We start from the raw sequence: 141,863 nt of genomic DNA on the forward strand, positions 1-141,863 counted from the left end.
ACTTTGATGCATTTTAGCATAAGTACACAAACATGAAACCATCACCAGGATCAAGATAACAAACATATCTTTTACCCCTAGGAATTCATTTTTTCCGGAGGGGAGGTGGGAGGAGATAATGGGTGGGAAAAGGGGAAGGGTTGTCAGGGACATGTATAAAGAACACATGTGCCCTGGCTGGTGTGGCTCAGTGAGTCGAGTGCCAGTCTACGAATGAAAGTGTCGCCAGTTCGATTCCCAGTCAGGGCACATGCCTGGGTTGCAGGCCAGGTCCCCAGTGGGGGCCACAGGAGGCAACCACACATTGATGTTTCAATCCCTCAGTTTTTTTCTTCGTTTCCCCTCTCTAAAAATAAATGAATAAATAAATCTTAAAAAAATAAAGGACACATGGACAAAGTTAAACGGGGGTAGGATTGAGGGTGGGAGGTGTGGATGGCTGGAGTGGGGGGGGGAAGTGGTGGGGAAAAAATGGAGACAACTATACTTGAACAACAGTATAAAATTCATTTGTTGGCAGAATTTATTCATTGTTTTTATTTATAAAATGCTTATTGGGCATCTACTTTAAATTTTTTAGATTACATTTGACATACAATGTGATATTAGTTTGAGGTATACAACAAACACAATGATTAAACATTTTTGTACCTTACAAAGTGATCACCATCATAAATCTAGGATCTGTCTGACCTTCTACATAGTTCTTACAATATTCTGTACTACATGTCCCGTGTGCTGTACAGTACATCCCTGGAACCTGTTTTCTATCCTGTACTTCTTAGTCCTCTTCACCTTTTTTGTCCGTCTCCCCAACCCTCCTAATCTGGCCACCATCAGTTTGTTCTCTGGGTCTGTTTCTGTTTTGTTTTGTTTGTTCATTTGGTTTTTTGTTTGTTCATTATTTTTTTAGATTCCACATATATGTGAAACCAGACAGTACTCGTCTTTGTCTGAGTTACTTCACTTAGCATAATACCCTCTAGGTCCATCAGTGTTATCACAAATGGCAAGATTTTATTCTTTTTTATGGCCAAATAATACATATATACATTTATATACATACATGTGTATATATGTGTGTGATATGTGTGTGTGCATGTGTGTGTGTATATTTATCATCTTGTTTATCCATTCATCGACCTACGGACACCTAAGTTGTTTCCATACCTTGGCTATTGTAAATAATGCTGCAGTGTGTTGTAGTCTGCTCTGCCTGGTTTTAGGAATTGTATCTGCACCCCTTGTGGCTAAGGGCGAGGGTCAACCTTTGGAATGTGAGCTGCAGGAGACAAAGCTTGTCTCTGGTAGCAAATGCTGCCCCAGTTTCTTCTCTCTTCCCCCCAAACTTGGTCAGAAGTCAAGGATGGGTAAGACCCCTCATAGCGGGTCGGGGGGCAACCTAAGTCAGACTTGATTACTTGGGAGGCCTTCATGGAAGGACTTGGGGGGCTGCAACAAAGAGCAATGGACTCTCGACACCCCCCCCCCCCGCCTTTGTCAAAGCCCAAGTCCCCATGTTCTCTGGGAGAAGTTCTTCCTGGCTCTAATCCCCTTAAGCCTGAATACCTGTTGGGGTGAGGTACAGCTCCTGGCCTTGCTAGAGCATGTCCTGGGGAAAAATCTGGCATCACAAAGACTTGCTCATAAACCTGTGACATCTGCTCTGTTAAGAGTGCTTTCATTCATCTGGTAAGGGTCCGAGAGGAAATGAGTATGTCTCCCAAAGTTTCTCCAACGCTCTTCCTGACAGACACTGACTCAGACTCTGAAGTCCTCAGATATCTACTGAAATGTTATCTACTGTTTGATCCTTGCCACCCTGTATTCCTGTGTGTCACAACCCCATAAAAGGCTGTGGAGGAAGGCGCTCGGGGCCTTTTTCTCCTCGGAGAAACTGGCTGATGCTGGCCTTTGTCTCCCCTGAGAAACTGGCCACAGTTCACTTCGCCTCACTAAGCAGATCAATTCACGTCTGGGCCATATTCACTTTCCTCTGTGGCACACGGGGGGGGGGGGGGAGGGGGGGGGACTCGGGAGAGAAGTCGCCCCCACATCTGGCACTCAGAACAGGGACTAGAACGGACCTCCTTCAAGCCAGAGGCCTAGAGCCACGCCACGGACACGGACTCGCCCTTTAAGAAGGTAATAGACCCACGACTCTCATCCCTGGCGGTTGGGGGGACTAGTCGCTCCCGCATCTGGCACCGCATCTGGCACCTTCAGGCCAGAGGCCTTGAGCCACTCCGCCAGGGACACACACCTAAGTGGACAGAAACTCACCCCCCAGAGGGGTCAGGGGCATTTGCAGTTAAGGCAGGGTCCCAGGTGTGTTAGAAATATCGAAAGGATACTTTTTTTAAATAAAGATTTTATTATCTTTATTTATGAAGGGAAGGAGAGAAGGAGAGAAATATCAGTATATGGTTGCCTCTCGTGAGTCCCTTGCTGAGAAATGGCCTGCAACCCAGGCATATGCCCTGACCGGGAATCGAACCGCTATCGTGTGGTTTGCAGGCTTGAGCTCAATCCACTGAGCTACACCAGCCAGGGCGAAAGGGTACTTTTTACCACACCTTGAATCTCCCCTGCACTCCTCTTCATAATACCCAGGACGGTCCATCTCACGTCAATCTCGGGGCTCGGTGGGTAAGCGCATATCCAGCGCTCCCAGCCCTCTTCACTGTATAAGTGAACCCGAAAAGAATTTCTTCGATTGGAAAAGCGCGCTCACCCAGGGCAGTCCCCGGAGGGATGGGGCTGCGCACTCCCTCCTCTTTCCCCGGTCCGCACCGAGAGGCGGGGGCCGGGCACAGCGGGCGCCACGCGAGCCGGGCAGGGGGGGCTATCTCCTCAGATGGGGCGTCCAGACAACCGGGATTGCCAGAGGGCCCGGGGCGCAGCGGGGGTCGCCTGCCTGACTCGCAGTCCTCACTGCGCGACCGGTGCGCGCGACCCTGAGAGAGGACGGGTAGCAGACTTGAGGGCCAGGAAGCGGCGTCTGCGCCCCGGGGGCGACTTCGGTGCACCAACATCAGCCGTGGATGCGCACAGGTGATGGCAGCAGCAGCCGGCCAGGCGTAACTTGCGCACCGTTTGCTAGCGAGAGGTTTAGCATGTTGACCAGCCGAGCGGTGGCGCTCGTGCTGGACGCGGCCGCACCGGCAGCAGAGGTGGGCGCGCGCCGGTTTTGTAGTTTTGTTCCCTAGCAACAGGTAATATTTCGGAGAACAGGCGGGGCTGGTAGCATTGAAACTGGTTTTCTAAGCGCCGCGTCTTGCGGTGTGATCATACTTTTAAAAATCTTTTTAACAAACAAAATAGGGGGAGTCATGAGCCCTTCCCCCCAAATTTAATTTTATTGGCCATGTTTACCTATAATTTTCTAAACTATGTTGAATTGCTTTGTATTCCAATTGTAAAACCTTTTCAGACAGAATTCTAAGCCATTTTACCCCCAGATTTTAACTCTTAACTTGGAGAAAGAGGGTAAGCTGTTTGCTTTTCAGAATGGCCGTTAGAACTACAGGCAATGAGGGTGAAGCCGTATCACAGAAAAGGCTTCCTGGATGACAACACACCTCCACCCATTAGACTCTCCTGATCCAGATTTCTCCAAGCTGTGCAGAATTCCAACCAACACCCCTGGAGTGGTATTCAACATCATTTAAGAGAGACTTTTTCTACCAATTTAAAGAAACTAAATTGATGCTGCAGAACATTTAACACTTAACCAAGCAGGTTTTTCAGACCCTCCATGCTGAACTCCAATCATTGGTTTGATGGACTTGATCTGAGAATGAGGGTCATTGGACCCACTGGTTGTTTATTGGTTTTAATGGTGCTTTCTAACTTACTCTTACTAAACTGTCTCACCCTGAGTTCAGATACTAGCCCTTGCTGCATATCTTTAAAGTAACTTTCGCAAGTCTGTACTAATTCTCCCAAAGTTGAAATGTAACCAGACCTGTTACTTTTGTTTTTCTCATGCATTATATCATTTTTCAACCGACTGAATTTAGGAGTTTGAGTTCCGACAGCCCTCAGATGCCTTGTTTTAATCCTTATTTGTGCTTATGATGTAAATGGAGGTTGTTTTCTTGTGAGTGCATTCGGGAACAGCAAATACTAGATTTCACAAGACTAACAACTTCAATTGATTTAACAAACAAAATAGGGGGGGATGTTGTAGTCTGCTCTGCCCGGTTTTAGGAATTGTATCTGCACCCCTTGTGGCTAAGGGCGAGGGACGACCTTTGGAATGTGAGCCGCAGGAGACAAAGCTTGTCTCTGGTAGCAAACACTGCCTCAGTTTCCTCTCCCTGCTCCCAAAACTTGGTCAGAAGTCAAGGATGGGTAAGACCCCTCATAGCAGGGGGCAACCTAAGTCAGACTCGATCATTTGGGCGGCCTTCATGGAAGGACTTGAGGGGCTGCAACAAAGAGCAATGGACTCTTGCCCCCCTCTTCTTTGTCAAAGCTTGAGTCCCCATGTTCTTTGGGAGAAGCACTTCCTGGCTCTAATCCCCTTAAGCCTGAATACCTGTTGGGGTGAGGTACAGCTCCTGGCCTTGCTAGAGCATGTCCTGGGGAAAAATCTGACATCACAAAGACTTCCTGATAAGCCTGTGAAATCTGCTCTGCTAAGAGTGCTTTCATTCATCTGATAAGGGTCCGAGAGGAAATGAGTATGTCTCCCAAAGTTTCTCCAACACTGGTCCTAACAGACACTGACTCAGACTCTGAAGTCCTCAGATATCTACTGAAATGTTATCTACTGTTTGATCCTTGCCACCCTGTATTCCTGTGTATCACAACCCCATAAAAGGCTGTGGAGGAAGGCGCTCGGGGGGCCTTTTTCTCCTCGGAGAAACTGGCTGATGCTGGCCTTTGTCTCCCCTGAGAAACTGGCCACAGTTCACTTCACCTCACTAAGCAGATCAATTCATGTCTGGGCCATATTCACTTTCGTCCATGGCACACAGGGGGACTCAGGAGAGAAGTCACCCCCACAGCAGTGAACGTGGATATACATATATCTTTTAAAATTAGTGTTTTATTTATTCAGATAAATACCCAGAAGTGGAATTGCTGGGTCATATGGTAGTTTTATTTTCATTTTTTTGAGGAACCTCCATACTGTTTTCCTTAGTGGCTGCACTAATTTTTAGTCCCATCGGCCGTGCACAATTGTTCCCTTTTCTCCTCATCCTCACCAACACTGTTTCTTTTTGGCTTTTCGATAATAGCCATTCCGACAAATGTGAAGCGACATCTCACTATAGTTTTGATTGACATTTCCCTGGTGAGTAGTGATGTTAAGCATCTTTTCATGTGTCTGTTGGCCATCTATATGCCAAATGTTTTTTACATCTATTGAGATTATCAGGCAGTGTTTAATCTTTATTCTGTTAATATGATGGATTTAATTGATTGCTTTTTGAATGTTAAATGAACCGTGTATTCCAAGGATAAACCCTACTTGGCTGTGATGAATTACCCCCTTTACATATTGTTGGATTTACTTCGTTGATATTTTGTTAAGGATTTCTGGGTCTATGTTCCTGGGGGACACTGGCTTATAGTTTTCTTTTTTGTAATGCCTTTGTCTGGTTTCTGGTATCAAGGCAAGGCTAGTCTCACAAAGTGAGTTGGAAATAGAAGAAGTTTCCCCTTCTATTTCCTGGAAAACAATGTTAGAATTCATGTTATTTCTTCTTTAAATGTTTTATAGTCCCAGCTGGTGCAGCTCAGTGGATTGAGCACGGGCCTTCGAATCACTCGATCCCGGTTCGATTCCCAGTCAGGGCACATGCCTGGGTTGCAGGCCAGTTCCCAGCAGGGGATGCACGAGAAGCAACCATACATTGATATTTCTCTCCTTCTCTCCTTCCCTTCCCTTCTAAAGATAAATAAAATCTTTAAAAGTAAAAAAATGTTTTATAGAATTCTCCAGTAAAACCATTGGTCTGAAGATTTATTTTTGGAAGATAATATTTAACTATAAATTCAATTTCTTTACAACTATAGAACCTCTCAGGTTATCTTTTTAATGTGTTTTGGTAGTTTGTGTGTTTCAAGGAATGGGTCTATTTTATGGAAATTGTCAAATTTGTGGGCTTTGTAAGTTTTTTGTAGTATTATCTAACTGTCCCTTTAACACCTGTAGTTTCTGTAGTGATGTCTCCTCTTTCATTCACAGTATAGGTCATTTTTGTCTTCTTTCTTTTTTCTTGGTCAGTCCAGTTAGAAGTTTATCACTTGTAGTGATCTTTCAAAGAGCCAGTTTTTGGTGTCATTAATTTTTCTCTATTGTTTCTTCCTTTCCAATTCCATTGATTTCTGCTCTTTATTGTTTTTTCTTTCAGTGCTTTGGATTTTATTTGCTCTTCTTTTTCTAGGATCATAAGGTAGAGGGTTAGATCAAGAATTTCATCTATAATACATGTGTTTACTGCTACAAATTCACCTCTAAACTTGCTTTAATTGACCCCACAGATTTTAATGTTTCATTTTCACTCCGTTAAAAACATTTTCTATTTTTCTTAAGACTTCTCTGACTCATGGATTATCCTGAAGCATGTGATTAATTTCCAAATATTTGAGGATATCCCAGATATCTTTCAATTGTTGATTTCTACTTCAATTCTGTGTGGTCAGAGAAAACTGTGCATACATGTTTTGTATGCTTTCAATCTTTTACATTTGTTATTTAAAGTATTTGTTTTATGACTCAAATGTAGTGTATCTTAGTGTATGTTTTATGTACACTTGAAAGGAATGTGTTTTCTGCTCCTGTTGGGTGTAACGCTGTGGAAATACCAGTTAAGTCAGGTTGATTGATAATTTCCTTAGAATTTTCTCCATTCTTGCTGGTTTCCTGTCTACTTGTATTATTGATTCCTGAGAAGGGAGTGTTAAAGTCTTCAGCTCAGTTGTGGATTTGTCTATTTCTCCTTTCAGTCTATCAGGGTTTTTTGTTGTTGTTTTTTGCTTGATGTATTTTGAGCTCTGTTGTTAGGTGCATATACATTTGGGATTGTGAAATCTTCTTGGTAAACTCGCTTTTGTATTATTTATATAATGTCCCTAGTAATTTTCCTTGTTCTGAAATCTCGTTTGTCTGATGACTCTTGCTTTTTAAGTTAGTATTTGAGTGATATATCTTTTTCCATCCTTGTACTTTTATCCTGTCTATCATTATATTTAAAGCATGACCTTGTAGACAGTGTACAGTTGAGTCTCTTTTTTCTTTTGTGAATATGTACAATTGCATCATCAATAGCTATTTTATTTATTTATCTTATTATGTATTCTTTTCAGGTACACAGCTTAGCGATTACATAATCATGAGTCTCTTTTTCTTTTAATCTAACCTGACAATCTCTGTCTTTTAATTGGTATGTTTAGGTCATTTGCATGTGATGTATTTATTGATACGTTGCGCTTAGGTCTACCATTTTATTACTAGTTTTCTGTTTGTCTGCTCTGTGTTTTGTGCCTCTCTTTCTTCCTCCTTTTGGGTTATTTGAATTTTTCATTTAATTTTCTATTGCCTTTCCTTGTACACACATACTTTTTGTTTATAGGTGATCCTTCCCAGTTCTCTGACCAGAAAGAGAGTGTTTCTCAGATGTTTTTTGCCTGTGTCTTCTGCCCAGTTCTGGGGTTCAGATCACCCTCTGGTAAAAACGGGGAGATAAAAGGAGTGGAGAAAACCCACAGAAACCTAACCACCATATCAGTCAAACTTCAAAATTGGACTCCCTCCTCCCCCAATCTGTTTGCTCTCAGCTACTTTCAGTGTGCTTAGGTAATTGCTTTGTGTATCCTGGTTTGAGTTTTTAGTTGTAATCAATGAATGATTATGTATAGCAGGCTTAAGCAATCTTAATGAGAACCTTAATACACTAGTCAGAATGGCTATCATAAACAAAGAAATAAACAACAAGTGCTGGAGAGGTTGTGGAGAAAAGGGGACCCTAGTTCACTGTTGGTGGGATTGCAGACTGGTACAACCACTATGGAAAACAGTATGGAATTTTCTAAGAAAACTAAAAATGAACATGCCTTTTGATCCAGCAATTCCACTGTTAGGAGTATATCCTAAGAACCTTAAAGCACCAATCCAAAAGAACCTATGCACCCCAATGTTCATAGCAGCACAATTTACGATAGCCAAGAGTTGGAAGCACCTAGATGCTCATCAGTAAATGACTGGATCAAAAAACTATGGTACATTTACACAATGGAATTCTATGCTGCAGAAAGGAAGAAGGAGCTCCTACCTTTTGCAACATCATGGATAGAACTGGAAAGCATTATGCTGAGTGAAATAAGCCAGGCGGTGAAAGACAAATACCATATGATATCACCATTAACAGGAATCTAAACAACAAAACAAACAAGCAAGCAAAATATGACCAAAGACACTGAAATACGGAACAGGCTGACAGGGACCAGAGGGGAGAGGGGAGAGAATCACAGGGGAAAAGGGGAAGGACTCACATGAACAAGTATAAAGGACACATGGACAATAACTAAGGTGGGGGGCAGGTGGGGAGCACTGGGGATGCAGGGCTGGGAATATAAGACAGAAAACTGTACTTGAATAAGAATTAAATAAAAATAAAATAAAATATTCCAGTGGAATTAAAGCCATTTAAAGAGAAAAAAAACAACAAGAATTAAGAAAAAAAAAGAACCTTAAGCACACACACACAAAGTCTATTGAGAGGGTGACATTGTTTTGAGTTTTTTGCAAATATCTTTATTTTTTTTTTCATCCTCACCCAAGGATTTATTGATTTTTAGAGAGAGAAGAAAGGGGAGGAAAGAGAGAGAAACATCCATGTGAGAGAGAAACATTGATCTGTTGCCTCCCATACATTCCCTGACTGGGGATCAAACCCGCAACCTTTAGGTGAATGGGATGATGTTCCAACCAACTGAGCCACCTGGCCAGGCCTCGCAAATCTCTTTAGTACCCAGTTGCATAGAAAACAACTAGATTCTGATATCTGCTTCTGCATTCAATGTGTTGTGATTGAAGTACATGAAAAAATCTGGCCTCACACATGTAAGTACTTGTAATATAGAGGTGTAGTGAAGTCTTTTCCGATAAATGTAGACCTTCTTTTTTAATACTACCCCAAGACTCTACAAATGGTAGTTTCTTACACATTGGTTGAAATGTGGAATCTGAAACCATCCCAATGAGCTTTTTGCACCATCACGCCATATTGATCTCACCCGAAAAGCTGCACTTGGAAAGATTGTGGTGGCAGATTCCAGCTTTTCCCCCTTAGAGGCTCAGATTTTATCATTTGTAACAGGTTCTGTCAGTTATTTTCCTCGAAGGAACAGGCTCACACTGTTTATTTCTGAGAAAATATTTGCCAGATACTCGTCTGTGTAACTATAGTTTTTAAACTGTTCTTTCAATGTAAACAAAGTTATATAATAAAAAGTGCTATTACAAACAATGCTATTTCTTGAGACAATCCTATGTCAACATGAAGCCTACAGAGACCTTGTGTCTTGTCACACAGATATTGAAATGATGTGTACTCCAGGGTAGAGATTTAATGAAATGAAAAATTGTTACTGTTTCATCAGAAAACTTCTTAAGTAACAACCGTGTTGGTTGTTGTTTTCTTGTTGTCATTTTGTTTGTTTTCTGTGAGTAACAGTGAAGAATATAGTGAATTCTAGGATTATTTGGGTCAAGGGCCAGCAGTTTTACCCACCGACCATTGTTTTTGCATTATCGGCGCAAATTTCAGCACAATGAAAAAACCTGAGTAACATCTGAGTTTAATTTTTAAAATCCTTTTCACCTCAGGGACCCTTTGAAAGAGTCAGAAGCGTGCAGGGATTTGCATATTCTGGTTTGAGAACTAAGGTCCTTTTCTAAGGACAAAGATGGGAAACCGTCTGGCGCTCTCCCACAGGAATAAGCAAACCGATACCTGAAGGACGAGTGGGAATCTGCCAGGTAAGGGAAGGAGAAGGGCAGGCCAGACTCAAAGAAGAAGCAGGTACAAGTGAGAGTATGTGTGGGAGGCAAGTAGGATGAAACCAGGTGGGCTGAGATAGGAGAGGAGAGCTGGGGCCATGTTGTAGAAAGTCTTGAATGCCATCTAAAGAGCTGAGAATGTGTTCTAAAGGAAAGGGACAACTAGTGAAGGGTTTCAAGCAGGGAGAAGACTTGACAAGATGTTTGTCTAGGATGGTCATTCTTACTGCCATGTAGATATGAATGAATTCAAAGGGAGTAAGATCAAGGAAAAAACCCAGAAACCTGTTGCAATAATTCCGATGAGAGATGGTTGCTTGACTCCCCTGGCAAAATGGCAGTGGACCTGGAAATAAACAGATGCATTGAAGAATATAAAGGAAGTCTAAGTAATAAGATTCAGTGACTAATTAGAGGTGGGGAAGAGAGGAGAGAGGAGCATGATTCCGCTAGCTTGGGCTGCTGGATGAAGGTCCATTTTTCATGGAGAAGACGCAGGGGGCAAGGCAGACTTGGAAGCAGAGTGATGACATTGTGCTAAGGCTCCTGTGAGATATTCTAGTAGAAATGCCCCGTAGTCCGTTGGATGTATGGGACTGCAGATTACTTACTGTCTGATTCCATTCATAAGACATTCCTGAAAAAAAACAAAACTACAAGAACCAAGAACAGATCATTGGCCACCAGGGGTGAGGGAGAGAGGAAGGCTGTGAGTACACAAGGACTGCGTGAGGGAAGTTTGGGTCACAATGGAACTGTTTTGTATCGTGATTGTGGTAGTGGTAGCAAAATCCTCACCATTTTACTGTTTTAATTTAAAAACTAAAACAGGCAGCTTACTCTCGGGTTTCTGGCTTGGAGAACTGGTGTCAGTGATGACACCATTCAGTGAAACTCAGAACAAGAAAGTGACCTAGGTCGGGTGGGGGGAGATGAGTTTTGAGATATACTGAGTTCAGGTGCATTGGAGATACCCAACAGGTGTCAAGTAGACCGACTTGCCATCTGGAACTCAAAGAAGAGTTCTGTCTATTCTTAAACTTTCCAGAATCCTCACTTGGTGTGGAATCAAATTCAGGGTTTTTCTCCTGAACTTGTACCTAGCTCATCAAGAGTAACCATTTCATGTTCCTTTTCCCTGTTATTTACACTGGCCTGGCACCAGCAAACTTAGTCCTTCTATGAAAGCCATTATGTGGTAGTAAATAATGACTTTTGATAACTTCTGTTGGGGGGGGTATTTGTCTTATCTACAATAATAAATATAAGAAAACAAAAAGGTCATTTACAACAGTCATAGGGCATGAGTCACCTTTTGGTGGTGGCCAAAGCCAGGCAAGAGTTGCAGAAGACTTTGGAAGAGCATAGAATGTCAGAAGCAGCAGTAACAGAGACTCAGAGGTGAGAAATGACAGAGGATAAGACACTTGAAAGTTGTAGTCAGAGGCATTGGGGGAAACCAGGGGTGTGTGTGTGTGTGTGTGTGTGTGTGTGTGTGTACATGAATATGTGCTGTCAAAGAAGCCAAAGGAAGAATTTTATTTTTAAATTTATTTATTTATTTATTTATTTATCTTAACATCAATGTATGGTTGCCTTTCGTGCATCCCCTGCTGGGAACTGGCCTGCAGGGAACTGGCCTGCAACCCAGGCATGTGCCCTAACTGGGAATTGAACCTCGATCCTCTCGTTCGCAGGCCTGTGCACAATCCACTGAGCTACACCAGCCAGGGCTGGAAGGAGGAGATTTTAGAAAGAGGAGCTTGCGAGAGATCACACGAGTGCAGGAAATTGTTCTCTGATTTCAGTTACAAGGATGTCATTGTCAACCATGGCTGACATAAATTCAGTGCAGTGGTGGGCTGAAGGCTAGGCTGCTGAAGAGTGAAGAATGTAGGAAAAATGAATGTAGAATGTGGAAGAATATAGAAAATTGAGTCGTCCCATGTACATGACTCTTTCCTTTTACAATAATTATGAACATGTATTAAGTTCCATTTCATTGTTATGGCATAAAAACATAATCAATACAGTGTCCCTGAACTTATAATAAAAAATGAAGCACAATGAGAATGCTGTAAATCCACCTCAAAATGTTTTAAGCTAGAAATGACTATTCTGGCAAGTAAATGAGGCAAAATGACCTCTTATTTCAGGTACAATATTAATAAGACGTTCAATAATGATCCAGAGAATGTTTTATTTGTATCCAGACAGTTTCTCCAATTATATTAGGCTTGGTAAGAAGAAATGTACTTAGAAATTTGGTAAGAACAATGAATTACTTAAAATTGCTTGGCAGAACTTTAAACAAAGAGATGCTTACTAGCCTGAGTTTTTCCACAGCTGGTAAAATCCCCATGAAAAATAGTATGAACTAAATGAAGTTTGTTTGCTATTCCAATGACCACTTTTCAACTGCTTCCCCTTTTCCCACTTGTAAGGGCTCCAAGGATAGCCTTATTAAAGACAAAAATCTTGCATTTGGATAAAATACTCTAAAGTATTACAGACTCAACAAGTTGAACTTCCAGAGAATATTACTTCACATTTCAAGAGAAGAGTGAGCAAGGACAGCAGTGGGACCTCTGGCTACCAGAGAGGCCTGGCTATGTAAGATATGTAAACGAAGCAGCTGAGTTCAGTCCATGCATCTTCAAAGTGGTTAAGAATATAGATAAATGGCCCTGGCTGGAGTAGTTCAGTGGATTGAGCACGGGCCTGCGAACTCCACGGATCGTGGTTCAATTCCCAGGCAGGGCACATGCCTGGGTTGCAGGCCAGTTCCCAGCAGGGGACTCATGAGGGGCAACCATATATTGATATTTCTCTCCTTCTCTCCTTCCCTTCCCCTCTAAAGATAAAAAAAAGAATACAGATAAATAGTTGGTTTTCTGCTTCATAGTTCTGTTTTAGGTATTTAAGAATTTAGCATCAAGATACATACCTCTTTCAATAAACTTGACTTCGATGAAAAGGGAGTCACATGCATACGCCTTTTTACCCAGCAATCTCACCTCTAGGAATGTATCATGAAGATACATTGACAAAAATACAAAATAATGGCCCTGGCCAGGTGGCTCATTTGGTTGGAGCATTGTCCCATACACCAGAACGTTGTGGGTTCAATTCCCAGTCAGGGCATGTATGGGAGGCAACCGATCCGTGTGTCTCTTTCTCTCCCTTCTTCTTCTCTCTCTAAAATCAAAAACATATCCTCGGGTGAGGATTTTAAAAAATACAAAATAATGTGTGCACAAGGCTTTTTGTGGTAGCACTTTCCATAACAGTAAAATATTTGAAACCCAGATATCCATCAGTAGTGGACTGATTGAATTAACTCAAGGCATATTTGTACAGTGGGGTACTTTGCAACTCGGAAAAGCAGCGGAAATAATGCTAGGGTATGATCGCCACGATAAAGTGTCAAGTAAAAAAATCAAGCTGGTGGATATAGTATGATGATAGGCTACCCTTTTTGTAAGAAAGAAGAAAAATGTAGATACAAGCACTTCCGTGTGTATTTGCCTATATTTTCAAAAAGAAACGATGGAAAGATGACTCAAAACCCCATTAAAATGGTTACTAATGGGGAAGAGAGGCAGCTCACGCGAGGGCTCGGGGATGGCAGCTAAACCTCCGGGAAAACACCTGACCACAAAGTTGGTGTCTTTGAAACCAGGCAAGTGTTTTACAAAATTTGTAAAAGTTCAACAAAAAGACATTTCTTCTCCTAGTGCTCAAAGGACGGTTTCTAAATACAACTTGGTAATGACAGGAATCAAGTCTCTCGAGAAATGGCCAGTTCTGGATCTGGTCAGGAAATGGGGGGAGTCGGACACATCCCGTCCTACCGGAGTTAAGGAGGCCCCCCACTGGGCTACGGTGGAACTGCAGGGGACTGAAACACCAAATGCATTTGAAATCCATGAATTCATAATGATATCAAACAAAAACGCGATGCTTGTTTACCTTCCTAGAGAACTGACTAAACCCAAAAACTGAAGGACTAAAGTTGCTTTTTCTGTAATAACTGCAACACAGGATCACCCAAAAAATTAATAAAGGAATGCTTCTCCATATAGTAGTGTAGGCGTATAGTAGTCTACAGATGTTTCTCTGTATAGTAGCTAATAAATGAAAAAGAATGATAAATTAGAAATTCCCAATTTGCAGAGCCCCTAATGAAATAATGGATCTAACTAGGTTGCCAAATTTAGCAAATAAATTGCAAGGAACAGCCCTGGCTGGTGTAGCTCAGTGGATTGAGCGCAGGCCTGTGAACTAAAGGGTCTCCAGTTCGACTCCCAGTCAGGGCATGTGCCTGGTCCCCAGTTGGGGGCTTGCGAGAGGCAACCACACGTTGATGTTTCTCTCCCTCTCCTTCTCCTTCCCTTGCCCTCTCTCTAAAAATACATAAATAAAATCTTTAAAAAAATTGCATGGAACATACTTACAAAGTTATACTAAAATTGTATAGGATATACTTATACTAAAAATTAATTTTGTTGATCTGAAATTCAAATTTAACTGAACGTCCTGTGTTTGATGTGGTAACCCTAGATTTATTTAGTGATCACCAATGCAGAAGAACCATTTAATAAAATTAAATATCTATTGATGATTAAAAGTAAAAATAGAAGGAAACTTCTTTAATACAATAATGTGCACTTAACAAAAATGCTATATAGGCATCAAACCCAAGCACAAAATGTCAAAGGCATTTGCTTTGTGGTCAGGAGTGAAACTAGGATGTCCCCTGCCGTGCCGTGCATTCAGTGATGTATTAAAGAGACCAAAGGAAAGATGTAAGGGTGAGAAAGGGAGGAATTGAACTCATTGTTCTTAGACAATATGTCTGTGTATGTGGCGAATCCGAAGGAACCTACAAGTAAATTATTAGGAAAATAGGTGGTGACTTCTTGTTGCAGACAAGATGGACGAGAATCATTTTTTTCCTACTCCTCTCCTCTAAGTCACAAAAATCTCTGGGAATAGTACACAGACATGCATAAGAGGACACTGGAAAGATGCAAAGAGGAAGGCAAGCTGGCTAGGGACCTTGGGACTTGAGAAACAACACTCTCAACTCTCAACGCTTAGGACGTGAGAACAACACCTCGCAACTCTGCACTCGGTGACAGGAGCTGGCCCAGGCCCAGCGACCGCCCCCCCCCCACTTCCCTGAGGCAGCAGAAGGCTCTAAAGTAGGTGCTTTTCTCCCCCATGGGCGACATCAGTACAGGAAAGTGCTCCCCACCCCTTCATGCCACTGTCTCCCACCCCTAATCTGGCAGCCCTAGATGAGCCCCCTTAAACACCTTCAGCCGCCTTTGGTGTTGCCAATGGGAGTCGGATGCAAGCCTCACCAGCTCTGAGAGAATTGAGCGACAGGAACAGCACTGCAAGGGCCCTGGGAACTAGATTGTCATTGGAATCACAGCACACAAAACTATCCCCGGCCCTGCACACTCAGCCTAAACAGGGTAGCTGCCTGCTAAAATGGAAGAGTTAAAAAAGATCCAGAATCTCCTCTCCTACTATCTAAAATTGTTATGGAACTCAAGGGGTTCACTACCTGGGGGGGGGGTCTATTCAAAAATGAGATGTAGTTGTTACAAGGTAGTTTTATTTATTTGCAGCAAGTAAAGGAGATGAGATTCATAGCCAAAGGGTGGCTTAGCCATTGCTTATATACACTATTTGATCAGTTCGTATTGACTTATTCTTTGCTCTTGGCTGCTTTCTTCCAGTTTGAGTTCCTGTCCGTTCATCTTGGTTACAGCTACCTGTAAAAATGACTATGCTACATTTAGCAAGAAATAATATTTAGGATTGCCCAGACCTTGAGACCCTTGTCTTTTCTAGCAAAAGTTTCAGGATATAATAAAATAATCACACATCCTACCCAAACCCAGGGAAGTCACAGCTTGTATGAGAAAAGACAATCAACAAATGCCAACACGGAGATGGATTAGATGTTGGAATTAACTGACAAAGATCTAAAGAAGTCACCATAAAAATGCTTCATCAAGCAATTACAAACACCCTTGGAGCAAAATTTTTTCTCTGCATTTTCTTTATAGTTTGAATCATTGGGTCGCTGTTCTAATTTTCTCTTACTAGACAGCAAACCACTCCAAACTCAGTAGTATGAAGCAACACTTATTCTGCTCACAGACTCCATGAGTTGGGAGTTTGGACAGGACACAATAGAACTGATTGGTCTCTGCTCCGTGATGTCTGGGGCCTAACCTGGGAGACTAAAATAGCTTGGGTCATGACATTTGTGGCGCCCGGGGCTCAGGGAGGGCCACTGACTGGAACACCTGCAAACGGCCTCTCAATGTGGCCTGGTCTCCCTCACAGCATGTGTTCCGAGAGGAAGTGCCCCAGGAGGAAGGGTATGGAAGGGGGACCAGGCAAAACTGCATGTTTTTTATGACCCAGTACCTGAAGTCACATAAAATCATGTCTGCTATATTCTATTGGTTAAATCAGCCCCCTTGAAACAAATTCAAAAAATAGATAATCTCACCAAAGAAACATAAAATATGAAAAAGCCAAATGTAAATGATAAAACTGAGAACTGCAATAACAGAAATAAAAATGAGTAAAGAACAGAATGAGTATGACAGAGAAAAGCATAAGCAACTCTGGAGAAAGTCACAATATAAATCACTCAGTCCAGAAAAATCAGAGAGAACTTGACTGTAAAAAAACAAACAAACAACTAACTAACAAAGCCTCAGAGAACCTGCAGGACAGTTATGAAACAGTTAACATTTATATATTGAGTAACAAAAGGAGAGAAGGAAAAGAATAGGGCTGGAAATTGATTTAAGCTTAAATTGATTAAAATTAAAAGTTAAAAAGCCGGGTCTTCGAGCATTAGCTCACCCATGACTCTAGGCATGACACCATCTCCTCACCTAATAAGCCTTGTTTTATTGACAGCAAACTCCCGGTCATGTCTTACTGGACTCTGATGTGTGCAGACAAACCAACCCCTTTAGACCGGTAACAATTTTGGTGCCTAACATGAGGCTGACTTTGCCTGTGAACTTGGGGACCTGAGGCCCCCAAGGGATTGCCACGAGGCCCTGCTTAGCAGCTGCCAGACCCATTGTCCCTGACTTGGAGGCTGGGTGGTGGTCCATGACTGAATGCCCCTGACCTACAGTGCTTTTGTTTGCAGCATAACAAACAAGGAATTGAAAAGGCCGAGAATTAGAATTTGCTCTGGTTTTGGAAATTGAAGAGGTCTTAGGGTAACATAAAAACAAAATAAGGTAACTTGTTTTCTCATAAACTGTCTATGACTTAGAGAACTTTGGTAAAATATACCTTTCTAAGCAATATTGAAACCTTTATGTTTTTCTCCCTACCTTATTCCTCTAGAAGTTTGGAGACTCTGAGTATTAGTACCATGGCAATATGGTTGTTTGCATAAATTCACTAGGAATCAGTTCTTGTTATAACAGGACACAATTGGAAATTGGTATATTACCAAGACTTTGACCGGAATGTCATGTCTCAGAGAGATGTGCATAGGCTCCCGATGTCATCAGAAAGCCTTAAGGAATTAAGATAGACTGGAGACTAATAAAAACCCCTTGGAAAAAACACCCTGATACCTTACTTTCAAGGTTCACAGCAGTCTTTCCAGGTAAAGAGTGAAGGTTGCTTTCCTGGGAGACAACAAAGAAAGAACAAGACATTTGGAGGAACCTCAAGAACCTGAGGAATTCACCCAAACCAGTAGGTATTGCAGGCAAGTGCTGATGGCAACCCTGTGGCTTGGCTTCTCAGCCCCAAGAGGTTAATTATAGTTCAATCTAGAGATTCCTTATGAGATTACAGCAAAGCAGACTATTCTTGTCATATTCATACAAATAGCAGGCCAAATTTATCAAAGCTGGACTTACACAATAAGTTAGTCTTTACTTAGCAACCTTTGATAAAATGAGGGTGGTTTTACCATAGAGAAAAAAACTATGGTTTCAATAAAAACCATGATGTCTAATTGTAGATATTAGGCTCTGGTTCAGTTAATTGTCTTTAAAATCTTATTTTTCACCTGTAGACTGGACTGGATCGTACATTTTTTAAATGAGAGAGTTTGGCTGCAGCCCTCCAAATTAGTGTTTATTTTCTCCTATCCTTTGCCTTTGAATTATTGAAAACTAAAACGGTTTCTGTTTTTTTCCCGAGCCTTGCAGTTTTAGAGCCCAGCAAGAGGGCATAATGTCAGCATTGGAGAAACCATCACAACAGCTCATGCTCGTATGTTTTCGGTGACTAGTGCAATGTAAGCCCCACAGAGAGCTTGCTTGAGCACCTGGTGTCATCATCAGGGACATTTGGACTGAGGGCCAGGAGAACCTGTCTGATTGTCATGGCCTGCCCTCATTCCAGCAGGAATGAAGCTCTGAGCCTTTCATGTAGAGGTCCTCTCTACGGACAGTCTTAAAGACTCAAAGACTAACTTACGGTTTGCTCTGATTATTACGTAGGGTATGGGTATCCTGGCCTACTGTTTCTTTTACCATTGCTGTAGTTTCTGTTTATAAATTTAATACCTGGAATGCCCCCTCTAAGGCTCGGAGACCATCTCAGAAGTGGTGGGCATGTCAGATTGTAAAAGCCAGACAAGAGGGGCATGATGGGCAGGCAAAGATGCTCCGTCTTATGAGCTAACCCTCCCTCTTGATTGAACCTGGGCCCAGCTGCCCTGTATTTCTCAAGATTGAGGAGTGGTCAAAAGAAAGGGGGGAACTGTAACCATGCAGCAACTTAATTTTTTAAATATGGTCTTTTTCTCTGTCTTTCCTTTTGATTCAAACTGGTCTCCAGCACCCGGACTTATCTATCTCTTTCTCCTTCGCATGTCCACTCCCTTAATTATCCAGTCCTCAGGACAATGGGGCCCTGTACCACATTAAAGAAACTTAGGAACAAAGGGTCTGTTAACCACAGAGACAGAGTTTTCAATGAAACTATAGATGACATCTAAGCCTCAGCTGTGTTTCAACTTCAGATCAAAGAAAGAGAAAAAAGCCCTACTAAGCAAGGCCATGGCTGACACCGGGACCAGATGCACTGATCGGCTACCCCCTACTTTAGCAGCAACCAGTCCACTGAGGCCACAACCCTGACTACGACCCTAACTCCCTTAGTCACTGTGATTCATGATTTTACCCCATACAGATAACCCGTGCCCTACGAGCCATCGGGAGCCAGGTCTTTGTGCACTACTATCTCACCTGTGACTCCAGGCATGATGTCATCTCCTCAACTAGTAGACCTTTACTTTTTTGGCCACACACACACACACACAAAAAGATTAAAATTATCAGTTTGTTCTTTATTTCAATGTCTCTGGTTATATTTTGCGTGCTTATTTGTTTTGTCAATTAGGTTTCACTTATAAGTGAGATCATGGTATTTGTCTTTCACTGCCTGGCTTATTTCACTTAGCATAATGCTTTCCAGTTCCATCTATGCTGTCACAAAAGGTAGGAGCTCTTTCTTTCTTTCTTTCTTTCTGCTGTGTAGTGTTCCATTGTGTAAATGCACCATAGTTTTTTGAGAGGAGAGGCAGGAAGGGATAACGGGAGAAAAAGGGGGTAGGGTCATCAAGGAACTTGTATAAAGGACACATGGACAAAGCCAAAGGGGGTAGGAGAGAGGGTGGGAGGTGGGGATGGCCGGGGTGGAGGGGAGTGGTGGGGGGAAAATGAAGACAACCATACTTGAACAACAATAAAAAAGAGGGAGAGATGAAAAATAAAATTAGACAAAACAATACAAAAAGAGTTAAATTAAAAATTCAGCTCTATTAGTATATTTCAAGAGCTAATAGCCACGTGTTGCTATTGCTTATTACATTGCACAGCACCAAACATGGAAAATTTTCATCATCACAGAAAGCTCTGTTAGACAGCAGAGGTAAACATAGAAAAGATACTCTAGAGAAAGAGGCAGTTAGAGACAGAAGCAGCAAAAGAGAATCTGAGAACCACAATGTCAGAGTGGTTATTGTAAGAAACAGAGCAAGGTAACACAAGATCCAGAAGAAAGCAATGTCATGGGAGCCAAGGCATTAGAACTTTTTCTTTTTGTTTTATTTACTTATTCTTTTTTAAAAAATGTGTTAGGCATTAGAAATTTTACAGAGAAGGAGCTAGAACCAAGAGACAAGTAAGAGGCCACTGGAGAGTTCAGCAAGACAGTCTGAATGCACCTGGAAGCCGGATGGTGGTGGGTGGAAGAGAGACTGGTGGGGCAATACAGAGCAGAGCACAAGTAGCAGGGTTCTCGGTTCCAAGGGGGATTTCTATTCGGTGAGAGAGCAGTTAGGAATTGTTATAAAAGAGAAATAAAAGAGGTTAACCTCGGCTTGGGTCCTCAGCAAATGACTCACACAGAGAGTGGTGTTTGGATTTCAGATAAGGAGTTAGCAGATAACTTGTGGAGAAGGGTTCGCCAAGGGGAAAGAAGTGCACAGCTGATGGCGAGGTAGGCGGTGCAGGAAATGGAGCGTCAAGGCTTGGGGTCATCCTGCCCAGGGTGGAGTTGCATTCACAGAAACAGGGAAGCGTGAAATATTCTTGCTTCCCTGCAAAGGGGAACAAGATCAGGGTCGAACCTCAGAACGATTCGTGGCAGATCACAAAAGGTGAGGGAGTTCACTGAGAGGGTAGGGAGACCCCCCTGTGGAATCTGGAGCGTGAAAGAATAAAGTTAGAAATTGCTGGCCAATCTGAATTTAGCTGTGGAGAGTAAACTTCCTTCCAGTGGTGCCCTCAGGTTTAAAGCCTAGACAAGCCAGAGGGTCCCAGGGGTCTCAAGTGGGGTGGCCGTTGCAGATCCTGCCTGCGGAAACAGGCCAGAAGGCTCAGACACACAGCCACCCCTTGTCTGGGCTGAGAAAGGCTGCCAGTGGTGGGATGGTGGCGGTTTCTCTGACCTTCCTTCCATAAGGAAGTATCCCCACAGGGTATCTCCACCCCACCAGTGGGATTTCTGAGAATAGATATGATGTGGAGTAAAGCACCCCCACAGGGTGCAGCATACCCCCCCCGCCCCCCACCCCACATACACCCTGAAGAGCTTGAGAAGGTCCCTGAGGTGTCGAATCCAAAAATAGGAAAGATTTCCCACTACCTCCTCACTACTCAGGACTCTGGCTGCAGAGAGCAATGACAGATTTCGAAGGGGCAAGCCTTCCCTCTGGGTCAGTGAGGGGGACCTCAAGGCTTGAAGGAAACTGGGGGACAAAGTCACCCCTGAGCCTTATCCTGATTTTTGGTCTCTCTCCCCCTCTCATTTCTCCGAGTGTTTCAGACTACAAGAAGGGTATCTGATAGAGATTTTGACACTCTGGTTTGCAATAGCTGCTTCCATCTTGAAAATCCCAGCAGCCCCCTTCCCTTCTTTCCCTCAGGGACTCAGGTGACCCCTCTATTTCCCCCCCCCAGACTTCTCAGAGACCACTCTCCCCAAGTTCTCACCCCTTGTCGATCCCCAGACCCTGCCTGTTTCTCGATAGCTCTGGCTTTTATCCAGCCTCCTGTTTACTCAAGTTCATTTTCCTGGTTGACTTTGGGTGCTGGTCAACTCAGTCTTTCTCTCTCTCTCTCTCTCTCTGGGAATCTGTTCTGGGTAGGGGGTATCAGAACCCCCACCCAGCATGGCCGCCCCGAGGTCCAGGTCTTGGTGATAAGAGAGGAGAGATCCCAGGGCAGCAGCTGCTTGGTGTTGCCTGAGAGGACACCCAGGCTTTGCAGCTGTTGTTTCCAAGGGAGACTCCCCGGCAAACAGCGCGTCCCACGTCAGGAGGAGGGGAGCAGGGCGTGGGTCAGGCCAGCTGCCCGCTCTGGGAGGAGAAGACTGACTCCATCTGAGAAAGCCCACACCATCTTTCAATGGTTCTTCTCCCTGTGTGAGACCTAGACCCATCTCCCATCCCAGGCAGGCTCTGGGGTGATGGGGGGCATAGAGTCACTCAAAATCTGCTCAGCCAGTCCCTGTTCGGGGCCAGAACACAAATCATTCTCCAGGAAGTAGAACCCAGTGTCCGCGTGGACCCCGGAAACAGAGGCCTCTGTCTTTCTGTGCACACAGCCCCAGCCCCCAGCTTCCGCACAGAGAAGCCTGCCTCTCACCTGCAGTCCTTTAGTTTACATGTGCGTCCTCTGAAAGATAAATAAGCCCAGTGAGGTTAGTCTTAATGATTCCGTTGCACAGTCAAGGTCCCCAGGAGTCCCTGTAGGACGGGGGTCAGGGAGGGTGGTGGTATTACATCTCACTCCACGGGCCTAAGCAAGGTGCTCGGGCACCCCCTATCTCAGACACCGTACTTCACCCCTAGTGGTGCCTAAAGACAGGAATTGGGCGGCTGGGGACTAGGGATCAGTTTATAGGGCCTGGGGAGCAGCCAGGACCCGGATGCGGGTCCTTTGCGACTGTTCCGGGCAGGAGCCAAGGGAAAAATCTGCAGGCAGCTTCTGTTCAGCAAACAAGATCAAATACCATCTTCCACCTTCCTCCCCAGCCCCCAAGGACCCAAGGTCTGAGCGCCCTGCTCCCCAGCTGTCTCCCTCAGGGACACCACCCCTCTAGGACTGAAGTTCCAGCAGGATCCCAGGCCACAGCCACCAGCTGTTCTCATTCCCTCAGGACCCAGGCATCTAGGCTTGCCCTCCGCCCTCCGCCCTCCACCCTCCACCCTTCACAGGTCTTCCGGGTCCCCATTCCTCCTGGCCCTGAGATCAGCCATCTCCTCCAGGAAGTTGGAATCATCCGCCTGGCATGTGTCCCAGGGTGTGGCCCCAAGGAGCCAAAAAACCCTCCCTTATATAGCCCAGCGAAGAAGCTAACCCTGGAGCTCCAGGGACCTGCAGGTGAGAGAGACTGGGTTCCCTTTGCAAGTGGGACGTGAGATCCCCGACTCTTGCCCCTGACTCCAGGCCTCCTCACCCTACCCTTGGACCCAATGGGCATCCAACTCTCCATCTTTGCTCCTTTCCTGCCCTTCTCACCCGACCCCCAGACCCACTGGATATCCAACTACCCTATACACACATACGTTGGCCCTTGGATCCAGCCCACCTCTGCCTTCCCACTGCCCAGGTGGCCATTGTCCCGAGACTGGGCCCTTTTTTCCTCTCTGGGACAGTCTCCGGCAGGAAGGGCAGACCAGCCTTCTATGACCCTCTCTCTTTCCCCACTGCAGACATGGGTTTCCTGCGGAGCTGGTGGACTCTCTGGGCTGGAGCAACCCTCCTGTGGGGTAAGTAAGACCAAGATCCCATCCCTTCCCTTGCTCCCATCTGGGAACTCTGCCTGCCTTGGTCAGTGCCACCTTTTGTGCCCCCTTCCACAAACCCCTCTTCCAGCGGCACCCCAGACTGGCTGCAGTGGCAGAGAGCCCCCTTGGGCTGTCCAGAGAAGGGCGGTGGGATTCAGGTGGACACCTCATCCTTATAGGCAAGATGCAAAAACGGCCGCTCCCCTGATTTTCTGCTACTCAACAGAAGTTTAGATCCTAACCCTCATTCCGCTGAGTTGGTGGAAAATTTCACTAAAGTTATTCTTGGAGGGCTTGGCACCCAGTTCTTCAGGGTTGTGTCCAGGACTAGGGCCTTACGTAAAGCGGAGGGACTGGGGAAAGGGTGGGACACCAGGACGGGACACCTGATGCCTTGGCCTCGTGGGATACTGGGATCCCCCTTCAAGGCACTCCCCTATTCAGCAGACACTCCTCTGTGACTCCCACACTGTCCCCAAGAACCTGTAACTCCTCTCTCTCCCTCCCCCACCTTCTCCCCTCTCTCTTGGAGATATCTCTTCCCATTGGAGGGTGTTGAAAAGTACCTACTGCTCTCTGTTACCTGGAGACATTTCGTCCACACTCCTGTAACCCCCTCATTCCCTTTACCCACTTCCCACTGCCCCCCTCCTCCCCCAATTCTATTAAGGCAGAAATCACAAATTGGCAACTGAATCCAGCCACTTTGGGCCCCCTAGTGCTTAAAGCGCTTAAATTTGGGGTTGGACATTCCACATGGAAATTGAGACAGCCAGTTTCTCTTGAAAAATGGTAAGATCTGGCACCAAAAAGGGAAAGAAGAGCCAATAAGCCATCAAAATAACAACAAGCTAAAGCTGGTAGCAACACTCCACTTTCAATGGTGCATGAATATGAAGTATGAATGGAGTATGGAGTGTGAATACTCCATTTTCACAATCACTACCCGACCCCTTTTCTATTGCCTGACCCTGTCAGCATTTGAGTTTGAAATCCCTGTCCAAAGCACTCAGGCCTTTGGAAGACAAAAGTCAGAAAGGCTGGTAGGTGAAGGCTGTACAAAAAAGGAGACATGAAAGAGAAGACGGGGGATGATCGAGTTAATATTTAACATGTTATCCAGGTCCAGGGCAAGGGGTTACTTCTCTGATGAATAAGCGAACCCACTAGTGAATTTTTCCACCCCAGCAGTGACCCAGGAGGCCTCAGCTGACCCCAGCAACACCGGAGGGAAGGAATTCCTCACAGCCTTCATGCAAAATGACCAGCCCGGACTCTTCAATTTCCTCGCCCACTTCGGCCTCCTCCTCTCCAGTCTGTCGAACAACACTGCCTCAGTCTCCATTCTCACCCAGGTGGACGGCGCTTCACAGGATGTCACAGTGAAGCCCGGGCAGATGGTCATGGTCACGGTCAGCAACACGGCTGAGATGATCGGCAGTGACATTTTCAACAATGCAGTGGTAGTCAAATCTGACCACACCATCTCCGTGCAGGCCATAAACACTAAGCCCCAAACAGGGGAGGTGACGCTGCTGCGGCCTGTCTGGGCCCTGGGAACTGAGTACTTTGTGTTCACAACCTCTAGCAATTCGGCCAAAAATGTCAAGGAGTTTGCTGTGGTGGCTGGTGCGTCAGGGGCTTCCATCAGTGTACAGCTGAAGGCTGCAGTGATATTCCAGCGCAAGATCTACCCAGCTGGCAGTGTCCTTCATGTGACTCTGAAGCCCTACCAGGTGGCCCAGGTACAGAGCGTGGCTGATCTCTCAGGGTCAAAGGTCACAGCCAGCAGCCCCGTGGCTGTTCTCTCCGGCCACACCTGTGCCTCGAAACACACAAGCTGCAACCATGTGGTGGAACAGCTGTTACCCACGTCTGCCTGGGGCACCCGCTATGTGGTGCCCCCTCTGGCCTCCCAGGTCCGCTTCGATCTGGCCTATGTCATGGCCAGCCAGGTCACGAAGCTGACCTACTACCACGGAAGCATCAGCAACGTCAGAACGCTCCAAGAGGGTGATGTACTTGAGTTTGAGCTACGGCCATCCCAGCCACTCTACCTGTCTGCAGATGTGGGCATCCAGGTCCTGCTGTATGGGGCAGGTGGCATTAGGGACAAAGTGATCTATGACACCTACCTGGTCCTGGTCCCAGCGGTGGCAGCCTACTGCTCTGCCTATATGGTCAATAGCATCCCAGGCTCTAAGGCTGTGGCCATGATGGTGGCACCGACGAAGGCTGCGGATGAGTTGACCATGGATGGGCGCAGGATGGAGGCGAGACTCACCTGGGTAGAAGTACCAGGCAGCGAGTTCTCCTATGCCGAAGTGGACCTCGGCGCCAGCTTGATCCACGAGATCACGGCCACTACCAACTTCGGACTGTTCGTCTTAGGGCTGGTCCCGTCTGGGGGGTATGGAGCGGCGGCGGCCTGCATCCAGAGTGAGTGATGGGGCGTGGTACCCTGCCCTATCCACCAGGTGTCCCCTTTGTGGGCTCTCTCGCCCTTCCCCTTTTCCCACCCGCCCACTCCTCAGTGGCTTCCGGTTCCACTGGGCTGTTTTCTTCACACCACCTCCAACCTCCTTGACGTCCATCTTTCCTTTCCTTGCGGCTTCCCAGACCCTCCCTCCCTGCACTCCCCTCCCCACCCCAGAATGTAGAATACTCTAAATGTTTAACAATGGGTATGATCCAGGGTCCCAATTAATCAGAAGAGATCGCAGAGCATGAAGCAGCATTCTAGAAGCTTCCCCGCGGTGTCTGGCATCAGAACTTTGTTGCTTTTGGGGGGATGTGAGGGAAGGCTCCTGGGGGAGGGCCAATGTGCCGAAAGCAGGGATCTTTGGGCAGGGCTGAGTCAGCAGCTTTCTACCAGTTTGGGGGGAAATAGTTTGCTATTTTAGCAACTGATACACAAGTATACCAGTTGCTAACTGCAGCTCTCTCCCAACTGGTATTGTGATGTTTATGCCCCAACTCAGGAGGTCTAACGTCTAGTAATAACGATGCCTACCACGCGAGGCGAGTTATCCCTCAACACAACAGAGACCATTCTAGGCGTCTCGTACATGTTAGCATAGTTCATCTCCAGGACCTGGCCTTATGTGTAAACCTCAGGCTCAGCGCATTGAAGAAGCTGTTCCAGGCAGCACAGTGCTTGATGGCACAGATGTGAAAGCCAGATTTCTGGGGTTCAAATCCAAGCTTCTGCTTGTGTGGCCCGAGGTGCGTGACTTTACCTCTGTGGGCCTCCGTCTCTCCGCTCCTGTAAAATGAGGGTAATAACTTCACCCTCTTCATAGGTACAATGAGTAACATTTGTAAAGCACTTAGGAGGCGCCTGGCAAGTGGGCAGGGCCAAGCTGCTGTTGTGAACAGACAGGAGACGAGAGCGGCTGAAAGCTAGGAAGCAAAGGAGGAGGAACCGTCTCTCCTTATTTGGAAACCCCCCTTCACCCCTTAAGCTAGGACCTTAGACACCGGGGTTCCCAGAACTGGCAAAAGTATCCCTCCGACTGCTTCCCTCTGTGGCATAAAAGCCACTCAACTTTGGAGGGGGGGGTCACTTTGGGCTTGACTAGTAGAATGAGGAATGCCTGGGGGTGTCCCAAACCTGGCTGCACTTCCTCTCCAAATATCTCTGTGAAGGAGGTATTGTTGTCACCCCCAAGTCACCAATGAGGAAACTGAGGCACGGAGAGTTTAACATTCCTTGTCCAGTGTCACACGGCTGATTGGCCGAGCCAGGATTCCAACCCCAGCAGCCTGACTCCACCGTCATTTCCACTCTGTTAAACAATCTCTGTCTTCTGTCTTTCGCTCTAAGATGCCTCAGCGCTTTGACCTGAGCGAGAAGGTACGGGCGAGGGGGAAACTGGGAGAGGAAATGAACAACTTAAGATTGCCATGATTATTCCTGATGGTCCTTCCACACTGCCTTCCAGTCCTTCTGGGCTGAGCTGGATTCAACTGGGGAATCGGGAAGTCTGGGCTCCAGTCAGGCCTAAGCAGCTCTCATCCTGTGAGATTCCAGACCTCAGTTTCCCTACTTCTAAAATGGGCAGTTGCGAGCAAACTGTCCCAACTCTGCAGCGGCGTCGTTCCAGGATTCCCACCCGCATGGACACATTCCCAACTGCTTCTCTCTCACCACCCCTCTTCCCTCCCCAGCCCAGGGACCTGCGGAGAAGCCTTCCTGCCAAGGTGTGAAATGCGCCCTCTCCGAGCTCTGCCAGGTGGTGGATGGGCAGGCCAGGTGCGTGCCAATGCCCGTGGCCACCTGCCGAGCCCAGGGTGATCCCCACTACACCACCTTCGATGGCCGTCGCTATGACATGATGGGCACGTGCTCATATATGATGGTGGATCTGAACAGCGAGGACCAGAGCCTGTCAGCCTTCAGCGTGGAAGCCAAGAATGAGCACAGGGGCAGCCGCAGAGTCTCTTATGTGGGCTCCGTCACCGTGCGCACCTACGGCCACATCGTGTCGCTGGCCCGTGGGGAAGTTGGCTTCGCCCGGGTAAGTATCCGGAGTCTTCAGAACTTAATGCCCATCAGGTAGAAGGAAGATGCAAAGCCTGGGTATCAGGCCCCCAACCTGAGCTTTTTGTCACGGGCGGAGGGTGCAAGAAGTGGGTCCAGGGAGTGGGGTCCGGAAAAAAGGAATTTGAAAATCCAGGGCGTAACCTTAAACCCCTTTTGTTCAGTGGTAGTACTGTACTCCTAAAAATGTTAAAGGTGCTCAGAGTTTATGCCACTGCGGTTTGTAATTGAAAAAAAACAAAGCAAAAGAAATAAAGAAAGGGAGAAAAAAAGGAAGAGAAGAAATTGTCCAAAAATGGGGAATTTCTTAAGTGACCAAACACTAAGTTTAGTGAGCATCTACTATATGCTAGATTTGTTTCTGAACATTTTTTAGGTATCAATGCACTTAATTTTCACAGCAATCTGTGAGGCAGGTATTATTATTATTATTATTATTATTATTATTATTATTATTAACACTTTTAGATGAGGAAACTGAAGTCCAGAAAAATGAGTAACTTCTGACAGATTTCAAGCTATAAGCAATGGAGCTGGGAACACAGGCAGGGTGGCTCCTGAGTCCCAGTCTTAACCTCTAGGTCCTTCTCTGTCTCTGGTCAATGGGTTGCTACTCAGTCAGTACAGTAGGAGCCAAGAGCAATTATTCCCTTTTCCTCACTATGTTATTATGAAAGTGTTCAAACATCTGAAAAGTTGAAATCACTGTGCAGTGAACACTCTTATGCCAATCACCTAGATTCTAAACACTGTGCTGTTCCTGCTTTATCTCACTTGCACCATCTGCTCACCCCCCTGCCCATTCAACAATCCATCTTTTTTTTCAAATATTGTACCCTTTTTAAAGAAAGATTTTATCTATTTATCTTTACAGGGGAAGGGGAGGAGAGAGGGAGAGAATATCTATGTATGGTTGCCTCTCGTGGGTCCCCTGCTGGGAACTGGCCTGCAACCCAGGCATGTGCCCTGACTGGGAATCGAACCGTGATCCTCTGGTTCTCAGGCCCACGCTCAATCCACTGAGCTACACCAGCCAGGGCCCATCTTATTTTTTCAAACACTAGAGTAAGTTCCAGATACCAGTATATTTCACCCTTAAAGACCTTGACATCCATATCATAACAGGAATACAATATTTTACACTTCTTATTGCTTATTTTTGAAATAAAAGTTATACATAATAAAATCCACAAACCTTAACTGTACAATTCACTGATTTTTGACAAATGTGCAATCCAAGCCTGCATTAAGACACAGGATATTTTCATCACTGTGGATAATTCCCTCATGCCCCTTCCCCAATAATCCCTGACCCACTCTACATGCAATCACAGTTCTGATTTTTTCCCACCACAGATTACTTTTACCTATTTAAGAACTTCCTATTAATGGAATCACTGAGTATAACAATCTTTTTTTTAGATTTTATTTATTTATTTTTAGAGGGGAAGGGAAGGAGAGAGGGAGAGAAATATCAATGTGTGGTTGCCTCTTGTGCACCCCCTGCTGGGAACTGGCCCGCCACCCAGGCATGTGCCCTGACTGGGAATCAAACCGCGATCGTGTGGTTCGCAGGCCTGTGCTCGATCCACTGAGCTACTCCAGCCATGATAACACTCTTTTTGTGTAAGGCTTCATTTGTTCCCCATAATACTTTGGAGGTTCTTCTATGTTGCTGCAACTGATTTTTTTTTTTTTTAGTAAGTGAAGTCTTCACATAGCTCAAAACAAAGAAGGCATGTTGTGAAGGAGGGGTCTTGTTTCTATCCTCCCCTCATCTAACCCTTCTCCAGTCTCTACGAGTAAGGACTTTTAGTGATGCCTGGGGTGTCCACAAAGGGTTTCTTTATGCCAATATGAGCAACCACAAACACACATCCTTACCTCTCCCTTCTCTTAGTAAAGTGCCCTGTACTATACGCTCTGGTTTGCACTGTGCATTCTGCACTGAACTGTACATTCTGGAGCTGTTTGCAAACCAATGGATAGGGAGCTGCCGTGGTCCAGCTGCAGCAGGGTCCAGGGGTCCCTCGAGGTGAGGATAGGCGTCGGCGCTGGGTAACAGGCAACTACACAGCTCAAAGGCAGGTGAAGCACTGTTCCGTTGATTGCAAGTACAAGCAGGTTTTTATATTTTCATTTCTGATAGTGATTAACATTTACAGGTGCATAGCATGATCAGTTAAGCAGAAAAAATCAATACAAAGGTAACCAGGAAAAGTACAAAAGTTCCCATAGTTTCAATTATGTTAAATAAAAATTATTTTAACCAGGAGAACTATTAATCAGACAATTTGAAATAGCTCTATGTACAGAGTTTGAATGTCTTATTATTTATTAAAGTTCTCAGAGTTAGTCATGGGGCAAAACGATACGCTAGACCGAGCAGAGGTTAGGAAACTCATTATAAGCCTTTGTGATGTTTAATTAACTATCTATCTTTCTGTCTAAAATATTTCTCTGTGTACTGTAAACTCTATCTCCCTAGTAACTGTTTTCTATATGCTTAATAGCTAACTAGCTTCTCTTATTTCTTTGCCTGTCTAATTCTGATATATATCCCTATTCAAGGTAAAGGAGGGGCTGTTATTCCAACAACTTTAGACATTCAGGGGCTATTTCATTAGAGGGGATTTGCCTCGGGACTTACTTAAGGGGGCTGCCTTGGGTATTCCAGGCCCCCTACTAGCTGATATCATCATATCCTACAATTGCTTAATCAGGTCAGGGAAGGAGGTGTTGTTTTGGGGAAAGGCCACGGTGATATTGTTCTCAGCCTGACCTAGTTGCTGTTCAGCTCTGAGAATGGTCAGCATTTCTGGGAGATTCCAAATTACCAAAAAGGTAAAGGTTAGAACACCAAGAGACAGCAAGATTAAAATCAGCACCACATATCCATTCGTGCCACGCCCGCCAGGCCGGAACACGATTTTTTGCAGTCGTCCTCCCCATGCTCGGACTTTGTCAGACAGCCTGGTTGGCGCTGGGACTGGACGTGGCAGGGAGCCTGCCTTCCTTTCTTATAGCTGTATCCTTCTCCACTGCCTGGGTGCATCGCAGTCCATTTAACTCAGTCCCCTGTGGACGGACGCTTTGTTCTCGAAGGCAAACAAAACTGCAGTGAATATTCTGGCACTTTCCTCATCTTGTGAGTGTGCAGGTGGCTCCGTGCGCCTCATAGCCAAGTGCATCAAAGTTGATGTTCTTGAGATCTAGAGGGACTGGGCACAAACTCAGGGGACTTCCAACCCTTGAGATCGCACGCAGAATTTTGCACAGTGAGCTGTGCAGTTATTCAGGGACAGCACCCATCACTTTGGTCAGTGACTTGCCAAAGGCTTAGAGCTTCTGGTAGAATTGTGGCAGGATGCTCGCAGGATGTCGTAAGCAGAGGACTTCGTGAAAGGGTGATATCAGCATGGTCTTATTATTTTTTTAAACATAAATGTGTTTAAAGGTAGAGGAAAAATCTGGTATGATTTCCAAATGTGCATGAGTATGTGTCTACAGCAATAGGGGTGGCTCGTCTTTTCTCAGCTTACACACATTTTGTAAGTTTTCTGTAATGAACAAATATTACTTGTACCATTTAAAAATGGAGATCATTACCCCTGGGGAGAGACAGACCTAAAGAGTGGTCCCCAGACTGGGAGCCTGTGCGTGTGGGGTCTCAGGCTGTCTTGGTCACTGTTGTACCCACAGCACTGCCTGGCACAGACCTGGACACACAGTAGGGCTCATGGAGGACTTGTTGACTGACTGACAACTGGCTGATTGAGCATAACTTCAGACCATCGCTCATGCTGTTTACTCCATCTGTTACTCCATTTTGATACTCCATCCTCTTGGCTAAGATGAACTTGTGTGGAGAAAAAGTAAGAGAGAGTTGCTCAGGAAGAGGAAATGGGTCCAGGGGACAGAGACATATTCTTTATCTTCTGGCTGGACCCCTCTCCACTGGGACATTTGCAAAGGAATACCCTTCCCTGTCCCTATTTTCGTGATTCTTTCTTACTGATCTTTTACAGCTCAGCTCAGTCGTCACTTCCTCCCGGAAGCCTCCCCTGACCTGCAAGTTTGGGTCTGACCCCCTTTTTAGGCTCCCACAGCCTCCTGTGCCTCCACTACCCCAGCCTTGTCCATTCTGACGTGTCACTGTCTAGTGGCAGGCCTGTCTCTACTACTGGACTGGGAGACCTGGGAGAGCAGGGTCAGGGTTGTCTTAATCAGCCCTGGATCTCCGTGACCTCCCAGCCCCGGCCAGGAGAGCGAGTGCCCAGGGAGTGTTTATCTAACGCCACAGGGCCTTCGTTCCCTCCCTGAGCACTTGCTGTTGCTGCGTGAGGCACCGTCCGAGGCACCAGAGATGAAGCAGGAGCTGACAGTCTGTGGAGTTAGACAGACGGTGCATGCAAATGATATCTTAGCAACTCAGAAGCTATGGGAACAAAAGAGAACAGAAAAGGGGAGTGAGAAGTAGGAGTGAAGGCAGTGAGAAGCCATGTAAAACAGGGCGGTCAGGGAGGCCCCCCCCCAAGATGGTGACCTCTGAGGCATAGCTTCTGTAAGCGGCAAGGAAGTGAGCGGGCTGTGTGTGCACCTGCGGGAAGAACGTTTCAGGCCACGGGGATAGCAACAGCAAAGATCTCGAGGCTTGGCCGGTGGCAACAACGAGGGGGAGGAACCCTACTGCGGCGGGAGCAGGGAAGTGAGTAGGAGGAGACGAGGGGCTGCCGGACCGAACACACAGGACCTGACCACTGCCCTCCCTCCTTACCCCCTCCGCAGATCGACAACCAGCGCTCACGCCTGCCTGTCTCACTGGCCAACGGTGGCCTGAGTGTGCACCAGAGCGGGACGCGGGCCGTAGTGGAGGCGGACTTCGGGCTGGTGGTCACCTACGACTGGGATTGCCAGCTGGCCCTGAGCCTGCCTGCCCGCTTCCAAAACCAGGTGTACGGACTGTGTGGCAACTATAATGGCAACGCCACTGATGACTTCCTCACACCTGATGGGGAGCAGGCTTCTGATGTTGAGACGTTTGCCAGTAGCTGGAAGCTGGATGATGAGGACTACCTGTGTGAGGATGGCTGTCAGGGCAACTGTCCCTCCTGCACCCCAGGCCAGACCCAGCACTATGAGGGTGACCGTCTCTGTGGCATGCTGACCAATCCTAGTGGCCCCTTTGCCGCCTGCCACGATGCCCTGGACCCCCGGCCCTTCCTGGAGGACTGTGTGTACGACCTGTGTGCGGTCAGCGGGGACCGGCCCAGCCTCTGCCGTGGCCTCAGCGCCTATGCCCAGGCCTGTCTGGAGCTCGGCATATCTATCAATGACTGGAGGTCACCATCCAACTGCCGTGAGTGATGCCCTGGTCAGAGCTGGGAGCACAGGGCGGGAGGCAGGGGACCCCTTACATCTGCTCAACATCTGAGCCCTTACTGTGGTACAGCCTGGAGCTGGATCGTGTCAAGGACAGGGGGATGGCCGAGATGGCCAGGCAGTGCTCACAGTGAGCTCAAGGGGGAGGCAGACGTATCTTCTGACAGTGACAGTCCGGAGGGTCACAGCTGGGCTGGGGGAGGCACGGGCAGAGTGGTCAGGGTCAGGATGGGAGAGGTCAAAGAAGCCGGTGGGACACTAAGGAAGCTTCCAGACTCAGCCTTGGGGATTCAGAAGGAATTATTAGAGAAGGGGGTGTCCAATCTGCAATTCTTAGGAGGACTAGGAACTAGACAGGAAAAGGGGAGCAGGAAATGAGCTCCAGGCTGAAAGAAGGACATGTGCTAAGTTTGGCCTGAGAGGTCATCTTCAGGGACTGGCAGCAGCCATGGGAACATTTCTTCACTTAGAGCCCCTGACGTCACATGACTCCCTGACGTCCTCTGGGTAAAGTCCAAGCTTCCCAGGCAGGTGTGCACTCCCTTAATCCTTCTTTCACTCCTTTATTCATTCACTCAACAGGCAGTCCCTGAGCCCTTATCTGGTCCCGTCCCCATGCTGGTGATGGGCACCCACCTGCCCCTGCCCCTGTGAGGCTCCCAGAGAAATGTTCAGGAGGCAGAAAGGCCAGACGAGAGGGAGGAGAGGCCCTCAGGCTCAAGGCTTGAGACAGACGCTGGAGGGGGAGTCCTTATGGGAGAGACACTGAGCCATTTGAGGTTTGTCTTGGTCACTGCTGTGTCCTCACTGCTCAGTTCTCACCCCTTTCGCCGGAGTTCCTACTGCCTGGTGCAGAAGGAGAAACCAGCCAGTGCATCGATCCACTGGCCCAGGCCCTGTCCTTGGTGCTGAGGACTGAGCTGCGACTGAGGCAGACCTGGTCCCCCCTCTCACAAAACTCATAAACTTGAGGAGGACAGACAGTGAGCAGCAAACCATGGAGTAACTTCAGAGAGAGAGAAATAAGGTTTAGTGGGATGCTCATGGAGAAGGTGCTCAGGGAACACCATTCTGAGGAGGTGACATTGGGGCAGAGACTGGGGGTAAGGCAACAGAGTCAGCTAATAATAATAATAGTAATAATAGTGCTTAGTTGATGTCTCTGCACAGATGAACCCATGTACTCCTCACAACAGCCCTGTGAGTCCAGTGCTCTTATTATGCCACTTTACTGACAGGGAAACTGAGGCACAGGGCGGTTGGAATCGTTTGCTCATTGACTATACAGCTAGGAAGGGAGAGCCAGCCTTTGAACCCACGCTACCTGGGTTCCCGTAGCCTTCTCTCAACCACGAACCGCACTGCCTTTCCAGGAGATGTCAACACAGGCAGAGGGGACAGTCAGAGCCAAGGCCCTGAGCTGGGAGTGCAGCCAACCCTCAAGGAGGCCACTGTGGCTGCCGCGGAGTGAGCCAGAGGGAGAATGAGAGGAGGGCGTGGAGGTCAGAGGGCACGTGGCGCGGGGCCTCACGGGCCAGCAGGAGGACTCTGGCTTTTACTCGGAGCAGGAAGGAGCCACAAAGGGGCTCGGAGCAGGAGAGGGATGTCCTCTGATTCAGGTGTTCACAGGCTTGTGAGGAACCTACGGAGGTAGGGGCAGGCTGGGGGACCGGAGGAGCGCAGGCAGGAGGCTGCTGGGATGAATAGGACCAGGGTAGGGATGGCGGTGGGAGAAGGGGGCAGATTCTGGGTAGATTCTGAATACGGAGCCCCCGGAATTTACTGACAGATTGGTTGTCCAGGGAATGAAGTGGGGAGGGGTCAACTATGTTTCAGAGGCGGGGGGCCTGAGCCCCTGAAGAACGGAAGGGCCTTGAACTAGAAGCGGGTCTCTGAAGGAGGAGCAGAGTTGGGGCGGGAAGTCCTGGCACGTGCCCCACCGAGCCGCCTCCAGGGCCCCCCCCCCCCCCCCCCGCTGTGCTGGCCTGACCCGATCCCTGTCTCCCCGCAGCCCTGTCCTGCCCGGCCAACAGCCGCTACGACTCCTGCAGCCCCGCCTGCCCCGCCTCCTGCAATCCCACGGCGGCGCCGGCCAACTGCTCGGAGCGCCCCTGCGTGGAGGGCTGCACTTGCCTCCCGGGCTTCGTGGCCAGCGGCGGCGCCTGTGTGGCGGCCTCGTCCTGCGGCTGCACCTACGAGGGCCGCCCCCTGGCGCCCGGCCAGCAGGTGTGGGCGGATGGTGAGTGCCAGCGTCGCTGCACCTGCGACGGCGCGACCCATCAGGTGAGCTGCAGCGATACGAAGGGCTGTCCCGCCGGGACGCGCTGCCACGTCCAGAACGGCCTCCTGGGTTGCTACCCCAAAAGCTTCGGGAGCTGCCAGGCGTCCGGGGACCCGCACTACGTGACCTTCGACGGCCGGCGCTTCGACTTCATGGGCACCTGCACCTACCTGCTGACGGGCTCGTGCGGCCAGAACGCCGCTCTGCCCTCCTTCCGCGTGCTGGTGGAAAACGAACACCGGGGCAGCTCGGCGGTGAGCTACACGCGCGCCGTGCGCGTGGAGGCCCGTGGCGTGGTGGTGGCCGTGCGCAGGGAGCACCCTGGGCAAGTGCTGGTGAGGAGGAGCACCCAGGGCCGGGGGGGGGGGGGGGGGGGNGGGGGAGGCGCGCGTGGGGGCGGGGCAGGGGGTGCGGAGAAGATCGCTCCAAAAGAGTGCGCGGAGCTGCTAGAAGACCAGTAGCCAGTGATGGAAGCCAGGGTCCCCAACCAGGGCCCTGCTGCCTTTCCCTGGCTGTGTGACTGGCTCTCAGGGGGTCCTTAGTTTTGTCCCCTGTCCAATGTGATAACAAGAAGGCGCCTCAAGTGGAAGCCCCTTCACAGGGTGGTTGTGGGAATTTGACCAGTTAATATTTGTAGGGCATTAAAAAAAAAAACCTTGATGCCCAGTAAATGTGGACTCGATATTGTATTGATATGAACCCTCTAAAGGTCTAGATACGTGCCTTTTCTGAAAGGTGATTGATTTTCAGATAGTAAGGTGGCCTGGGAAAGGTCAGAAACTAGAGGTGTGTGTTTTCAGGAGAGTGGGTGGGGCGGAGAGCCCAAACAAATGACAGGCTCTGGGAAGAGGGTTCTCAGACGGTCCACCACCACCCCGCAGAAGTCGAGAACCACTGACTGACTCTTTAAAAATAAAAATAAAAATTGTGGGGTTGTTGCAAGGTTTACAACATTAGCTGCAGTTCGGGACAGTGGCCCGTGCTTTCGGGAGGAAGAGGAATTGGAAATGGAAAAGAGAGAGAACCTGCCACAGTCCTGGCCCCGTGCTAACCCCTTAACTCTTCATCCTCAGAACGACCTTGGAGTAGAGGAAATTCTGCCCATAAAGCCTCATTGGAGGCCGTTGGACATAGAGAAGTTCCTCAGTCAAGAGAGGATATAGTCGCTAATATTTACATCCTCGCCTCTCTGAGATGACATCCAAGCTGAGGTTTGAATAATACTAGCCAACATATATTGAGTTATTTCTGTGCAGTAAATGCTCGACACATAGTAACTCATTGAATTTCCACAACAACTTTGTGCCATTGCTAGTCCTGTTAGATGAGGACCCTGAGGCACAGAGAGGCTGTCGCTTACTCAAGGGCACAGAGCCAACGAGTGGCAGAGACGGGATTTGAAGCCAGGCAGTCCGTCCCCGGGGCCCATACCCTCCGGAAGACGGAGATGGGACAGGCGGGGACAGAAGTGGATGGAAGGGTGCTCCTGCTGGAAGGAACAGCAAGTGCGAAGGCTCTAAGGCAGGAACAAACGTGAAGGGTTGGAGGAACAGCATGGAGGCCAGTGGGGCTGGAACGGAGGGAGAGAGGAACGAGCGGGGTAGAGGGTGATGGAGAGGATGGCTGTAGTAGACGCTTCTGATTTAAGCTGAAACCTAAAGGGTGAGGAGGAGACCACAAGGCAAAGAGTGGTTACTCCCAGGCAGGGGGAACAACAGGTGCAAAGCCCGAGGCTGGGCTGAGCTTGAAGAGTGCAGAACAGCATGGGGTTAAGGAGGCTGCCCCTGAGAGGCTGAGATTGGGAAGCTGGAATAGAAAGGTCGGTAGGAGATGAGATCAGAAAGTGGGGACAAGCGGGGCCTGGTGGGTAGAGGGGTTTGAGTTTAAGCTAAGAGGTGAAGGATGAGGGGGAGGAAGCCAGGCAAAGAATAGGGGTGTACGAGAGGGTAGAAAGGTCACAGGCAGGGGGCATGGCAAATGCAAAGGCCCTGACGCTGGGCTGAGCTGGGTGAGTTCGGGGGGGTGGGATATCAGAAGACCTGTATGGCTGGAGTTTCAGGAGTGAGGAATGGGGCAGTACTGGAAAGTTGGATTGGAGGGTAGTGGGGCCTTAACCTTAAAGGTTAAGTAGAGGTTAAGTAGAGGTAGCCAAGGGAAGAGTGCAAAGCAAATGCAAAGCAAGTGCAAAGGCCCTGAGGTGGGAGTGCACTGGAGATGCTCTTAGCCAGGAGGCTAAGAGAGTGATGTGGGTGATGCAGGCACAAAGGTGAAGAGAGCCAAGGTTAAGCAGGACCTTTCTACAGCAGGGACTTGGATTCAAGCCAAGTGAAGGGAAAACAGCCAGGAGAAAAGTGCTAGCGGCTGTTCTCGGCAAAGGCAAAAGGCCCCAAGAGTTAGACTAAACTGGGAGAGTTACAGCAACATCGAGAAAGCCAAGGTGGCCGGAATAAACTGAGTGAAGGGGAGGGTGTGAAGAGGTGAGGTCAGGGGGGTCATGGGGAGGCAGGCGCTGTAGGCTTTGAAGGCTGTGAGTTAGGGATTTGGATGTAAGTTGATTCTTGAAGTATGAAGAGAGGCGGAGGGCGTGCCAGGCAGAGGGATCTGCAAGCGCAAGGTCTCAGGTGGGACCAAGAATAATGTGCTCAAGAGAAGGGCAAGGAGCTGAGAACAGTTGGGGCTGAGTGAGTGAGGGGTTGGTCACAGAGCCATGAGTACACCCTGACCCCTTGGCCCTCCTGCATCTTTGCCCAGGTCGATGGCATCCTTCAGTATTTGCCCTTCCAGGCGGCAGACGGGCAGGTGCAGGTGTTCCGCCAGGGCCAAAATGCTGTGGTGCGCACAGACTTTGGCCTGACCGTCACCTACAACTGGGATGCCTATGCGGTTGCCAAGGTGCCCGGAAGCTATGCTGGGGCCCTGTGCGGGCTCTGTGGAAACTTCAACGACAACCCAGATGATGACCTGGCCCTGCGGGGAGGGGGCCAAGCTGCCGACGCCCTGGCCTTCGGGAAGAGCTGGCAGGAGGAGACAAGGCCGGGCTGTGGAGCAGCTAAGCCAGGGGACTGTCCCAAGCTGGACTCCCTGGTAGCCCAGCAGCTTCAGAGTAAGAAGGAGTGCGGGATCCTTGCCGACCCTGCGGGGCCCTTCCGGGAGTGCCACCAAAAGCTGGACCCGCAGGGCGCCGTGCAAGACTGCGTCTACGACCGCTGCCTGCTGCCAGGCCAGTCTGGGCCTCTGTGTGACGCACTGGCCGCCTACGCGGGGGCTTGCCAGGCCGCTGGGGCCACTGTGCACCCCTGGAGGAGCGAGGAACTTTGCCGTGAGTATCAGTAGTGAAAACTGGGGTCTCGGCCTTATGTAGATTCATTGACACATAGATATCACTAATTCATTTAATTCTTGCAACAGCCTTATGAAGTAGGGAAGGTGGCTTTGCCCATTTAACAGATGAGGAACCTGAGGCTCAGAAAGGATCCGTTACATCGGTCCGGGATCCTTACACCTAGGAAATGACAGATGCAGCAGTACAGCTGGTGGCCCTATGGCGGTTGTCACTCAGAGAGGAGCAGCGGTGTTGCTGTTAGAGGGAGCCCAGCACCCTCTCCAGTTCTGCTCCGGCCCCACCTGGTCTGCCGCACTGACGTGTAACAGCTGCTGAGCCCCTTGGGCAGTCACTCTGAGACCCTTGCACCAGATGCGGGGGCAGGAATGGTCTTCAAGTGCCTTTGCTTTCCTGTGAAAGGAGTTGAGAAAGCCGTGCATCCTTTCGCCCGATGTTTACATTTTAAAGTTTATTGTTAAAATAGAATACACATGTTCAAAAACATGTACGTATAAGAGGTAGAAGCCTGTTCAAGTCTCAGCAAGAGAACAAACTGGCATGAACTTTCCCAAGAATCACGAAAAAGTACGTACTAGCCCCCCCATAACTTTGGAAGCCCCTTCATGCCCTTTTCCTAGCACTATACCCCAAGTGGTAAGCACTCTTCTGACTTCTAAAGCTTCTCTTTTTTAAAAAAAAAGATTTTATTTATTTATTTTTAGAGAGGGGAAGGGAGGGAAAAACAGAGGGAGGGAAACAATAATGTGTGGTTGCCTCTCTCACGCCCCCTACTGGGGACCTGGCCTGCAACCCAGGCATGTGCCCTGACTGGGAATCGAACCAGCGACCCTTTGGTTCACAGGGCGGTGCTCAATCCACTGAGCCACACCAGCCAGGGCTAATTGCTTCTTTACAATGTTATTTTGCTTGTCCATCTGTCCAACCAGATTCTCTTTTAAACTGGATCAGTAGTGCTGTCCAACAGAACTTGGGGGATCATGGAAATGCTCTCTGTTTGAGCTGTAAGCATAGCATGTGGTTGCCGTTAACCAAATGTGGCTACTGAGCATTTGAAATGGGGCTGTTGTGACCAAAACACTATGTCTTCAGTTTTATTTCATTTTAATTAAATTCACATTTAAATGGCCACAAGCGACTGTCATAGTGGACCACACAGACAGAGGATTGATTTGGTTCAGTTCTGGGTTTTTTTGTTTTGCTTTGTTTTTGAGGAAACTATTTGCCTTTTTTTATGAATCCGCACCCAAAGATATGTTTACCAATTTTTAGAGATAGAGAAAGGGGGAGAGAGAGAAAGTGAGAGAGAGAGAGAAAAAGTGAGAGACATCAGTGTGAGAAAGAAACATCAGTTGGTTGCCTCTTGTATGTGCCCTGACCGCGGATCAAACCCTCAGCCTAGGTATATGCCCTGACTGGGAATTGAACCCTCAAACTTTTGGTGTATGGGATGATGGTCCAACCAACTGAGCCACCCGGCCAGGGCAAAATTGTCTGTCTTCTAATCTGGAGTGAGTGGGGTTTGGAGAGAGGAACAGGGATTCTTTATTTTTTTTCTTTAAAACATGGACAAATATTTTAATCTATAGAGTCATTACTCCCACTGCAGAATGGAAAAGCTAAGAGTACTGCACTCACAAACACACTGCAGAGGTCACACACACACTCGCTACACGTACGTACGTTTAAAATACGTACGGCATAGCCACACCTCACTAACAACTTCAACGAGCTCGCTGGAGACGGTCCAGACAACCCAGAGCTCGGCTGAAGAGGATCAGGGCCAGGGTAACTGTGACGTAACCTGCTCCCCAGGCCCCACTCAGCAGAGGAGCTCCTTGCAGCCGGACCACTTCTGTGTGACTGTGTGTGAGCGTGTGTGAGCATGTGTGCGCCCTTGCATGTGTGTCGGGAGGCCAGCTGTTTCCCAACCCTGACGGCCACTCTCCTCGCAGCGCTGACCTGCCCGCCCCACAGTCACTACGAGGCCTGCTCCTACGGCTGCCCGCTGTCCTGCGGGGACCTCCCGGTGCCTGGCGGCTGTGGCTCTGACTGCCGCGAGGGCTGCGTGTGTGACGAGGGCTTTGCACTCAGTGGTGAGTCCTGCGTGGCCCTGCCCTCCTGTGGCTGCTTGTACCAGGGCACCTACCACCCGCTGGGCCAGACCTTCTATCCTGGACCCGGGTGCGAGTCCCTTTGCCACTGCCAGGAGGGCGGCCTGGTGTCCTGTGAGCCCTCCACCTGCGGCCCACAAGAGGCCTGCCAGCCGTCCGGAGGTGTGCTGGGCTGCGTGCCTGTGGGCTCTGTCACCTGCCAGGCCTCAGGAGACCCTCATTACACCACCTTTGACGGCCGCCGCTTCGACTTCATGGGCACCTGTGTGTACGTGCTGGCTCAGACCTGTGGGACCCGGCCCGGCCTGGAGCAGTTTACCGTCCTGCAGGAGAACGTGGACTGGAACAATCAGAAAGTCAGTGTGACCAGGGTGATCACCGTCCAGGTGGCTAACTACACCCTGCGGCTGGAGCAGAATAAGTGGAAGGTCACGGTGAGAGCAGGGGCTGACCCTGAAGCGGGGGCTGGGATAGAGGGTCATCTGTGGGTGGGACCCGGGGTAGTGCTCAGCCCAGGGGCAGGAGACACAGGGTTCAGTGTGGATGTGAGAGGCATGGGGTCCCAAAGAAGAGGGGCTGCTGATCAGAACCCAGAGTGGGGAGCCAAGAAGACTCTGGGAGCTGAGATGTGTTCCCACGTGGCCTCGGTCTCTCCTCACCCTGCCCCTGGACTATCCCCTCTGAACGCCCCTCCTACACCCCACTCCTTTTCTCTCCATCCCCACCCCCCGCCCCATCCCGGTCCCCGCCCCAGCCACCTCCCTGGTCTCCCAGCCTATGGCAGCACGTGATGCAACCAGAGGTTGGTACATTCCAGCATGGGAAGGGCTCAAGGACAGAGGACAGAGGTAGCTCCACATTCCCGAACAGCCACAACCACAGTAACAGCAGCTGCGGCTTCTGCATAGCTGCCCCCAGACCTCGGCTGCTAAGCACGTCAAACCCAAGTGCCATTTTATCCTCACCGTAGTAGCTGCAATGCCTCGATTTTCTTTAGTTTTTAAAGGGGGATGTCCCATCACTGGCCACAGTCCCCCAGCAAAGGCGGGACTTGAACCCAAGCTGGCGTACCAGGAGACAGCCTGCTGCGCCCTGGGGCTGCAGGTGCTTTCGGGCCAAGACGGGGTTACTCCCACAGATCTACCCTGGAGGGTTTTCGGCAGCGCTCCCACTAAGATTCAAGCCCCTGCCTGTTGTACTAGTAGCGATATTGATGAGGGTGCTGTCAAACGGCTGACTTTCCCAAGTGCTGGTGCCTTTGATGTTTAAATACTTCCTGATGTGGCCACGCTCCTAGAATAGCACCTGGCGTACAATTGGCTATAAACACATAAGAGCTGTTGGGTTTTTGTGGTGAGGTAGAAACTATCGATGTCTCCACTTTACCGATGAGGAAACGGAGGCACAGGGGCTAAGTCACTTGGCCTTGACCGCTGTCTACCCCTGTTTGGGAAGGACGGTGGTGGACTGTTTTTAGGAGACTCATCGGGAGCATGTCCTTCTCCCACCCTCTTCTCTGACTCCTCACGCTTCCAAAACAATCACTGTGTCCGTATTAAGGAAGGCCCGGCCAGCATGTCCACCGGGGGTGGATTTACAAGGCTTTGTTGGTGGAAACCATGGGTTCTTGGCTCATGGCCTTGAAGTTCGCTTCTCCAGAAATTTAGCCTGACTTTCCACCCACCGCTGGATGCGTAAGGCAAAAACCCTTTGCACCCGTTTACTCTTCAAAATAAAAACACCCAGTCGTAGCTAATAATGACAACAGGCGCCCCCAGAACACCCATTTTATGCCAGATACATGGGTCAGCACTTCGCAAACACTAATTTATCGAATCCTTAGGACGACGCTGTGGGGTAGGCACTGCATTCCCACTCAGTAGACGGGGAAACACGAAAAAAGAGGTGACCCGCCTGCCCAAGGTCACAGAAAGAGTAAGGGGCGGCACCGTGTTNACACCCAGTCGTAGCTAATAATGACAACAGGCGCCCCCAGAACACCCATTTTATGCCAGATACATGGGTCAGCACTTCGCAAATACTAATTTATCGAATCCTTAGGACGACGCTGTGGGGTAGGCACTGCGTTCCCACTCAGTAGATGGGGAAACACGAAAAGAGAGGTGACCCGCCTGCCCAAGGTCACAGAAAGAGTAAGGGGCGGCGCCGTGTTTGCACCCAGGCAGGTGTCTGTGAAGTCAGTCACCGTATTACCTGTCATCGCGGTAAGGGGTGACCAAGCAGCCACTGGTAAGGCTGTTATTCCGCCGAGACCCGGATCAATTTCCCGTGGCTGCTGGAATACGTCGCCACCACCTTGGTGGCTAAAACAACAGGCATTTATTTCCTCAGACTTGTGAATGCCGGAAGTCCAAACCAAAGTGTTGCCAAGGGCTGCACCCCCTTCTAAGGCGCAAGGGGAGGACCCTCCCTCGCCCCTTCCAGCTTCGGGGGGGCTTCCTCACTCCATCTCTGTCTTTGTCCTCACACGGCCTTCCCTGGTAGCTCTGTGCCTTCTCTTCTCCTGCCTCTCACACGGACATGTGACACAGGACCGAGGGCTCGTCCTAAACCAGGATGACTGCGTCCCCAGGTCATTATCCTCTCGCGTTTGCAAAGACCCTTATTCTGAATACGGCCATATTCCGAGGTGCTGAGTGGACATCCTTGAACCCACTAGAAGACCCTATTATTACACCCATTTTATAAATATAGAAACTAGGGTCCCGCAGAGCCTCAGTGTCGGGAGGGCCTTGACTGGGGTCTGCCCTCTCAAAGTGCCCCCTCTGAAGCATGGCACCTTCTGCTTCCCAGGTAAACGGTGTGGACTTGAAGCCCCCTGTGGTGCTGGCCCAGGGCCGGGTCCGCGCCTTCCAGGAAGGCTCAGATATGGTGATCAAGACTGACTTTGGATTGCGTGTGGTCTACGACCTCTTGTACAATGTGCGGGTCACCGTCCCAGGCAACTACTACAAGCAGTTGTGCGGCCTGTGTGGGGACTACAACGGTGACCCCAAGGACGACTTCCGGAAGCCCGACGGCTCGCAGGCCGGCAGCCCCAGTGAGTTCGGCAACTCCTGGGAGGAGGCAGTGCCGGGCTCTCCCTGCCTGCCACCGCCCACCTGCAAGCCTGGGGAAGACTGCCACCCTCAGGAGTGTGCGCCTGAGCTTCAGGAGAAGTACCAGCAGGAGCAGTTCTGTGGGTTCCTCGCCAGCCCGACCGGGCCACTGGCCGCCTGCCACAAGCTGCTGAATCCCCAGGGTCCCTTGCAAGACTGTGTCTTTGATCTCTGCATCGGCGGAAACCAGAGCATTCTCTGCAACAACATCCATGCCTACGTGAGTGCTTGCCAGGCAGCGGGAGGCCACGTGGAACCCTGGAGGACCGAATCTTTCTGCCGTGAGTAAGGGGCAGAGACGGTGGGGGACACCAAGGAGCAGAGGTGGGGAGGTTGAGGCACAGAAGGGGCAGACCCTGGACCCTGCAGCCCCTCCTTCCCAGAGGCTCTGACCCGCACCCCTCTTCACAGCGATGAAGTGCGCTGCCAACAGTCACTATGAGCTCTGCGCAGACACCTGCACCCTGACCTGTTCTGCGCTCAGCACTGCCCCTCAGTGCCCGGATGCCTGTGCCGAGGGCTGCCAGTGTGACCCCGGCTTCCTCAGTGACGGCCAAGCCTGCGTGCCCATCCAGGAGTGCGGCTGCTACCACGACGGTGTCTACTATGAGGTAGGAGCCTGGTCGTCCCCAACAGACCTGCCGCCTCATCGTGGACCCCTTCCCACTGCCCACAGCCTGTGCCCTTGGCCTCCTGAACGTCCCTCCCACCCACTTCTCCTCCACAACGCAGGGCCCCACTGTGATCCAGCTTGTCCCCTCCTACCTGGCTCCCTCCCAGCCCTCTCTTTTGCTCCCTTTGATCGCTGTCTCCATGGCAGTGGGAAAGGCCTTTGTAAACATAACTGTAGCTCCTGCAACTTTAAACCCTCCCCTGACTCCTCAGGTCAAGGTTTGGCTCCATATCTGGGTCCAATTTTTGTCTCGTTTTACCGGCAGCTAACCGCCCCCCCCCCCACTGCGCCCCTCGCCCACTCTTGAAGTCACTCCCCTCCCTGTGATCTGAGTGTGTTTGTCAGGATCTGTCTCTGTCAAAACATTGGAAGTGCTCTGGCGGGTGGGGCAGGCGGGGCAGCTCTGTCGATCTCAAATGAATAACAATAGTAATGATAACAAATAGGCAAAGAGTGCTTACTCTGTACGGGTTTCTGCTTGAAGTGCTATGCTATGCCATGATAGATACACCTTTTATCATGAAAATTTTCAAATACGCAAAAGAGAGCAATGTAATAAATCCTCGTGTACCCATCACTCGGCTTCAAAAAGAAATTGGCATTTTCCCAATCCTGTCTCATCTCCACCCCCGTTTTCTCTTCAATCTGGACGATCTAAAGAAAACCCCTTTTCATTTCATCTGTACTTCATAGGTATTACTAAGTCAGTTACACTTTCATAGGTAGGTGCTAAGTATTACCTGCAATTTATGTGGAAACTGAGGCATAAAGAGATTAAGTAATTTGCAGAGAATGATGGGATTGGCAAATAGGAAAAAGCGGCAGACTCGGGCAATCTGCTCCAGAGACTTATGCTCTTAATTCCTCTGTTACACTGCTTATCCTATACAGCGGACATTCAATGGATGTTTTGGAATAAACAAATGAGCAAATGAGTGCAAGGGAGTGGATGCGTGAGTGGAACCCCAAGGTCCTGCTGTGCTTCAGTTTCACAGACGAGGGACCACCCTGATGAAAGATGTCTCCTTCCTGTCCTCCAGACCCCGGAGGTCCTGGAGTGAACTCCCCCCTGACGGCTGTGCCCTCTGTCCCCACAGCCAGAGAAGACGGTGCTCACCGACAACTGCCAGCAGCAGTGCGTTTGCCATGCTGGGAAAGGCCTGGTGTGCGAGAGCCACACCTGTGAGCCGGGGCACGTGTGCAACGTCACGGCCGGCATCCTGAGCTGCGTCAAAGGTGCCGGGCTGGGTTGGGGCCGGTGTGGCTGGGGACGGAGGACAGCAACTTTGGAGCTGAGGGTGGTGGGACCCGGATCTTTATGGCGGGAGGCGCAGGGGACTGAGGACTGAGGTCTCCGACCTGGGGGCCTCTGGGCTGGGATTCCCAGGGCCAGGCACAGGGCCCTCCAGGCAGGGAGGCAGTGACCCTCAGGGTGGAGTCCAGGCTGTGGGGGCCCTCCGGGCTGGGTTTCCTGGGCAGATGTCAGAGACCCTCAGCATAAGGGAGGGACAGGCAAACGTTTCTTCCAAAGGGCCTGATGGTAAGTATTTAGACTATTGTGACCAGGCCACGGGGCTTTGGTCACAACTGCTCAACTCTGCCATCATGGCGCCAAATCAGTCACAGAGTAGGTAAGTAGGGGACTAGGGGGCATAGCTCCATGCAAACGTTATTTACAAAAACAGGCAGCTGGTGGTGCCGTAGTTTTCTGACCATTGGTATGTGGGAGTAGTCTGGGGCTTCGGGCACCATCCCCAAGGGGTTCGAGAGACTGGGACCCGCGGGGCAGGGACAGAGTCCTGAGGTCTCAAGCAGATACCCCATGAAGTCTTGGGTCTTGGATACAGGGCACTCCTCGAGTGGAAGACCAAGATTTATATGGATTCAGTCTCAGACATGGGGACCCCCAGCTTAAGTCTAAGACACAAAGCCGCCCCAAGACTGGTTTCTTAGGGTGAAGGGCAGAGAATAATTTCCACGTTTCTGAGGATAAGGAAATGGAACCTCCAGAACTAATTCAGACCCTGAGGGCTGACGGACAGGGTAACGGGGACTCTCGGGGATGGTGGTTTATCGGTCGGGGTCCAATCAGGAGACAGAAACCACGTAGCAGCATGAACAGGGCAAGTTGGAGGGAAAGAATTCTTTACTTGAATGAGAGATGGACACTAAGGGATGCAAAGAATGATAAGGAACACAGAGCAGATACATGGAGCAGCCCCTGCCCCTAAAGTGAGAGCACAGCACCGAAGCAAGGAAAGGAGGAATTGGGAAGAGGGCCCCCACCCCAAGGCTGAGAGGCAGATCTCACTGGAAGGCTCGACTGTAGCCCATTGGGTGGCAGAGAGATTGTGCAGGTGGGAGCTAGCAAGCAGGAAAACCCCACTGCTGAGGGGGTGTCTCACATGCCGCCAGCCCCCCCATGCCAGCAGGAGCCAAGGAGAGCAGAGCCGCCGGAAGCAAGAGGGGTCCCTTTCTTCTTGCTGGGACCCTCCAGTGCCCTCTACTGACAAAGCCTAGCTTTATCAGTGGGTTTGGAGCTAAAAGTCTATAAACTGAGAATTGGCACAGGGGGAGAGAGGAGGAAGTTTTAAGGCTGCGGCATAAGGGTTCCCAAAACTGGGGTCACAGATATAATGGCCCTAGGGACAGTCTTGGACAGAGACCCTCAGAGGTAGGGCCTCAGAAATGAGGTCCCCATGGCTGGGGTCTCGGACGCAGCAACCCCAGGGAGACACAGTCTTGCACAAAAGGGTCCCCAGGCCTAGATATGGGGACCATGGGGACCAGGCTCTCAAATGTTGGGACACCTGGGGTTAGATTATCACCAGAAAGGTCCTTCAGTACCTTGGTCTTGGGCACAGAGACCTCAGGACTGGGGTCCCAGATGTGGTTGTCCAGGCAGCTGGGTTGGGAGGACCTGGGCCCAGGTCTCGAATACAGAGAACCGTGGGGCTAGGGGTCCCCTCATGGACCCCCTCAGGACTGGCAGCATGGACACAGGGACCCGTGGGGTTCTGGTCTCAAACCTGAGTGGTCCCCTGGGGCTGCGATCTTGAGCAAGGGGACCTCAGAGCCTGGGAGCAGATGCTGGGGAGCAGTCGGCCTCATGCCAGAGCCCCTCAAGGTCCTCTCTCCTCTGCCCCCAGACCCTGCTTTGGTGTGCGTTGGTGTGAAGTGTCGGCCACAGGAGACGTGCCAGGAGAGGAACGGCCAGGGTGTGTGTGTGCCCAACTACGAGGCCATGTGCTGGCTGTGGGGTGACCCCCACTACCACGGCTTCGATGGCTGGAACTTTGACTTCCAGGGCACCTGCAACTACGTGCTGGCGACCACCAGCTGCCCAGGGGTCAACAACACCCTGGGCCTGACACCCTTCACCATCACCACCAAGAATGAGAACCGGGGCAACCCTGCTGTGTCCTATGCAAGGCTCGTCACTGTGACTACCCTCAACACCAACATCTCCATCCACAAAGGCGAGGTCGGCAAAGTCCGGGTAAGTCCCACAGGACGGCCCCTGAGCTCCCTGTTGGGCGGGAGGGGTCCTGGCAGTTAGGAGCTCAGTGCTCTTTCTCTTCACCCAGACCGTAAACAAAATGGCAGCAAAGCAACGATAATTACAGCAAAAACCTCTGTCGGGAATTACACGAGCTCACCTCTTTGCAAAGGGCTTTCACCTAGGACTTCAGCATTTTGCCTTTTTAGAGAATTGGGTTTGAATCCAGGTTCTCCGTATCACCTGTGTGACATCGGGCAAGTGACGACTTGGCGGGCCTCAGTTTCCTCATCTTAGGGACAGGGATCGCAGCGGGCTCTGCCCCAGCAGTGAGGTGGTGCAGTCAAGTGTTCGGCTGCGGGTCTGACCTCAGGAAGCCACCGTGAATGTCTGTGAGGAAACAAATGAGAGGCCTTGAGACTCTGACGTGGAGCAACATTCAGGGAACTAGAGGGAGAGAGAAGGGCCGCCCTTTCTGCCCAGGGTAATGGGGGTGCAGATGAAGGGCAGCCCACAGGGGGAGAGGGAAACGCAGAACAGGGCAGGCACTGCAAAAATGAGGGTGAGTGGGAGAGATGCCCAGACACACACAAGTGCTCAGGGAAAGAGGAGGGAGGGAGAGAGTGGGTGAAAGACCCAGAGAGAGTGCGAGCACGCACACACACACACACACACACACACACACACACACACGATGTGGGGTGGTGCGGAGAGAGACTCAGAGAAAAGGAAATCTGAAAGAGAGATAGATCTGGACGGAGACAGAGGGAGAGGCAATGGGGAGCGGAAGGGAGGGAGATGAGATCAAGGAGAAACTCAGAAACAGCAGCAGAGACTTGTTGTGTTCCCGGGGCCTGGACTGCAGCCGATGTCCACATGAGTTAAATGACCCTAGAGCTGCCAGCCGTGAGGAAGGCCTTGGCAGGCCGAGTGAGGGAGGCAGAGGCCAGCGCTGAGCCTCCACACCTCCAGGGATCTCCGTTTGCACCCTCCCCCACCCCGAATCTCCCCTTCCTCCAGGTGAACGGTGTGCTGACGGTGTTGCCTGTCTCTGTGGCCGGTGGAAGGCTTTCAGTGACCCAGGGCTCATCCAAAGCAATGCTGGCAACCGACTTCGGGCTGCGGGTCAGCTATGACTGGAATTGGCGAGTGGAAGTGACGCTGCCCAGCAGCTATCACGGCACAGTGTGTGGGCTCTGTGGGAACATGGACCGCAACCCCAGCAACGACCAAGCCTTCCCTAACGGCACCCTGGCTCCCTCAATACCCATCTGGGGCGGCAGCTGGCGAGCCCCAGGCTGGGACCCACTGTGCTGGGACGAATGTCAGGGGTCCTGCCCCACATGCCCTGAGGACCGAGTGGAAGAGTACAAGGGCCCTGGGTTCTGTGGACCCCTGGCTGCTGGCACGGGAGGCCCCTTTGCTGCCTGCCATGCCCATGTGGCACCTGACAGCTTCTTCAAGGGCTGCGTTCTGGATGTCTGCCTGGGCAGTGGGGCCCACGACATACTTTGCCAGGCTCTGGCAACCTATGCTGCTGCCTGCCAGGCGGCTGGCATTGTCATCAAGGACTGGAGGGCACAGGCTGGCTGTGGTGAGTGTCGGGGCGAGCTGGGCAGGACTTGGGGTGAGGGTTCTGTCTCTGCAGGGCTGGTTGGGTTTCACTCCAGTTCTTCTGGGCCTTTTTGTTTCTTTCTGTGTCTCTTTGTTTTTGTCTTGGTGTTTATCTCTGTCTCCCTACAATTGTTTCTCTGTCTCTCTATTTCTCATTCACTCTTTCCTGTCAGTGTTTGGGTCTTTGTTTCTCTCTCTTTTTGTTTCTCTGCGTCTTTTGTTCTGTCCCTCTCAGTCTCTCTCTGTCTGTCCCCCTTTGTCCCTCTCTCTGTCTCCTCCCACTCTGTCCTCAGACCCCACCCCCTGACACCATTTTCTCTCTCCCCCCGCCCCACTCTCTCATCCGCCTGCAGAGATCTCCTGCCCTGACAACAGCCACTACGAGCTCTGTGGCCCACTGTGCCCTGCCAGCTGCCCGTCCCCTGCACCCTCAGCGTCCCCCGCCCCATGCCAGGGCCCCTGCGCTGAGGGCTGCCAGTGTGACTCAGGCTTCGTGTGGAGTGCAGACCGCTGTGTTCCTCTGGATGGCGGCTGCGGCTGCTGGGCCAACAACACCTACCACGAGGCAGGCAGCGAGTTTTGGGCTAGTGCCACCTGCTCCCAGAGGTGCCAGTGCGGACCTGGGGGTGGCTCTCTGGTCTGCAAGCCTGCCAGGTGTGGGCTAGGTGAAGTGTGTGCCCTGCTGCCCTCAGGCCAGTATGGCTGCCAACCTGTCAGTACGGCTGAATGTCAAGCCTGGGGTGACCCCCATTACATCACCCTGGACGGGCACCGATTTGACTTCCAAGGTACCTGTGAGTACCTGTTGAGTGCACCCTGCAGTGAACGACCTGCGGGGGCTGAGAACTTCACCGTCACTGTAGCCAATGAGCACCGGGGCAGCCAGGCTGTCAGCTACACCCGCAGCGTCACCCTGCACATCTACAACCGCGACCTGACCCTCAGTGCCCGCTGGCCCCGCCAGCTGCAGGTGAGGGGTCCGTGGACAGGGCAGGAGTTGCCTGGGGATTAGTGGTGTGTCTTTCCCCTGACTGCCTTTCACAGGGTAGCCAGAGCGTGATGGAGGGGTTGGGAGTGTGGGTCTTGGAGCCAGACGGCTTCCCCACCCTCGAGCTTTTGTTTATTCTTCTGTAAAATGGTCCCAAGAAAAGCACCTGCTTCTGAGGGTAGTGTGAAGACCCAGTGAAATCGTGTCTAAAGATTAATATTATTGAAAGGAGGGCTCAGTAGGTAGCAGGGACGGGATTCGGACCTTTGTCCTGGCCATTCACTACCTCCAGCTCCGCCCCACGCCCATAGGTGGACGGCAAGCTCGTGGCGCTGCCCTTCCAGCTGGACTCGCGCCTGCGCGCCTACCTGAGTGGCCGCGACGTGGTGGTGACCGCGGCCACAGGGCTCTCACTGGCTTTCGACGGGAACAGCAACGTGCGCCTGCGCGTGCCGGCGGTGTATGCGAGCGCCCTTTGTGGCCTGTGTGGGAACTACAACCAGGACCCCGCCGACGACCTGCAGGCGGTGGACGGGAATCCGGACCGCTGGCAGGTGGGCGGCGCCGAGGGCTGCGGAGAGTGCGTGCCCGGGCCCTGCCCGGCGCCTTGCACCCCGGAGCAGCAGAAGCCCTTCGGTGGTCCCGACGCCTGCGGCGTGATCTCGGCCCCTGACGGCCCGCTGGCACCCTGCCACGGCCTCTTGCCGCCGGCGCAGTACTTCCAGGCCTGCTTGCTGGACGCCTGCCAGGCTCAGGGCCATCCCGGAGGCCTCTGCCCTGCTGTGGCGGCCTATGTGGCAGCTTGCCAGGCCGCTGGGGCCCAACTCGGAGAGTGGAGGCGGCCGGATTTCTGTCGTGAGTACTCACCCACGCATGGGCCACATAGTGGGGGTCTCCCCATCCCGTCTTTTCACAGGACTCTAAGACAAGAGCCTCCTGCAAGGCCTGCCTTAGACACCATCCTGCCTGCCCTGAGCCAGACATCTCCTGCCAGAGAAATACCTGAGCATTCATTCCCACACTAAATGCACCAGGGCACACACTGCAGTGAGAGAGACTGATACCCCCGGTCAGAACCCTGGGTCCGGTAGACTGTTGGGGAGCATGCACTCAGGATCCTAGCCAGATGAAGTGAGTTGGCAGACCCTGTCAGAGCTAGACAGTGAGATTCACCTGGTCAAGCAGATTCTCTCGGGTACCCCTGGTCAGAGAGACCTAGAAAGCTCCACCTGCTCAGATGCCCCTGGACTGTTGCAGACCCTGAAATACACAGGAATTGGCCTGATAACATCAGGCAGGGCCTCTGGTTAGACACTGGGCAGACACACCCAGGTGGAATCATGACCCTGACACAGCCCTGTGCGGGTATGTACATAGTCACAGGGAGTCACACCCCAGGGTACATCTGGCCCCACACCCCAGTCAGATGCACGCCCTGAACACCACAGCTGGTTCCGACCCACACAGTTCAGTCAGTCACAGTTGATCAGGTTGAGCCACAACCAGGTCAAAGAGCCCTGGTTCCCCGAGTCCCACAGTGAACCCCCCAGTTAGATGCGCTGGGTCTCGAGCCCCTCTCGGATCCCTGGACAGATTCGCTCATGCATTATGCTCGGGCGGATCCACAGATCCAGCTGGGCGGGTTCCTCCACTCTGCACCTCCCCCAGGCTCACTTCCCGCTTGTCACTTCCCACTTGTCCCCACAGCCCTCCAGTGCCCTGCCCACAGCCACTACAAGCTCTGCAGTGACTCCTGCCCTGTGAGCTGCCCCAGCCTCTCGGCGCCTGAGGGCTGCGAGCCAGCCTGCCGTGAAGGCTGTGTCTGTGATGCCGGCTTTGTGCTCAGCGGTGACACCTGCGTGCCTCTGGGCCAGTGTGGCTGCCTCCACGAGGGCCGCTACTACCCTCTGGGTGAGACCTTCTACCCGGGTTCCGAGTGCGATCAGCGCTGTGAGTGTGGGCCGGGCGGCCAAGTCACCTGCCAGCAGGGCACAGTCTGTCAGCCCCATGAAGAGTGTCAGATACAGGATGGTGTCCAGGCCTGTCACCCTAAAGGCTGTGGCCATTGCCTGGTCAGTGGGGGCATCCACTACGTTACCCTGGATGGACGTGTCTATGATATGCATGGCTCCTGCTCCTACATCTTGGCTCGAGTCTGCCACCCACAGCCTGGGGATGAGGACTTTGCCATTGTGCTTGAGAAGAACGCGGCTGGAGATCCCCAGCGCCTGATAGTTTCTGTGGCTGGCCAGGTTGTGGGCCTGGCTCAGGGCCCGAGGGTAAGTGGGCATGGCCCTGCCCTGGGGGCTCTGAGGGGACACAACCCTGCCCTGGGAAGTCTGAGGGGGATGCAGCCCCACCCCAGAGGGGCTGAAAGGGACACGGCTCTACCCTGGAAGTCTAAGGGGACTGCCTTACCTGCCTTACCCCTGACCTGCCTGACCCTTCCACACAGGTCACTGTGGATGATGAGTCTGTGGCCCTGCCTGTGACTGTGGGCCACGTGCGAGTGACGGCTGAGGGCCGGAACATGATTCTGCGGACGACCAAGGGGCTACGGCTTCTCTTCGATGGTGACGCCTACCTCCTCATATCTGTCCCCGGCTCCTTCCATGGACGTCTCTGTGGCCTTTGTGGCAACTTCAATGGCAACTGGAGTGATGACTTTGTCCTGCCCAGTGGCACCGTGGCCCCCAGTGTGGATGCCTTTGGGGCCGCGTGGCGGGCGCCGGGCTCCTCCCAGGGCTGTGGCGAGGGCTTTGGGCCCCAGGGCTGGCCGGTGTGCTTAGCAGAGGAGACAGCGCCGTATGAGAGCGTCAAGGTCTGCGGGCAGCTCCAGGACCCCCAGGGGCCCTTCGCGGCCTGCCATGGTGTGCTGAGCCCCTCCGAGTACTTCCGCCAGTGCGTGTTCGACCTGTGTGCCCAGAAGGGCAACAGCACCTACCTCTGCCGCAGCCTGGCTGCCTATACGGCAGCCTGCCAGGCCGCCGGCCAGGCTGTGAAGCCTTGGAGGACAAACAGCTTCTGCCGTGAGTGCCCATAGGCCCCCGGGGGACTCCAAACCAGGCTCGGGAATGCCTCCCCATCCGCTCCCAGCCCTGTCTGCATCTTAGGGGCAGCCTCTTCCCTGTGGAAGGTGTCCCATCCCAGTTTCTCCCACAGCGCACCCTGCTGGCTTCCCTCTGGCCTGTCCGCGAGCGGACAGGCCCTTCTCAGACTCCTTTCAGGGGCCCTCTCTCTGAAACCTCAGACACACTTCCTCCTTAGGGCTCTTCCTGGACCCTTTCTGTGGTGACCTGGGAGGGTGGGTTCACAGGTCTCTAGTTCACACAATAAAGCCTGAGTCTGTGACTAACCCAGACCCCAAAGCATGGGAACGTATCCATCCCCTCACATCCCCCAGGACAAGGCTGCAGCCCCCATAGACCCCCAGAACTCTACTTCTCCGATCCCCCCAGCCAGATTTGTCTTCAGGGCTAAGCACGGGTACTGTCTCTAGACCTGGCCTCTGTCCTGACTGCTAGCCTCAGGGGTCCAGCAGCCTCCTGGACACTTCCCCCTGGGTGCCCTTAGGGTCCTTTGCACCTGCTGTGCTCCCATGAGACTGCTCTGATGCAGTGTGTCATTGGGCATTTCATCCCAAACTTGATCTTCTTATCCCCATCTCAGGGCAGCCATACCATCCACCAGCTGCTCAGCCAGAGCCCAGCACCCCACCCTGGATGCTTCCCTTGGGTCCTCGGCTCCCTGTTTTTGCCCCACCCGGGCCCTGACCACTCTGTCTGTACTCCCCAGCGCAACCCTGATCACGTCGGGCTGGCACTATTTATCCCGCCGATAGGAGGTCTCCAGCAGAGCCGGGTGCTGTCTTCACCTCCTGTCGCCAGGGCCGGGTGTGCAGGTGTGACCCCGCTCTGCCTCCTCTCTCTGCAGCGCTCCAGTGCCCCGCCAACAGCCACTACTCCATCTGCACGTACTCCTGCCAGGGTTCCTGTGCAGCTCTCTCCGGCCTCACCGGCTGCACCTCCCGCTGCTTCGAGGGCTGTGAGTGTGATGACCGCTTCCTGCTCTCCCAGGGCGTCTGCATCCCTGTCCAGGACTGCGGCTGCACCCATGATGGCCGATATTTGCCGGTGAGCAGGAGGTGGGCAGGTGTGGAGGGCCTTGGGGGAGACGCAGAGCTTCTGTGCTGACCCCCTTCAGCACAGAAGGAGGGTAGGTCCATTCATTTACTGACGGTCACCTAGGTTGCTTTCAGCTCTTGGCTATTGTAAATTGTGCTGCTGTGAACATTGGGGTGCATGGGTTCTTTTGGATTGGTAGCACTGCAGTTTCTGCTTCTGCGTCATATCCCCCCTCCTCTTCTGTGTGTAACAGAAAATCTCCCCCTGCTCCCTCTTAGGATACACGAGGTTGCATTTACGTTCCACACAGATAACCCAGAGTAATCTCCTCATGTCAAGACCCTGAATTTAATCACACCTGCAAACTTCCCATGTAAGGTCACATTTACTAGTTCCAGGCATTAGGGCTTGATATCTTTGGGGGACTGTTATTCACCTACTACAGGACCTTCCCTAAGCCTCAGTTTTTCATCTGTGAAATGGGATTTACCCTCCTTGCACCACAGATGTTTGAGACCTGGGGGCAGTTGCACATGAAAGGCACCCACAGAGCACCGAGCCTTGTCCTCCGCACTCAGTAAAACTTACGTCAGCACAGTGGGCAGCACAGCTAACAGCAGTTTAATAACATATGTTGAAAGTTCTTTCATTTTTGTTAGAGTTGATTATTTTTTTATTCATGCTTTTTGATCTCCTACTGTTCCCAGACTGGCCCTGCCCTGGCATGGTCTGGGGACTTTTGCGTGTCAGGTGACTTCTGGGTTCTTGACTCGTGCAGAGAAAAATTCAAGAAGCAAGTCCAGGTGAACATGACAGTGAGTTCATTAAAGATTAGGGCGGCGAGGCCAAAGAAGGGCCCTCGGACACAGGGGCAGGGGCTAAACCTGGGGCGAGTCGCCACTGCCCACCCCCCACCCCACCCCCACCCCTGGTCACAAGTCTCACGGAAACCGTCCGAGCTTAGGATGAGAAAAGCAAAAGTACCCACCCGAGGAAGGGGGCGTGTGCACATTCAAAGAAAAGCAACAACTGCCATTCTCTGTCCTGAGGGGTTTTATCTGTTTCCCGTAGAATTTTAGGGGGTGTCCCGGGGGAGGATCACAACAGCATTCGTTAGATCTGCAGTGTGCCCTTTAGTGTGCCCGTATATTGAAATGACATATAATGGGGTCCGCGGTCATTTTCTGGTCAGTTTTACCTCTGCCTTGAGTTAGTCTGGCTCGAGTTGGTTGTCGTGATCTACCTTCCTGACAAGGGTGATTGACACCATCTGCTCTTCGGCATCTTCGGTTGGGGAGTGTAGGGTCTTGTGATTTATTGGTTGCTGTTCATCGCTCAGCCGTTCTGGCCCTTTGTTCAGCCGCGGATCTCAGTGTCCTCATTCCACTCGCCAGGGAATGTTTCCGATTTCTCACTAACCTGCCTCCTGACTATGCGCCAAGCTTGTTACAGGGGTTAATTCGCCTAATAATCACCACAGTCCTGGGGGACAGGAGTAACAAGTTACCCATTAACAAGTGGTGATGCTGGGATGCACCCCCAGCAGCAGGGGCTCACCCTCCGAGCTACTGGGCATCTTCCTTTCTGTGATTAAATAAAAGACCCTGGCTAGTGTAGCTCAGTGGATTGAGCGCGGGCCTGCAAACCAGACGATCACAGTTCGATTCCCAGTCGGGGCACATGCCTGGGTTGCAGGCCAGTTTCCCACAGGGGCCAGTTCCCTGCAGGGGATGCACGAGAAGCAACCATACATTGATGTTTCTTTCCTCTCTCCTTCCCTTCCCCTCTAAAAAGATAAATCAATAAAATATTTTTAAAAAATAATAAATAAATAAAAGAAAGGTGGGTCACCACATCTGTCCTCATTCATCCCAGTTTTACTCGCGGCAGAAACGGAGGCTAGAGGGTCTGGAAGTGCAGGACTTCTGGGGAAGGAGATGCCCAACTTCTTCCTTCCGGCTTCAAACTTGGGAGAATAGAACAAAGAACTCGGCTGTTGACGTTCCGCCGTGTGCGCTTTGCCATCCATCATCCTCTCTGTGTAAATACATCCGCAGATTTTTCTGACCCATTTGAGAGCATGTTACAGACACAGCGCTCCTTTACCTTCCTGCACTTTAGCGGGACTTTTCTAAGGAAATTCATTTGATGTGACCACAGTGCAATTCAAACTCAAGGGATTAACACTGATTCGATACTATTATACAGTCTGAAGATTTTGTCCCAATTCCACCAGGTGCCCCTATAGTAACCGCTGTAACAAAAGCCCCTCCCGGAGTCGGGGCCCGTTTGAGGATCAGACACTTTCCGTTCTCGTGAGATTTGATGAGATCACCAGGTAGTAAATGCAGCTGGAAAAAGAAGGGCTGAGGGCTGAGCCCTAATCAGGGAAGTGTCAGGAATGTGGGAGGAACTTGAAAACATAGTGAAGAAAGAGCAACTGGTTAGGTAGAAAAAAGAAAAAGAAAAGAAAACAGGAGAAACGTCCCTGGAATTGGGTTTCCGGGGCCCCTGGGATCTGCGCCGTGGATGTCAGGACTGGGACATGTCTCCTGCCCACCCGACCTGTGTCCACTAGCTTTTGCTGGGTGACAAACCGCCCCAGAGCTCAGTGGCTGAACACAACTGCTTGTTTAGTCCACAGTCCTGCAACCCAACCCTGCAGTTTGGGTTGGGCTCCCTGGGTGGCTCTTCGGCTGTTCTTTGGGCTCACTCGCATCTTTCTCATTCCCCAGTGGGTCAGCTGGGGCTGGTTTGTTTTGTTGTTGTTGTTTTATTTTTAAAATGTTATTTGTTCATTCTTCTTTATTCTGTTATAGCTGTCCCAGTTTTTCACCCTTTGCCCTCCTCCATCCCACCCACCCCCCCAACTCCCACAGCCCGTCCTCACTCCCCTGTCTGTGCTAATCGGCCACTCAGACCTGTCCGTGAACTGCTCCCTTCCCCTCCTTCCCACCATTCCCTGCTCCCCGCCTTTCCTGTGGCAGCCGTCTGGTCCCTGTTTCCACGGCTCTGGTTCTGTTTCGCTCATTAGTTTATTTTGTTCATTAGATTCCTCTCACAAGTGAGATCACATGGTATTTGTCTTTGACTGACTGGCTTATTTCACTTAGCAAAATAGTCTAGCTGGGGCTGGTTTAGAGTGACGTCACTGGGGATTGTTGTCTGTCTCGCATGGGGTGTCCTGTCCTCTGGCGGGACCGTGCTTGTTCTCGTGGTGGCCAGGAGGGGGAGAGAGAGAGAACAGCTATCATGTCGTTTGAGGTCTAGCCTTGAACCTGGCACAGCACTGCTTCGGCTGCACTATGATAACCAAAGCCCAGTTTTAAGGCTGACCTAGATCCGTAGGGAAGAGGAAATGAACTCCATTTCCTAATGGGCGTCGTTGCGAAGTGCTCTGCATGGCTCCCCAGGGTTGAAGGATTGTGGCCGTCGTTGCGACCCACCCCACCACCGTAACCGGGCCTTTCTCTGTGCACAGGTGAACTCCTCCCTGCTGAGCCCATACTGCGAGGAGCGCTGTTCCTGTTCCTCCAGCACCGGCCTGACGTGCCAGGCAACGGGCTGCGGTCTAGGTCATGTATGCGAGGTCGAGGCTGGGACCCGGGACTGCTGGACCCCCGCTGGCCTCTGTTCCCTCTCTGGGGGCACCAATCTCACCACCTTTGACGGGGTCCACAGTGCCGTCAGCATCCCTGGCGTCTACGAGCTCTCTTTCCGCTGCCCAGGAATACAGAACATCCCCTGGTACCGTGTGCTTGCTGATGTCCACTCCTGCGATGGCAGAGTTGAAGCTGTACAGCAGGCTCACATCTTCTTCCAGGGCGGGCTGGTGACTCTGACCCCAAACAGGGGCGTATGGGTAAGCCTGGGCATGGGGCGTCTCTCGCCTGGGCTTTGTCTTCCCTCCATTCCTGGCTGCCCGTCTGTCTTGCTATCTGTTTCCTTTATCCAGATCTCTGCAGTGTGGTCTCTAAATTTGTATTTGTCTCAGTGTTTCAAATGTATTCCCTCTGTTGTGTCTGAGTTCTTGAGGAGCAAAAACACACTCCAGTATAAGGCAGTTTTGATGTCAGTGTTAATCAAGACTCTTCATGGCAAGCAATGGAAAGCCAGATGTAAATTACCTTGAGAAAATGGAATTCATTGGCCCACATAACTAGTAAATGCAGGGAGAGAGCTTCAGGAGTGGCTGGATCCAGGTGTCCTGGCAGTACTGTCTGGAGTTGCACCTTCATCTTTTAGACGTGCTGTTTTCCAAATCAGCTCCATTCTCTGACACGCTACAACATTGCCACGGCACAGGAACCGTTATTCTCCTCCTTTTACAAAGAGGGGGACCTAGGGCCCAAAAGGCAAAGTCATTTACTCAAGTCACTCAGAGAATGCCTGGGAGATCTGGGCTTGAACCCACCAGCACCCATGCTCCTAACCACCTTGGTGGCAATGGGTGCTGGTTGTAACTGTGTGGGTACAAGGGACCAAGGTGGATTCCAAGTACGGTGCTCAGTGGGAACTTCCCCTGGACACTGTCAATTACAGGCTACTTGATCCTTCCCTCAGCTGTCCTGCTTTCTCTTAAAGGCCCCTCGGGCCTATTGTTTGCATCATGACTCCATTCCAGCCCCAGTGCCCCCTCCATCCTGCCCTTTGAATTCCTGTCACTTACAACTGCCTTTTATTTGCCAAACCCCCAACTGGTTCTCATCAATTCCAAATTTCTGAGAGAGGGAATCTGTCTGGCCTAAGTACTGGCTGACGCTGACTCAGTCTCATCACCCACGGCTCATGTGAAAGAGCCCAAGAGCCAAACCCAGATGTCAGGCCACACGAAAGATTCCAGATGAGCACGTCTCTATTTCCACGATCTGTTCATTGATTGCAGACTCATCCGCTGGTGTCTTCCGGATCCAGTGGGGAGAGACAGCCAGTGCTCCTCACACCCCTCCCCCAGGAGTAATCACAGATCAGGTCATTCCGTGTTTTAAAACTCTACAATGGCTTCCCCAGAACACCGTTCCAAACTGAAGCAAGCTCCCTTCTGTGGCCTACAAGCCTCGGGTGATCAACCGTTTGTCCAGCCTCCTTTCCTGCCACTCCCTCCCTCCTTAGGCTAATAACAGGCCAAGCGGGCCTTTCTGCTGTTTGTACAGCAGACCAAGCTTGTTGCTACCTCAGGGCCTTTGCATTTGCTGTTCCCACTACAGCAGCACGCTTCTCCCAGGCCCTCTCAGAGTTGGCTCCTTCTCATCCTGCTGGTCTCACCTGGTCCCAGCAGGGCCTCCACAGAGAGGCCTTTCCTGACTACCTGCAATGCTCTCACTCTTCGTCCCAGTCTCAGTGCTGTTACTCTCCCTTTTCTTCCCTGCAAGGCTCTCATCACTCTCTGAAGTCATCCATTATTTCTTTGTTTGTGTTTGTTGCCTTCCTTCATCACTAGAATATGGTCCTCAGGTGAGCGTGGGTCCTATCCATCCCAGTCATTAGTCCCCAGTACCCAGCTCAGGGCCTGGAACCGGGCAGGTATCCAGGACAAGTTTGGTTTTTTGAATACATTCAGCCCTGTTGCCTCTGCACCGTCCATGTGCGGGGTAACACAGGTGACTCAGACCCAGGCCTGAGACTTGCAAAGCTTGCACCCTGGTTAAACTTTCTATTCACCCCCAGCTCTCCTTCGCTGCGTCCATCCCTCCTCCTCTTCCTACTTCTGGCCATTTCTTTTCCCATCTCTCTTTTCATTTTTCCCTCTCTCTCCCTCCCTTCCTTCTTCCTTCTCTTCATTCCTTCCTGCCTTCCTTCCTCTCTCCCACCCGTCAGTGCATCTATCCATCCATCCTTCTTTGCAGATCCTTTTACTTATCTTTTCTGTCTGCCTTGCTCTTCAGTCATCTGGTAGAGGAAGAGGACTTAGCTATCGGTGCATTTAGGAAAAAAATAACTTTTCTTTCCAACAAGGTTCTCTTAGGGAGTCTAACTTTAGAAGGATTAATTCATGAATGAAAACAAACAACAGGTATTTAAAAGAAAAAGCTCACAAGATACCAAGTTGACTGAGTCCACAGCCTATGGGAGAGAAACAGTCATTTTCTTACATGATCGTTATGCTCGTGCTAGGTCGCTTGGCTTCAGACATCAGTATTGAAAAAAAAAGGATGACGTTGTTTTTGTTAGGGAACCAGTAACTTAGGCAACATGCTCAAGGGTTCTTTGACTTTGAGAACTGGAACCACACAGGATGGCACTGGGATTTACTTGATTGTATACCTGGCACAAAGTGCCCACTTGTCCCAAGCCTCCCTTGGAATGTGATGTTGTGTGTATGCCCATTTACCAATGGTCTTCTGTTCATCTGTCCAAATCTCCAAATAGCTTATGTATCCATCTCTCCATGCCTCCAGGTTTGCATCTCTTTCAGCATCTGCCTCTCTGCTTTTGCTCCCTGAACTTGTTATCTTGCTTGGGGTCTCTCCATCCTGGTAACAGCACGGCTCGTCTATGGCTCGAGTCTCACCTGTCTGTCTGTCCCACCCCGCCCACACCAGGTGAATGGCCTCCGAGTGGATCTCCCAGCTGAAGTGTTGACATCTGTGTCTGTGAGTCAGAATCGTGATGGCACCCTGCTCGTTCAGCAGAAGGCAGGGGTCCGGGTGCAGCTGGGCAGCAATGGGCAGCTGGTTGTGATGGTCGGCAGTGACCATGCTGGGATCCTGTGTGGCGCCTGCGGAAACTTTGACGGGGACAAGACCAATGACGGGCATGACTCCCAGGGGAATGCAACAGTGGAACACTGGCAAGCGCAGGACTTCTCCCCATGGTGAGGATGTGGCGTGGAGGCCCTGGGTCCTCATGGGAAGGAGGCACTTGGGGTGGGTGCTCAGTCTGTAAGGAGAAGTGCTAAGTGTCTGTCTCTTGCAGTCATAACTGATCAGTCATCCACCGGAAAAGAGGACTTCAGGACCTGATCCCCCTGGAGGTTGCAATAATGCAAGGATGCACTGTGTCACTGTGTCCCTTCCCTGCTGTCTCCCTCTGCTGAGCCCCTGGGGCTGACTGTGGGAGCCCTGAATAAATATCTTAAGCTAAGCTGCATGCGCATGTGTCTTATCCTTGACTTCCTGCCCGCACAGTAGGGGTCAGATGCCTGGGGAATCTGGCCCATGATGAATATTTATTGGGGGCTGAGGGGATGAGTGGATGGATGGATGGAGACATGGATTCGTGGATTGGGAGAGGGATGGGTGAAAAAATGGGGAGATAGGGAAATATATGGTTAGAAGAGTGGGCGGATAAAAGGATGAATGATTAGCCCTGGCTGGTGTAGCTCAGTGGATTGAGTGCAGGCCTGCGAACCAGAGGATCGAGGTTCGATTCCCAGTCAGGGCACATGCCTGGGTTGCAGGCCATTTCCCAGCAGGGGACTCACGAGAAGCAACCATACATTGATATTTCTCTCCCTCTCTCCTTCCCTTTCCCTCTAAAGATAAACAAATAAAATCTTGAAAAAAAAGATGAATGATTAGATGGAGAGAGGAATAGAAAATGGCAAGACAGATCCATAGATCCTAGCTTTATCATTTGTAACCCTCGCAAGTTCATTTCTCTTTCCCTCAGTTTCCTCACATGTCTTAGTTCATTCAGGCAGCTATAACAGAATACCATGGAATGGGGGTGGTTGATAAAACAACAGGAATTTATTTCTCAGAGCTCTGGAGTTCTGGGAAGTCAAGATCAAGGCACCGGCAGATTCGGCGTCTGCCTGGTTCTCCGATGGGGGTCTTCTCATGTGTCCTCACCTGGCAGAAGGGCAAGGGAATTTCCTGGGCTCTGTTCGACAAAGGCCCTAATCTTGTTCATGAAGGCGCCGCCCTAATGACCTAACCACCTCCCAAAGGCCTCACTTCCAAATACCATCTTGCTGGGGACTGGGGTCCAACATAAAACTTTTGAATCGTTTCCAGAGTCTATTATTTCTGAGTCCTTTCAGTGGACAGATGTAGGAAAGACATACACGTATAAATACAAGTCAGGAGTTCTTGCTGATCCCTCTAGTTGCAGCCCAGGACTGCAGCGTTACTGGCCGTCCCCCATTCTCATATCCACATCTCCTTCGATAACAACGAGAGACCTGGCTCTCAACACCCTGAACACATTTGTGTCTTTTACCCGACCCTCCGAGCCATGGAGACTATTTCGGAACTGCTAGTCCATGCCACTATGGAAAAACCAGCCTCTGAGATAGAGTTCAGGATTCGTTTGCCATTCTTTTCCTCTTTAGACTACGGGTATACAGTACACCAAAGTTCTGTGTTCGAAAGTTACTTGGGTTAGTTCCTTTTTCCCCCTCAGTGTGGTTTGTTACTCATTCGAACTATAACTCAATAATTTATAGACACAGAGCTACTTTACTTCGTTCAAGATTTTGGGTTTTTTTTTCATAGCTGATTTTAGTTCCTTATTGAAAATGTAACTACAATTTAAAAAAAAAAACGTTGAGGGTACACAAACAGTCAATAGCATCGTATTTAAACTAGTACCTATCACACGGAGTTGGAGTGAGGGTTTAGTAGGTTCACGCAATCCACTAGGCAACGATTGAGGGTTTCCTTCCCTCCCAGACCTGTCCCCGTCCTTTCCATGATGGTCTTCCCTCCTCAGTGAATAGCAGCTAGAAAATAGGCAATTATTCTTGATTTCTCCCTTCCCCTTGCCCTCCACTCAGTCCATCAACAAATCCTGTTGGATGACATCAACACACCTGAAACCTACCTGTCTTTGTGATCACGCCACTGTCACCACCGTCACCACCGGGTGCAGCCACCACCCTGACTCGCGGGGACAGCACCCGTAGCCTACCCTCTGCTCTTCCCTGCCTGCATCCCACTCTCAGCCACTGGAGGACTCTTCTTAACACAGAAACAGAACCATTTACTATAAAATCTTACAAGAAAATCATTCCTTTACCTTGTTCTAAAATACCCCTGCCAGTCTCTCCTGACTCACCTCCTATCACTGTCTTCCTTGTCAACTATGATTTGGGACCCCGATCTTTTAATGTATTGAACACGCCTAATTTTCTCACTTCAATAATTTCCCATTGCAATATGCCGTTCTTTTCCTCATCACAGGACTAGCTGCTCCTCCTCCTTCAAATGTCAGCTTCTTGCTACGTAGAGAGGCCTTCCATGACCACCTCACGTGAAGTAGATTCCCTCCGTTACCCTCGGTCCCAGACGCTTGCTTGCTTGCTTCCTTCACTTAATATTTACTTTTACTTGACTCTCGGCCCAATTAGAAGTAACTCAAGGGCAGAGACTGTCTCATTCACCACTTTACCCCCAGCACCTAGCATAGAGTAGGTGCCCAGGACCTATTTACTGAATGAATAAGTGACCAACAACAAACATGGAGGAAAGATTTGCAACACACCTAATTAAGGATTATTATCTACAATATGCAAAGAGCTCTTTCAGCTCTGGCTGGTGTGGTTCAGTGGATTGAGCACCAGCCTGCAAAGCAAAGGGTCACCAGGTTGATTCCAGCGCGTGCCTGGATTGAGGGCAAGGTACCCAGTAGGGGGCGCTCTAAAGGCAACCACACATTGATGTTTCCCTTTATCAGTCCCTTCCCCTCTCTAAAAATTAATAAATAAAATCTTTCTTTTTAAAGAGCTCCTTCAAATCAATAAGAAAAACACAACGGCCCAATTAGAAAAAAAAACACGGTTCCATTAATGAATGAGCAAGTAACAGAAAAAGAAATCTAAATGTGTTGAATGCATTTAATATGCCGGGTTATGCTGAGCTTCGCAACAACCCTGCAAAATGAGTACAGATATAAACAAATAGGCGGAGCGAGGTTAAATAACTTGCCCAAGGGCACACAGCTGATAGTGAGGGAGCCCGGATTTGAATCCACGTAGTTCGCTGACCATAGTCCTTGCCAGTGACACTTGCGGTTGAGTCTCACCCAGACTCAACTTCCTGTCAAGAAAAATAACTGAGAAGTCCTAAAAATAAAGAAGAATAGGCAACAATCCAATAGAAAAGTGGACAAAGGATCTAAACAGTTCATAGGAAAAAATACAAAGGGTCCTTAAATATAAGAAATGCTCAATCATGCTCATATTAAGAGATGCAATTTAAATTATTCCAAGACACCACTTCTCACCTATCAGACAGGCAAAAACACATCATTATTTTTATTGAGAAGGGTATGGGGGAAAGAACACCTTCATGTTGCCAGGGAGAATGCCGAGTGTCTAAGCACGGTGCAGGGAAACTTGCAGAATCTGGCAAAATGACAGACACATTTTTCTCTTTTTTTCCCCAGATTTTATTTATTTATCTTTAGAGGGGAAGGGAAGGAGAGAAATATATCAATGTATGGTTGCCTCTCGTAAGTCCCCCGCTGGGAACTGGCCTGCAACCCAGGCATGTGCCCTGACTGGGAATCGAACCGTGACCGTGTGGTTTGCAGGCCCGCACTCAATCCACTGAGCTACCCCAGCCAGGGCCGCATTTTTCTCTTAACCCAGCACTCATATCACTAAGACTCCGACCCAAAGATAGAATGGCAATAATAGGATGTACGCCCAAGGCTGTTCTTTGCATTGCTCTTTATGATGGAAAAAGACGGAAACAGCTCAGATGTCCATCAGTGGGGGAACTGGTTGGATAAACTACATGATGGACACCTATGCAGGTGAATGAAACATATAAAAGATCTCTAGACACACTATTCTCGAGTCATCTCCAGGATATATTGTGAGGTAAAGAAAGCAAGGTTCAAACAGCGTACTTAACAGAAGAGATCTGAGAGAAGGGGCAAGGGGGCTTTTGGAGTCCTGGTTATGTCCTATTTGTTGACCTGGGTGGCGGTTATGTGAGTTGTTTCTTTTGTGATAATTCATAAAGCTACACAGTTTAACCGTGCACTTTTCTGTAAGCATGTTGTACTTCAAAAAAAACACAATTTTAAAATCAATACATTTTAATCTCATTATAATCTCTGAAGATTCTTGGCCAAAGAAATGGATGTGGGGGGGGGGTGTTGTGTGTGTGTTATGTGTGTGTGAGAGCAGGGATGACAAAACCACCAAATGACGGGAATGTGTTAGGGCCCTGACTTCAACAAGCAGCGATTTTTTAAAAGCACATTTTTAGGCCATTGAGGAAATATGAATACAGACATGTTACTAGAGTATCAAAAGGATTTCTTGCTAATTTTGCTAAATGTGATAATGTATGAAAATGTTTTCTTCTTTTTTCAAGAGACGCATACTGAAGTATATGGGGTAAACAGACATAACATTGGGATTTGCTTTAGAATCCCACAGCTAAAAAAAGGTGGTGCGATATGCAAGGCTGACAAATTGTTGATAATTGCGGGGGTTGTGTGATACATAAGTGAAGGTTTCTGATATTTTCTACTTTGATGTGGGATTTAAAATTTTGTTTAAAATATTTTTAATTAGCCCTGGCTGGTGCGGTTCAGTGGATTGAGCGCTAGACTGCAAAGCAAAGGGTCGCCAGTTCAATTCCCAGTCAGGGCACATGCCTGAGCTGCAGGCCAGGTCCCCAGTAGGGGGCACGTGAGAGGCAACCACACACTGATGCTTCTCCCCCTCTCTTTCTCCCTCCCTTCCCCTCTGTCTAAAAATAAATAAATGTCTTTAACAATACATTTTTAATTAATCAAGTTGCGAAGGTCCCAGTCATAACAGCCTCTGAAGAGCTCTGAATACTTGGTCCTAATTTGTCTTTTCACTGAAACATGCATGCAACACTAACCCTTAGGACTCGGCTGTGACTATTCTTTATTCAACAAATATGTCTGAGCATCCACTCTGTGTTCAGTTTGAGATGTCTTGGGTTTGGCTGAAATATTCTCCAGAAAGACCAATGGTGTGATTAAGAGGGCTAGAACTTTCATCACCTCCCACTTCTGGGAGAGGGAGGGGACGAAGGTTGAGTTCCTCACTTATGGTCAATGACTTAATGAATTGTTCCTACGTAATGAAACCTCCATAAAAACTCTAAACAACACGGTTCGGAGAGCTCCTGCGTCAGCGGCCACACCGAGGGGCTTGAAGGGTGGCACTCCTAGAACAGCACGGAAGCTGCGCGCTGCTTCTTCCACAACCTGTTCCTGTGCATCTCTTTCATTTAGCTGTTCCTGAGTTGTATCCTTTATGATAAACCAGTAAAAGTATCTACTGCATCTTCCTGAGTCTTACGAGCTATTCTAGCAAATTACTGAACAGAGGAGAAGTTCATGAAAACTGATTGACAGTCAGTCAGAACCATGGGGTGTGGGGAGCTAGACTTGCCGTTGCGTGTCTGAAGCGCGGGCAGTCTTGAGGGACTGAGCCCTCAACCTGTGAGGTCTCGCGCTAACTCTGGGGAGTTAGTGTCCCGACTGACCTGAATTGTAGGGCCCCATTTGGAGTCTTCAGAGACGTGGAGATTTGCTTGGTGTCGACAAACCACGCCATTGGTGTCATAGTGAAATGTGTGACTACAGGAAGTTTTCTTTTACAGCAAATGCGGGAGCAGGCGCAGCTGGCTGGCAGACAGAGGACAGTGAAGTTCTGTCTCCTCATTCAAGGAGGAAGCAAGGTCATCAGCTAGGAGAAACAAAGGAGGGAGGGGTTTTCGAGACAGGAGAAAGTGCCAAATAACCTTTCAAGAAAAGAGGTCCAACCACTTAGGAAAACGGTGTGTCAGTTTCTTAAAAAGGTAAACGTACTCTTACCGCAGGACTCAGCCATTCGACTCCTAGGACTCTTCTCAAGAAAAACGGAAGCTTCTATCCCCACAAGTGTGTGTACATAAGTGTTTGTAGCAGCATGAATCATAATACTCCCCAAACTGGAAACCACGTGAATGACCATCAACAGGTGAACGGATAAACGTAATGTAACACAGCCATGCAATGAAACCCTTAGCAACAAAAGGAATAAACTATTGAAACACTTAGCAACATGGGACATTATGCCAAGTGACACAGCCAGGCACAAACAGCTGCATAATGCGTGACTGCATTTGTATGCAGTGGAATGGTGGAAGTGTCCTGAAACTGCATTATAGAGATGGTTGAACAACGGTATAAATTTACTAAAACTCACTGAGTTTCAAACTCATTTGAAACAGGTGGATTTTATGATATACCAATTGTGCCTTGATAAAGCATTTCAAAATCCACATAGGTTACAAATACAACTAATAGGGGACAATAATAAAACGGGAAATGAATGGGTTAGGGACACGTGACAGAAGGGCTGGGCAGCATGAGGGCCCACGTGGGTTTGCGGTCACGAGTACAAAGTGAGACCAGTCAGGGTTCGTGTTTTTCTCCACCCGCATTCAGCTGCCAGGGTGCAGCTGCAGAGGACAGCGGACTCCATGGGGTGGAAAAGACAGAAGAGAGCACACAGTGTGAGGGTGTGAGCACAGGAGCAGTGACAATGATGGGTGGGGGCTGGGCGGGGTGGTGGGCGTAGTGTGTTCTTGAGGGGGTAGGGACAGGGAGAAGGCGGTCAGCTTGGTGAGTTGTTGGGGCTGAGGTTGTTGGAGCAATAGCTTTGGAGGGAGCGCGCTGGAGAGATAGGAAGTGATGAGCGGACGGTGAGATACCTGCAACTGAAATTCTGTAGGGGCTGCAGTTTGGGGGCTGTCCCTCTCTGGGGATAGGTTATTCTCCCCAACTGGGTTGGGACCTCTGAGCTGCTACAGTCACCACTGTGTCCCCAGCACAAAGTCTAGGTGCAACCATGGGAAGGAAGGGGTGAGTGGACGACAAGATCGCTAGAGGGGAGGTTTCAAGAGGCCAGACACAAAGGATCATCTACCTGAATCTAGAAATCACCAAGAATTGTAGTGGGAGCAGCTTGCATGGCAGTGAGCCTGGAGCTAAAATAATGAAGTAAGCAACTTCGGGGTTGATAGAGTGGGGAACAAGAATGGGAGAAGGTGCTATAGTAGAAGCTTCAAAGTTAAGGGCTTAGGCAGGAGGCAGAGGGAATGGTTTAGAAGTGGCAAGGTGAGCAAGGAGAATCTTATCCCATGCCAGGCCCAGCGGGCATCAGGGCTGAGGAGGAGAACAACAAACCGCCCCTGCCTGGAAGGGCTTCGTGAAAGGCTTGTCTTCAGGAGACAGCGAGGTTACTGGTAGAGCAGGAAGGTGAAAGGAAGGTTCACACGGAGTTCAGGATACAGAGGGGTATTGGGAAAAGCCCTCAGTGCCTCCCCCATCCCAGCCTTAACCATTCTGCCTGTATCTTCTCCATTCCAGCCCTGGCCACTCTGGGCTGACGCTGTCTGGGGACGGGTCTGCCTCCCACACTGGACTGGCAGTTCCAGGAGGGCAGGACCTATGACTGTTTCAGTCAACATTGTGTCCCCAGCACAGACCGGAAGGCACGCACTAATCACTCAGCGCGGGTGTCAGTTTCAGGTCTGAGGAGCAAGTTAGCAGGTGAAACACCTCCAAGCCAGGAGCTGGGGCCAGAATTCCACAAACTGGAGCGGGCAACCTTACATCTGCACTGTACTTTGTACTCTGAAGCCCTTTGTATCTTTGTCCTTTAAGAAAAAAAAGCTTTCATTGGAAAGCAATCAGTAAAATCCATAAAAAGTGTGTAACATTATCCTGGTTGGAGCCATTTAAATAATAACACAGCTCCTAGAAATCCAGAATAGACTCAGTAGATTTTTCCATCTTAGCATTTAAACAGATTTTCAAGAATGATGCCCTGGCTGGTGGGACTCAGTGGACAAGAACCAGACTGCTAGCCAAGGGGTCACTGGTTTGATTCTCGGTCAGGGCCTGTGCCTGGGCTGCAGGCCAGGTCTCCAGTATGGGGTGCTTCAGTTGTGGCCACGCATTGGTGTTTCTCTCCCTCTCTTTCTCCCTCCCTCCCATCTCTGAAAATGGGTAAATGAAATCTTAAAAAAAAGAAAGAAAGAATGTTTCTGTGCTCTGGAACATCCTTCCCAGAGAACTCAAAACATACTGAGCACCCACTCTGTGTCAGGCCCTGTCTAGGTTTGGAGTGATAAGGCAGTGAAGGACCAGTGAATTCTCCTGGAGGCTCTTTGTAGCTTCTCATAGTAGCATTTGTTCTGCTTTGTGTAATAAATTTAAGCATGAATATTAATATTATAAAACTACAAAGCACTAAGTTCTCAATAAAGTATGCAAACTCTGCTCACTCCTCACTCGTTCCTCTCCCTGCATCCTGATCTTGTCCATTCTAGTTTTCTACCTGGTCCCTTATGAAAGACCCCTCCATGGTCTTTCTGTTCACACCCCTACTCCCCCACTGTTTCCTACCTGCAGCCAAAGTAACTCCATGTCAGATCACGGGTTTTTTTGTTTTCTGTTTTTCGGTGTTCTCACCACAGCGCAGCACAGGAGGCCCCACACAACGTGTCTTGTCATCTCTCTGCCTTCTGCCTCCGTCTCCTCCCACTCTTCCCCGCTCACACGCCTCAGTTTCTCAGTCCAACCCTCCTTACCTTACCTGCCTCGGGGCCTCTGCAACCTGTAATCTTCTTTCCCTGGATGTCCCTTCCGCCAAGCAAGTGCTTGCCTCACTCCTCACCTCCTTTAGCTTTTTGCTCAAGTCACCTGAAGCGTTTCTTGGCCACCCTATGAGAAATTTCACCCCTCTCCCAAGGATTCCTATCTCCCTTCTCTGCTGTTATCGTCTCCAAAAAGCATGATGGCCTTCTAACAGTCAACCCGTTTTATTAACTTGTTTGGTGTCTGCTTCCCCGTTAGAAAATGAGTTCCTGGAGAGTGGCGATTTGTGTATCCTGTTCACCGCTGTATTCCCAGCTCCTAGAACAGTGTCTAGGACGGACAGGCGCACAGTAAATGCTTTTCTAATCTATGAATGGGAGTCCAGAGTTGGTCCACGTTCTTGGGGTTGGAAATGGGTCAAGGAAAGCTTTTGAATGTAGACGAGGGGACCTTAGGGAGTTAACTAGAATTAGAGGAGTGCAGAGGGCACAGGACATGCGAAGGCCTAGGGATAAGCCTCGATTACAGGGTGCCCACATCGGTGAAGGGGGAAGCCGGATGTATAGCGTAGTGATCGCTGCACAAGCAAAGGTAGCGCAGAGATTAAAACTCCGCAGCCGGGAGAGAGCAGGATCCCGGGCAGGGCTGGGACTCCAATGGGCGGGGCTACGTGATTACGTCACACGCCGTACGTCGCCGTACGCGTGCGCTTCTTTCCACGTGCGAAAGCCCCGGACTCGTGGGGGCTCGGGCGCCGCAGAATCCTGAGCCGCGCAGCTCTGCGCTCGCCATGAAGCCAGGTGCGGAGTAGNGTTGGAAATAGGTCAAGGAAAGCTTTTGAATGTAGACGAGGGGACCTTAGGGAGTTAACTAGAATTAGAGGAGTGCAGAAGGCACAGGACATGCGAAGGCCTAGGGATAAGCCTCAATTACAGGGCGCCCACATCGGTGAAGGGGGAAGCAGGATGCATAGCGTAGTGATCGCTGCACAAGCAAAGGTAGCGCAGAGATTGAAACTCCGCAGCCGGGAGAGAGCAGGATCCCGGGCAGGGCTGGGACTCCAATGGGCGGGGCTACGTGATTACGTCACACGCCGTACGTCGCCGTACGCGTGCGCTTCTTTCCACGTGCGAAAGCCCCGGACTCGTGGGGGCTCGGGCGCCGCAGAATCCTGAGCCGCGCAGCTCTGCGCTCGCCATGAAGCCAGGTGCGGAGCGGGGTTGGGGGTCGGTTGTCAGGGACTGAGCCCCGGTGGGAATTGGGGTGCGGGGCCTTGGCCTGGGGGCAGGGGTTCCGAGACCCGGGTCCGGTATGGGGAAGGGGTCCTGGTTCAGTGTCGTTTGGGAGCGGGTCTTGATTCCGCCCTGTGATCGATCCTCAGCCTAGGGTTGGGTCTAGAGATTTGTGACTGGCTTCGGAGGGCACGGTCATGTGCCTAGTCTTTGGCGTGGGATTGGGGGGTCCTGAACTGAGATTCGTCTCAGTGAGGTTTTCATTAGGCTTTTGGATATTAGACCGGGGCTGCAGTCGGCGTTACTGACACCGAGTTTGGGCCTAGGCATTTGGGGTCGTGGCTGTCTGAGCGTGGGTTTGGGGGAATCTTTCTTGGTTTGGAGGTGTAGAATCTCCAGGCGTCTTCCCAGAGAATTCTAGAAAATCTTCCTAGTTGAGTCTAGAAAGCCCCCCGTTTGCCTCCCCGGCTGCCGCCGCCCTTGACCCTTCCCCTCCCCCAACCAGCTATCTTCTCGAGAGGGCTGGTGAGAGCGAAGACCCCTGCCGTGATTGTATGTGGTCCTCTGGTCCATCTTCCCGCTCTCTATTCTCCCAAGGGGGCGGGTCCCTGAGGATGGAGAGGCGGCCTGAGGCCTAGTTATTCTCAAATCCCATGTGAGGTGAAACTTCACAAGCCCAGGACCGGTTTAACGTGAGGTGGAGGAGGGAGGTAGTCACGGGGCATGAGTGCTTCTATTCGATTTTCCTTCCGCTTGATGAACCCATCCCATCGCCCTCACGGCGATGCTGAGAGCCCTGGCTTTGACAGCAGAAGGGCCTCAGGTCGAAGTTTTCATCCCGGCCCTGCTTCTTAACTTCCTGACCTTGGGCAAGTGGTTTCACCTCCCTGAGCTTCAGTTTTCTCTTCCATAAAATGGCCCCCGGCTACAACTTAGTAAGATGATGTTAAGAAAAAATAGCACTGGGTGGTAATCATTTTGCAATATAGAAGTGTATGAAATCAACAGGTGATTTCACTTTAAAACGTACACAATGTGATGTCCCAATTATATCTCAATAAAGTTGAAAAAATGACAGTGCTTGAAATATAATAGTATTGGCTGTAAGTGTTACCTTTATATTTCTTCTCAAGGGGAACAGATTAGGATCCTTATCCCTGAGGTCTCAGCTTTTCCTAAATCAGACTGCCTGCCTGCCTGCCTCCCTCCCTCCAGCTTGCTCCACTGGAGTTGGGGAAATCTCCCACTGTGACCAAAGGCATCTGGTTTTCCTTTTTAATTTTTCTTTTACTCCTCACCTGAGGAAATGTTTTTTAAATTGATTTAAGAGAGAGAGAAGGATGCCCTGGCTGGTGTAGCTCAGTGGATTGAGCATGGGCCTGAGAACCACACGATCTCGATTCGATTCCCAGTCAGGGCACATGCCTGGGTTGCAGGCCAGTTCCCGGCAGGGGACACACCAGAGGCAACCATATATTGATATTTCTCTCTCCTTCCTTTCCCCTCTAAAAATAAATAAATAAAATCTTTAAAAAAGAGAGAGAGAGAGAGAAGGAAGCATCAGTGTGACAGAGNTCAGTGGATTGAGCATGGGCCTGAGAACCACACGATCGTGATTCGATTCCCAGTCAGGGCACATGCCTGGGTTGCAGGCCAGTTCCCGGCAGGGGACACACCAGAGGCAACCATATATTGATATTTCTCTCTCCTTCCTTTCCCCTCTAAAAATAAATAAATAAAATCTTTAAAAAAGAGAGAGAGAGAGAGAAGGAAGCATCAGTGTGACAGAGAAACATCCACTGGTTGCCTCCCATATGTGCCCTGCCAGGGAACCTTTTGGTGTGTGGCACAATGCTCCAAGCAACTGAGCCACCTGGCCAGGGCGGCATCTGTTTTCTAGTACACGTTTTTTTTGTTTTGTTTTGTTTTGTTTAATACTTGCTTTTCTTTCAGCCTGTGGAGAGATGGGGTCATCTTGTGAGGGGGATTTGTGGATCCACGGCCCCGCCCAAGTTCTCTTTCTCTTCTTTACCTGGAGATCTGATGATGGAAGGGGTGGGAGGTGCTAGACTGTATCTACCACGGAGACCCTGGCAGCCTCCAGGCATTCTGTGGTCTAGTTTTCCCAGGAATGGAGTATGCACAGTCCTCCAGCCCTTTCCCTTACTGTGTTAGGATAGGAAGTTTGAGAAGTTGTCAGGAGTCAGCTCTCCAGTGGGGATTTTAGTCTAAATGAGAGGGGAAGCCTTTGGGAGAGTCTCAGCAGGGGTGTGGTGTCCGTCAGACTTGCTGTCAATCAGACCTGATTGACACTTTTTAAATGGGTCCTCTTCTGTGTGTGAAAGACTTTAGGGGAGCGAGAGTGGAAGCAGGCACGTCGGGAGGTCTGTTGCTCTGACCTACTAGGAGATGACGTGGCTTGGACCAGGCCAGTGGCAGTCAACCTGGCTGACAAATTACGATTGGGAATAGATTTTAAAGGCAGAGCCAACAGCTTGTATGTGGGTGCGAGAGAGGAGTAAGGGTGCTGGCGTGTGTGACTGGAAGGATGGAGTTGCCATTTTTGAGATGAGGAAGGCTGTGGGAGGGGAGCAGTTTTCAACCAGCAGGTCTGTAGGTCCCTCCACCCAAACCTTCTAGAAGTGTGTGCGAATGTGTGGTGTTTTTTTTTGTGAGGACTGGGCACTTTGTAAGAGCCCCAGGGCTTGAAATGGATTAAGATAGGTTTTGAGTATCTGGGACTGAAAGTTTACTCTTGTGCCCTCTGTACCCCATGCTGTGCCCCCACTTGCCAGGTCTCCCATACTGTCAGGCCTGCGCTAAGAGTCTTAGCCTAGTGGTTTGTCCCCTCAGTAGGAGGGAGCACTCCCTGCCTATTCAAACTGTGCTAGGCAATGAGTTAAGTGCTTTGTGTGCATCACGTCATTTAATCTTTTCAAGTCTGTGAGGTGGGCACTGTGTTATCTCCGTATCGCTGTCTTTGGGATGTTTCCAAGACTTCCAAGAACCTTGCCTCTCTCTAGGGTTGCAAATGAACTGCTCGAGGGGAGGAACCAGGGCTCTGGTCACCGTGTAATCACCTGCTTTTTGAATGAACAGAGTGGCCGCTTTCTCCATGAACCCAGAGGTTTAAGAGTCATCAGTTCTTAATACTTTGTGCCAGGTGTTGTGCAGGGTGCTGGGGATGCAGTGATAACCAAACAATTAAACATCCTTGTCCTTTTGGAGCTCGATTCTAATGGGAGAGGCAGGCAGTACTAATGTTAAGAATGCCATGGATGGCGATTGATAGGAAGAAAAAGAGAACGGGGTAAAGGCTGCGTAGCCAGAGAAGGCCCTTTTGAGGAAGGAAGATTTGTGAGAGACCTGAGCGCAGTGAAGGAGTGGGTGAGCCGAGCAGATGTCCACAGGGGCCAGGCCGTGGGAACAGAAGGTGTTAAAGGTTGAGAAGCTAGACAGTGAATTCTTGGGGAGGAAGAGCGTGTTCGCGGCATAGAGAGAGTGAGGTCAGAAAAATCGGCAGAAGGCAGGGCCCTGTGATGGCGGGAGTCAGTTTGGGCTGCACATTAGGGTAACCTGGGCAACATGGGAAAGCCGCCCTACCTCAGGCAATTACAAAAGAGTGTCTACGTTCTGGGGATTAGCCAAAGGTGAGACACACTGTTTTAGGGCTTTGGGAGCCAGAAAAAGGAATTTTTTTCCCATTTGAATGTGATGGGAAATCACTGAAGGGATTTGGGAAGGGGGCTGATGGGATCTGGTGCCCTGTTTTAAGAAGGGCATCACTGGGCCCTGGTCTGGTTGTTCAGCTGGGTGGGGTATCCTCCCAGCACACGAAGGTTGTGGGCTTGTTCCCTAGTCAGGGCACATCCAAGAATCAAGCAATGAATGCATGAATAAGTGGAACAGCAAATGGATGTTTCTCTCTCCCTTCTCTCTCTCTAAATCAATATAAATCAGTAAGATAAATAAAGTAAGGTATCACTAGCTGCCACACAGACAGTAGAGAGAGGTGAGGAGAAAAGGTAAGGAACTCTCAGTTACGTGTAGGAGTTTTGACACTGTTAATTGTGAAGGATCAAATTAGGAGTAGCCATTAAAAACTTGTGCACGTTCATCTTCAACACCATTAAGATGCACAAAGCTTTCATAGATAGGATGGACTCTTTACAAAAACTTAAGCAAGTTTGCTGTTGAATAGTTTATAATGATTAGGTCCGATCGTTTTAAATCAGCAGTTTTATAATTGGCGGCTTTCTCTCACTGTTACTGTTGGGGCAGTTTCAAGAGCTTTTGAAACTCTCAGAAGTCAGATATCGCCCTGGCTGGTGTAGCTCAGTGGATTGAGCGCGGGCCTGCGAACCAGACGATCGATCGTGGTTTGATTCCCAGTCAGGGCACATGCCTGGGTTGCAGGCCAGTTCCCAGCAGGGGACTCATAAGAGGCAACCATACATTGACATTTCTCTCCTTCTCTCCTTCCCTTCCCCTCTAAGGATAAATAAAGTCTTAAAAAAAGAAGAATACTTAAAAAAAAAAAAAAAGAAATCAGATATCACGTCTGTTAGCACCGGGAGAACTCTGTTCGCTTCAGACATTGTTTTGTGCTCAGTGAGGACTGTTCGCACTGTCCCAAAGTGATGAAAATGAAGTCTCTGAATCTTTCTTCCCTCCCCCCCCTTAAACTTTCCATCTTGTTCACAAACCCTAAACTCCTCACAGACTGTTGCCTGTCTGTAAAGCACAGTTTGTTTTATTTTTCCCTTCTTTTTTTCCCCCTGAGCTGGCAAAGAGTTTTGCGGTTTTGAAAGTAGGAGATCAGTTAGCGGGAAAGATGTCGCACTGTGCTCCTCTCTGTTTAGACGCTGGCATTTTTGTTCCAGACACAAGGTCGGGTGTGGGAAGACATTTCCAGGGTCTCGGGAACCTACTGCCATGGTGGACACACACACTCAGCGTTTGGCAGACTAGTTACTATTGAAAATAGAATGGGTTTTGTCAATCTGCCATCCATCCGAGAAGAATGGGATATTGACAGTAACCTCCATCTACCTATGCACGCCTCCCCTGTCCTAACCCCCTAGTTTCTCCCTCCCATTGCCCAGCGTCATAAGTTTGGCATTTATCATTCTCTTGCTTCTTTGGGGATGAGGGTGGGACACGGGTTGCCGCACATGCCACCGCAGCATAGCGTTGTTTCATATCGCACTTCGTAAAAGGGATGTTATGTTGGATGTGGTTTCCTTGGACTTGCTTTGTCACTTAGCACTTTGATTTAACTGTGGGTCCTTTTTACTTTGATCGTGACTGTCATGCCCCCCCCCTTTGTTTTTGGTCCATTGTGCCAGTGGACATTTGTGTTAGTCCCGATTTTTCTGCTGCTGTGGACATTCATGGGTGTGCCTCCTGGTACACCTTTCTCCGTTTTCTCTCCTGAGTAGAATTGTGAGGTGTAGCAGTAACTTTTCCAGCTTCATTGCTCTGATTCCTGTTTTTGTTTCCACCACAGGTTTCAGCCCCCGTGGGGGTGGCTTCGGTGGCCGAGGGGGCTTTGGTGACCGTGGAGGTCGAGGTGGGGGCCGCGGTGGCTTTGGTGGGGGCCGAGGTGGCTTTGGTGGGGGCCGAGGTCGTGGTGGAGGCTTCAGAGGCCGTGGACGAGGAGGTGGAGGAGGAGGAAGAGGTGAGTGAGACGGGGGAGGAGGCTTCCCCTGGGCTTGAGCATGGGAGAGGGAAGGGATGCGGGGTCTCCCCCTCTCATTGCATCCCTACCTTGTAGGTGGCGGGTTCCAGTCTGGTGGCAGCCGGGGTCGTGGTCGGGGAGGAAAAAGAGGAAATCAGTCAGGGAAAAATGTGATGGTGGAACCTCACCGGCATGAGGGTGAGTGAGGAAGGCGGAAAACCTGCCGAGGGTGGGGTGGGGTGGGGTGGGGTGGGGTGGGGCAGGGCCCAGAGTCCTCACTGCTGCCCTGATCCCTTCACCCAGGTGTTTTCATTTGTCGAGGAAAGGAAGATGCACTGGTCACCAAGAATCTGGTCCCTGGAGAATCGGTTTATGGAGAGAAGAGAGTCTCGATCTCAGTGAGGCCTGGGCCCCTCGCAAAGCCGCCAGGCCCCCCCCCCCCCCCCCCCCCCCCCCCCCCCCCNCCCCCCCCCCCCCCCCCAGCTGCCGTTGTAACCAGCAATGTGGTCTCCCTGCCTCCACCACGTGCCCTCCCCAGGACAGCCAGGGCATCATCTTAACACATGAGTCAGATCGTGCACACCTCTCCCCAAGCTTCTGTGACTCTTGTTGCCTTTCAGTTAATGTTCCAAGTGTGACCCAGGAGACCCTGCCCATTCTGGCCTCCCCGCCCACTGCCTGGCCTCACCTCCTCCCATTTTCCTCCTGATTGACTATCTTCCAGCCCATGGATCTTGTGCGGTTCTCTCTGCCTGCCGTGCTCTTCTCTCAGCTCTGTGTGGGGCTGGTTCCCTCTCATCACCCGCATCTCTGGTTAGGCACCACCTTGCCTTTCTTGAAGGCCACCTTACTCCACCCTGTCTGTCAAAAACAGCCCTCACCACCGCTCCCCTGTCCTGTAAGCCCATGTCATTTTCTTTATGGCCAGGCACACTCCTGCCTCAGGGCCATTCTGCTGCCTTTTCTGCTGCCTATGGCGAGCTTCCCCCCAAATAACCTGAGTGGCCCCTCACCTCCTTCAGGTCTCCACTTGACTCTTCCCTGGCTGCCCTTTCTCATTTGCATCTGTCCCTGGCCCTGCTCCGTGTACTTCACAACTACTTTCCTGGCTTGGTCCTTTCTCCTTAGCTCCTGTCACCTCTCTCTGTCCGTGTGTGTGTTCGCAAGTTCATTGCATCCTTGCTCTTTCGGGGCAGGGGTCTTTGTCTCGTGCACTGTGTATCCCGGTGCTGCTGCAGGTCTGCACACAGCATGTGCTGGCACCGCAGATGCTGTGGAATGAATGCATAGAGCTTGCCGTTATCTGGTAGGATCTTGTCTGTGTTTATTGTCTGTTGCTGCCCCCTTTCCCTGAGTCGGTAACTTCCATGAGAGGGCAGACACTGCATCTGTCGTGGCCGTTGAAACGTACCCACATTTGATCCTTGTATGATGATCGAGTCCCTTTGAGGGCCCTAGGGGGAAGGGCAGTGGAGACTTGCAGAAGAGTCTGGCACTGACTGCCATCCCCATCTCTCTGGCCCAGGAGGGAGATGACAAAGTTGAGTACCGTGCCTGGAACCCCTTCCGCTCCAAGCTGGCAGCAGCCATCCTGGGCGGTGTGGACCAGATCCACATCAAGCCAGGGGCCAAGGTGCTCTACCTCGGGGCTGCCTCAGGCACCACCGTCTCCCACGTCTCCGACATTGTAGGCCCGGTGAGTGGAGGGAGGTGTGGGGGTTGGATATGAGTGAAGGCTGGTGGGTAGGTGGGAGGAAGAGGAAGGTTGCTTCCTCTGCCCTGTACTGCTTGGCAGGAGCTAGGCCCCTTTCTCTCAGAGCTCCTGTGAGAAAAATGAGCAGCTTGAATCTGAAACCTCACTCAGCATCACTCCTGAGTCCTTGGCCCACCGGGAAAGGGGCCTGGGCATTGGGGTAACCAGTTAGCCAGGCGCAGAATCAAGTGTATAGATACCAAACTACCTGATTCGGTTGCCCTCTTAAAAAAAAATTATGCCCCCATAATCTGGTTTTCTGGTTACTCTTGAAAGAACAGGGGATCTCAGTTTCTGGGCCTGCATTTCTGCGTGGCTCTACGCCCTATAGAGGGAATCTGTGCTTCTGACTTTGTGACCTCTAGCCCATCTGCATAACTATAGACTAAACCTGAGGCTGTGCTGGGTTAGGCTGTGTTTAACAGTGAAGAGGCTTTCAGCAATGTATTTAATCTGTCCAAGCCTCAGTTTACTCCTCTGGAAGATAGAGTTGCTGCGAGGTAAACAATTTAATTCCTGTAAAGTGCTTAGACCAATGCCCGGCCTGCTGCGAATACTCTTAGCTGTTAAGATTTCATCTCTCTGCCCTACCTTCCTGGTTTGAAGTCTATACTGGGGGCCTGGGCTTCCCAGTCAGGCAGAGTGGGAGCGAATAACCCTTGGCCTGTGGCGTCCTGTCTCTGGGCCTCGGTTTATTCCTCTGTAAAGTGGACATAATAACAACAGTTGTTAACTGGCTGGGTTTCAATTTGGGGGTTTGCAGAAATGCTTCCTACAATGTGTGGGCCCAGAGTAGATGCTCCATACATGAAAACTAGTATCGTTGTCATTATTATTTAATTTATTTTTTTTAGGACGGTCTGGTCTATGCAGTTGAGTTCTCCCACCGCTCTGGCCGTGACCTCATTAACTTGGCCAAGAAGAGGACGAACATTATTCCCGTCATTGAAGATGCTCGGCACCCGCACAAATACCGCATGCTCATTGGTGAGGGATTCGAGGGTCGGCCCAGGTGGGGTAAGACAGTCCTCTCCAGGTTTCCTGGAAGAGGTCAGAGCTCTGATTCAGATGGAATTGGAACGGATGAGGCAGCCTCTTGAGTCTGCAGGAATGAAAATGGTGGGGTGAGCCAGGTATAGCTAGTGGTCCTGCTTCAGGATCTCAGACATCTGGCACCTTCAGAGGGCTGGCCTCTTCTCCACTGATCTCGGGGCCCTCTCCCTAGGCCGCCCCACACTCCCTGTCTCCCTATAAAATTTGGAACTGTTACACTGGCCCTGGCTTATGCATAAAAGCCTCCTTCAGAGGTCCTCATTGTCATTGTCTGGCCAGAGCACAACCCAGATAGCACAGAATGTGGCCTGGACTGGAGGAGCCCATTGTGGATATCAGTGACTCTGATTTTTTTTAAAAAATTCAGAAGCAACTGGCTGGTGTAGCTCAGTGGATTGAGCGCGGGCCTGCAAACCAGAGGATCGCGGTTCGATTCCCAGTCAGGGCACATACCCGGGTTGCAGGCCAGTTCCCTGCAGGTCAACTCCCAGCAGGGGACGCATGAAAGGCAACCATACATTGATGTTTCTCTCCCTCTCTCCTTCCCCTCTAAAAGATAAATAAATAAATTTAAAAAAAATTTCAGAAGCAAAATGTAAAAATGGAATGCTTTATAAGTCACCCTCTGAGGTTACATGAACAATTTTTTTTAAGATTTTATTTATTTATCTTTAGAGGGGAAGGGAAGGAGAGGAGAGAAATATCAATGCATGGTTATCTCTCATAAGTCCCCTGCTGGGAACTGGCCTGCAACCCAGGCATGTGCCCTGACTGGGAATCGAACCTCGATCATGTGGTTCGCAGGCCTGCGATCCATCCACTGAGCTATACCAGCCAGGGCTACATGAACAATTTGATGTCTGGTTTTCCTGATCTAAAAAAGTCAGTTCCATTACACCATCTTTTAATTTTTTTTAAGGATTATTCACTGCCTTTTTAAGGCAGTATGATTTTTTTGTAATCGTACTGTCTTAAAAATATTCCTTTGCATTGTGTTTTTTTCTTTCTGTGAGTTTTTCCCATACACTCACACCCTTTGTCATGCAGATTATTTTTATCTGACAGTCCTGCAGACACCCCTGCCTATAAGTGGTCACCTTTACTTGCCTTTGGATGGTGTGTCTGTCTCCCCTTGTCCCCGCTCCTCTCCCCTCCCCTCCCCAGACCTGGGAATGTCTGGAGAGCAGGGTCCAGGTCTGACTCGTCCTTCATTCCCCCACACCCGGCCCCAGGGCGGGCCACAGAGTAGGTGGCAGCCATGGTTTACAGGTGGCGTGAATGAATGGTGTGACTAGATTTCTTGGGCTCCCAGTGGAAGGTGAGGGATCGGTGGTGGGGGAGTGAGACCGGAGGCAGGGAAGACTCCTTCACCAGGAATCCACAGGCCCCAGGAGGAGCTGGGAAGATGCAGTGGGCCCAGCTTTTAACTGCCACTTCTTTCTCCCCAGCAATGGTGGATGTGATCTTTGCCGATGTGGCCCAGCCAGACCAGACCCGGATTGTAGCCCTAAATGCCCACACCTTCCTACGTAATGGAGGGCACTTTGTGATTTCCATTAAGGTGCGGGGCTTGGAGGAGTCTAAGATGGGGTGGGGTGCTCATATCTTGTCTATCGTTTAACTGCCAAGCAGCCAGTCAAAACAAGGGAACCTTCATCCCCCCCAATCCAGTCATTCTGTTCTCAGCCTTTATCCCTCCTCGGCTTCCTACAAGCCATCCCCTGGCCCAAGTCAAATAACACGTGATGAAAAGTATCTGCAAAACTAGAAGCTTTGGATTTAAAGAGGCAATAGAATGTAGTAGTCAAGTACATGATCACAGAGTCTGACAATTCGAGTTTGAATTCCCACTCACTGCGTGACTTTGAGTAGTTAACTTGTGTGCCTATTTTCTTCACTTGTAAAATAGAAATATTAGTCCTATTTTTTTTAGTATCTGTGTAAGGATTAAATTTATCAATATATGTGACATGTTTAGAATAGAGCCTGGTGTAGAATAAATACTAGATGCATGCTAGGTGCATTTTAAAAAATGTTTTATTTTGAAATACTGAGAAAACTGCTGTGTGCCATCCAACCAAATTCACCATTTTGTTAGCTTTTTGCTACATTTGTTTTCCTGTTCCCAGCTGCATTATTGTTGAGGAAACAGAAGAGAAAAAAAAAACCTGAATGTAAAATTCAGGGCTGGCTTTTGAAGGATACCTGTTCCAAACCCAGACCAAAGTGAAAGTTGCCAAAACCTGAGTTTTGCCCTTTCCAGTAAAAATAAGTACTGATGTAAAGAGCCCAGAAAAGGGTAAATAGCCCAAAGCCTTGCTGCAGACTTCAAACCCTCTCCCCTCTGCAGGCCAATTGCATCGATTCCACAGCCTCTGCCGAGGCGGTGTTCGCCTCTGAAGTGAAAAAGATGCAGCAGGAGAACATGAAGCCCCAGGAGCAGTTGACTTTAGAGCCCTATGAAAGAGACCACGCTGTAGTCGTGGGTGTGTACAGGTGAGCCTGGGACTCAGTACTCCTTCAGGGCTGATGTCTCTGACCCCTGCACCCAGAGCCACATGGGTCAGTACTTGTTAGGCAAGCTGCTAAAGTGGTGACAGTCTCCTTCCTCTCACAGGCCTCCCCCCAAGGTGAAGAATTGAAGTCCAGCGCGCCATCTGGATTGCGAGAGATTGTGTTGCTACTGTTACACGTGTTTTTCTATTAAAAGACTCATCATTCCTTCTGCTCTGTTTCTGCTGCTGATTGCTTGGCGACTTCTGTTGACAACAGGGCGAATGCGCCCTTAGTTAACTTGCGTGGCGGTGGGGGTGCAAGCTCTTCAATGCAGCGCAACCTCCTTTCTTAGCAGCCTTTTGTATTGTCCTTACCCGCCTGTCGCCTCTTGGGCGGGGTTGGTAGCTCACTGCGCATGTGTACTGGTAAGCGCCCCTGAGCGCAGGCGCTGTGTGTATGTGTGTTGCCCTGGGTCACGTGAGGGGGAGTAGATTGAGGGTGTGTGTGGGGGCGGAGCCCGGGGCGGGGTGGGGGTGCGGTTTGTTGTGGTCGCCATTTTGCTGGTTGCATTACTGGGTAATCAGGGCCCAGGCTCGCTGCGTCCGCGGGATACCCTCAGCCAGTGGGCAGGTCCGAGCTCGGGCTTCCCGGGCAGTTTGAGTTCCCTTGCCTGCGCTCTCAGGTAACGAAGCAGCTACGCACTGGGTGGCTCGCACTCGAGTGAGCGGGGTGGTATGGGACCCGCCCTGCCTCTCTCCGGGGGAGACTTGGGAGGTCGAGGGAGAGGAGTGGGGTAGCGAGCAGCTTCAGGCCACCGAGCCTGGCTGTTCATAGTGGGATTCCTGGGAGGGTCTGAGCCCTAGGAAAGCTGCCCTAGGAGGGGTTACTGGGACCCCGCTCCCGCCCTTTGTTTGGGCTCAGCTCTGCTGGCTGCATCGTCGTCGCCTAGCAACAGCTGCCCTGGGTTGTGATTCGTTGAGCTCTTGGCCCCAGCGACCAATGGCACGGTTGTTGCCATGGCAGGTGTGGACTGCCAAGTTCAGGCCGGCCCCTGCTGTAGGGGGGTCCTCCAGGGTGGGGGGCGGGACACCGGTGTCCCAGGGGCTTGGGGGCGGGTGGCTTTGCGGGGCGGGGCCGGCGGGAGGAGGGTTAACCCGCCCCTCCCCCCGTCCACCTGCTTTTCCCTTTTCTGGTGCCCTGGGCTGACCCTCCTCTCCCCTCCCCGCCTGTGGTGGCTGTTCTGGTCACCCACCAGGCCGCCTGTCCCGCTTGCCCTCCCAGCCGCGGGGCTTGCCGGGCCGGTCGGCCCGGGACAGGCGGCCGTCTCCTCACCGCCGCCATGCTGGCTGCTCGCCCACCCCACTGGGGGCCCCACCGCGCCCCAGCCCCCCGTGGGCCCAGCGCCAGCCCTGACCCTGGTAGGGGGTAGGGGCTGGGGAGACTGTCCTAGTATGGGAGGGTCTCTGGGATAGAGGTTGGGGGAGGCTGGGAGCTCCAAGAGAGGAGCAGTCGTGGAGTGGCAAGGCTTGGCATAGGAGAAAAGGACTGACAAGAGGGAAGGCCCGGTGCGGAGAGGATTTTGGTGTGACACTCTTGAGAGGAAAGAACTCTGCGATATTTGGGGAATTTGTCTGTGGGAGCCTTCTAGGAATGGGCACAGTTTAGGATCCACCCCAGTGGGCAGAGGAGTGACTGGAGAAGGGGGGTTGGGAGGTTGGTAGACACCAGTGTAGGAAGACAAGGACGATCGCTGTAAACCGTGGGAAGAGACACCCCCCTTTGCTCCCCTCAGGAGGAGTGGGCCTTGATTAGGAGGGGACCTTGGCCTAATATTGGGAAGAGCTCAGATTTGCGTGGGGAAACTGGAATATGGTATGGAGGAACCAGTTGGAGGGGTGGTCCCAGATATGTGGGTAGGAAATAACAGAGGGGAGAGGACTTGGCATAGTGTGGGGAAGGTCCGCCGGAAAGGGTGTGCCCTGGTACTAAGACCAGCAGGCCATAGGGGTAGAACTCTGTTATGTGGGAGTTCTCAGATAACAGTGTGATCAGGAGGTCCCCAAGGACCCTGATGAGGTTTTAGAGGACTTTGCTATGGTTTGGTGGGAGCCCAGAGGACTCTAATGTGGTTTGACGGGGGCATCCTAGGCTTCTCTGGATTGGGGGATCTGCTGGGAAGGGTAGATTTTGAAGCAAAGGGACGCAAAAGGAACCTTTCTCCTATAAGATGAGATCCTAAGCTTCAGAGAAGACTGCAGGATCATGTGTGAGGGGCCGGGGGGGGGGGCACAAGGGGAAATGGGAAGAAAAGAGTGAACCCTACTCCCTATTATGCTGTTTGTGGCTTTTATTTTCTCCCCACCCCCCCCCCACCCCCGCCCAAATTATTGCTGTCTTTCTGTCCTTTCCTGTCCTGGTTCATATTCCTGTCTGACTCCGTCACATGTGCCCCACTTTGTGCCCCCTACCTCATTGATTTGTTAATCATTTGTTGAGGGACTTTGCTGTGCCTTCCCCCACACCCCACCACTTCTCTCTCTCCCTTCTCTTCATTCCCACCCATTGCTCTTTTGCACCCTTTTCATCCACTCTCTGTGCCTTACCTTCTCTCTGATGTCCACCTCTTTCCTGCCTGGCACTGTCCCACACATCTTCCTGTTGTTCCCCTGCTTCCTACCTGCTCTCAGGTCTCAGCGGCGGTGGCAGCCGAGGTGCAGGATGCGAGAAGGCGCCCCCCGGCCGGGCTCCCGCTCCAGGCCTCGCTCCCCTGCGGCCCTCTGAGCCCACCATGGCCGTCCCACCGGGCCATGGTCCCTTCTCTGGCTTCCCGGGGCCCCAGGAGCACACACAGGTATGTGTTCAACTGGCTTCTCACCCGCGTGGGGTAGGGAGAGGATGGGGATGGAAGGGTCCTGGGGCCAAAAGATAGTATGGTTGCTTAGGACAGTCTCCCAGGGACATGAGGGAGTTGAAGATAATAGAGGAATTGCTGACAGAGTCAGGGTTTGGAGGGTGTGGGTTCACATCCAGGCGTGATGGTAAAATTACTTAGGTTCTGCGTGCTTCAGTGTTCTGTTCTGTAATGGGGCTAATAATGGTACTACCTCACAGGAGCCTTGTGAGAATTAAACCAGTTCATGACATGCATGTGAAACGTTGAGGGCAGTGCCTGGCACATAGTAAACAATAAATACTCACTTTAAAAAAAGAGTCCAAAGTGAAATATCAGGAAGGGGTGAAAGGGGAAGAAAGTGGAACCTGAGGGGTCTTGTAGCCAGCAGGGCCTAGGGGTACAGGGTAAAGATCCCCAAAGGTAGAGACTGTTAAGGCTCTGAAACCCAGAGCTTGGAGTGAGAGGTCCAGGGTGCCGCATCCAGATCCAGGACCCTTGGGGTGAAATAACTGGGCAAAGATGCTCAGAGTCGGGGTTAAACATTGTGAATGTCCCAAGGAATGAGGGTAAAGCAAGATGGGGGGACCCTCGAGCTGGGATACCCAAATGGATGGCCTCAGGCCAAGAGTTAGAAGGGGCAGAGCCAAGGTTTTCTGTGTGGTCTCTCCCACTGAGGTTCAGAAAGGAGTAAAGTGTGAGGTGAAAGGTCAGGGAAAATAGTTCACCGTGCGTTCGTTCATTCAGCCAGTCTTTCATGATCACCCACTACATGCCAGGCCCTGCTCCAGGCACTAGGGATTATACAGCAAGAACAAGACTTAGCCTCTGCCCCTGGGGGCTTTCTCCTCTAGTGGGGATATCAGACTATAAATGTGCATGTGGTAATGGTCAGCCGGCCACGTTCTCCCCCTTGAGGTTGGAAGCAAAGGCCTGTCCCTGGTGCCCACCTCTCACCCTGCCCAGCAGGTATTGCCTGATGTGCGGCTCTTGCCTCGGAGGCTTCCCCTGGCCTTCCGGGACTCGACCTCGGCCCCACTGCGTAAGCTCTCCGTGGACCTCATCAAGACCTACAAGCACATCAATGAGGTAGGTGGGGGGTGGGGAACCCGGGCTGAGTGCTGAGGGGTCCTGGCTGCTGGCACAGGTCACTCACCAGTCCTCTCATCTCCTGGCTGGCCGGCTGGGCAGGTCTACTACGCGAAGAAGAAGCGGCGAGCTCAGCAGGCGCCTCCTCAGGACTCAAGCACCAAGAAGGAGAAGAAGGTCCTGAACCACGGTTATGACGATGACAACCATGACTACATAGTGCGCAGTGGCGAGCGCTGGCTGGAGCGTTACGAGATTGACTCCCTCATTGGCAAAGGTTCCTTTGGCCAGGTACGGGACGTGCCCCCGCCATCCTGATCCAGAGATCAGGGGACATGGCTGTGCATTGGGACTGATTCACACCGTCAGTGGGTCCGTGGCCGCTCACCCCAGCTCAGTCACTTGGGTTCCCTGTGTCTGTTTTCTTTTCTGTAAAAAAACCTGTAATTAACAGGACTGTTCATGTGAGGTAATTGTGTTATTTCATGTCTGGTGTTTATACCTGACTTTGGGTGAGCACTCGGTTTTGAGTTACTGTAAGTCACATTGACAGTGATGTTGATGAGCCCCCTTGGCTGGAAGGACGACGGTAGCGCCTGGCCCTGTCTCTGTATGCCCTTCCCCTGCCAGTTCCCTCACGTTGGGACATACCCTGCCCCGTAGGTGGTGAAAGCCTATGATCATCAGACCCAGGAGCTGGTGGCCATCAAGATCATCAAGAACAAAAAGGCCTTCCTGAACCAGGCGCAGATTGAGCTGCGGCTGCTGGAGCTGATGAACCAGCATGACACGGAGATGAAGTACTACATAGGTGAGGCCCGAGGCAGTGTGAGCTGCTTAGGGGTGGGGCTTGGTCTGTCATTCCCTACCATCAGGGCTGCTGCTGCCCCTGTCATGATTTTTGTCCTGCTTACAAGATAATGTTGGTCGGAGCTTACTGGGTGCCGGGGTCAGGCTCTGCTGTAAACACTTCACATAAATTAGCTCATGTGCGCCTCACCACAGCCCATGGAAAGGGCATCGTTGCCCACAACTCAGGGGTGAAGAGACCAGGCAGTCAGGTGCTAGCACCTGCATAACATCACGGAGTTTGCACCCAGTGGAGGTTCCTCCGACGGGGCAGTGGATTCCAGAGCCTTTACTCTTAACATCTGTGCCCGTCTTTCCCTCTCACCCGTACTGGTTGCTCATAGAAAAAGCAGCAGGATTTAAAGAGTGTGTTTTTTTAAAAAATAAAGAAGGGGTTTGCTATAAATTCTTACAGCAAATGGAAAATGAGCATCCTTTGCCACAAACACATACACACACAAAAAAAAAAACCAGGGCTGAGACCTTAAAACAATGTTGTAAAATTAAATGAGGCAGGCTCTGGTCAGTGAGGCTCAGAGGGTTGGGTCTCACTGGACATTGAAGGGTCACTGGTTAGGTTCCTGGCCAGGTCCCTGGTTGGGGGCGTGCAAGAGGCAACTGATCCATGTTTCTCTTTCACATTGACGTTCCTCTTCCTCTGTCTCCCTCTCTCTAAAAATAAACAAATAATTTTTTTTAAGAAACTAAATGAGGCAGTGTAGAATGCCTCATTTAATTGCCTCGCTGAGCCTGACGCGGAAGCTGGGCATCCCACCAGCCCCCATGCTAGACCCAGGCACCCAAGGCTCGCGAGTACTTTGAATGGCGCCTGCGGGTGGCTGGACCCTACCAAGGACAAAGACCTGTCAGCACAAATGGGAACTTTCTCTTTGGTTTACTTACTTATTTAGTTAGATTGTATTTATTTTTAGAGAGAGGGGAAGGGAGGGAGAAAGAGAGGGAGAGAAACATCAATGCGTGAGAGGAGAGTATCCATCTGTTGCCTCTGGCACACCCCCAACCAGGGACCTGGCCCACAACCCAGGCACGTGTCCTGACTGGGAATCAAACTGGCAACCTTTTGGTCCACAGGCCTGCACTCAGCCCACTGAGCCACACCAGCCAGGGCTCTCGGTTTAGTTGACAGTTCAACAGAGACTTGAAAATAATTTGTTTTTCTTAATCAAGAAAATCAGTCTTTTTCTTGGTGTGATTCAAGTGATAGACCAAATAAAAACATCGTGAGTGGCAGCTGGTACCCGTGGGCACACCACACTTTGGCAAGTGCGCAAGAAGCAGAGGCACTGATTGGCTTCTGGCCTCTCTTCTTGATTCCTGTGCACACCAGACCACCACTGGCCCTCTCTGAGCTTCATCTTTTCTCCATCCATCCCTGTCTTTCCCCTTCCCTGCAGTGCACCTGAAGCGGCACTTCATGTTCCGGAACCACCTGTGCCTGGTGTTTGAGCTGCTTTCCTACAACCTGTATGACCTCCTGCGCAACACACACTTCCGCGGCGTCTCGCTGAACCTGACGCGGAAGCTGGCACAGCAGCTCTGCACGGCGCTGCTCTTCCTGGCCACGCCGGAGCTTAGCATCATTCACTGCGACCTCAAGCCCGAGAACATCCTGCTGTGCAACCCCAAGCGCAGCGCCATCAAGATCGTGGACTTCGGCAGCTCCTGTCAGCTTGGCCAGAGGGTAGGGCCTAGTCTGGCCTCGGGTGGGACTAGTGGTGTGGGTGTGGCCAGGATGGGGGCAGGGCCAACAGGTGGTCTGAGAGCAAGGGGCCCTGGTAAGCTGGGATGGGGTTGTCAGGGTACATCCTGAAGTAGCTGATGCCTAAGGGATAGTGATTAGGATGGGCTGTCAGAGGGTGTGAAGGGTGGGGCCAGTGGGGGAAGGGGCTAGAGGAGAGGGCCACAGGGTATCAAACTGCCCAGGAGGAAAGGGAAGACTGAAGCCTGAGGGCAGGGCCAGTTTCGAGGCTGTGGGATGTAGGCCGGGGAAATTGGGTTGGGTTTGCATCTAGGTGGCACTTTACTAAGCTCGGTTTACCCTGTGCTCTTAAAGCTGGGGATGGAAGCGGGGAGGGTGCTTCAGCTTTGCAGCTTCCTGTAAGCCGTCACTTGAAGTGGTGGTTGTGGTGGGGGCGGCATGAAAGGGTCTGGACGGGGCTGGTGGGAAGGGCCTGGGTTTGCAGACTGCCGCCTGTGACTGGTGACTAAGGGGCCGAGTTAGGCCTGTGGATGGAGATGAGGGTTAGACTAGGTCATGAGGCTCCTGAGGCTGATGAGGAAAGTGGAGGTAGTGGCTCCTGTGCAGTTGGTGCTGATAACGTCAGTTTGGGGAGCAGGAAGCTTACCCTAGCTTTGGGGGTGTTCGTGGCACCAGGAGGGGAGGCTTGCACCTCTGACTGGTGCTCTCTCCCCTCCCTCAGATTTACCAGTACATCCAGAGCCGCTTCTACCGGTCACCTGAAGTGCTCCTGGGCACGCCCTATGACCTGGCCATCGACATGTGGTCCCTGGGCTGCATCCTGGTGGAGATGCACACCGGCGAGCCCCTCTTCAGTGGCTCCAATGAGGTGTGCTCCTGAGGAGGGGGTGTGCTGGGCGGGGTGGAGGCTGGCTGGTCTGATGACCCTGACTGCCCCACGTACTCACAGGTGGACCAGATGAACCGGATTGTGGAGGTGCTGGGCATCCCACCAGCCCCCATGCTAGACCAGGCACCCAAGGCTCGCAAGTACTTTGAACGGCTGCCTGGGGGTGGCTGGACCCTACGAAGGACAAAGGAACTCAGGAAGGTGCGGCCCCTGCCCTTTGCCGCTCCTCCTACCCTGGTGGCCCCTCACTCTCTCACACTCGGGGCTCCCTCTCTCCCTGCTTCCTCTCCCTGGTGTCTTTCCCTTCCTTCCTCTCCCCCTGGTCTGTCTTTTCCTTCCTCCCCAATCCACCCTATCTCTCCTACCCACCCCAAAACTCTTCTTAGCTTCTCTTTTTTCCACTTTCTTTCTTGTGCCTCTGTTTCCCCCGTGTGTGTCTCCCTGCCCCTCCTGCCCACTGACGGCCACTCTCTTGCCCCCCCTCCCACCCCCTCCCTGCCAGGATTACCAGGGCCCCGGGACACGGCGGCTGCAGGAGGTGCTGGGCGTGCAGACGGGCGGGCCCGGGGGCCGGCGGGCGGGGGAGCCGGGCCACAGCCCCGCCGACTACCTCCGCTTCCAGGACCTGGTGCTGCGCATGCTGGAGTATGAGCCCGCCGCCCGCATCAGCCCGCTGGGGGCTCTGCAGCATGGCTTCTTTCGCCGCACGGCTGATGAGGCCACCAACACGGGCCCGGCAGGCAGCAGTGCCTCCACCTCGCCCGCGCCCCTCGACACCTGCCCCTCCTCCAGCACCGCCAGCTCCATCTCCAGCTCTGGTGGGTGCCCAGTGCCCAGCAGGGTAGCACAGGGGTGGGAGCAGCTGTGGATTTGGCCTGGCCTGGGGTACCTTGCCATTGGCCTTCACATAGAGCTTTGAAACTGCACCATCCTGAACTCCAAAGGCTGGGGAGGAGAGCTCCAGCTGGCCCTGAGCCGATTTTTGAAACAGTTTGTGCTCAGACCTCTAACTGGCTTTGACCCCTAATCTCAAAATTGGGCCTGATTCTTCAAATGACCACAGAACCCAAAGCCCAAACCCAGGCCTGGCCCGTAAACCAGACCCAGCCTCTTGGAAGCCCAGCCACTGCCTCTCCTCACCTGAGGCCTCTTCTCTCCTCCCCTGCACTTCCAGGAGGCTCCAGCGGCTCCTCCAGTGACAACCGGACCTACCGCTATAGCAACCGATATTGTGGGGGCCCTGGGCCCCCCATCACTGACTGTGAGATGAACAGCCCCCAGGTACTGGGTGGGGCCATGGGACCTTTGGAGGTGGGTGGCAGGGTGTCTGGGATGCCAAGACCTGGGTCTCCATCACCCACTGTTGTTTGCTTCTTTAGGTCCCGCCCTCCCAGCCGATGCGCCCCTGGGCAGGGGGTGATGTGCCCCACAAGACACATCAGGCCCCTGCCTCTGCCTCATCACTGCCAGGGGCTGGGGCCCAGTTACCCCCTCCACCCCGATGCCTTGGTCGTCCTCCATCACCAACCTCACCACCGCCCCCGGAGCTGATGGATGTGAGCCTGGTGGGCGGCCCGCCGGACTGCTCCCCACTCCACCCCGCGCCTGCCCCCCAGCTTCCGGCTGCCTCAGCCCTCCGGACTCGGATGACAGGAGGTCGTCCACCCCTCCCACCCCCTGATGACCCTGCCACTCTGGGGCCTCGCTTGGGCCTCCGTGGTGTACCCCAGAGCACGGCAGCCAGCTCATGACCCTGCCCCTTCCCTGGGGCCCCTCCTGAAGCCATACCCCCCATGTGGGGGCCCTGGGCTCCCATCCTCATCTCTCCCCTTGACTGGAATTGCTGCTACCCAGCTAGGGTGGGTGAGGCCTGCACTGACTGGGGCCTGGGGCAGGGGGGCAGGGAGAGGGGTTTGGGCGTACCCTTCCCACAAAGGACTGCACCCTTGGCCCCCTCTCTCCCCCTTGTTTTCTATTTATTGTACCAAAGACAGTGATGGCCCAGTGAAGGGGAGACCCCCCCTTACCCTGTGGCCCTAGGAAAGGGTGGGGGTAGGTAAGGGGAGATGGCCTTGCTCCTCCTTGTTGTACCCCCCAGTAAAGAGCTTTCTCACATGCCCGGCTGAGCGTTTGCAGGGCCCTGGCTCCCTTCCCCCGGCCCTCAGAGGCACGGTGCGGAATAGTGTTTGGGGAGGGGGTGCTGGGGGAGCTTTGTCTGGGGGATATGACCCTGGGGAAATCAAGGCTGTTGGTGCAAACACAGGGCTGCAGGGGGTCTGGGCTAAGGACTCCTAGACAGAGACCCTGGATAGTATCCTAGGCCACATTTGCCTTTTCCAGGGTAAACTGGGCCCTGAAAAGGTAAAAGCCCAACTCTGGCCTGTTCCCAGGAAGCAACAGTTTCTGCTCTGATGAGCCAGGGTTTTCACAGAGTGCACAGGAGCGGTTCCTTTTGCCCGGCAAGCAAACAGGTGCTGAATGTGTCTAACAGGACTTACTGGTGCCACCTGGGGAATGGCAGGCAGGCAAAGGGTACAAACTGACCCCTGTTCCCCCACGTCTGGTCTCACCCTTTGAAACAATTGTGGAGCAGGTGTTTTGAGATTCTCTGGCAAAAAAAAAAATCACTGAGGGTTCCAGGTAAGTGGGCCCGTTTGTCCGGGAGTTTGGAAACTTGTATCTCCCAAATGGCCAACCAAGAGCCGCTGGTTCAAAGGTTATGGTCTTCCAGCACTGGATCGCTGCGCCTCCCGGGAAATGGAGCTCTACTTGGCAACCTTTCCCCACTTTTCGTTGGGGAACTCCAAAGACCAGAGTTCTTTTCGCTCACGTGTTTAGGGGCGGGATGTCAGGCGGCCAATCAGTCCGGTGGTCAGCTGAGCGTTTGAGGCGGGTCGTAGCGGAGAAGGCCCTGGTTGGGTGTTGCTGGCCGTGCTGTGTCGTGCAGGTGTCGATTTCTTTAGAGGTGCGTTGGCTTTTCGGGGGAAGCGCAGGTAAGGCGTTTGTAGTTACTGAGCTGGAGTAGGTGCTGAGGCATCCTCGCTACCTGATGTACCTGGCCTAGCGCGTGGGAATGACCCAGTTGGCTGGGGGTGGCGGAGGCAGGTTCTCCGTTATGGGCCCGGTTGCGTTCGCTTGGAGTGGCAACATGGAAAGCGAGGGAACCCAGACGGAGCACGGGTTGGGAAACTGCTGCGGGGGAGGAGGAGCTGCCTGAGCTGAGACCCGAAGATGGAAGGGTTCTTGGTGCGGTGGGATGGCTGGCTCAGAGGCAGCGATGAGAAGCACAGCCAGGTGGTCTGGTGTTGGTGGAGATGTTACCCAAAATGCTGTATGAATTAGATCGTGTAGGATTTTGTTGGCTATTTAGGGACTTTGGACTTTGTCCTGACGTTAATGAGGAGCCACAAGAGGATGCTTAAGAGGAAAGGCCTGATTTTCTGCCGTCTGGCAGTAGATTGATGGGAAAGAGACTTGGGTCTATGGCAGGATCCTAGGCGCCAAACATCGGGGATGAAGCAGGGAACGGGCATTGGTTGGGAGGGGAGAAAGGGCGTGGGTTGGAGAGAGTGCCGCGGGTCGAGCCCACGGGGTATATGTATATGGCTCGCAGTCTGCAGAGAGGGACGGGAAGGGAATATCACCAGCATGTGAGGACAGCAGCTGGCATATTTTAGATGCTTAATTTTTAAAAAAATTCTTTTTTGAATGAATAGTCCTAGGAGGCCAGTACTAACTTAATCTCCCTTTTGCAAACGAGGATACCAAGAGCAGAGAAAGTTACTTGCCCAAGGTCACACAGCTGGGAAGTAGAGGGCTCAGGATTTGTGTGTGTGTGTGTGTGTGTGTGTGTACCATTGATTTAGCCAGGTGAAGGGTGAGCCTTGAGTCACCAGCAGAAGCCACATCGTGTGTCTTCTGTAAGGATTTTGGAGCGGGTAAGCATGGAAATGTGTGTCTCAAATGTCTGTTTGCAGCCAGAACCTGTCCCATGACCCGGGACTGTCTGCATGCTCTCTCTTCTTGGATATCTAGAGACATCTGGAGAGTACTCTTGGCCACATTGAACTCCTGTTTTCCCCAAATTTGTGCTTCCCAGGTTCTTCTCAGTAAATGCCACCTCCATCCTTGTAGTTGCTCAGACCACAAGCTTTGGAATTGCTCGTGAGTTCCCTGTTGTCTGGTCCATCAGCAAGTTCTTTCAGAGTATATCCGGAACCTGAAACATTTCTTTTTCCTCCACTGCTGTCACGCTAGTCCTGTCCACGCTCATCGCTGCCTGGAGTATCGTGGCAGCCGCCTCAGTGGACTCCCTGCTCCCCAAGGTCTGCTCCTCACACAGCCAGAGGGACGCTGTGACCACCTACCTCAGGTCACATTCTTCCCCTGCTCAGTACCCTCCTGTGCCTCCATCTCACGCAGAGTAAATGCCAAAGTTTTCTCCACGACCTGCAAGGCCCTGCGTGACCTGTTCATGTTCCTGGTCCGACATCATCTGCTCCTCTCTCCTTGCTCACTCTGCTCCAGCCACACTGACCCCAGAGCCTTCGTGCTTGCTGCTCTCTTCACCTGGGACGTTTCCCTAGATAGTCCAGGCTACCCTCGCCTCTTTTAGTCTTTGCTCAGTTGTCACCTTCTCCCTGAGATCTTCCCTGACCACCCTTCCAGAATTGTACCATGAACACTCATGGGTTAACACCCCCTGAACTTTTCCTTAGCATTAGTCGTCACTGTTTAACGCACTATATAATTTATCTTGTTGTCCATCCCTTCCCCATGCCCCTCCCCATCAGACCATACGCTCATGAGGGCGGGAGTTTTGTCTGCTTCATGCTTCGCCTCTGACACTGTTAGAACTGAGTTCCTGGCGCACGACAGGGATCCCGCAATTCTCTATGGAATAAATGGGTGGCTGGATGACCTCAGAGCACAGATCCTGATGCCAGCATCCTAGAGACTTGTCAGTCCCCTTTCCACAGAACTTTAAGGTCTTGCCTTAACATTTTCTGAGGTCTCAGACATTCAGGACGTGTTTTCATTTTGCCTCAGCTTTGTGCTCAGCATTGGGAACACGGCAGAGAACATGGTAGTTTTCCTGTCCCCAAATCGCTCACAGTCTCGGGTGGGAGTTCCACTGACATCAACTCATCACACAAACAGGAAATAACAGAGAAAGGTAGAAATGCTGTAAGAGCATTTGGCAGGAAATCTAATCTGGAAATGAGGTTTGAGGTAATGAGGGAGTAGCCATTAACTCCGTTAAGTGCGGGGGTGTGGTGAGTGCGTGTGTGGTGGAGCCTAGAGGGTGAGAGGCGGGGAGCAAGAGGTCAGACCCTGTGGGTCCTGTAAGGAGTGTGTGCCCTTACCCCATGTGTGGCGGGAAGCTATAGAAGAATTTTAAACTGTGGAAGGAGCCCTGGCTGGGTAGCTCAGTTGGTTAGAGCATCACCCCATGTGCCAAGGGTGCAGGTTTGATCTCCGATCAGGGCACATAAAAGAATCAATGAATGAATGCATAAGTAAATGGAACAACAAATTATTGTTTCTTTTCTATCTCTCTCTTCCTCCCTCTTAAAATCAATTAAAGACTAAACAGTGGAAGGAGGCATGGCCAGTTATGCTGCTGGGTGGGGCATCAACAGGAGGGATGAGGGACTGAAACAGATCAATGATAAGGCTGTTACTGTGAGGTTAAAATCGCTGCTCTAATGAGGCCACGCGTTCTTGCCTTTCTCCAGTCCGGAGGTGGAGTCTCCTCCCCTTTTATCTGACCTGTGACTTTTTGACCAATGGAATGCTGTGGAAGTGAGGCTCTGCCTAGAGAAGCGGGCGGGGCGGGGCTGGGCTTCAAGAGGCCTGGCAGCTTTTGCTTTGGCTTTCGCTCTGGGAGCCCTGGGCTTCAGTATAGAGAGATCCAGCCACGCTGCTGGGGAGAGGGGTGGAAAGAGGCCCAGCCGCCCTCTAGCTGTTCCGCTGTTCCAGCCAATGTGCCAGACACGAGCGATGCCATCTAGGCCAGCTCCCTCCCGCACCCTGCGGATGGAGGTGAGCCATCCTGACCCACCTCACCCTCAGAGCCTTGCTGAAATTACAGAATCATGAGCCAATAAATGGTTGGTATTTTAAGCCAATGTGTTAAGGGATAATTTGTTACCCAGCAAGAGCTTACTGAAACAAGCTAATATTTTTTTGAGATCTGAACATTTTTAATATATTCGTTTATTTAATGCTCACAGTTATACTGTGTGGTAATATATCATTAATCCCATTGTGCAAATGAGGAAACGAGGACACAGGGGAGTTAATGAAGTATTAGCGAGATAGCTGGCACGGAGCACGGTGTGATAGCTGTATTTACTAGCATCAAGTTCCTCATTAAAACGTCCGTAATGGTTAAAGAAGTGGTATAAGATGAGTAAAAGCGTCGTTCTCTCACTCACTCCTGGCATGATTTTAGATGAGTTGCGTCATCTCTTCGAGGCCCCGGTTTCTTCACAGCAAAATGGAGGCTGGAACAGGACCCACCGACGGGGTTGTTTTAGGAGCACAGTGTCCGTACGGTCAGTCAGCCCTCGGACGGTGTGCATTGGAGCCGTGCAGGTGCACTTCTGTGCAGATTTTTCCAGGTGACCCACACGATCAGGGGTCGCCCCTGCGGCCGGGGCTGTCTGTCTGCAGAGGACCAGCAGCAGCCCTGGGCAGGCTTTCGCCTGGGAGGGCGGTTGGCACCCTTAACCCCCACGGTGTTCAAGGGCGACCTGAGCCTGCTGTGTGGCAGAGGCGATCATTGTGATTAGTCGGGCAGGCAGGCCTTGGTGGGGCTGCGGCGAGGACCTGAATTGGGTTCTCGGTGGATGGGAAAGTGTCAGAGCCGTTCCCCGCGAGGAGGGATGTGGTGGAACGCGTCGATGGGAGTCCTCTGGCCGCCCGTGGACCCCAGGGCGGAGGCCGCTGCGCTAATCCCGCCAGAGACGGTGGGGCTTGGCCTCAACAGCCGGATTTTGGATGCAGTTTGAGGAAGAGCAGGCTGGATTTGGGATATATGTGCGGGGCGAGAAAAGGGAGTCAACGACTCTTAAGGGCTTTAGCCCAAGCGGAAGGAGGGAGTGCCAGGAACTCGGTGGGGGGACTAAGCAGCTGTGAATGGGGTGTGTGCAGCACCCCAGTGGGTTTGCTGAGCAGGCGTGGGGAACACGGGAGTCTGGCATTCAGGGGTGAGGTCTGGGCCGGAAGCATGAATTGGGGAGCCATTGGCATTTTGGTGGTGTGAAGGCCCAGGGTGAGATCACGGAGGCCCGGGAGCACGGGCAGGGAGGCCCCCGAGGAAGGGGCGCCGGAATCTAGGTGAGAGAGGGCTGTGGCGTGGGCGCAGCAGGGGCCGTAGTGAGCAGGCGTCTGGATGCATTTTGAAGGCAGAACGGACAGAGAGTGGTTGTAGGCGATGAGGGAAAGAGATGGACCAGGCCTCGTGCAAACAGGAGAGAGTGAGAACTGGGGACAGCGGCTCTGCTTTCCTCCCGCCCCTGGGCGCTGTGGTCTTGCCTCTCCCTCCGCACGTGCTGCTTCCTCTGTTTGCGAGCAGCCGGGCGGGTCCTGGGTGACTCAGGCCCCGACTCCATGCGACCTTCCAGTACAGCGCCCCACAGCTCCTCTGCCCGCATTCCGGATTCCCCAGACAGGAGCTGGGTCGCGGGGTCGCAGGGTCGCAGTGTCTGCTGGGGAGGGCTGGGGCCTGGGCACCTCAGGTAGTCGGGCAGTGTGTCTGACAGTTGGTGTATTGCGGGCAGGTATCAGGCAGGACTTCCTGGAGGGAGATAGGGACTCCACAGGTGACTGCTGGTAGCCAGACCAGTAGATACTTTAAAAAAGTGTTACTTAATAATTTTAAATTTACAACAAAGTGGCAAAGACGGTACAAGAGACTTCCTATATAGCGTACACCCAGCTTTCTCTAAAGTTAGCATCTTACATGTTTATGGTACATTTTTCAAAATGAGGAAATTGATGTTGATTAGAATTCTAACAAAACTCCAGACTTGACTCACATCCTACCCGTCTTTCCACTAATGTTCTTTTTCCGTTCCAGGATCCGGTCCAGGGCACCACGTTGCATTTATTCGTCGTGTCTCCTTGGTCTCCAGTCTGTGACAGTGTCTGGTCTTTCCGTGTTTTTCATGACCTTGGCAGTTTTGAGGCGTACTGGTCAGGTATTTTTTAGACTGCCCCTCGGTCTGTGTCTGTCTCATAGCTTTCTCATGGTTAGACTGGGACTGTAGGCTTGGGGGAGAATCCCACTCAGGTGCTAGTGACCTGGATCTCTACAGGAAGGTGTCGTCAGCGGGGTTTCTCAGCTATAATGTTGCTATTTTTCCCTTTCCTCACTCTGTTTGTTAGAAGCAAGTCACAAAATCCAGCCCACACGCAAAGGGAGGAGAATTAAGCTCCATTTCCTATAGGGGAAAATATCAAAGAATTTGTCTTCACGTGTTAAAATCACAGTAGTTAATAAACACAGGAAGGTACTTTGAAGCTGTGAAATGTGCTATTTCTCCTCAGAGTTCCACCCACAAATTTTAACACTCATCTGGTGTCTTGCCTGCGACATTCCTCCCTGTAAAGTTGATTTTTGACTTCCCTCATTTATTCTATGTTTATTATTCAGTATTCTTCTATAGAATTATTTGTCTCTTCTACCCCATTTATTTTACTTGAATAGTCATTTATATCAGTATGAACTCATGACTATTTATTTTGGGGATATAATTCGGTATTATCATGATTTTTTCACTCCAATTATTCCCATTTTGGCTACAGTGTTACTGTATTTTGCCATGTATAATGTGTTCCCATGTGTCATGCTCACTCACATTTTGTGCGCATCACACACGGGATCATTATACCCACAGTATGAGTCATTTCACCCATGTATAACGTGTATCCTTATTTTTCCCTCAAAAATTCTGGGCAAAAAAGTATACATTATGCACAGCAAAATACAGTATTTGCTGCTTTTTATTGTTTTTGCTTGAGCATGTCCTCACTCCCTGGCATTGTAAGATGCTCCAGGCTTGCCTGGCATTTTCCTGGTGCCAGCCCTGGAATCAGCCATTTCTCCAGGAAGCCTGAGTTCCTTCTGTTGGAGGAACGAAGTGTGGCCATTACTCCTGGGGTGTCACTGTTTCTGGTCCCTGTCAGCTGACAGAGCTGGGAAATGTACGTATGTGTACAAATGCAGGTGCACACACACACCCCTGCATTTCTGTGTGTGTGCAGGTAGATACAGATATTTGTGTATGAAAATAAGCATGAGTCCATACTGATTTTTCTGACTCTAGCCCAGCCCCAGGAGGTTCCTTCTCACCTTCCCCCCTCGCTTTCTTTATAACTGCTTTCTCTGTTGGTGAGAACCCTGGCTCAGTGGGCACTTTTTAGGGCTCATTTTATTGACCATTTCTGCAAAAATTATCAGTGTTGGCCATTTCCTTCTACAAAAAAACCCTTGCCCTTTGGCTTCTCTGTTGCTGCTGCCCCACCCCCGCCCGATTTTTCTCCTGTTTTGCTTCTTTGCAAGAAGTTCCTGTTTCCTTTCAATGTGGGGGCAGCTTTTCTCAGCTCCCCCAACCACCCACCACGGGCCATTTATCCTCTTTCATGGTTTGTTTGCTGTCTCTGTGCTGATGAGCCCCAGACTGCAGTCCTGAGGCCTCATGAAAGCCACCACTCTCCCTCCCCCTCCCCCAGCCTTGGTGCTCCCTGGATCCCTAACACACTGTGTCCCAAACTGCAAACCTGTTCCTCTCCATCTCTATCTCAGGGGTTGCCCCAGGCTCTCAGGTAGCTCTGGGATTCATCTTTGATGCCCCCTCCTCGGCCCCCCCCCCCCCCGCCAACCTCCACAGCTTGTCCATGAGGACTCCTGGACGTCTCCCATCTACCCTCTCCTCGCCTTCATGTCCCTCCCTTGGTCCAGCCCTTGGTCCAGCCCTGTCCTCTCCCACCTTGTTTCTGCCTGGCCTCCTCCTGGGCCTCTGGCCTCCCATCTCTTTCTCTAACCCACCACCACCTGGCGGTGAGAGGGATATTTGTGGAAAACGAGTCTGATCATGTCCTCCCACCTCAGGCTTTCCGTGTTTCTCCAGTGTCCTTAGAATAGGGTCCTAACTCCTTCTCCGGGGACTGAAGGCTTGGTTGGTGTGACCTGGCCCCTGACCATCACCTCAGCCCATCTCCCCAGCTGCCTGAACTCCAGAGACGCCGGACGTCTGTTTCTTTGAATGTGGCCAATGCGCTCACCTGGGCCGCTACCTAGGTCCTCTCCCAGCCGGTCCTGCTCCATCTGTGCCCCACACCCACTTTCTTCCCATTCCTATCATTTTGAAACAGCCCCAGACATCATCTGTCATCTGTAAGGATGCTGAATACAGTGTCACTGGTGGTTACTGCTGAGTGTTGGAAGCTGGTGGGGAGGGCGCTTTACTTTAAGAAAAAAAATCACATTGTGTTTGAGTTTAAGAGAAAGAAACTTTGAGGAATCGTTACTTTAAAAAATTCTCTAGCAGCAAGAAGAGCATAGCGGGGCATTTCTCGGCGCGCTGGGACAGAGCCGGATGTAAAGCTGCCGAACCCACTTTCGGGGAAGCCTGTAAGCTCCCTTCTGAGTCACGTCCACGGAGGGAATTTTCAACCGTGGATTTTCACTGTCAGCGTGACTTGTGTCATTTGTCTAAATGGTGTCTTACTAGCATTTGGAACAGCTGAATGTATGAAGGGATTTGGTGTGTGCAGAGGAAAGCTCCTGGACTCTACGATGGGGAAAAACTGTGACATCAGGGACTGGTGGGGCGGTGAGTTCAGCGGGTGCATCGACTTCGAGGGTCTTGTGGTTTTAAACCGGGCTGGCTCGTGCTTCGTGACCGCTGCCAACATTCCCCGCCCCTTCTGCACGCTAGGCCGGTTCTAAGTCCCTTCCATGGACTAATTCGGTGACTCAGGCAGCTGCTGCTCCTCTCCCGGGGTTTCAGGTGAGGGGCGTTCAGGGTGTCGCTCAAGTGCTTCAGTTCCGCAGCTGGTGCCTGGCAGCGGGAGGGCAGGAGCGCGCGAGTCCCGGTCGGTTCCGCTGGCTGTGCCTGGGCTCCTTTCTTAGCTGTGTCCGCCTTTCCCATCTGGCAGTTTCTTCTTTCTGGAAGAAGGACTTCTTCTCCAGCTACTACAAATCTTCAGCATCCCAAATTATTTGTAAAGAAAAACACTTTAAAAATGTTTTAGGGAAAACTTCAAAAGCAGAGAGAAAAGTCTGACGAAGACCCATGTCCCCGTCACCCAGTTCCAACAGTGACCAGCATGTGGTCGTGCTTGTTCCATCCATGTCCTGCACGTGTTTCTCCCCCGCTCCATTAGTTTCACGCAACTCCCATGTATGTTTTATTCAAAGATATTTTTTTAAAGAAAAGGGAACCTACAGTTCCTTGCCCCGGTCCTCCCCTTGCTGGCAAATTGACTACCTTCCTGTCCCTCTGCGGTCCACCCCACACACCACTCCTTTTCCAAATGCAGACCGATCTGTGCGTGGCGTGTGCGATGCCATCACCTGGCTCTGTCCCTGGCTTGCTTCTGGAAACCCTATCCTCCAGGCGCTTCCCCCCATTGCTCTGAAGCCTGAAAATGATCCTTCTCAGTGACCGTGGACGGGCCAGTGTTGCTTGGCAGGCCCCTCCCCTGCAGTGGGACATTTAATCTGTGTGTGGCTTTTTGCCCTGATCGTGTTCTCTGACCATATTTGGGTTATTTTCTGGATGTCCCCTCCGCTCAAAACCAGGTCAGGCCCCCGATAACCCCCCTCACACACTTCGCATTACGTCTGTCGTGGTCAGAATGAAACCGGGGTTTGGGTACTTGCCTAGTAATTGCCTGGGAGCTTCACGAAGGCAGGTATCAGGTCTGTCTGCATCGCTCCTGTGTCCCCAGCATCACCCAGTGCAGGGCCTGGCACTCAGGTGCTCAGTAACAGTGATGAGTGAAGGAGCGATTGCCAAGGTCGATAGCTGGGCGTTCGTCATGGGGCAATAGGGAGCTGCAGAAGTGTTGTGGGCAGAACTGGACCCATGGTTCTGCAAACCAATGTGCATAAAAATCCCCTGGGATCTTGTTAAAATGCAGATTCTGGGGAGGGGGCCTGAGATTCTGCATTTCTCATCAGCTCTCAAGTGATGCCAGTGTTTGGAGCATCGAGGGTCTTGCTCTGCTGTTCAGGACAGCGGCCGCCAGTCACAGGTGGCCGTGGAGCACTTGGAATGTGGCTGGTGTGGACCGAGATGTACTTCACGTGTGACACACCCATCGGATTTCACAGACTACTACAAAAAAGAATGTAAAATATCTCAGTTTTTATATCGATCACATGTTAATATGGTAATATTTTGGATATATCGAATTAAATAAAATATATTATTAAAATTAAACTTTTTTCCAATGTGGCTACTAGGAAATTCAGAATTACATTTGTGGCTCTCCTTATGTTTCTGCTGGACACGTAAGACTCCCTCTCACCCCGAAGCATTCGTACATGCTTTTCCCTCTTTTTGGAATATCTTCCTCTCAACTTCCTTCTCACCGGTAATTTCATTCATCTTTCAGGTCTCAGTTAAGATGTCTCATCCCCCAGGAAGCCTTAGTTGGTCCCCCAGGGTGGGTCAGGTGACTGTCCGGGCTCCCAGCAGCCTTTGGGATTCTACCGTCTCCGCCCTGACCATCGGTGATGGCAGCACCTGCCAATGGGGACTTTTGTTTGTCAATTTGCATTAGCTGTTATTAGTCCGACACAGATTTTGATAATTTTCCCACTTGGAGATTTCCCTGATTCTTTTTTTTTAATTGCATAGAAACATTGCCTTTAAAAAATAGTCATTAAGAAATAGCCTGTTGGTCTTTTCCTTTGAGATTCTTCTATTGCTTCGGTAATTTTGTGATTAATTTGATACGCAAAGATGCTCAACTCCATCAGTCACCAGGGAGAGATCAGTGAAGACTGCGCTGAGATGAGCTTCCTCTCGTTCCAGCTTGCTCATCCGGGCACCTCCGCTACAGCCCCTGCTCATTCACCGTGACCTTGGCCTCCACCCTCCTCTCTCCATATCCATCACTTCCCTCCTTTTTATCACCCCACCGGGCCCACTGTCCCTGTCCAGCATAGATTCATAATTACAACCACTCTCTAAATATCCTTCCCATATCTTTTGATCCCACACATCTGATGAAAAGCCAGCTCTTATCTAAAGAGGGAAAAGGAGACACTGCTCAAATGGACAAAACTTAAGGTGACTAGAGGTGACGAAGGGGATTAGCAAGACGCCTCAAACGCTGCCGGTGGGCGGGCACATCGGCACAACCCTCTGGAGAATAGTGTGGTGTGATGTGGAACATTTCGGTTGAAGATTTGGGTCCCTTATAGTCACCATCTCCATCCCTAGATACTGGCTCAAGAAGAAAAAAGTCATTGATTTGAAATGGCCTGACGTCCATTAAAAGGGGAATGGATGAGTAAATTGGGTCTTCACAGCAGTGAGGGGCAGGAGCTCAGGATGCACAGGAAAAATCATGAGTGAATAGAGCAAAATTCAGAAGACTCCATGGAGGGTGATAACTCTTTATGAAGCTCAAAACCAACCCAAGGAGACATTGTTCGGGCATACAAAAAATACGTGATAAAACTGTACCTTAAAACAGCAAGGGGTGAGGGAACCTTCTGGGATGTGTTGATTGTACACTTAAAATGGGTGTATTTTTATTGCATGCAAATTATAAGGTGAATGAGGGAGAGAGGGGCCAGAGTAAGTTTGTTCTGCCTCTGGATGTGCTGCTTAATGAGGTGATGTGGGGACAGGAACCACCACCTGGTGGCTCGGCTGTCATGCCAAGGGTAATAGGACAGACAAGGAAGGACCCACATTTCTGATCATGTCACTGAGCCAACTAAAGGGCTTTCTTTGCTGTAGCCCCAGCTCCTAGAACTCTGCCTGACAATGAGTGGGCACTCAGTAAATGTATTTTGAAGAAAAGTTTTACTGAAGCACAGTTTAAATTTTTTTCAATGTTTGAATTTAATAACCCTGGGACATCATACGTCTGGGTTCCTTGCTCTGTGAAATAACCCATTTCCTTTGGATTTGGGTTCTGTTGTCCGCAGCCAAACACATCTTAACTGGTGCCCCCCATGGTGAGTTACTGCTAATGTTTTCAGGGGAACCCACCACCTGTCAGGCCTTTCTCTGAATCCTCCCAACACCCCTGTGAGATGTTTCAGATCCTCCATCGAACTGAGTGGCCCCAAAGGAGACTGCAGACCGTCGTACCTGACCTTGCCATCCATTGGATGCTTCCCGGGTTGAGACATACTTTTGTATCTACCCGCCACCTTCTAGAAGGCCAACGCTGCAGTCACATGTCAGATCAAGGGAAACGTTTTCTTATTCACCTTAAGACGCCCCTGGGGGCATCCCGTGTCTCCTTGCTGCTGCTGCCCAACCAGCCACCCCGAATCCTAGGGGCTTAAAAGAACTTAATATTCCCTGTGGTTCTGTGGGCTGATGGGACTCAGCTGGCCAGCTCTTGCTTAGGGACACTCATGCCCCTGCAGTTGGATATCAGCTGGTGTGCAGTCATCTGAAGGCCCTGCTGGCTGGATGTCAGGATGGCTTGCTCACATCCCTGGCAGTTGACACTGGCTGTGGCTTTCGGCTGCGGGCTGGAGTGCCCATACATGGCCTCCCCTGGGTTTTGAGAGGCAGCGTCCAAGAGTGAGCTTTCCACAAGAGCCAATCAGAAACTGTAAAAGCTTCTTATACTCTAGCTCCAGAAGTCCCAGAATGCCACTCTCTCTGCATTCCATTGGTGGAGTCAGTCCCCAAGGCCAACTTAGATTCAAGGAGAGGGCGAGCCAAGCACCCTCGCGGGGATGCTTGCCATTCCAGGTGTGTATTCACACGGACTCTTTACACTCAGTTACGCCTCATCACCGAGCCATGCCTGGCTTCAGGCCCCTTTTCTTGCTTCCCCATCTCTTCGTGGTGCCCCCCGCTCTCCAGGGCTCTCAGCTGGAACCTTCGCCTGGCAGTGAGCCGTCTGTTAAAAGGGCCAAACGTGGCTTACGTTCCCTGCCCCTTCACTCTAGGCTGACTTTTCTCTGACGTCCTTTAGCTTTGAAATTTTGCTTTTTTGCTTAACTAAACTTTCTTACGGGAGTAAAATAATACGTACTGTGAAGTGTACAAATGCTAAGTTTAGGTGAATAAATTTCCACCGCCAGCTCAGTGGCCAAGGATACGGAAGTTCTCACTTCTGTCTTTCTCAAGACAGATTGTCACCTGTCCTTGCAAACTCACAGCCACTGTGGTCTCTGAAGAGGGTTCTGGCTCTAGGGGTTTTCAGGACCAACTTTTGTGGCGGAGGGAAATATCAAAAAGTCGATGTATATCATTCTTTAAGTGTTTCTGTTTTGGCGCAGTTTCATGTGGTACATATTAATACTCTGCAACTCATGCGTTACACTCAGATCTACGTCTGTTAGAGATGCACACTCAGATAATTTCATGGATGTGTGGTGAAAAAGGTTTGGGGACTTCCGGTCCAGACTGGGGATGAGGCACAAACAGGACAACATAAGAGGACCAAGGTCGGGAGGGAGTGTGGGGTGTCATGAGTGGTTTTCTGGAGGAGAGGACGGTAAAGCTGAGATGTGACGGGTTAGTTAAGTCTGGAGCTGCTTGTGCAGAAGAACCTACACATGACATTGAGTGATCTTAAAAAGTGTGCAGCTGCCTGTCAGCAGCATCCAGACCAAGAAACAGCATCAGTAGCCCCCAAATCCTTCTCGCGCCCCCTCCTAGTCATGACCTCCCCGTGACATGTCTTCCAAAAGTGACTGCGACAATGTTCCACATGCTCATCTTCCAATGTGCCACTCCCACATCAAAAGATAAAGTCTGGGACCACTCCTTCTGATGCCAGACATTTATGATTAAGATAACGAAGAGAGTGTGACGGAAATGACACCATGTGACATCCTAAGAGAAATGGAAACGCTCACCTTTGGAGCCCAGCTGCTGTGCTGAGAGGAAGCCCAGGCCACGTGGACGGTGAGTGGGTGAGCATTCTGGCCAACAGCCGGCACAGCTGCCCGAGGTGCGAGTGAGGAAGCCTTCCAGAGGGCCCCAGCTGCAGCCACCATCGGATGTAACCACACGAGAAGCCCCAAGAGGGACCCCCTTGCTGAACTCAGCCAACCTCCAGAACCCTGATGGGTAATAGTGATCAGTGAGCATTGCTTCATGTCACGGAGGTCAGGGAGGTTTGTTATGCCACAGCAGGGAGCTGACACCCGCTCTCCCCAAGGGAGGCCACCAAGCTGACCTCAACACCTTAGGTCAGTTTTGCTGATTCTTTATCTGAATGAAATAATAAAACACATCAACCTCTGGGTTTTCTCAATTGACATGATCTCTGGGAGGGGGCATCTTGTGAGAGACTGACTGGGTTCCCATCTTGGCCTCCAAGGTAGTGGAGGTAGTGGACATTGGTTATATGGGCCCGTCCAACATCCTCTCCCTTTTCTGGTTACAGCACCCCAAATCCCCTTCGCTCTCGGTCTCAGTCCCCTACTGACTCTAGGGATGAGCCTGTCACCGGGGCCTGAATGATGAGACTCTTCCATCTCACTGACCACCATGATTGTTCAGAAATGGGCCTGTGACCTGGCCAAGGAGAGCCAGGGTGGGCTTGTACTGAGATGGTGGGGAAGGGGGTGTGCTTTAGGGATGAGGTTTCCCAGCTGCAAAATCCAAGGCCAGAGCTACTGGGGGCCACTGTCAGTGGTGAGCTTCCCTGAGATTGAAGATGACACAAAAAGGAAGGCAGACTGGCTGTAGCTCAGTGGATTGAGCACGGTCCTGTAAACCAAAGGATCTCGGTTTGATTCCCAGTCAGGGCACATGCCTGGGTTGCAGGCCAGTTCCCAGCAGGGGACCCATGAGAGGCAACCATACATTGATATTTCTCTCCTTCTCTCCTCCTCTCCCCCTCTAAAGATAAATAAATAAATACTTTAAAAATTTACACTCAAAAAAAAAAAAAAGAAAGGAAGGCAGAGATGAGCGATGGAGAAAGAAAGAGAAGTCCTGTCTCCTCAACCCCAGGTCCCGCTGTGCCTGAAGGGAAACTTACCTGTTTCAATAGATGAGCTTATAAATACCTCTTTCCTGAAGCCAGTTTGAACTGAGTTTCCTGTCATTTGCAGCCAGCAAGCATCTACACACAGAGACTTTCAGAAAAAAAAAACACAACCCATCAACATTTCCATTTGCTGGACTGATTTCTCAAGTGGAAAAGGCAGCATAACACAGTCCAGCAGTTCTCACATGTGGAATCTGACCCAGGGACGTCAGTATCACCTGGGGGCCTTGTGAGAAATGCAAATTCTTGGAACCAACTTTAGTGAGTCACAAATTCAGAGTGGGTTCTGGCAAGAGTGTTTTAAGAAGGAACCTGGGGGCTGTGCGCTAAAGTCAGAGAATCATGCGGTCGATAAAAGCACGAACTTGAGTTTCCGTTTTCATCTCTGCCTCTATCTGGCTCTCCGATTTGAGGTAAGCTGCTTATACCATTCTGCTTTACACTTCCCATCTGTAAAATGATGTATTTCCTATGGTGCTGTTTGTGGACTGACGAGTACAGTGAGTGAATCACGCAGAATAATTTGAGGCATGTGGTTCATTTCATTAAGGTTAGATCCACAGTTCTCAAACTTTGTCAGACATTAGAAACATCCCCTCAGAATTCCCAATCCTCATGAAAGGGAGCTGGGAATTTTCATTTCTAACAAAATGCTGGTCCAGGGGGCCCTCCCTTAGAAAACCAGTGCATTCAATGTTATTGTTACTGGTCCCCAGCTTCTTTTAGGGTGACTGCAGTCACCTCAGGTGCTCTGGACTCACTTTTTCCGCTGACTCAGCCCTCTGTCTTCTCCTGTCCCTCCCTTCTGGCATCAGTTTGGTAGATGAATTCCCTGTGCTGGTAACTGGAGCTCTGAGCACAGCCTTCCTCAGAGAGTAGCCCCAGTCTCCACCTGTTCAGGACACCTGATTGATGGTTCCTTCAACCACAGCCCTTTTAGAACTGACTCCAGCTTTTCTTATATAAGCAGACACCTTCCCTCCTGACTTCTGGGAGGCTGTGGTTTCCTCGTCATTCCTGACGCTAGCTGTCCACTCGAACCCCCATCACCTACTCACTCTTTCCCCATCACAGGTATTTCTTTACTCTGCTAATCCGAATGGTTTTTTAAAAATAAGATCTTATTTATTTTTAGAGCAAGGGGAAGGGAGAGTAAAAGAGAGGGAGAGAAACATTGATGTGTGAAACATCCATTGGTTGCTTCTCCTGTATCCCCAAGTGGGGACTTGGCCCACAACCCAGGCGTGTGCCCTGGCTGGGGATTGAACTAGTGACCTCTTGGTTTGCAGGATGACTCCCAACCCACTGAGTCAGAACATTTGAGTCAGGACACAGATGGCTTTAAATGCAGGGACAATCAATGACCCTCCAGTATACTGCTCTGCAACTCGGCCTGCTAGCTGGAGCCACAAGGTCAGCATGGCTGGAGCTGAGGTGGAGGCAGGGGAGTAAGTAAGCCAGAGAGACACAGGCAGACGGCTGTACAAGGCTTTCTCTGTCATGAGACGTGCTTGGATTCTATCCTAATAGTGGTAAAAAAAGTTTAAATCATTTTTGAGATTGCAGAATTTTATATACACACAAGCATTTATATATACATGTATAAATAAAATTATACAGTGAACACACATGGAGCCACCACACCGATGAGAAATGGATTTGCCGGTCAATCTATCCTGACCATCTGTGGGTCCCGGACTATACCCTTCCCTTCCCATTTCTACACATCGAACCCTTGAGGGGTCACCCATGCATGTATGTGGACACCTAACCTGCATGTCAGAGCTTCTTGCACACCCCCAAATCACTTCTTGCACACCCCTTGGATCTGCAGGTGTGCATACTGGCGTGGCCTATCCACTGTGCAGGGTGCAAGATGGACTGGGGAGAGACCCACACAGGTACCAGCAGCAGACTCAGGAACACTTGAGTAGGGGATTCTATAGAACTGGATACTCTGAAGCTGGTCCAGAACAACACTGTCCACAAAGGTAGCCACTCGTCACACGTGGCTACTTAAAATTCACCTAAAATAAAATAGAAGTTTAAAATTTGGTTCCACAGTTGCACTAGCCACATTTTAAGTACTCAGTGGCATATTGGCTACTGTCTGTCATATCGGAGAGTGCAGACATAGTCCATGTCTCCCACTGCTTACTGTTCTATTGGACACTGCTGGTTCGGAAGGAGGAGTGGTCTGGGTTCTGTAACACAGGAAAGTATGGCCCCCGTGCTGGATAGACACAGGCAACAGAAATTACCTGTGAGAACATTCAGAGGTTGGATTTAACAGACAAAACTTTCAAAGTAGTCACTGTAAATATGTTTATCTAAAAGTAATCTTGATTTAAAAATAAAAGAAAGATGATGTCCGGTCAAGATGGAGGCGTAGGTGAAAACACTGTACCTCCTCACACAACCAAGTTTATGAACAACAAATATTTAAAAACCAGAACGCAACCAAAACAGAGAGAAAATTAAACTGTACCGAAGTCCGACAACAAGGAACAATTAAGCCAGACCAGTAAGAGGTGCGGTGTCAGCGGCTGGCAGAGAGGGGTTGTAGAAGAAAAAAGCAGCCGGATGGACCCAGGCACGCAGGCAGCGGTTGGCAGATCCCAGGCATGGGGTGGCAGTGGGCAGACCCAGTGAGGGTGCGCAGTGGCGGGCTGACCTCGGTCACACATAAATCAGGCAAAGGAGCCACCAGTGAGACAGACCATGCAACGCAGGGCCCCAGCACTGGGAAATAAAGCCTAAAAACACCAACTGGAAAACTTCCGGGGGTTGAGGTGCTGGGAGAGGCTCCCAGTCTCACAGAGAGTTTGTTGCAGAGACCCACAAGGTTCTGGAGGGTGCACAAGCCCACACATCTGGGAACCAGCACCAGAAGGGCCCAATTTGCTTGTGGGAAGCAGCAGAGGGGACCAAAATCCGAGAGAGAGCAGAAAAAAATGCCATTGCCCCTCTCTGACCCCGCCCCCACGTACAACATCACAACCCAGCAACCTGGGTTGCTCCGCCCTGGTAAACACCTAAGACTCCGCCCCTCATATGTAACAGGTGCAAACAGACCAAAACATTATGGCTCAAGCAGAAGAACATCTCAAAGCCCCAGAGCCAATACTTCTAAGTGACAAAGAGATAGCCAGCCTATCAGATGCATGGTTTAAAATACTGGTGATCAGGATGCTCACAGAACTGGTTGATTTTAGTTCCAAATCAGAGGAACAAATGAAGGCTTTACTAAGTGAGATGAAGCAAAATGCACAGGGAACCAATAGTGATGGAAAGAAAAATGGGACTCAAATCAATGGAGTGGACCAGAAGGAAGAAACAAACAACCAAACAGAAAAGTATGAAGAAACAATTCAAAAAAATGAGGAGAGGCTTAGGAACCTTCAGGACATCTTTAAACGTTCCAATATCTGAATTATAGGGTACCAGTAGGGGAAGAGGAAGAGTGACAAGTGGAAAACTTATTTGAACAAAGAATAAAGGAGAACTTCCCCAATCTGGCAAAGGAAATAGACTTCCAGGAAATCCAGGAAGCTCAGAGAGTCCCAAACAAGTTGGACCCAAGAAGGAACACACCAAGGCACATCATCATTACATTAGCCAAGACCAAAATGAAGGAGAGAATCCTAGAAGCATCAAGGGATAAGGGGACAGTCACCTACAAAGGAGTTCCCATCAGACTGTCAGCGGATTTCTCAAAAGAGACCTTCCAGGCAAGAAGGGGCTGGAAAGAAGTATTCCAAGTCATGAAATCCAAAGACCTACAGCCAAGACTGTTCTATCCAGCAAAGCTTTCATTTAGAATGGAAGGGCAGATAAAGTGCTTCTCAGATAAGATCAAGTTCAAGGAGTTCATCATCACCAAGCCCTTATTATATGAAATGTTAAAGGGACTTATCTAAGGAAAAGAAGATAAAAAAATATGAACAATATGAACAGTGAAAAGACAACAAACACAGCTATTAACAACCACACCTAAAACAAAAGCAAACTAAGCAGACAGCTAGATCAGGAGTGGAACCAAAGAAATGGAGGTCACATGGAAGGTTATCAACAGGGGAGTGGGAGGAGGATGGGGGGGAGAAGAAAATAAGTAGCATAGATGGTAGGTAGAAAATAGGGGAAGGGCAAGAATAGTACAGGAAATGTAGAAGGTAAAGGACTTGTGACACATGGACATGAACTAAAGGGGGGAATGGAGGGAGGGGATGTGCAGGGTGGAGGGGAATGAAGAGGGGAAATGGGATAACTGTAATGGCATAATCAATAAAATATATTAAAATAAAATAAAATTAGAAGATAATAGCTATTTTCTCTGATTCATGGAAACAGGAAGTCAAACAAAATGAAAAGAAATATGTTCCAAATGAAAGAACAAACAAAAAGACCCAAAATGCTAATGAAATAAAATTGCCTGACAAAGAATTCAAAGTAACAGTCATAAGGATGCTCATCAAACTTGGGAGAAGAATAGAGGAACCAGTGAGAACTTTAACAAAGATTTAGAAAATATAATAAAGAATTTATCAGAGCTGAAGAGCACGAGAACTGAAATAAAAAATTCACTGGAGGGAAACAACAGACTAGATAATACAGAATGAACCTGTAAGACAGAGAGTAGAACTCATCCAATCAGAACAGCAAAAAGTAAAAATAATTTTAAAAAGTAATGATAGTTTAAGGAACCTCTGGGAAAATATCAACACACTAACATTTGTATTGTAGAAATCCTAGAAGGAGAAGAGAATAAAGGGGATAGAAAACTTATTTGAAGAAATAATGGCTGGAAACTTTCCTAACCTGGGGAAGAAAACATACATTTATATCCAGGAAACAGTGAGTTCCAAACAAGATGATCCTCAAAGAGACCCACACCAAGATATATTGTAATTAAAGTGGCAAAAGTTAAAGATAAAGAGAGAATCTTAAAGGCAGCAAGAGGAAAACAACTGATCACATACAAGGGAAACCTAAGTCTATCATCTGATTTCTCAGTAGAAACTTTGCAGGCGAGAAGAGAGTGGCAGGATATGTTTAAAGTGCTCAAAGGAAGAAAACTACAACCTAGAATATTCTACTTAGCAAGGTTATTACTCAGAATTGAAGAAGAGATAGAGTTTCTCAGGCAAGCAAAAGTAAGAGTTTATGACTACTAAACTGGCTTTATAAGAAATGTTAAAGGGCCCTGGCTGGTGTGGTTTAGTGGTTGAGCGCCATCCTGTGAATCAAAGGGTAGCCAATTTGTTTTCCAGTCAGAGCACATGCCTGAGTTGTAGGCCAGGTCCCCAGTGGGGGGGCACATGAGAGGCAACCACACATTGATATTTCTCTCTCTCTTTCTCCCTCCCTTCCCCTCTGTAAAAATAAATACATAAAATGTTTTAAAAATAAAATAAAATCTATTTAAACAAGAAATCTTAAAGGGCCTTCTTTTAGCAAAATTAATTAAAATATATATATATATATATATTAGAGGGGAGGGGTTGGGGATTAGAAGAGATCAGCCAAAGAACATGTATGCATGGCTCATTGACATAGACAACAATGTGGTGAGGGCGGGATGGGGGGAGCTCAGGTAGGTGGAGGGGGGGAATCAGGAACATCTGTAATATTGTCAACAACAATAATTAAAAGAACATACTAAAAAAGTATATATATATATATATATATATATATATATATATATATATATATATATATGAAAAGCACCTCATGGATAAAGGCAAAGATATAGTCAAAGTAGTGGACCAGCCACTTAAAAAGCTAGTGTTGAGGTTAAAAGACAAAAGTAGCAAAATCAAATATAAATACAATAAGTAGTTAGTGAGTACGCAAACAAGAAAATCTAAAATATGACCTCAAAAACTAAGTGATGAGTCTGGCTAAAGGTTTATCAATTTTATCTTTTAAAAAAAACAGTCCTTAGTTTCATCGGTTTTTTTCTATGTTTTTAAATTCTCTATTCCATTTGTTTCCATTCTGACCTTTATTATTATACCTTCCTTCTACTTACTTTGGTTTTTGTTTTTTCTTCTCTTTCTAGTTCCTTTAGGTATAAAGTTACATTTTTTGAGATTTTTTTTTCTTGTTTCTTAAAGTAGACGTGGGTTGCTGTAAATCTGCCTCTTAGAACTGTTTTTCCTGCATTCCATAGATTTTGGAGAGTAGTGTTATCATTTTCATTTTGTCTCAAGGTATTTTTTATTTCCTCTTTAATTTTTTTTTGGGGGGGGACCTTTAGTTGTTTACTAGCATGTTGGTTAGTCTCCATGTATCTGTGTTTTTTCCAGTTTTCTTTTTGTATCTAATTTTTAATTTCATAGTGTTGTGGTTGGAAAAGACACTTAACATGATTTCAATTTTCTTGAACTTAATGAGATATGGTTTGTGGCCTTGTGTGGTATATCCAAAAGAATGTTTTATATGCAGTTGAAATAAATGTGATTATGTAGTTTGGGGATGAAATGTTCTATAAATATCTATTAACTGCATTTGATCGCATATGTTGTTCAAGGCCAATGTTTCCTTAATAATTTCCTGTCTGGATGATCTATCTGTTGATCTGAGTGGTGTATTAAAGTCCTCTAACTATTATTATCAATTTCTCCTTTTATGTTTGTTAATATTTTCTCAGGATATTTAAGTGCCCCTATGTGGAGTGCACAAATATTTACAAAGGTTATCTCCTCTTCTTAGATTGATCCTATCATCATTATGTAATGCTCTTCTTTGTCTCTTTATACTATCTTTGTTTTAAAGTCTTATTTTATCAGATATGAGTATTGCTACCCGTTTTCTTTTTATTTCTATTTTCATGGAATATCTTTTCCATCCCTGCATTTCAGTCTCTATGTCTTTAGATATGAAACATCCCTTATATTTACTATATAAATAGGTCTTGTTGGATTTTCTTTTAAAGATTTATTTTCTAGAGAAAGGGGAAAGGAGGGAGAAAGGAAGAGAAACATCAATGTGTGGTTGCCTCTTGTGAGCCCCCAACTGGGGACCCAGCCCACAACACAGGTATGTGCCCTTACTGGGAATTGAACTGGAGACCCTATGGTTCACAGGCTGGCACTCAATCCACTGAGCCACACCAGCCAGGGTAGGTCTTGTTTTTTTTAATCAACTTAGCCACTGTACATCTTTTGATTGGAGCATTGAGTGTATTGCGTTTAAAGTCACTATTAATAGGTATGTACTCATTGCCATTTTGTTCATTGGTTTTGTTCATTGGTTTTTTATTGTTTTTTGTAGTTCTGCTCTTTTCCTTTCTTTTTCTCTTGGTTTCTTTCCTTGTGGTTTGCTGGTTTTCTTTAATGTTATTTTGGGTTCCTTCTTAATTTTTGTAGGTTTTTGGGGTTTGGTTATCATTAGGTTTATATGTCTATGTATATTTTTATATATATAATAAGATATATATATCTGTAGATATATATATAGTAGTCTAGTTTAAGCTGATAGGTATTTAAGTTCAAATGTATTTTTAAAATGCTACATTTTAAACCCTATAGAATACTTTCCGGTTGTCTTACTCCATTTCACCTTTGCCCTGCCTCTGATCAGTTGAGTAAGAAATTTCATCTCATTGTTCTCTCTCCCTTTTTCTTTCTTTTCTCTCTCTTTTTTTTCCCTCCCTCAACCTGAGCTTTACTCCTTATTCTTATTAGTTTTCTTCCCCATCCTCTCAAAATCTCTTTATTTTACTGTAGACATCTCACATTCACTTTTTGCTTTTCTACAAAATTCTTATTCCTCTTCCACCTTTATTAAATTTCATTCAGCTGTCATTGCTATTGACCCTGCTGTGGGCTTTCTGTAATTTTGCTCCTGTTTGTCCTGTACCTTTTCAATTTTACTTTAAATCTCATAGTATACTCTTCCCTCTTCTTACCCCATTGTTCCCATCACCCTTTCATGTTTTACTTACATTACAAATTTTGCTCTCTCCCTTTCTTCACCTCAGCTCTATTTCAACACTTCTTCTCTTCCCTCTGACCACTCAGTAGCATTTTCCCCTCTTTTAGTCATTTCACATTCCCTTTGTCATATCTTATAATATCCACAATTCCTCTTCACATTTATTAATCTTAGCTCAGTTGAGGTTGAGATTGTTGATGCAGTAAGGGGGCTATTTTTGCTGGCATAAGTTTGGTGGTCTAGTAATACTGCTTTGTTAACCAACACCTGTACATAGCATACAAGACAAGGTGGGAGTTATGAATACCCATAAACCTACTGGAGGGGAAAACCTACCAACAAAGGAGCCACCCACAGGTAAAGCCCAAGTACAACAAGAGAGCCCACACAAACAGAACAAAGGGCAACCCTAGAGCATCCAGATGAGATCAAAGAGACTACACTGCTAGGTCCTACAGAATCCCTACCACAGAAGTCCACCTGATGAAGACAACTGGCAAAGCAGAGCATTGGGAAATGCAGAAACAAACAAAAGGGTCGCCTAAAATACAGAGACAAAGAAAGAATCTGCAATTAAAAGGAATGGGATAATTCCCAGTAAAAGAGCTAAATGAAATGGAGGCAAGCAAACTATCAGACATATAATTTAAAAGCATGGTTATAAGGTTGCTCAAGGAACTCAGTGACAACTATAAGGAAATGAGTGGGAGCTACAACAACATGAAAAAGGAAATAGAGACTATAAACAAGAACCAGGAAGAAATGAAGAATACAATATCAGAAATTAAAAATATACTAGAAGGAGTCACAAGCAAGCTGGATGAAGCACAGGACTGAATTAGTGAACTGGAAGACAAGGTAGCAATAAATAGCCAGGTAGAGCAGCAGCATGAAAAAATACTTTAAAAATATGAGGATAGCTTAAGGGAACTTCACGACAACATGAAACAACAATATTCACAGGAATACCAGAAGGAGAAGAAAAGGAGCAAGGGCTAGAAAACCTGTTTGAAAAAAATAATGACCGAAATCTCCCCTAACCTGGAGAGGGGTAAAGCCATGCAAATTCAGGAAGCACAGAAGGTCCCAAACAAGATGGACCCAAAGAGGCCTACTCTAAGACACATCATAATTAAAATGGCAAAATTCAAAGACAAAGAGAGAATTTTAAAGGCAGCAAGAGAGAAAGGGGGAGTAACATACAAAGGAGCCCTGATAAGTCTACCAGCTGATTTCTAACAGAAACACTACAAGCCAGAAGAGAATCGCAAGAAATATTTCAAGTAATGAAAAGCAAAGGCCTGCAACCGAGACTACTCTACCCTACTCTACCCAGCAAGACTCTCATTTAAAATGGAAAGCAGCCCTGGCTGGTGTGACTCAGTGGATTGAGTGTTGACCTGTGAATCAAAGGGTTGCTGGTTTGATTCCCAGTCTAGGGCACATGCCTGGATCACGGGCCAGGTCCCCAGTGGAGGGCATGCAAGAGATAACCACGCATTGATGTTTCTCTCCCTCTCTTTCTCCCTCCCTTCTCCTTTCTAAAATAAATAAACAAATAAAATCTTTAAAATGGAAGGTAATCGTTTTCCAGACAAAAGAAGGCTAAATGAATACACCTCCACCAAACCAACATTGCAAGATATGCTAAGGGAACTGCTTTAAGAAGATGAAGAAAAAGAGTGTGAGAGAGAGGAACACAGGTACAATGGGGGAAAATGAATAAGTATCAATACTTAAATATAAATAGATTAAATACTCCAATAAAAAGACATAGGTTAGCAGGCCCTGGCTGGTGAAGCTCAGTGGATTGAGAGCTGACCTGCAAACCACTGGTTCAATTCCCAGTCAGGGCACATGCCTGGGTTGCAGGCTAGATACCCAATAGGGAGTGTGCAAGAGGCAACCACACATTGAAGTTTCTCTCTCTTTCTTCCTCCCTCCATTCCCCTCTCTCTAAAAATAAAATCTTTTTTAAAAAGGCATAGGATAGATAAGAAAACATGACCAGCATATGTGTTGTCTATAAGCACACACCTCAGAACAAAAGACCAACATGACTGAAAGTGAAGGGTTGAAAAAATATATTCCAAACAAATGGACAGGGGGGAAAAAAAGCCAGGGTAGCAATACTTATATAAGGCAAAATAGACTTCAAAACAAAGGCCATAAAAAGAGACACAGAAGGACACTTCATAATACTCAAGGGAAGATTCCACCAAGAAGACAAAAACAGCCCTGGCTGGTGTAGCTCAGTGGATTGAGCATGGGCCTGTGAACCAGAGGATCGTGGTTCGATTCTCAGTCAGGGCACATGCCTGGGTTGCAAGCCAGTTCCAAGTAGCAACCATACATCGATATTTCTCTCCCTCTCTCCTTTCCTTCCTCTCTAAAGATAAATAAAATCTTTTAAAATTTTTATTTGAAAAAAAAAGAAGACAAAAACATTCTAAACATATACCCACTCAACATAGGAGCACCCAAATACATAAGGAAAATCTTGGAGGACTTCAAGAAAGATCTAGACAGCGACAGAGTTATAGTAGGGAATTTTAACATCCCACTGTCAACAATGGAAAGATCTTCCAAAAAATTATCAACAAGAATATTGCAGCACTGAACAACACCCTAGATCAAATGGACTTAACTGATATATATAGAACCTTTCACACCAAAGAAGCAAAATACACATTTTTTTCAAATGCACATGGAACATTTTCAAAGATAGACCACATGACAGGATACAAAATAAGCCTCAACAAATTCAAGAAAATTGAAATCATCAAGCATATTCTTGGACCACAAGGGCCTGAAACTAGAAGTCAACCTCAAGGAAAAAACCCAAAAACAGTCAAATTCATGGAGATTGAATAGCATGCTGTGAAACAATGAATGGGTTAATAATGAGATCAAGGAATACATTTTTAAAAGTTTCTGAAAACGAATGGAAATTAAAACACAACAGTCCAAAATCTATGAGACACAGCAAAGGCAGCCCTGAGAGGGAAGTTCATAGCAATACAGGCCTACATAAAAAAGATAGAAACATTTCAAATAAATGACCTAACCCTACACATACAAGAACTGGAAGAACAACAACAAACAAAGCCCAGAGCAAGTAGAAGGGAGGAAATAACCAAGATCAGAGAAGAATTAAATGACATAGAGACTAAGAGAACAATAAGTCTAAGAGCTGGTTCTCTGAAAAAGTAAAATTGACAAGCTTTTACCAGACTCATCAAGGAAAAAAAAAAGAGAGAGAGGACATAATTAAATAAAATCAGAAATGAAAGAGGAAAAACTACAACTGATACCACAGAAATACAAAGGATTGTAAGAAATTACTATCAAAAAACTTATATGCCAGAAATTTGAAATCCTGGGTGAAAAGGACAAATATCTCTAAAAATATGATCTTCCAAAACTGAATCAATATGAAGTGAATCAATATGAAGCAGAAACCCTGAATGATCTGATAACAGCTGGTGTAGTTGAAGCAGTAATCAAAAAACTCCCAGCACACAAAAGCCTTGGACCAGATGGTTTCACAGGAGAATTTTACAAAACATTTAAGGAAGAGCTAACCCCTATTCTTCTGAAACTATTCAAAACTCCAAGAAGAGGGAAGGCACCCCAACTTTTTTCATAAGGCCAGCATCATCCTAACCCCAAAACCAGATAGAGACACAACAAAGAAAAAAAAACTACAGGCCAATATCGCTGATGAACATAGACGATAAAATCCTCAACAAAACATTGGTAAACCACATCCAGCAATACATTTAAAAGATCATACACCATGATCAAGGGGGATTCACCCCAGGGATGCAAGGATGGTACAGTATTTGCAAATCAATAAACCACATCATATCAATAGATGTGGAAAAGGCATTTGATAAAGTACATCACTCATTTATGATAAAAGCAAAGTGAGAGTAGAGGCCTTTATTATCAACATAATAAAGACTATATATAGGAGAAACCTACAGCCATCATCATACTCAATGGGCAAAAACTAAAAGCTTTTCCACTAAGATCAGGAAAAAGACAAGAATGTTGGCTTTCACAACTTTCATTCAATATAGTATTGGAAGTTCTAGGCACATCTATCAGACACAAAAAAGAAATAAAAGGCATCCAAATTGGAAAGGAGGAAGCAAAACTGTCATTGTTTGCAGGTGACATGATAGTGTACATAGAAAATCCTATAGACTTCACCAAAAAACTATTCCACCTAATAAGTGAACTTGGCAAAATGGCAGGATACAAAATCAACATTCAGAAACTGAAGGCATGTTTGTATGCCAACAATGAATTATCAGAAACTGAAATGGGGGGGATCCCATTTGCTACAGCAACTAGAAAATAAAGTACCTAGGAATAAACCTAACCAAGGAGGAAAATGACCTGTACTCAGAATACTACACAACACTATATTCCAGCCAAGATGGAGGCATAAGTAGATACACATGGCCTCCTCCCACAACAACAAATTTAAAAACAAAGAACAACCAGAGCTGCCAGAAAATCAAACTGTATAGAATTCTGACAACCAAAGAGTGAAAGAAGAAACATTCATTTAGACTGGTAGGAGGGGTGCAGATGGGCAGTCGGGGTGAAGAGGACACCTCACAAGGCAGCAGCTAGAGAATTATGAAGGCAAGGCAGCAGCTGACAGACCAGGGCTGGCAAGGTGGTATCTGATGGGCCAGGTAGTCCCACATATGTGTGCCAGATAACCCAGGAAGAACTAAAGGAGAGCAAGACAGACTGCTCAACCCAGGGTTCCAGCACGTGGGGAAAAAGGCTCAAAACCTCTGGCTGTAAAAACCTGTGGGGGTTGCAGCAGGAAAAGAAACTCCCAGCCTCACAGAAGAGTTCATTGGACAGACCCACAGTGTATCTACATAAGCCCACCCACCCAGGAATCAGCACCAGAAGAGCCCAATTTGCTTGTGAGTAACTGGTGAAGTGACTGAAAGCTGGCCAGGAGCCAAGCAAGCAGCATTGCTTCCTCTCTGACCGATCCTCCACATACAATACCACAACACCTCAAAGTGGGTTGCCCTGCCCTGGCCAATAACTAAGGCTCCACCCCCTACAATGTAACAGGTATGCCAAGACAAAGAAATATGGCCCAAAAGAAAGAACAGATCCAAACTAAAAAAACTGAATGAAGTAATGAAGAGATAGCCAACCTATCAGATGCAAAGTTCAAAATACTGTTGATCGGGATCCTCACAGAAATGGTTGAGAATGATCACAAAATAGAGGAAAAAGTGAGGGCTATGCAAAATGAAATGAAGAAGAAAATACAGGGAACCAACAGTGAAGGGAAGGAAACCAGGACTCAAATCAATGGTTTGGACCAGAAGAATGTAAGAAACCATCAACCAGAACAGAAGAAACAAGAATCAAAAAAAAAAAAAAAAATGAGGAGGGGCTTAGGAACCTCCAAGACAACTTTAAATATTCCAATATTCGAATCATAAGGATGCCAGAAAGAAAAAAGGAAGAGCAAAAAATTAAAAACATATTTGAAAACATAATTTTTTATCTTCTTTTTCAAGAAGATAAAAAATTATTGGGGAAGGAGAACTTCCTGAAGTCCAGGAAGCTCAGAAAGTCCCTAAGAAATTGGACCCAAGGAGGAACACACCAAGGCACATCATAATTACATTGTCCAAGATGAAAAATAAGGAGAGAATCTCAAAAGCAGCAAGAGAAAAGGAGATAGTTTCCTACAAAGGAATTCCCACTAGACTCTCAGCTGACTTCTCAAAAGAAAACTTGCAAGCAAGAAGGAGTTGGAAAGAAGTATTTGAAGTCATGAAAGGCAAGGACCTCCAAGAATACTCTATCCAGCAAAGCTATTATTTGGAATGGAAGTGCTTCCTAGATAAGATCACATTAAAAGAGTTCATCATCACCAAGCCATTATTATACAAAATGTTAAAGAGACTTATCTAAGAAAAAGAAGATAAAAAATATGAACAATAAAATGATAATTCACAACTATCAACAAATGAACCTAAAAAAAAGAAAAAATATATAATGAAAACAAAAACTAAGCAAACAACTAGAACAGAATCAGAGAAATAGACATCACATGGAAGGTTTTCAGTGAGGAGGGGGAAGGAAGGAATGGCAGGGAAAGGCCCAGAGAAGAAGAAGCATAATTGGTAGGCATTAAATAGATGGGGAGAGGTCAAAAATAGTATAGGAAACAGAGAACTCAAAGAACTTATATGTACAACCCATGGACATGAACTAAGGGGCAGGGGGAAGCTGGAGGGTTGGGGGTGGAGGGGGGATAAAGGGGGGGAAATTGGGAAAATTGTAATAGCATACTCAATAAAATATACCTTAAAAAATAACTATGCAGCCCAATGCTCATAGCAGCACAATTGCAATAGCCAAGTGCTAGAAACAGCTTAAATGCCCATAAAGAAATGAGTGGATCAAAAAAACATGGTACATTTACACAATGGAATACTATGCAGCAGGAAGACAGAACTCCTACCCTTTGTGACAGAATGGATGGAACTGGAGAATATTATGCTAGGTGAAATAAGCCAGGCAGTGAAAGACAGATACCATATGATCTCATCTACAAGTGGAACCTAATCAACAAAACAAACAAGCAAAATAGAACCAGAGACATGGAAATAATGAACAAATGGATAGTAACCAGAGCAGAGGGGGAAGGAGAATAATGGGCAAAAGAAGGGGAAGGTTTGTCCAGGAACATGTATAAAGGACCCATGGACAAAGACAACAAGGGTGAGGATTAAAGGTGGGTGGTGGGAGTGGGTAGGCCAGGGGAGAGAGTAAAGGGGTAAGATGGGGACAACTGTAACTGAACAACAATAAAAAATTTTTAAGGTAAGTTTAAATATTCTAACATGTTCAAATGGATAGGGAAAATTAATGTCATATTAGGATTAAGATAGGGCATCTTTTCATAAACTTTACAGCTGATTAAAAATAATATTATAATACTTAGCCATCAGTACTATTTCACTTCTTTAAGGATACTTGAATCTGCCCTGGCTGGTGTAGCTCAGTGGATTGAATGTGAGCATGTGAACCAAAGGATTAAGGTTTGATTCTCAGTCAGGGCACATGCCTTCCCAGTAGGGGATGCACAAGAGGCAACCATACATTGATATTTCTCTCCCTCTCTCCTTCCCTTCTCCTCTAAAGATAAATAAATAAAATCTTTTTTTAAAAAAAAAGAATACTTGAGTTTTACTGTTTACCATAATCACCCGAAATCTGGACTGCTCAAAGATAAAACTGGGTTATCAGAAGTAAATGGCAGCACAACTTTAATTTGCAACACTTTAACTAATGCACTCAATAAATACTTATCAATCACGTAGCCTGTGATCTCTGTGCAAAATACAGAGACTCAAGATTTGTAAGTTCTTGGCCATGAGAATCTTTTAGGCTAGAAGGCAGGCCATGCAAACATAGTGTGATAGAATGTGATGTCACAGAAAACAGAGTGAGCAACTGTCTGAAATAGTCACAAAAGATAGACTATAAAAAGAAGTATATCTACTGGGTTTTCAAGTGTGACTAGCAGATTGTAGTTGGATGATATGTGTATAGGGCAGAAGTGGAAAAGAAGACAGTGAGATTGTTTGGTGGCATACTGTATTTCTGACACATTTTCCCTTCCAGTTAATGGTAAATAGTCACCACTATTACCCTTTCCCCCATCAACTCCCACCAGGATCTGTGGAGATTATCCAGGTTTGGAGAGATCTCCCTGCCCTTGGTAAGTGTCTGCTAGAGAACAATGTGGCCAGACTCCCCATTGTCAAGGAGATCCCTGCAACAAAGTGACCATGTGATTCCCAGAGCTCACTAACAGCATGGGTTCTCTTCCCCCACACTTGGTCTATAAACTCTGAAAAGTTTAACAAGATTTGCTTCTGGCCTCAGAGGGGAAAAAAGAGAAGATTAAGTGGTCATCACCAAGAGGGGCATGAGAGTACTGTGAGAGAGATGGAGGAGTCAAAGTTATAAATATTGCCCTGACACAAGGAGTGAATGACAGGGTTGCTGAAGTGTCTGAGAAGATATTGGAACAATATCCTTCATCATACTCATTATGTGTCAGACATTCTGAAGCAAAATTCTTCCCCAGTTCCAGAGAACTAAACCGAAATATTCTGCATATTTGTCTAAAGCCACAGAGTTATGATTGGTGATTTGGGGAAGAAACTTTGTACTCTGAGGACAATCAGGTATAATTTCTTAATTCTTTCTCTATTCTAAGGATGTTTCATATATATTGATGCTTTGCCTGGCTTTGTGTAAGACATACTTTAAACAAAGATAAAATGACAAGGCCAGCACTTAACCATGTATAATATAAGAAATAGTTGAAAAACCAATATTTACCTCAAAAAATTCCATTTTTTCTATTATTAAGACAATTTCAGGATTTTTCCAACTTATAGAACAGAAGCCTGGGGCATGTTTAATAATGAGTTGTTATGGCATTAGACCAGAAAGAGATACAATTTATTATTAAAACAAGAACAATTTAGCCCTGGCTGGCGTAGCTCAGTGGATTGAGCACGGGCTTGCAAACCATACGATCGTGGTTTGATTCCCAGTCAGGGCACATGCCTGGGTTGCAGGCCAGTTCCCAGTAGGGGATGCACAAGAGGCAACCATACATCGATATTTCTCTCTCTCTCTCTCTCCTTCCTTTCCCCTCTAAAGATAAATAAATAAAATCTAGGAAAAAAAAAACCAAGAACAATTTATACAAGAACATGGGTGAGTTGACCAGACTCTAGTTTTGATGTTGCCTCAGAAAATCACTGCAAAAGTCCCCAAAATATATTGGTTTAAACAGTAATTTATTATTACCTCTCCCAGTTTTGCAAGTTTACTGCACTCATGCAGGTAGGGTACCATGTGGTCTTAATCAGACTGTGGTGGGAAGCTGAATTTTCTGATGGACGATTTCCTCAGAGCTGACACTTCACTTGGGCTGGCTGAAACAGCGGGGGGCTGCCTGGTTATTTCTTTTTTTTTTGTTGTTGTTGTTGGTTCATGGATAATTTTTTTATATATATTTTATTGATTATACCATTACAGTTATTCTATTCCCCCCCTTCAATCCCCTCCACCCGCACCCTCCCTCCCCCACCATTCTCCCCCCCTTAGTTTATAACCACGTGTCTCAAGTTCTTTGGATTCTATATTTCCCCCACTATTCTCGCCCTCCCTCCTATCTATTTTCTACCTACCATCTATGCTATTTTCTGTGCCTTCTCCCCCTTCTCCCCCTCCCACCCCCCTGTTTCTAACCCTCCATGTGTTCTTCATTTCTATGGTTCCACTCCTGATCTAGCTGTCCTCTTGGTTTGCTTTTGTTTTAGGTGTGGTTGTTAATAACTGTGTGTTTGCTGTCCTTTCACTGTTCATATTTTTCATCTTCTTTTTCTTAGATAAGTCCCTTTAGCATTTCATATAATAAGGGCTTGGTGATGATGAACTCCTTGAACTTGACCTTATCTGAGAAGCACTTGATCTGTCCTTCCATTCTAAATGAAAGTTTTGCTGGATAAAGCAATCTTGGCTGTAGGTCTTTGGATTTCATGACTTGGAATACTTCTTTCCAGCCCCTTCTTGCCTGTAAGGTCTCTTTTGAGAAATCCGCTGACAGTCTGATGGGTACTCCTTTGTAGGTGACTGTCCCCTTATCCCTTGCTGCTTCTAGGATTCTCTCCTTCATTTTGGTCTTGGCTAATGTAATTATGATGTGCCTTGGTGTGTTCCTTCTTGGGTCCAACTTCTTTGGCACTCTCTGAGCTTCCTGGATTTCCTGGAAGTCTATTTCCTTTGCCAGACTGGGGAAGTTCTCCTTTATTATTTGTTCAAATAAGTTTTCCACTCGTGGCTGTTTCTTTCCCCCTTCTGGTACCCCTATAATCCGGATGTTGGAACGTTTAAAGATGTCCTGGAGGTTCCTAAGCCTCTCCTCATTTTTTTGAATTCTCATTTCTTCATTCCTTTCTGGTGGGATGTTTTGTTCTTCCTTCTGGTCCATTCCATTGATTTGAGTCCCAGTTTCCTTTCCATCACTATTGGTTTCCTGTGCATCTCCCTTCATTTCAATTAGTTTAGCCTTCATATGTTCCTCTAATTTGTGACTATGTTCCTCTAATTTGTGACTATAATCTACCAGTTCTGTGAGCATCCTGATAAATAGTGTCCTGAATTGTGCTTCTGAGAGGCTGGCAATTTCTTGGTCGCTGAGAGTTATTGGCTCTTGGACTTGGAGGTCTTCTTGTGCCATCTTTCGGGTTGTTCGTGCCTGTTCCATAGCAGGATCAGAGCCCTAAAGTGTTCACTAGAACAGGGCAACTAAGTCGCTGGGTTGTGACGTTGTATGTGGGGGCGGGGTCAAAGAGGGACTATGGCGTCCTGTCCGCTGCCTGCCGCCACGGCCCTCACCGGTGCCGCAGTTGCTGCCGTCACCGGGCCCACGCGTTTTGTCCCACTGCACACGAGTGTGCCACCGCCGTCAGCCCTCGCCCCCTGGGGCCTGCGTGGTCTGTCTCACTGCGCGCGAATATGCGCCCGCGGTCTGCCCCGCACCCCAACTGGTTCCCGTCTGCCTGCGCGCCTGGGTCGGGGGCCCTGTCCTGCGACCCTGCTCGCTGCTGGCTCCACCCCTCTTACCGTCCCCGTTGAACGGTTAGATGTAGTCGGACTTCCGTATAATTCAATTTTCTGTCCTTTGGTTGTGTCTTTGTTTCTCCAAACCTTTGTTGTATTCAAACTTGGTTGTGGGAGAAGGCACAGTGTTTCCACCTCTGCCTCCATCTTGGCGGAAGTCCCTGGTTATTTCTCTTTACATGACCTTCGTGGCTCTCTTAGACCTCTTCAAATCATGACTGTCTCATGGCTTTTTTGACTTAATAAATGGTGACTGGCTTTCAGCATAGTGAGCCCTTGAAAAGGCTCCAGTGAAGACCCAGCTCTAGAAGCCATGCAGCATCATTCTCATCACATCCTATTGTTCAAAGACAAGTCAGAGAGATTGCCATAATCATGTGGAGCAGACCACACTAGGGCATGGGACTATTGACTTGAGGTTTACACGAAGTCAACCCAGGGGACTAGCCCGAGACTTCACACGTCCCACATACCCAAAGCACTATGCTCTGTAAGAGCTCCCAAATGAGATACAATTACAGCAACAAGCTCAGGACTGAAGTCCAGGATCTCACCATTTGAACCAGGAACTGGTGCTCCTGAAGTGAACTGAGTATAACTTCTCAGGTGCAGTTCCTCTTAATATGTGCACTATAGGTACGAAACACCCATTTCATACATGCCAAACATATGTGCTGAATCAGATACAGAAAAATGCAATCCACACCTCCAAGAGGCAGCAATAGGAGATGTGTAGTAGTCACTAGTTCATACTGTATCTGAACACCAGGCAGGTTCACACGTACCATTGTCTCTGAGACAGTTTTCTCTGTGGAAATAGGGTCCACCCTCCAACCTCAGCTTCTTTGAGTTTTTGCCAAGATGGTAAAATGGCAACTCCTTCCCTTTAGAGGTTCTGATAGCTTCTTAGCAAGTCTGAAGAACCTCTTGGGAGGCACAAGATATTACCTAAAAATAAACCAAGGCAGATTTAAGAAAACTATCCTGGAGTCCTTGGCTTGCTGAGCAGAGCAGGAGTTAGATTTCATATCTACTTTCCCCTTGGCTTGTGGTTCTTTTACTTGAATATCCCACACAACCTTTCCTAGTGGCCCTGCTAAACAAAGTCAGAATAACTGCCCTTCCTTGAATTATACTAGTCAACTCAGCCCACTTCCTCTTAGATACTGTTTTCTGCTCATTCTCCTCAAGAATAAAGGGTAGACTACTTTAGGCCATACAACAAGTCTCAAAAAAATTAAAAGACTGAAATCATACAGAATACATTGACAAAAATTAAATTAAATTTAGAAATCAATAACAGAAGGAAATTTGAGGCAACCACAAATATATGAAAATTACACACCACACTCCTAAATAACCAATGGGTCAAAGGAGAAATCACAGGAGAAACTAGAAAATAATTCAAGGTGAATGAACATGAAAACACAACATACCAAAACTTATGAAATGTAGCAAATGCAGTGTTCAGAATAAAATTTATAGTTGTAGATGACTATATTAACAAAAAAGATTCCAAATTAATAGCTTAACCTTCCACCTTAAAAAGCTAGAAAAGCAAACTAAACCCAAACAATCCTAAAAGAAAATAACATAGCCCTGGCTGATGTAGCTCAGTGGATTGAGCATTGGCCTGCGAACCACATGATCGCAGTTCGATTCCCAGTCAGGGTACATGCCTTGGTTGCAGCCCAGTTCCCAGCAGGGGACATCTGAGAGGCAACCATATATTGATATTTCTCTCCCTCTCTCCTTCCCTTCCCCTCTAAAGATAAATAAATAAAATTTTTTAAAAAAAGAAAGAAAATAACATAGACCCTGGCTGGTATAGCTCAGTGGATTGAGCACGGGCCTGCGAACCACGCGATCCCGGTTCGATTCCCAGTCAGGGCACATGCCTGGGTTGTAGGCCAGTTCCCAGCAGGGGACTCACGAGAGGCAACCATACATTGATATTTCTCTCCTTCTCTTCCTCTCTTAAGATAAATAAATAAATAAATAAAATTTAAAAATTTTAAAAATAAATAAAATAAAAACTAGGGAGTAAATTGAAAAATTAAAAAAAAGAAAAGAAAAGAACATAGATAAGAGCAGAAACATAGATAAAATAGAAAGAAGAAAAACTATGGAAAAAATCAGCGAAACCAAAAGTTGTTTCCCTGAAAAGATTAACAAAACTGACAAACCTTTTTAGGTAGACAGACAAGGAGAAAAAGAAGGCTCAAGTTATTTTCAATAGCTAAGAAAATATTTTTTAACTTTTTTTATTTTTAAATCACAATTGACATTATGTATTATATTAGTTTCAGGTATGCAATATAGTGGTTAGACATTTATATAACTTATGAAGTTATCCTCCAAAAAATATCCTATACCCACCTAACTCCATACATAGTTATTACAGTATTATTGACTATATTCCCTATGCTGTACATTACATACACATGGCTATTTTATAGCTGCCTATTTTTACTTCTTAATTCCTTTAGCTTTTTCTCCTAGCACCCTAACTGCCCCCAATCTGGCAAACATTAGCTTGTTCTCTGTATTTTTTTTGTTTCTGTTTGTTTATTTGTTGTGTTTTGTCTTTCTCTGTCCAACTTATTTTACTTAGCATAATACCCTTTAGGTCCATTCATGTTGTCACAAACAAACTCTGGAAAGTTTAATAAAGATTTGTTTCTAGCCTCAGAGGAAAAAAAAGGAAGGAAGATTAAGTGGTCATCACCAAGAGGGGCATGAGAGTACTGAGAGAGAGATGGAGGAGTCAAAGATATAAATATTTCCCTGACACAAGGAGTGAATGACAGGGGGGGGTTTGTTATGGGTGAGTAATATTTCATTGTGTATATGGACCACACCTTCTTTACCCATTTGTCTTTCAATGGACACTTAAGTTGGTTCCATATCTTGGCTATTGTAAATAGTGCTTCAGTGAACATAGGGATGAATATAACTTTTCAAATTAGTGTTTTGGATTTCTTCAGATAATTACCCACAGGTGGGGTTGCTAGGTCATATTGGCAGTTCTATTTTTAATTTTTAAAGAATCTCCACACTGTTTTCCATAGTGGCTGCACAAATTTACATTCTTATCAACAGTGCCCAAGGGTTCGCTATTCTCTACATCCTCCTATACTTGTTATTCATTGATTTATTGATGATGGCCATTCTGACAGGTGTGAGGTGACATCTCACTGTGGTCTGAGTTTGCATTTCCCTGATGATTGATGCATCAGGTTGAGCATCTTTTCATGTCTACTGACCATCTGTATGTCCATTGGCAGAAACGTCTTTATAGATCCTCTGCCCATTTTTAAATAGGATTGCTTCGAGTTATGGGTGTTAAGTTGGCAAGTAAAATATTTTTAAAAGTGTATTAGAATATATACACATTCAAAATGTTTACTGGACACAAGACATCACATGGATTATTTGCATGCTTACATACCAGCATTATCAATTCATAATAAAATTAATCTAATAAAAGGCATGGAAGATTTCATTGTGAAATGTATCATGCACACAAAACACATATGGCAAACTAGAATAATTAAACTACAAAAAATACTATATTTATGTACCCACCACCTACTTTCAGAAGTAGAACATGAGTGCCCTTGAAACTCCTTTCAGAGACTTAGATTTAAGAGGGAGGGCAAGGAAGAGAAAAGGGATGGGAAGCCTGGACAAGGGAGGGAGGCATAGAGAAGAAGAGAGGAAAACATGAAAGAACCCAGCCCTGTCTGGATGGTTCAGTTGGTTGGAGTGCTGTCCTGTACATCAAAAGGTTGTGAATCCAATTCAGATCAGGGCACATACCTAGGTTGCAGGTTCCATCCCCAGTTGGGGCACAAAAGAAAGGCAACCAATAGATGTTTCTCTCTCACATCAGTGTTTTTCTTTCTCTCTCTCTCTCTCCCCCTGCCCCTTAACCCTACCTCTCTGCCTGAAATCAATAGGCATGTTCTCAGGTAAGAATTTTTTAAAAACACAAAAGAAGAAGGAAGGGAGAGAGGGTGAAAAGAGGGCTAAAGTCAGAAAAGTGGCCTAAGTCTCATGTTCCTTCACTCTGCCCTTACTCTTCTCTGATGTCCTTCAGCTTTGAAAATTTTACCTTTTTCTTGAAGTTATGTAAGCTTTTTGACTGGAGAATAGGAATAAAAAAGGTAAAGTGCACAAATAAATCTCCGTATCCAGCTCAGTGGCTGGGAATATTGAGGTGAGTAAGAAAAACTCATCTGTCCCTGTCAACTCACAGTGACTGTGGTCTTTGAAGAGGGTTCTGGCTCTCTAAGAGTTTTCAAGACAAATGTTTTAGGTGTAGTAAAATATCATAAAGTTGATGTATCACCACTTTTTTTATCATTCTTTAAGCACTTCTATTTTAGTTCATTTTTATATCATATATATTTATACAGTGCAATACATCCATGACACTCAAATCTACATATACTGGAGATGTAGATTTGAGTGTCATGGATACCCTATAAAAGTATATGAGTCCCCCCACACTCATATACTTCTATAGGGTATGTGGTCAAATAGATTTCAGGACTCCTGGTCTAGAGTGGGGGGAACACATGTAAACAGAACAATTTAAGAGAACTAAGGTCAGGAGGGAGTGTGGGGTGTCATGAGAGGTTTTCTGGAGGAGAGGACAGTAAAGCTAAGATGTAAAGGTTAGTTAAGTCCGGAGCTACATGTGCATAAAAACTATAAATGACATTGTTGAGTAATTTTAAAAAATATGCAGCCGGCTGTAAGCAGCATCCATATCAAGAAACAGCATAAGTAAGACTTCCAGACAAGATGGAGGCATAGGTAGACACACTGTGCCTCCTCACACCACCAAAATTAAGGACAACAAAAATTTAGAAACAAAAAATCACCCAGAACTGACAGAAGACTGAACTGTATGGAAGTCTGACAACCATTCATCCAGACCCATAAACCAGGCAAAAACCAGCAGCAAGACAGTCTGCATAACCCAGGGCCCCAATCCTGGGAAATAAACCCTAAAAGCACCAGTTGAAAACACTTGTGGGGGTTGAGGGGCTGAGAGAGACTCCCAGCCTCACAAGAGAGTTCGTTGGAGAGACCCACAGGGTCCTAGAACATACACAAGTCCACTCACCCAGGAACCAGCACCAGAAGGGCCCAATTTGCTTGTGGGAAGTGGCAGAAGAGACTGAAATTTGAAAGAGAGCAGAACAAGCGCCATTGTTCCCTCTCTGACCCCGCCCCCACGTACAACATCACAATCCAGCAACTGGGTTGCCCCGCCCTGGTGAACACAAGGTTCCACCCCCTCACTACACAACAGGCACAAACAAACCAAAACATTATGGCTCAAGAAGAAGAACAGCTCAAAGCCCCAGAGCCAATACTTCTAAGTGACAAAGAGATAGCCAACCTATCAGATGCATGGTTCAAAACACTGGTGATCAGGATGCTCACAGAACTGGTTGATTTTAGTCACAAATCAGATGAAAAAATGAAGGCTACACTAAGTGAAACAAAGCAAAATGCACAGGAAACCAATAGTGATGGGAAGAAAACTGGGACTCAGATCGATGGAGTGGACCAGAAGGAAGAAAGAAACAACCAAACAGAAAAGAATGAAGAAACAAGAATTCAAAAAAATAAGGACAAGCTTAGGAACCTCCAGGACATCGTTAAATGTTCCAACATCCGAATTATAGGGGTACCAGCATGGGAAGAGGAAGAGCAACAAGTGGAAAACTTATTTGAACAAATAATAAAGGAAAACTTCCCCAATCTGGCAAAGGAAATAGACTTCCAGGAAATCCAGGAAGCTCAGAGAGTCCCAAAGAAGGTGGACCCAAGGAGAAACACACCAAGGCACATCATAATTACATTAGCCAAGATTAAAATGAAGGAGAGACTTCTAGAAGCAGTCAGAGATGAGGGAACAGTCACCTACAAAGGAGTGCCCATCAGACTGTCAGCGGATTTCTCAAAAGAGACCTTACAGGCAAGAAGGGGCTGGAAAGAAGTATTCCAAGTCATGAAATCCAAAGACCTACATCCAAGATGGCTCTATTCAGCAAAGCTGTCATTTAGAATGGAAGGGCAGATAAAGAGCTTCTCAGATAAGGTCAAGTTCAAGGAGTTCATCATCACCAGGCATTTATTATATGAAACGTTAAAGAGACTTATCTAAGAAAAATAAGATAAAAAATATGAACAGTGAAAGGACAGCAAACTCACAGTTATTAACAACCACATCTAAAACAAAAGCAAACAACTAGAACAGGAACAGAACCACAGAATGGAGATCACATGGAGGGTTAGCAACAGGGGAATGGGAGGAGGAGAGAGAGGGAAAAGGGACAGAGAATAAGTAGCGTAGGTGATAGGTAGAAAATAGACAGGGGAGGGCAAGAATAGTATGGAAAATATAGAAGCTAAAGAATTTATGACACATGGACATGAACTAAAGGAAGGGAATGTGGGCAGAAGGGGGTGTTCAGGGTGGAGGGGAATGAAGGGGAGGAAATGGGACAACTGTAATAGCATAATCAATAAAATATATTTTTTAAAAAAGGAAAAGATGAATCAACAGAAAAAAATGGAGGCATAGAGGAAGGGCTGGGGGGGGTGGGCTGGAGTGAAGGGAAAAGGCGGAAAACTGTACTTGAACAACAATTAAAATGAAATAAAATAAAATAAAATATGGAGGAAGAGGTAGATACACTGTGCCTCCTCGCACATCCAAAAGGACAAGAACAATTTTAAAAACAAAAAACAACCAGAACTGACATAAAATCAAACTGTATGAAAGTCTGACAACTAGGAAATTAAAAAAGAAATATTTGCCATGGCTGATGTAGCTCAGTGGATTGAGTGTGGGCTGAGAACCAGATAAGAGTTACCAGTTCAATTCCCAGTCAGAGCACATGCTTGGGTTGCAGGCCAGGCCCCCACTGAGGGCCACATAAGAGGCAACCACACATGGATGTTTCTCTCCCTCTTTTTCTCCCTCACTTCCCCTCTCTCTAAAAAGAAAAGTAAATACATTTTTTAAAAAATTTTAAAAGAAGAAACATTCATCCAGACTGGTAGGAGGGGCAGAGATGGGCAGCCATGCTGAGAGGACTCATGGCAAGGCAGTGGCTGGAGGACCAGGGTGGGTGAGGCAGCAGCTGGCAGAGTGAGCAGCCTCACATGTGCATGCAGATAAACCAGGAAGAACAACTGGGGAGCGAGACAGACCCTGCAACCTAGGGTTCCAGTGTGGGGAAATAAAGCTTCAAAACCTCTGACTGAAACAATCTGTGGGGGTTGCAGTGTCAGGACAAACTCCCAGCCTCATACCAGGGCTCATTGGACAGCCTCATAGTGTTCTAGAACATACACAAAACCACCCAAATCAGCACCAGAAGGGCCCATTTGCTTGTGGGTAGCAGAGGAAGTGACTGAAAGCCAGCCAAGAGCTGAGTAAGTGGCATTGTTCCCCCTAGGACCCCTCCCCCACACACAGCATCACACAGCAACAAGGGTTACCCCACTGTGACAAATATCTAAGGCTCCTCTCCTTACAACATAACAGGTGGCTGAGACAAAAAAAATGTCCCAAGTGAAAGAACAGATCAGGCCAGCACAGCTGCCCTGATGTGCGAGTGAGGAAGCCTTCCAGAGGACCCCAGCTGCAGCCACCATCGGATGTAACCACACGAGAAACCCCAAGAGGGACCCCCTTGCTGAACTCAGCCAACCTCCAGAACCCTGATGGGTAATAGTGATCAGTGAGCATTGCTTCATGTCACGGAGGTCAGGGAGGTTTGTTATGCCACAGCTGGGAGCTGACACACCCGCTCTCCCCAAGGGAGGCCACCAAGCTGACCTCAACACCTTAGGTCAGTTTTGCTGATTCTTTATCTGAATGAAATAATAAAACATATCAACCCCTGGGTTTTCGCAATTGACATGATCTCTCAGTGGTGCAGGGGGGCATCTTGTGAGAGACTGACTGGGTTCCCATCTTGGCCTCCAGTTTCTTGTCCTTTGAGGATGGTGTAGTGGACATTGGTTATATGGGCCTGTCCAACATCCTCTCCGTTTTCTGGTTACAGCATCCCAAATCCCCTTCGCTCTTGGTCTCAGTCCCCTACTGACTCTAGGGATGAGCCTGTCACTGGGGCCTGAATGATGAGACTGTTGCAGCTCACTGACCACCGTGATTGTTCAGAAATGGGCCTGTGACCTGGCCTGGCCAAGGAGAGCCAGGGTGGGCTTGTGCTGAGATGGTGGGGAAGGGGGTGTGCTTTAGGGATGAGGTTTCCCAGCTGCAAAATCCAAGGCCAGAGCCACTGGGGGCCACTGTCAGCAGTGAGCTTGCCTGAGATTGAAGATGACACAAAAAGGAAGGCAGATTGGCTGATGTAGCTCAGTGCATTACGTATGGTCCTGTAAACCAAAGGATCTCGGTTTGATTCCCAGTCAGGGCACATGCCTGGGTTGCAGGCCAGTTCCCAGCAGGGAACTCACGAGAGGCAACCATACACTGATATTTCTCTCCTTCTCTCCTTCCCTTCCCCTCTAAAGATAAATAAATAAATAAAAGCTTTTAAAAAATCTACTCTCTTAAAAAAAAAAAAGGAAGGTAGAGATGAGTGATGGAGAGAGAAAGAGAAATCCTGTCTCCTCGACCCCAGATCCCACTGTGCCTGAAGGGAAACTTACCTGTTTCAATAGAAGAGCTTATAAATACCTCTTTCCATAAGCCAATTTGAACTGAGTTTCCTGTCATTTGCAGCCAGCAAGCATCTACACACATAGACTTTCAGAAAGAAAAAAAAAAAACATCAACATTTCCATTTCTGGACTGATTTCTCACGTGGAAAAGACAGCATAACATAGTCCAGCAATTCTCACGCGTGGAATCTGACCCAGGGACGTCAGCATCACCTGGGGCCTTGTGAGAAGTGCAAATTCTTGGAGCCAACTTTAGTGAATGACAAATTCAGAATGGGTTCCAGGAAAAGTTTTTAAAGAAGCATTCCAGAAAGTACGTGCTAAAGTTCATGCATCATGCAGTAGACAGCATTGTGGTGTAGAAGAGCACATGTTTGAACTCAGGTTGCATCTCTACCTCTGTCCAGCTCTCTCTCAGTGAGTTATTTGACACACTTTCTTTTTTCATAAAGACTTCTTTTTTTAAAGATTTTTTAATTTATTTATCTTTAGAGGGGAAAAGAAGGAGAGAAGGAGAGAAATATCAATGTATGGTTGCCTCTCGTGAGTCCCCTGCTGGGAACTGGCCTGCAACCCAGGCATGTGCCCTGACTGGGAATCGAACCGAGATCCTCTGGTTCTCAGGCCCATGCTCAATCCACTGAGCTACACCAGCCAGGGCTATTTGACACACTTTTGTGTTGTGAAATAATTACAGTAGGGTAGGTTAATACTTTCATTACCTCACATAATGATTGTACTTTTCTGTGGTAAAGACATTTAGTACCTACTCTCCTAGCATTTTCCAGTATATAATACCATGTTGACGATTATTATTGCCATGCTGAATATTGGATCCCCAGAATGTATTTATTTCCACTTTCTGGCTATTGTGAATTTTCTAGCTACCGTGACTAATGCTGCAGTAAACACGGCTACAGGCATCTCCCTGGGATCATGATTTCAATTCCTTTGGATGTGTACCCAGAAATGGGATGGATTATATAGCAGTTCTATTCTGGGGGGGAACTTCTATACTATTTTCCATAATGACCATGCCAATTTATTTTTTCACCCAGAGTCCACAAGGATTTTCTTGCCTTCTTGATAACCGATCTAAAGTGTGTGAGGTGAAGCATCTCATTGTGGTTTTAATTTACATTCCTCAGTGATTAGTGACACTGAGCATCTTTTTACTTACTTAATGGCCATTTGTATATCTTCTTTGGAAAAATGTCTATTCAAGTTCTGCCCACCTCTTATTAATATTTATTTTTAAATTTAAATTTAATGGGCTGATATTGGTTAATAAAATTGTATAGGTTCGAAGTATACAATTCTATGATACATCAGTATTTTGTGTTGGCCACCCAAAGTCAAATCTTCCTCCATCACCATACATTTTACCCATTATCCTTTGCGGCTCCCCAACCCCCTTCCTCCTGGTAACCAGCACACCATTGTCTGTGTCTATGAGTTTCTGTACATTTGTTACTCTCAGTTCCATATCTCACATATTAGTGAAAGCATATGGTTCCTGACTTTCCTTTCAGATTTATTCCACTTAGCATGTTATTCTCAAGATGTATCTATGGTATCGCAGATGGCAGCATTTCATCTTTTCTTATGGCTGAGCAGTAGTCCAGTGTGTGTGTGTGTGTGTGTGTGTGTGTGTGTGTGAGAGACACATCTTCGCTACCCAATCATTTACTGAAGAACACTTGGGTTGTTTCCATGTCTTGGCCACAGTGAATGATGCTGCAATAAATATAGCGGTGCAAACATCTTTGCAAATGTTTTCAAACTTTTTGCATAGACACCCAAAAGAGGAATCGCTGGGTCCTGTGGTAATTCCATTTTTAATTTCTTGAGGAGCTGCTGTCATATTTTCCATAGTGGCTCTGCCAGTTCACATTGTACCAGCAGTGGACGAGGGTGTTTTTTCCTACACCCTCTGCAACGCTTGTGATTATTTGTTTTGTTGGTCATGGCGATGTTAACAAGTGTGATGTGATTTCTCATTGTAGTTTTAATGTGCATGTCCCTAATTGCTAGTGAAGTTGAGCATCTTTTCATATACCTGTTAACCATTTGTATGTCTTCTCAGAAGAAGCATCTGTTCAGGTCCCTTCCCCCTTTTTTAATCCGGTTATTAGCTTCGTTGCAACAGAGTTCCATGAGTTCCTTATGTATTTTGGATATAAAGTCCTTATCAGATAGATGGTTTGCAAATATTTTGTTCTGTAGGTTGTATTTTCATTTTGTTGATTGTTTCGCTTTGAAATTTGTTATTTATATTTTTATTATTTTTAACCTTTTTATTGTTGTTCAAGTACAGTTTTCTGCCTTTTCCCCCCACCCCTCCCTACTCCCCTAGCCCTCCCCACCTCCCTCCCCTGTTTCCACCCTACCTTGTTATGGTGCACATTTCAAAGCTTTCTTCCAAATAAGGTAACATTTAGCATTTCTGTGGATTAGGATGTGGACATCCCACGACAGTAGCTAATCTTTTTCAGAAAGGAGGTAGAAGATTAGGTGTTCTGTTTAATCTTTTTTGCACAAGAAACTCATTTTTCAACATAGAAATGGCCCAGTTAGTTCCTGTCCACACTGACTGGATTCACTTCAGAGGCAGCCAAGACAAAGACAACTAAGGTGCAGTCGAAACAAAGGTGGGTTTGCACTCATGACAGGCTTCAGTTCAGCTAGAAACCAAAAATTGAACTCAAATGCAAGAACTTCCTGTGCATACGGAAATTTAATGCTGTTTTCGTAAGCAAAGGACAGTTCAGCCCAACTCTTTTCTCCATTGTCACCTTTGGGTCGGTGTTCTGGCCACTAGAGGACAGTCAAGTCAAATTCTTGGTAGAATGCATTTCTAAGGAAATTTTTCAGAAATTTTCTGCTGATGGCTTCTGAGCCTTTTGAATCGGAGAGAAAACTATGCAAGCTATCATGCACGGTTCATTTCTCCCGGTGAGTGTTGTTTAGCTTCATGTCAGATTTTTTAGTGCTTCCTCTATCACTGACTTGTTGAGTAGGGATTTCCTCTGAAAATCTGTATGTATTTTGAGACGGACTATATTTTGGAAGTCCTCTCAGAAGTAGAATTGAGGACTTCCGGCCAAGATGGAAGAGTAGGTGGAAACAGTACCTCCTCGCACAACCAAATTCATGAACAACAAACTGACTGGGAGCCAGAATGCAACCAGAACAGAGAGAAAATTGAACTGTACCGAAGTCCGACAACAACAAACCATTCACCCAGACCGGTAAGAGGGACAGAGTTGGCAGCTATTAAAAGGGGTCACAGGAGGAAAAAGCGGTGGCTGGTGGACCCAGGCACACAGGTGATGGTTGGCAGATCCCAGGTGTGGGGTGGCAACGGGCAGACCCAGTGAGGGCATAAGGTGGCTGGCTGACCACAGCCACACATTCATACGCAGATAATCCAGGTGAAAAAATGGACAGTGAGACAGACCGTGCAACCCAGGGCCCCAGCCCCGGGAAATAAATTCTAAAAGCACCAATTGGAAAAACTTGCAGGGGTCGAAGTGCTGGGAGAGGCTCCAGGCTCACAGACAGGTGGTTGGAGGGACCCACAGTGTTATGGAGGGTGCACAAGCCCACACATCTGGGAATTAGTACCAGAAGGGCCCACTTTGCTTGTGAGAAGCAGCAGAGGGGACCAAATTCCAAGAGGGAACAGAAATATGCCATTGCCCCTCTCTGACCCCGCCCCCACATACAGCATCACAGCCCAGCAACTAGGTTGCCCCACCTGGGTAAACACCTAACTCTCCGCCCCTCGTATATAACAGGCACCACCAGACCAAAACAATATGGCTCAAGAAGAACAGCTCAAAGCCCCAGAGCCAATACTTCTAAGTGACAAAGAGATAGCCAACCTATCAGATGCATGGTTCAAAACACTGGTGATCAGGACGCTCACAGAACTGGTTGATTTTAGTCACAAATCAGATGAAAAAATGAAGGCTACACTAAGTGAAACAAAGCAAAATGCACAGGAAACCAATAGTGATGGGAAGAAAACTGGGACTCAGATCGATGGAGTGGACCAGAAGGAAGAAAGAAACAACCAAACAGAAAAGAATGAAGAAACAAGAATTCAAAAAAATAAGGACAAGCTTAGGAACCTCCAGGACATCGTTAAATGTTCCAACATCCGAATTATAGGGGTACCAGCATGGGAAGAGGAAGAGCAACAAGTGGAAAACTTATCTGAACAAATAACAAAGGAGAACTTCCCCAATCTAGAAAAGGCAATAGACTTCCAGGAAATCCAGGAAGCTCAGAGAGTCCCAAAGAAGTTGGACCCAAGGAGAAACACACCAAAGCACCTCATAATTACATTAGCCAAGATTAAAATGAAGGCGAGAATCCTAGAAGCAGTAAGAGCTAAGGGGACAGTCACTTACAAAGAAGTTCCTATCAGGCTGTCAGCTGATGTCTCAAGAGAAACCTTACAGGCAAGAGGGGGCTGGAAAGAAGTATTCCAAGTCATGAAATCCAAAGACCTACAGCCAAGACTGTTCTATCCAGCAAAGCTTTCATTTAGAATGGAAGGGCAGATAAAGGGCTTCTCAGATAAGGGCAAGTTCAAGGAGTTCATCATCACCAAGCCCTTATTATATGAAATGCTAAAGGGACTTATATAAGAAAAAGAAGATGAAAAATATGAACAGTGAAAGGACAGCAAACTCACAGTTATTAACAACCACACCTAAAACAAAAGCAAACTTTAGTTTAGTTTAAGTGGACAGCTAGATCAGGAGCAGAACCATAGAAATGGAGATCACATGGAGGGTTAGCAACAGGGGAGTGGGAGGAGGAGAGGGGGGGAGAAGGTACAGAGAATAAGTAGCAAAGACAGTAGGTAGAAAATAGACAGGGGGAGGGCAAGAATAGTATGGGAAATATAAAATCTAAAAAACTTGTGACTCATGGACATGAACTAAAGGAGGGGATTTGGGGGAGGAAGTTTGCCGGATGGAGAGAAATGAAGGGGGGAAATGGGACAACTGTAATGGCATAATCAATAAAACATATTTAAAAAAGAAGTAGAATTGAGGTACCCCATTAAAAATGTACTGGTGCCTGATTTTTAATGCACAAAACATTTGGTGACACGTTCTTGTCTTTGTACCTTTTTCCCTTTATGTTTCACTGAAGAAAATGAAGCAGAAGTTGGGCTTATTCATTCTCCTGGGCCAGTTAAAATTAGGCTATACTCAGCCCTGGCTGGTGTGGCTCAGTGGATTGAGCACGGGCCTGTGAACCAAAGGGTCACTGGTTTGATTCCCAGTCAGGGCACATGCTTGTTGCAGGCCAGGTGCCCAGCGGAGGGCACACCAGAGGCAACCACACATTGATGTTTCTCTCCCTTTCTTTCTTTCTCCCTCCCTTCCCCTGTCTCTAAAAATAGATAAATAGAATCTTTTAAAATGTCAGGTTACACTCAGATAAGTGTTTCCAAAATCTCCTGCAACAAATTATTCTTGTAACCCACTGACCGGCCGGGTGTCAGTCCTGTTTAGATCACTGGAAAGCTTTGCAAGCTTCTGATGCCTAGGTCCCTCTCCCAGACATTCCAATTTGACTATCCTCAGAAGCAGCTTAACATTGCGATCCTTCAGGGCTCCCCAGGTAATTTTGAACATGCACCCATCTAATCTGGGGTCAGATGCTCTACTGTTGTGCCCCAAGACCTTCCAGCTCTCCATGTCATTTTAACATGTAGTCAATAATGACAGTTCTAACAAGCCCTTGCAATAGCCAAATAATTACAGTTCGAAAGCTAATGAGAATATCACTTGTTCTAGATCACACTGTTAATTCAGTTACTTTGCCTTTATTTCTGACTACTCCAAACCCACACACGATACTGGCCAACTGAAATGCCATAAAACATTCTACTTTAATACGCCTGTATTCCCCACCCTTTGTATATTTTAGCACCAACAACAGTTCTTGACAAATGTATATCTTTTTTAAAAAAGATTTTATTTATTTATTTATCTTTAGAGGGGAAGGGGAGAGGGAGAGAAACATCAATGTATGGTTGCCTTTTGTGCGTCCCCTCCTGGGAGTTGTCCTGCAACCCAGGCATGTGCCCTGACTGGGAATCGAACCGCAATCCTCTGGTTCACAGGCCTGTGCTCAGTCCACTGAGCTACACCAGCCAGGGCCAAATGTATATCTTGATTGAATAAATGAGTTCATATTCTTGGGACATCTTCGTTCCAAATACCAAGGTTTCCAACATCCTCAGAACCATACTCTTGTCATTTAAATTTAAAAACATAAGAGACATTGTGTTTCCTGGAAAATCATGACTCACGTAGTGCAGTTTCTTATTTGTGTCTCTTTCACCAGGCGAAGGTGTATTAAAGGTGGATATTTTGCTTCCATGTCTAACCTGTGAAGCCGCAAAGCTTACAAAGGAAAACTGTGGTTGTGCTTGGCAGGACTCCACTCTCCAGGACGGCATGCTCTTGCAGAGAAATGACGGCTCACCCCCTCCAGGAGAGATGTGCTCCTGTTTCCCAGACCCAGCAGTTTCATAGATACTTTTCTTCATAACTATTGGTGAATGCAGCCAGTAATGAGTGACCATATTTACTAACTTAATTGCATTAATAAGTAACTCAGGCTGAGTCATAGCAACCTCTACCCCTGGCGACAAGAAAGTACAGAACCCTTTTCCGCCTTCTACACGTCATTTATCAAGCTGCAGTGCTAGGGCTTCCTGAATAGATCCATCCTGGGAACCTTCTCTCCAGAGAAAGCCGTTTCCTGGGAGTCCTGGTGCCCAGCCAGGGAGACAGCGCCCCTAGCGGAGGCTAAAGTTCTCTTCTAAATGCTTGAGCTCCTCTCCCACCTCCCTGCTGATGGCTACAGCTCCCACATATAATAACAAGGGGGAGAGATGTTACCTAGTCTCTTCCCTGTCCCAAGGATATAGTTACAGTAGTTTGTATTATAGGCACACTCAAATTTCAAGCTGAAATATTTGGAAACTTGGACTTGAGGATCGTTCAGATCTGGGTCCAAGCACCTTTTAGTGAGTTTTCTAAGCTCAGCCC

The 141,863-nt window shown here is 48.5% G+C and overlaps 3 protein-coding genes across 9 annotated transcripts; all 3 read left to right on the plus strand.

The window, feature by feature from the left end:
- Positions 1–23,260: 23,260 nt before the first annotated feature.
- Positions 23,261–62,099, plus strand: FCGBP (Fc gamma binding protein). Of its 2 annotated transcripts, XM_037047479.1 has the most exons (20): positions 23,261–23,315; positions 24,522–25,772; positions 27,504–27,853; positions 32,665–33,235; positions 35,270–35,874; positions 38,291–38,858; positions 40,835–41,427; positions 43,808–44,393; positions 44,524–44,723; positions 45,883–46,021; positions 47,935–48,284; positions 49,305–49,878; positions 50,252–50,868; positions 51,198–51,741; positions 52,594–53,165; positions 53,342–53,915; positions 54,820–55,019; positions 58,492–58,872; positions 61,553–61,824; positions 61,926–62,099. In XM_037047479.1, the coding sequence occupies exons 1-20, from the start codon at positions 23,261–23,263 to the stop codon at positions 61,933–61,935; spliced, it is 9,012 nt and encodes a 3,003-aa protein (XP_036903374.1). In that variant the 3' UTR covers positions 61,936–62,099. The 2 variants fall into 2 exon arrangements, with proteins under 2 accessions (XP_036903374.1, XP_036903373.1); XM_037047478.1 differs by lacking the exon at positions 24,522–25,772.
- A 9,138-nt stretch (positions 62,100–71,237) lies between these two features.
- FBL (fibrillarin rRNA 2'-O-methyltransferase) lies at positions 71,238–82,978 on the plus strand. 2 transcript variants are annotated; one of them, XM_037047480.1, is made up of 9 exons: positions 71,238–71,335; positions 77,277–77,447; positions 77,544–77,645; positions 77,751–77,845; positions 78,973–79,143; positions 80,055–80,187; positions 81,702–81,814; positions 82,604–82,749; positions 82,871–82,978. In XM_037047480.1, exons 1-9 carry the CDS (start codon positions 71,326–71,328, stop codon positions 82,893–82,895), a joined length of 966 nt encoding a protein of 321 aa, XP_036903375.1. In that variant the 5' UTR covers positions 71,238–71,325; the 3' UTR covers positions 82,896–82,978. The 2 variants fall into 2 exon arrangements, with proteins under 2 accessions (XP_036903375.1, XP_036903376.1); XM_037047481.1 differs by lacking the exon at positions 71,238–71,335 and adding an exon at positions 71,637–71,742.
- A 312-nt stretch (positions 82,979–83,290) lies between these two features.
- Positions 83,291–92,808, plus strand: DYRK1B (dual specificity tyrosine phosphorylation regulated kinase 1B). 5 transcript variants are annotated; one of them, XM_037047486.1, is made up of 11 exons: positions 83,291–83,431; positions 85,437–85,600; positions 86,606–86,728; positions 86,831–87,019; positions 87,392–87,539; positions 88,993–89,279; positions 90,019–90,165; positions 90,247–90,387; positions 90,689–91,004; positions 91,361–91,467; positions 91,566–92,808. In XM_037047486.1, exons 2-11 carry the CDS (start codon positions 85,538–85,540, stop codon positions 91,935–91,937), a joined length of 1,893 nt encoding a protein of 630 aa, XP_036903381.1. In that variant the 5' UTR covers positions 83,291–83,431; positions 85,437–85,537; the 3' UTR covers positions 91,938–92,808. The 5 variants fall into 5 exon arrangements, with proteins under 5 accessions (XP_036903381.1, XP_036903377.1, XP_036903379.1 ...); XM_037047482.1 differs by lacking the exon at positions 83,291–83,431 and adding an exon at positions 83,914–84,167; XM_037047484.1 differs by lacking the exon at positions 83,291–83,431 and adding an exon at positions 83,915–84,167 and having other exon boundaries at positions 90,809–91,004.
- Positions 92,809–141,863: the final 49,055 nt, after the last annotated feature.

This window comes from Sturnira hondurensis, unplaced genomic scaffold (genome assembly GCF_014824575.4).
Source record: "Sturnira hondurensis isolate 20B ecotype Veracruz unplaced genomic scaffold, ASM1482457v3 Scaffold0005791, whole genome shotgun sequence".
Lineage (NCBI taxonomy): Eukaryota > Metazoa > Chordata > Mammalia > Chiroptera > Phyllostomidae > Sturnira > Sturnira hondurensis.

Coding starts and splice junctions, on each gene's coding strand:
- FBL (XM_037047480.1), top strand. Junction 77,448..77,543: donor AGGTGGAGGAGGAGGAAGAG/GTGAGTGAGACG, acceptor CCTACCTTGTAG/GTGGCGGGTTCCAGTCTGGT. Junction 82,750..82,870: donor GTAGTCGTGGGTGTGTACAG/GTGAGCCTGGGA, acceptor TTCCTCTCACAG/GCCTCCCCCCAAGGTGAAGA.
- FCGBP (XM_037047479.1), top strand. CDS start 23,261: ATGGGTTTCCTGCGGAGCTGGTGGACTCTCTGGGCTGGAGCAACCCTC. Junction 48,285..49,304: donor GCGAGGTCGGCAAAGTCCGG/GTAAGTCCCACA, acceptor CCCTTCCTCCAG/GTGAACGGTGTGCTGACGGT. Junction 58,873..61,552: donor CCCCAAACAGGGGCGTATGG/GTAAGCCTGGGC, acceptor CGCCCACACCAG/GTGAATGGCCTCCGAGTGGA.
- DYRK1B (XM_037047482.1), top strand. CDS start 84,089: ATGCTGGCTGCTCGCCCACCCCACTGGGGGCCCCACCGCGCCCCAGCC. Junction 84,168..85,436: donor CAGCGCCAGCCCTGACCCTG/GTAGGGGGTAGG, acceptor ACCTGCTCTCAG/GTCTCAGCGGCGGTGGCAGC. Junction 87,020..87,391: donor GCAAAGGTTCCTTTGGCCAG/GTACGGGACGTG, acceptor CCTGCCCCGTAG/GTGGTGAAAGCCTATGATCA.